Genomic DNA, 124,864 nt, shown 5'->3' on the forward strand with positions numbered 1-124,864 from the left:
CGCACTGTCATTCTCCACAGCGCTCAACTCACGGATTTGGCGTGCCCATTCTCCCGTCAAGTCACCCCCGGTGTCTCCGACGTCGAACGAATCTTCGTCAGATGAGTCGTCGCGGAGGTCGTAACGTCGGCTGGGCGTCCGACTTGCGCTTCGTCCAGCAGTCGGAGCGGTTCGGTATCCCTCGGCCTCTCTTGCCACTCGTTCTGTACGACTGATCGACCTTGGCGTCACCATGTGAGAGTCTTGGAAATACGTCGAGGTCGCACCTTGGGCCGAAAATATTCCGGCCTCGGTTGACTCTCTGGGGCGTCTCCCAGGGGTCAATGGCAATGGAATCATGGACGGGTCGACCGGATCCGATGCGTGGCGGACGTTCGGTGGACGGCTGACTCCCGCCTCGGCCACCCCGAAGGCCGACCGAAGCTTCTTCTTCCACTTGCGAAGCGCCGTAGCGGCGTCCTCGGGTGCCCATGCTCGGAGGTCTGCTTCCGACGGGAACACTTGAGGCTCACATCCCATAGCGCGTAGGAGTTTCACCGTGTCCTCGGCCACCTGCCGAGTACTCCACGACAGTTAATTCGCCACCGAGTTCCATCCAGATGGTTTGGCGAAAACCTCTGGAGCGAAGGATCGCATCCAATTGCTCTTCACCTTCATGAGCTCTAGGTATCGACCCAGAACTCGGTTGGCGGCCGGGGTGTCTCCGTTAAGAGGAGGCCGGCCGCCATTCGGCCGAGAATTCGCATCCTCGGCCATCGCCGACGATCGGTGATCGTCGGACCCATCTTCGCCGTAGCTGTGGGCTGGTTCGGGACCAGCCACTTCGTTCAACTTGTAACGTGTCTTGCCGTAACCCTGCACGCCGGGCTGGTCGCGTACTCAGTTTGCCGTCACTAGTGACTCGTACTCCGTGTGCTGGCCGTCAGGGGACCAACTGTGGACCCCTGCGCCGGCACTCGTCCTGCTGGACAAGCCCTACTTTATTATACCGTCAACTACTCTGCATCCTTCGCCTACTCCGTCCGTTGCTAGCTACCACTGACACCTTCGGCGGCTTTCCACCTAGCACCAGTCGCCGCGCTCGTCTAGCCACTCGGGCGTACACCCAGTGGTGCCTGCCCTACGTGCAGCCGTCGACCAACTCGGGGCACCTCGCACCCCTTGCTCGCTCCGTTCGTCGCTGGACTGAAGTCCGCCGTCCTTTGCTCCCACTTCACCGTCGTTGGCAGGAAGTCCGCCGTCCTTTGCTTCCACTTCACCGTCGTTGGCAGGAAGTCCGCCGTCTTCTGCTTGTCCCCGCTTGCGCTCCAGGCTGCAAGTTCGAGACTGAGCCCTTTGCTTCGGCTGCGATTCGCCGACTGCGCTCTAGTCCAGGTTCTTCACCCGCACGCACGCACGCCATATCCACTGCGCCTGACCTTCCTGGACCTTCGGTGCTTCTGTCTCGTCCGCCGCCGTCTCACACAAATACCTCCCCTCCGTCCGCCTCTTCGCTCACTTCGCCGGTTTCAGCGCCGCACTCATCTCCGTCAGCTGCGTCTGCTCTGCCGCACCGCATCTCCTCGCCAGCCACCGTCGCGCCGTCGCTGTGCCGTCCATCTTGCCCGAGGGCCGCTGTCGCCATCGACCCGTTACACGCCTTCCTCACGTCGAGGATCTTCCACGATTCTCCCCGACACGTAGAGCTCCTCGTACTCACTGACGGACACCCAACGCTTATCCGCAGACTTGTCGCTGTTAGGTAGCTCGGGGAAGCGCCATACCTCGTACTCGAGGATGTACTGGCCAGCTCGATTTCTCCTCCTCCGTCGTCGTCCTTCCACCACGCGAGTGTCGGAGCTATTGAGCCAGCTCGCCGGCTCCACTGTTTTTCGACCTCTCTTTGCAGATTGGCGTGCCGCTGCCGTATTGACGGGCGCCGCCTCTGCTCGTATAGACGCTCGTCCCGCCTCGCCATCGTTCCCTTCCGCCGCCAAGCTCTCGTCATCGAGTTGCGCCACGAGATCTCGCGCTGCCTGCACCAGCCACTCAGCGGACTGGTGGTAGGTCGTGAGGAAGGAAGAATGAGCTATAAACTCCTCCTGATCTCCCGTCTTATCCTCACGCCGGACCACGAAATTGTCGTAGCCTGCTGGCTCTATGATTCGCAACGGACCCATCCATGGGTGCACGAACTTTGTCGCCTTCGGCCCCCGTGGAGGTCTGAACAGCCAGACTCGGTCGCCAACGTGAAACTCGCGCCCCCGTTTCGCCTTCCGGTTGTAGTATTTCGCTTGTCGGGCTTGCTCTTTGACGCGCGCGCGCTCCGCCCATTCCCGATTCCGCTCCATCGACCTCAGCAACTCCCGGTGATAGTTTAGCAGTTCTCCAGCTTCGCTGACCTCTGTTTGTCGCATCAGCGCACCTGGGGCACGCAGCTTCCGGCCCATCATCAACTCGTTGGGCGTTAAGGCCACCGTAGAGTGACGTGCGGAGTTATACGCGTACACCGCGAACCTCACCCACATCTCCCAGTCGTTCTGCCTCTCGTCCGCCATGTACATCGCGACACAATCCTTCCGCGTCCGGTGGAATCTTTCCACCAACCCGATCATCTGGGGCCTGTACGGCACCGGGTTGATCTGGTTCGCTTGCAACAACACGATCAACTGTTCTATGGCCTTGCCTGTGAGTTCTGGGCTCCGTCCGTTAGTAGCTCTCGGAATGGCCCAAACCGCAGCACCACCTCCTTCATCAGGAACGCTGCCACGTTTTCCGCCGTGTGTTGCGTCACTGACGTAGCGACGGCGTACCTCGTCACATACTCCACCGCCGCGATGACATAGCGTTCGCCACCTGCCGCAACTGGGAACGGTCCTGCCACGTCCAGTGCCCATCGGTCCCCAACATCACCGCCGCGTAGACTGCGCAGCGTAGGGATCACTTCGCGGGGGCGGGCCTTGCGACTGCCGCATTCTTGGCACCCGCGCACCCACCTTCGCACCTCCTTCTGCATCCCCGGCCACCAATACAACCTTGCGATCCTCGCGTACGTGTGCGGTCCTCTCAAGTGTCCTGCCCAGACTGAGTCGTGGCACTCCTTGAACACGACCGGCCATAAGGCTGGTGGCAGAACGACTCGCCGCCCCGCTTCCGTATGAATTATCACCAGCCCGTAGGCCGTTTCGACCTTCTGCCCGCGGAACTGGCCTTCTCCGCATAACCTCTGCACCATCTTACTGTTGTGCTGCGTCGTCATGATCTCGTTGTCGGTGAGCTGTAGAGTCAACTCCACTCCGTCGTTGGCGTCGCCGCTCGCCCCACCACCGTCTGTTCCTTGTTGGTTCGTTGGCTCTTCGGCAGTCTGTTCTCGTGGCGGTACCTCAATCCCGGGACGCTCTAGGGTCACGGCGTCTTTCCGCACTGGGCTTCGTCTCTCTGCCGGCTTCCGTGTCGTCCTGCTGATTACACGTCCATTACCACACGGCTTGGGTCGCCCTGCCGGCTCGACCGGCGTCTGTCTTGTGTCCCCACTCTCACCGGACACCATTGCTGGTTCCGTCGCCTGCTCCACCACGGCTTGCCGGGCTTCTTCCTCCGCGCGTCGTTTCGCCGCTCGCGTCACGGGCCGCGTCGTGTCCGGTCCGGTTGCGGGTACTGCACCCTTCGTCGCGCCGCTTCCGCCATCCTTCTCCGCGTTGTTCGTGCTGGATTGGGCTGAGTCGTCTCTCAGGGCAGCGAGGGCAGCCTCGACAGCTTGGTCGACATTCCTGTTCACCAACTCCTCTTGCACTCCGGGACTGGGTCGTCCGCCAACTGCGGCCTTAACGGCCGCCGGTGCGCGAGACAGCGCGTCTGCCACCACGTTCGTGCTCCCCGGGCGGTACTCGATCTCGAAGTCGTACTCTTGTAGGGTGAGTGACCACCGATGTAGCCGTCCCGCCGGATTCTGCCGGGTCATCAGCCACTTCAGTGCAGAGTGGTCGGTCACGATGGCAAAGGGGCGGTCATACAAGTACGGCCGGAACAGCTTAATCGACCACACCACCGCCAGGCACTCCAACTCGGTGATAGAGTAGTTGGCCTCTGCACTACTATTGACCTTGCTTGCGTAGGCCACCGGTTGCCAGCCGCTTCCCGCGTCTTGCATCAGACATGCCCCGAGGCCGACCTTGCTCGCGTCTGTCACCAACCGAAACGGCAACTGGAAGTTCGGGTAGATCAACAGCGGCTTCTCTGTCAGAATGAACTTCATGCGCTCGTACGCAAACTCTTGCGCTTCCGTCCACCGCCACCCGATCGTCTTCCTCAACAAGCTCGTCAGTGGCGCCATAATAGAGCCAAATCCTTCGATAAACTCGCGATAATACCCAGCCAGATGCACGAACCGCTTGACCTCGACGGGGTCTCTTGGCCTGGGGAACTCTCTCACGGCTGTAATCAACCGTTCTACCGGGCGCACTCCGTCACAGTTAAGCTCATGGCCCAGATATTCCATCGTCTGGGCCGCAAACACACACTTCTTCAGCTTGAGCGTTAGACCCGCCACCGATAATCGCTCCAGCACGCTTGCCAACTCCACGATATGCCGCTCGATCCCGCCGCGTGTGAACACCACAATATCATCGAGGTAAACTAGGCACGTAGCCCAGGTCAGTCCTCGCAACACCCCATTCATCATACGCTGGAATGTGGATGGAGCGTTCATGAGGCCAAATGGCATCCTCACGAAGCGGTACAAGCCCTTTTTCGTCGTGAACGCCGTCTTGTCCTTGTCTCGGTCCGCCACGCGTATTTGCCAGTATCCCGCTCGCAGGTCCAACGTCGTGAACAACACTGCTCCACCGAGAGCTTCCAGCGTCTCGTCGATACGAGGTAGTGGATACACGTCTTTCTTGGTGATCTTGTTCAGCGCCCTGTAGTCGACGCAGAACCTCACTTCACCGTCTTTCTTTCGCACTAACACTACAGGAAACCCCCACGCGCCATTGCCCTCCTCGATAGCTCCGGCTTGCAGCATGGTCTTCACGTTGTCGTCGATCACTGTGTCCTCCATCTGGGCATGCCTTCGCCTCTTCAGCATGACGGGTGCCTCGATTCCCGTGTCGATGTGGTGTTCCACGTCGAGTGTTGTCGCTGGTGGACAGTCACCCTGGTTGTTAGACAGCCCTCAACAACTTCCGTATCAGGGAGCGGGCGCCTTCGCATTTGGTGCCGAAGTTTATCTCCTCCTCGTTAACCAAGGGCTCTTCGTCGCCGCCCAACTCTGCTAGCCACTGCCTGAGTCGCTCACGCGACAGCTCTCCGTTTACTGCAAGCACCTGCATATCTGCGTCCAAGGGAACCCATGTGCCCAACTCGCTCCTGGGCGGCAACTTGGTCCTGGATCCGGTCACGTTGATTACTGGGACCCACGCTTTGCCGTCCTTGGCCTCCGTGACCGTCGTCGCGAGCATGACGTGCCCGTGTGTCGCTGTGGGCACGAATATGCCCTTCTCTCCGTCGGCGGCAGCCACCGATACTTGTACTGTCGTCACCGCGCTCCTCTGTAGGCGAGCTCGCCCTACCATACGCACTGCCGCTACCTTGGTTTCGCCATCCTTACCGAACGTTCGGAATGGAATCACCACTGCACCTCCTTTGTCAACGTAACGGACCTCATTGTTCTCGAAGTCCATCATGGCTTTATGACCGCGTAAGAAGTCTACACCAAGCAGGAACTCTTCGTCACAGCCCTCGATAATGCATGCTTGGACGGTTACGTCCTGCCCGAACACGTTCTCCATCGTGAAGGCCCATACGCCTCGAACGTTCAACAGGAACCCGCCGATGCCTTCCACGCTCGCGACAGGCGGCCGTTTCTTCATTTTCCGACCCCGTTGCATCCAACTCGTGCCTGCCACGGTGTACCTTGCACCGCTGTCCAACTTCACTGCGCGGTGTTCGCCGCCTACCTTCATCAGCGCAGTTGGGAGTCCGTCGTCCGCTTCAACCAGTCGAATAGCACCAACTCCATCTACTGCACCAGCGACCCGTGCACTCCGCCGCCGTTGCACTAGCTGAACGTGTGCCTGCCCGCCATTCACAGTGCACTCGGATACATCATCTGTAGCCACCTCCTCGCTCCTCTGCGCGTCTGTTTCAAGGGCACTACGTCCTGGTGGAGCACGGCCACCTGCAACTTGCTCCCGCTCGTTCTCGTCAGTTTGCTCGCTGCCCGTGACTACAGTCGCGATTGTGGACGTCGTTGCCCGGCACGCCCGCTACGCCTTCCTCAGTTTCAACAACATCGTTCTTTTGGTGTTGGGGCACTGCCGACGGTCTGGCGTCCTCAGCTGGTTCTTGTTGCTCGCCCTGTTCGATGTTCGGGACGCCATTCTCCGCCACCTCCGCCTTTAGGTGCAAGTACCTGTCCCTCGCCATTGCTGGGCGGACAGTTGCCACGTAACGCGCCGCCCGTCCTTCATTTCTCCCGTTCACTTCGCCCGCGAGCCTCCGGTACGCTGCCATCCTCACCGCCGCGACGCGCGCTTCGATTTTCTTTTCCCCACCTTCGGTTCTGGTGTCCATCTGTTGGGTGGGTGCCCTCCCTGTCTCCTGGTCAATGGGCCACGATCCACTGCTTTCTCTCGCTTCTGCCAGCATCACGGCCGCCGGGATCGAGTCTATGGCGGGCAGTCGGGGTTCGGCATCATCCGGACGTAGTGCTCCCCCGCCTACGCCCGGACCCCGTTTCCCGCTCGCAGCGCAGCGCGCTTGGCCAGGTACTCGTCGTTGCGGGTTTTCGCGTCTGGGTCAGTGCACCGGTCGGCAAAGTGACCTTCTTTGCCGCAGGCGAAACAGGCAGTGCTGCTCGGCGTCCGTCGACTGGGAAAACTGCTTACTCGCCGTTCCTGGTGGCCTTGGTCGATGTGGTCACCATGCGGGTCCGGATCTCTGCCCACCACCGCTTTTACTGCTCCTCGCTGGTGCCTTCTTTTCTTCTGTGGCGGCGGCACTTCGGACGCTTCCGATTCCGATTCGCTCTCTGCCTCTTCGCTGCTGGACTCGATGACGGCTTTGGCGCGACGCACCTTGGCCTTCGTCTCCTCCCGTCTCATGCCCCGTTTCTCCGTTGCTGCCCTCGCTCGGGCTTCTTTTCGCTGCCGTACCCTCTTCTTCGATACGGCCCAGCAGTGGCCGTTCCAGACGCGATCTTCTGGCACCTCCCAGACTCCAGAGATGACGTTGTGGACGCCGGCCGGGTTCGTGAAGAGCGCGAAGTTTTCCGAATCTGCACCGCTCGTCGCAGCTGTTGCTTCCCGTGGCGTCGTCACCGAATTTGTCCAGACAGCATTTCCAACGCCGGGTACCAGCATCGTTTGCCTCGCGGCGCTCACCATCGGGGCCATGAAAGCACTGGATGCCGTGGGCCACGCCTGCCCGATGTTGTGCATGCCTTGCGCTACGTTTTCGCCGCTGTCGTCGATCTCCACCGCCTTATCGACGGCTTCTTCCAGTGTTGTCGGCTTCGGCTCTTGCTTCACTAACGAGCGCATCGTCCGGTCCAGACATCGGTAAAACTGAGCTAATAGCACGCGCTCGCTGACCCGATTCCGGCCAGTGGCATCACGTAATCCTGCCGCGAAGTCAGCGTACGTTTCGCCAGGCATCATGATCCGCTGCGTCACGCGCCACTCTGCTGCCGACTTATCTAGTCTCTCTCCGTACCGTCGTAGAAGTGCCTTCTTCAGCGTCGGCCAGGTCCTTTGATGTCTGGGTAACTTCCGATTCGTCGTCACCCACCACTTTGCGGCGCTTTCCATGAGTTTGTTGCCCAGCACGAAGTACAGCTCCTTGTCCGTCCACGTTCCACGTCCTGAATGCCTCGCACCTTCTAGGGCCAAGTCCACCCGGTCAATCCAGGTAGACACCGACATCTTTGGGGACGGTGTGTATGTGGGCAACTCCAAGTCTTTGAGGTTGCGGCGTTTCTCCTTGTCACGTCCTCGTCGTGTCGGTCTGCCACCAGACTGTCTCCTACGGCTGCCCCTCGACGAGTCGCTGCTCGACGGGTCGCTGCTTGGTGAATCGCTGCTCGCGTCGTCTCCGTGCGAGCTGTCTGGCGAATCCGTACTGCTTGAAGCGTCGCCATCGCCTGGTTCACTTGCTCGACTTCTTGTTGGTGCCCGCTGAGCCGTTGCTTGCCTGCTGCCTGGCGTTGCTGATGGCCTTGGTGCCGCAGCTCCCGTTGTCTCGATGCTATTGACTCTTGTGTCCAAGCGTGCGATGGTCGTAAGCAGCTGCTGTAGCACGGTGTTAAGCATTGTCATGCCCGAGCCCACATCGTCGCTCGTCGTATTACCTGCTTCGTCACTAAACCTCGCAGCTCCCAGAACAGTGGGCGTGGGTACTGGTGGGGTTCCTCTAGCTGTCGCTGCACTCGTGGGTGCAGCCGGTTGTACTGTCGTTTCAGCTCCTGGCGTCCTTGTTCGTACAGTCCGTGTCCTCGACGCCGATCGCGTCGTAACTCCTAGCGCTGGCTGCGTGAATGTCATTGTCATCGTCGATTCTTGTGTGTTCGACCCACTGGAAGCCCCTAGCGTATTCACTTGTCGTAGAGGCCCCTGTATGACCACCATGTAACGTGTCTTGCCGTAACCCTGCACGCCGGGCTGGTCGCGTACTCAGTTTGCCGTCACTAGTGACTCGTACTCCGTGTGCTGGCCGTCAGGGGACCAACTGTGGACCCCTGCGCCGGCACTCGTCCTGCTGGACAAGCACCTACTTTATTATACCGTCAACTACTCTGCGTCCTTCGCCTACTCCGTCCGTTGCTAGCTACCACTGACACCTTCGGCGGCTTTCCACCTAGCACCAGTCGCCGCGCTCGTCTAGCCACTCGGGCGTACACCCAGTGGTGCCTGCCCTACGTGCAGCCGTCGACCAACTCGGGGCACCTCGCACCCCTTGCTCGCTCCGTTCGTCGCTGGACTGAAGTCCGCCGTCCTTTGCTCCCACTTCACCGTCGTTGGCAGGAAGTCTGCCGTCCTTTGCTTCCACTTCACCGTCGTTGGCAGGAAGTCCGCCGTCTTCTGCTTGTCCCCGCTTGCGCTCCAGGCTGCAAGTTCGAGACTGAGCCCTTTGCTTCGGCTGCGATTCGCCGACTGCGCTCTAGTCCAGGTTCTTCACCCGCACGCACGCACGCCATATCCACTGCGCCTGACCTTCCTGGACCTTCGGTGCTTCTGTCTCGTCCGCCGCCGTCTCACACAAATACCTCCCCTCCGTCCGCCTCTTCGCTCACTTCGCCGGTTTCAGCGCCGCACTCATCTCCGTCAGCTGCGTCTGCTCTGCCGCACCGCATCTCCTCGCCAGCCACCGTCGCGCCGTCGCTGTGCCGTCCATCTTGCCCGAGGGCCGCTGTCGCCATCGACCCGTTACAAACTCTTCGGTGAGGTTTCGCGCAAGCGACCTCACCCCTCCGCTGCGTCCTGCAGATACTGCAGCGGCTTCCGAAAGCTCGGGCATCGCTGCCTTCTCTTCCAGGTCATCTTCTTCGTCATCTTCCTTGGCGTCAGAATAGTCCATCGGTTCATGAAAACTGTCCGAACGCTCGTTAATCGACGCCAACGTACTCGGCGTCGCGAGCGACGGACCGGAACGCCCCGAACCCTCGGTACGCGTTCCACTTGACCTCGCCGGCGTTGCTGGTACCGCTGACTTCGCTTCTTTCGCCATCTTCTTCTCTTCTTCTCCTTTTTCTTCTCTCGAATGCTCGTTAAGGTAAGAACCTATATGCAACCAAGACACACAGATGAGGTGAAGCGACCTGGGTCAAATTGTCGATGATGGGAAAAGAGATCGCGTCTGGACTGATTGGACCAGAAGGGTTGGGGTTGGTGCCGGATATGTCCGGATAGCCCAGCACCTGACTTGGTACCACAACGATGGTACAGGTAATTTTATCTGCCTGGTACCACCCTTTCGGTACAGTCGATCATCCGGACACTTGCGATCAACCAGACATCTGCGATCATCTGGACTCACCTGATCAGATCGACATGGTACCGCCACAGTGGTACAGTTGGATCGGATGGATGCTGGGTACAACGTTGCTATCATTCCGATACGAGGTCAAGATATACTGATGGAAGTTCAAGTATGATGTGCACGCAAGCGGGATGGGGATAGGGAGAGAGATCTTTAGGACTTTTACCTTTGCTTAAATAGATTCTGATTTGCCTTGCAAGACACAAGTGGCGTCCACACATCCCGGGGAAGGAACTACATTGGCCTACCCGAAGAAGGACTCACCCAGTCAACCGAGGACACGTCGCACACCCGGATAGCTTGGCCAGGGGGCGATCGTACAATCTCATCTCAACTCAAGACCCCGCCAGAGGAGGCGGCAAGCAACGGAAAGGGCTATAACAGCACACCCCCAAGGACACCCCCCACGTGATCGACTTATCCCAAGACCCGATCACCAACAACCGACGACCGCGTGAAGGATATCCGCGTGGCCGTCATCCCCCCATTCCCCGGAAGGAGCAGTCCAGCTCCAACAAGTTCCGCCTTGGTCACACCCTTGACGTCCTTCAAGAGAACACCGGAAGAGCGTAACCCGCCCCGCCGTCGGGTACACAAGGTGACTACAAGGTTTTCTGATCACGCCTGATAAACGGAGTACCCCCTCCGATAGTCGGCAGTCCGGGCGTACCGCTGGTGAGTTTGGATCGCATCATCCATTTTTGCGATCCCACTCCACCACACAGAAGGTCACACCAATCCCACCAGTTGTCGTGTAGGAACACGCAGAAAATCTCACTACCGAACGGTATGAGTCCCACCAACAACACACGCTTCCCTCGCGAAAGGTCAGCGAACGTTGGATCAACACCTGAAGACCAGGAACGATCCCTTACACCGGGTCGGTTGTAAGCGCCTCTGTATACCAAGGTTGAGTTCGGTCAACCTTAAAACCTGCACTACTAGCCACGAGCGAGGGCTAGAATGCAATATTGCGCTTTCGCGCGAACCCCCGCAGTCCCTCAGAAGTAAGGGTACCGGCAGTCACGCCTAATACGGGTTTGCCGAGGGTAACCTCGGCGGGTAGTGAAATACACTTGGGAACACTCGGGTTCCACCAATATATATAGGGACCGACACTCTCCGTCGTCCCTAACTCTCGGCCACTCCTATCTCTTGGACTGACCAGCAACAAACTCTCGGTTCAATGTACCTCAAGCTCGCTGACAGGCATCCCACGCAGCCGAGCGTATCCAGACCCTAAGGCAAGCTAGCTAGACTTACCGAAGACGGACTTGACCCTTGGTGGCTTGTGGGGAAGACTGCTGATTTATTTCTCTTATCCTACAACTCTGGGAGCCTCTGTAGGTCATCATTTGGCTAGTCCTATATCTCTATACAAATATCAAGTGTAAACAGATCTCGGTGGGAAATCGTATAGCCGGCTCTACACAGCCGAGGGTACGACACAAAATGGGTACAAACAAAACTTTTAACCTCGGCCGGGGTTTTATTAGACCCAGCCGAGACCTCGGTCACTATTGTTCCTAGGTCACTATAGCGCGGGAAATGAGACCAGCCAATCACGACACCCTGTCGCCTTTCACTGAAAGGTGCAACGTCCGTCGGACCTTGACAGTTCGGCTCCGAAACCCAACGCCACACAACTGTACCACCGTGGTTGTACCATGTCGATCTGATCAGGTGAGTTCAGATGATCGCGGATGTCCAGATGATCGCAGGCGTCCGGATGATCGTCTGTACCGAAAGGGTGGTACCAGGCAAAAGAATTACCTGTACCATCGTTGTGGTACAAGTCAGGTACTGGGGTCATCCGAATATATCTGGCACCAACCCCAACCCTTCTGGTCCAATCCGTCCAGGCGCGATCTCTTTTCCCATCATCGGCAGTTTGACCAGGTCACTTCACCTCACTATAGCATCTTTTGTTACAAAATGAAGTTAAACGCATCAAAAAAGGCGCCTCGAGTGCTACTGTATGAATCATCGCACGTTTGGTGTTTTCGATTATACTTTCCTTAACTTTTTATTCCTGAAATTGGCGATGAAGATCCATTAAAAAATATCCAGAAAAATAGGCCGCTGTTTCAAATTCAGAGATCCGCTTACCAAAAAAAAAATTGTGACACTGTGTTTGCCAAACCTGTGGAAAAAATATTTGCTTGGCATATATTCTCACCGGTTTGGCAAATTTTCGCTCTGAATTTGCCGGCCTCATCAAGTCTCACAGGTGCGAACTTATTCAATACAAAACGAACTTAGTGATAAAATACCCTGTGCTGCATTGCTTTCGTCCAGACCGGCAAGAAGGGCATCAAGGCCATCTGCGAGGAGCACCCGGGCTGGAATCGACGGACGGTCGCCATTTACTACGCCATGTACGAACGAGGAGGAGACTTGGTTTTCTCAAGACGCCGACGCCGACGCCGAGGACAAGGCCTTGGATTGGCCGCCATATTTCAAGCTTGAGGTGCTCACGCTTTTGTATGTGACAGCAGATATGTCGTCTTGTCGGTGGCAGCTAGTCTCGATGCACGCCAGCATGGAGCGCATACTTCTGTGCGCATGCGCCGCCCAATTGACTCTCGAGTATGCCGCCATGTCTTCTGCCTCTCTGTGCGTCGCTGGCTGGAGCGTCGTGTCCCTGCTGCTGGCTCTGCACTCCCCGCGCCTCGAGCTTGCTCCTCTCTACGCGTCTCTGGGGCTGCGCGTGCTGCGGCCTTTGCTGCTCCACTGGACGCTCGACGCTCTCATCGCGCTCTCCATGGCTCTGGCCTGGACCTCGTCGCTGCTCTTCCCCTGGCCGGACTTTTCCCAGGTGCACGGACCCCATCAGACCATCGGCTGCCGCTCCGCGCGTCTCGGTGGTGTCGAGTGCCGCATCTTGTACCCGTCGAGGAAAGGCACCAACACTCCTACCCATGATAACGTGCCTTATCTGCACCATGGCAGCCACCTCCTGACGGGCCTTGGAGTATTCGCCCAGATGCCCGCGTGGCTCTTCCACAACATGACCAACGCGCACCTCGCAGCACATCAAGACGCTCCTGTGGCGCCTGCACCAACCTCCTCAGTGGGCTGGGCTGTGGTGATCTTCAGCCACGGACTTGCAGGGTCGCTGGAGCTCTACTCGTACGTGAACCAGGAGCTCGCGAGCCACGGACACGTGGTTGTGGTGCCCAACCACTGCGACGGGTCAGCGTGCGTGTGCAGCCCCGAGCCTGGCCGCATCGAGTACTACCAGCAGATCACAGCACAAGTGCGGGACGACGTCGATGGCGCAGGTTTCCGTTTTCGAAATGGGCAACTCCAGCAGCGAGTCAGCGAGGTGCGCGCCGTTCTGGATGCCATCAAGCGGGACGCCACTGCGGACAGTGTCTTTACTCACTGCGATCTCACCAACGTGAGTGTTGCTGGCCACTCGTTTGGAGCGGCTACAGCGCTGACTGCTGCACACCAGGACGCGCGGTTCAAGAAGATGGTGCTGCTGGACGCGTGGATGGAGCCACTGGACGGCGACGTGCGCGATGGACTGGGTCCGCGCGTTCCTGCGCTGCACTTGATGTCCGAGCACTTCCTGCACTGGCGCCCCAATGCTGAAAGCACAGAGCGTCATGCGCGTGGGTGCACGCACGCGCAGTCGCGCCTCACGTGGCTGCGCGACACCCGACACAACAACTTCTCGGATATTCCCGTCTTTTCGCCAACACTCAACAGGCTCATGAAGTCCGCTGGCAAGATCGACCACTACTACGCTCTCCGTGCGATCGGCCAGTTGTCAGCAGCCTTCTTGGCCGGTGAATTTGATGCATGTGCTACCGAGTTCCCTGAATTGACCGCCAGCACGAGCACTAAATAGACGATCAGGACAAGTCCGATAAATTGCACATTAGAGTGACTGCAGGCGTTTGGGGAACAATCATGCCAAAGGAACGAATGCCATCGATAACAAGCGAGATTATGGCATTGTGAAGGCCAAAGTGCTACATATTTATTTACTTGACGACTAGGTACTACAAAGCAGTCACGCTTACACTTCTCTATTGCTCCCTCCACACTCGTTGGGATCAAACGGCTCGACGACTTAGTCCACCCGGGTAACAGGCGCAGAAGGCAGCTCATTTTTCTGAGATCCCCTGCGCAGGAAGAAGTTCCTCACGTCGGTGATGGTGCTGAGCAGCACAGGAAGCAGCAGCAAACCATTGAGCACGCCGCAAAGAACCACCATCATGTACATGCGGAAGTAGTACTTCTTGAACACGCGCGAGTCCGCAAGCGTCAGCACACTCAGACCAATGACCTTCGTGATGGTGATGCCGAACAACACCGACGTGAACACTTGGCGAAGGGCATCACGAGCACGCTCGTCACCCGTGCCTTGAGCCTTCGCAAAGAATCGCACGTAGTGACCGCAGAACTCCACCGCAATGCCAGCCGCGATGATCAAGTTCACCACCGACAGTCCGTTCAACATGATGTCCAGCGGCTGCATCAGACCCAGCACAAGCACCACGAGGTTCGTTGCCATGAGCGCGATTGTGAGCGAGTAGAAGACGTTGCCCAAATACAGCGTCGTGATCACGAATATGGCCGCCAGTGCCAAACCAATAAGCTTGTACGCGTCGTCGATCACCGTCAGGTACTGCTCGAAGTACACGTACGTCAACGAGTACACCCAGATGTCCACGCCAGTCTTCTCGCTGATCCACTCAGCCGCCGCAAGGTTCTGCTTGTACGAGTCGATGTAGGCCTGCTGCGTCGGGTTCGACGTCCCCGTCACCATGTACGACCAAGCCGTGATCTCGTCACCGTAGCCACTGCTGTTGAGTCTCACCGCAGGTGTCGAAGAGTTGACAGTCGGAATGGGCTCCGTGTCAATGCTGAACTGGCCACGGTAGATCGACCCACCACCGTACGAGCACGAGGTGCCGGCACTAGCCGTTGCGAACATGCTGAAGAGCGACATGTACTGAGTTTCCGGCACAGGGGGGATGGTCACCGACGTAGCAAGGCACGTGTCGTCATCTGAACGCAGAGTCGTGTACGTGTCGTTGCCAGTCTCGATAGGGACGTAGTCGCCCTCGGAATCCACGCGGCAGCACTCGCTGTCCGGGTTCACGAAGCCCCAGAAGTCGTCCATCCACGAGTAGGTCGTGCCGGGGCTGATGTGAGTGACAGTCTTGTCACCATGGTTGGCCAGTGCGTTCATGACGTTGGGGATGGAGTACGTGCCGCAGATGTCCTTGGACTTGCAGAAAATCGACTCGACACTCTCATCGTTCAGCGACCAAGTGTCCGGGTTGCGGCCGTATCCAGTCTCAATGATGAAGTACACGGGCACACCCGTCGCCAGGTAGACATCAAGCGCGTTGAAGTACTCGATCATGTACGAGTCGGACGGCATGGCCTCCTTCTGCGGGAGACCCTGGTCCAGCGACTCCATCGAGTAGATTGACCACAACGTCCACGCGAGGAACGCCAGCAGCACGATGAGCTTCACAATCTTGTAAGTCAAAATGGACGCGTACACATCCACGCAGTAGTCCAGCACGTCCGTGAGCGTGCGGTTTTCGGGCGTCATGGACACCCGGGCATCCTCTGCTGCGGGGGTCTTGGGCTCCAGCGACACAAGCGGTTGCGACGTCTGCTGGGTCTCCGGACCAGCGGCAGGCACCTGCGATCTCACGGACGAGGGTCGTTTGAAAATGATATCGTACTTGCCGCTCAGCTCACGACGCTTGTCCAGCGTAAGAACAGAGAGGAACAGAGTCATCTGGAAGCAGAAGTTGATCGCCACAGCGCAGCATGCCATGGCAGCGAACCACAGCACGACAGGCATCGCTGAGATGGAGCCAAACGCGAACGCCACCGACTCGGCCGCCGAGGCCATGAAGATACTGGGGCCAATGTACGCCAGGCTCTCAGACAAGATCGTCGAAGTGATCTCCTCGATGGCCTTCGGGTTGTGTTCCAGACCAATGAAGAGGTTCGGCTGCTCGCGTCGCATTTGGTCTTCCTTCTCGGTCATAGCGTGAATGATCAGGAAAATGTTGTCGACACCGATAGCCAGCGACAGGAAGGGGACCACCTCCATGATGATCAGCTGCAGCTTGACTCCGAACCACATGTAGATGCCGATCGTCGACGCGACACCGCACACGATACTCATCACGCCACAGAAGCCGGCCACGATCTTGGACGAGATGAAGAATTGACGGCTGAACTTGATGCGGTTGATACCGAGCGAAATGTAGATAATCATGAGGCAGTAACTCAACGCCACGGGGCCCATACCATTGCTCGACTCGGCGTCAACCTCGTCATTGACAGAAATCTCCGCGTAGAAGTAGACGTCAAACACCGTGTTCGAAGCAGCCTCCACCTTCATCGTCTTGATGTACTCGCGCTCCCACTTGATGGCAGCGTCGTTCTTGTCGTCATCAGCGTAGTTGTAGTTCAGGTACGAAGAGACAAACGCCTTCGACTCCAGGAACAGCGTGTAGTTGCTCTCAGCGCCGTCAGGGAAGCCACCCAGGTACGTGTTGTAGAGGTTCATAGGCGAGCCGAAGGTCGATAAGCACGGGCAATCACTCATGGTCGAGGGAAGCGAGTCGCCATCCTCCAACGCGTTCTTCAGCTCCGTGCAAAGCGCCACGTCGGACGTCGTCGGAGAGTACAAGCAGTTGCTGAAGTGCTCCATCTCCAGGCCATACTTCTCGTAGAACTCAAAGTGCTCCATGTTGTTCTGGAAGTACTGCGTGATGGAGTTGACGGTGCAGCCCGTGCCCGTGGCCTTCCAGCAGATGTCATCCAGCGCGATTGTTTCCTCGTCCGAAGTGTACGTCACGTCAGCCGCCACATTCTGGACGCGGATGGCCTCCTTCAAAATCGACGAGCGGTAGATGTCGCCGCCGTCCTTGGGCACCAAAATGACCTGCTCCGAGCGGTAGAAGGGGTTGAAAATCTCGCCATAGTGCTGACGCTGCTGGTACGACGTACTAGACGTGGACACCCACAGCTTGATGGGGTCGGTTTCGATGTCGATGTTGTAGAGACCAACGACGCACACAGCAACAACACACAGCACCATGGGGATAATCTTCTTGGGTCGGTTGCCCGTCGAGACAAACAGAGCCCACGCGTGCAGTTTGTTCGTCAGGAGTTCGTCCAGGTAGCTCAGGCGCTTGGTGTTCGACTCCATCGCATGGGCCACACCATGAACCTCCGGCGTGTACGGTCCAACGTGGGGCGTGCCAGTGTGCGGGTTGGGAATACGAGACCTACGCTCGCGGCATCCAGCGACGATGAAGCCCACGATCAGTATCAGCGCAACGACGCCGCCGAAGATGACGAGGAAGTAGTTGAGCCCCGTCCAGTCCGACACGGGGATGTTGGTGGCCAGGTAGGCGTTCAGCTCCGCCCACGTCGAGTCCGACTCGGAACCAGCGCTTCCACTACCCGAAGCAGAGGTTGCAACGGTCGTCACGGCGCCATAGCAAGCCTCCGAGTACGTGCGGTCGTCGTCCGAGCTCACGGCGCACAAAGAGCCGCAGACGCCCACGCAGGACGTCATTTTGTTGTTCATGGGCAGGATGCAGTTGGTCGCGTTGACGTTGTCACAGTGGCAGAACTCGGTCATCTGCGAGACCTCGTCCACCCTGTCCATAGTCGTCACGTTAATCTGCAGAGGCGAGCCGATGCTGTTGTACGCGTACTTGCCCATGTACTCCATGAGGCCGTAGCCGTCGTGGCAGTCCTGGTTGGGGTTGCACAGCAGCGAGAAGGAGCTGTCGTCCTCGCAGAAGTCGTAGATGTCTCGGATCCAGTCGTTGCCCACGTAGTACGTGAGCTCCTCCACGGCGGGGAAGACGGCGCCTTCGTGCTCGTCGTCGCCCGTCATGATGCGCACCTCGCTCACGTCAATGAAGAGGCTGTTGTTGGGGCTGCACGTGAACTGGCAGAAAATGTTGCGCAGGTTTTCCTTGCAGGCCGAGCACAGGCCCGGGATCATGCGGACCTGCGTGGACAGGCCCGTGTACTGGGACTCGGTGCAGCAGAGCATGTCGTCGCCCATGGCGATGGTCTCGTTGTACAGCAGCGGGCAGTCCACCTCGAACTGCTCGCGGTTCGAGTCCGACCACTCGGAGAACTTGTTGGAGAAGCCGGCGTCGTACGCGTCCTCGACGGACGTGGGGTAGTAGCGGTTGGGGATGGCGGCCATCGACGTAGTGATGTTAACGTAGGACGAATCGAACGCGACGCAGTGGCCGGGCGCGCGGATGAGCGTGCCGAGTTCGTGCACGAGCTCCGGGTTATGGATGCACTCCTCCACCTTCGAGTACGTGCACATGGTGAGCTGCGACTCGATGAGCGCCAGGTTGGTCGCGTTGTCGGCGAGCGTCCAGGGCACGTAGCTGGAGGCGGACGATACGCCCGAGCCGGAGCTGGTGGTCGACTGCGCTTGAGCCGCGCCCAGAGGCAGCAGCAGCGACGCGAAGCTCGAGACGCGCATGTCGACGGGGATGTGTAGAAGGGAGAACAACCGGTGGAGAGCAGGCAACCCTAATTAGCCGATCGCTCGCGCTGCTTGCTCGAGTGTCGGTGGATTTTGAAATGAGCCTCCCTCGCCACGGACACCTCGGACAGCGCGAGCGAGCGTGGGAGTGAATCCATGATCAGAAGTGCAACGCTGGCCGCGCGGACACTGCGCCTGCGACAGCCTCGTCAGGTGCACACAGCCAAGTGCACACAGCTCAAGCCTGGAGTCGAGGAGGTGCGGGCGCCAAGCGCGGCTATGTCTGGATCCCCACGGCAGCCAGGTGACCGCGTCTGCTCTGATCGAGTCGCCATGTTACTCACGGCTAGGGCTGTCAACGTTTAGCGCTAAACTGACAAAAACTGAAACTAAACTGACAACGTTGTCAGTTTAGTTTTTGCACGCGAAAACTGACACAGACTGACACTAAACTATCCAATGCTTTGTTTCATACATTTCTGATCTTGCTCGGTTGTGAGGTCTTTCCCCTCCGGCGGGAAGCTCCCGCCATCCCGACCCCAGCATTTTCAAGATGGAGGTCATGAAAGCGATCGTGCACGCTAGTGACGATGAAGATGGCATTGATGCACAGCCCCATGCGCGCAACGAGCTCTTCTAGCTGATATGGCGCAGCTTGTTCAAGAGAGAGAATTCGGCGTGTTCTCGTCTATTCGCATAATGTTGAGTATATCATCCAGAGGTATATCGTCAGGTAAGTGCGAAACAGCTGGTGATAGCTGAATAGTTTAGCGTCCGTTTGTGTCACTTTTGGCTAAACTGACAACTGCACAAAACGTTTTCTGTCAGTTGTCAGTCTACGCAAAACGTTGACAGCCCTACTCACGGCTGCGTCGGCAGACTGCAGGCCAACGCGAAAAAGAGACTCGCTGCTGGTCGGAATGGATCCCCGACGCCCGGCTCTCCTGCGAGTACGGGGCACCAAGCTGAGCAACCGCTATATGTCGCTCCATCAAATGCGAGGTCGGTCCTGGTCGGAACGGATCCGCGGCAGCGGCTGTCGCGAGCGGGGGTTATCAACCGGCCGGATGATGGTTTTGTGGTGCAGGCCAGCGGCAGCAACACAATGCTAGCCAAGGAATGCCGACATGTAGCATTTTAATCAGGAGACCACAGTCGTGCATGCACGTTCATCAAGCGGCAAATGCATCGACACTGCCGAGTGCTTGACCAAGCAGAACTCGTTCGAGGGAGCCCCAGCTGACGCAGGAGTCCTGCGGCAGGACCACTGTCGCAGCTGACCAAGACCACGCGATGAGCAGTGTGGGTCTCGCTAACCAGGACGCGGGCTAGCTGCTGCATGCGCGCAGAGAACGAGAAGAGGGCAACTTCCATTGCTGCCTCGGAACGATCAGATCTGTTGGTAACCCAAAGAGTAACCAACGTAAACAGCTGCGTTTTGGAAGGATACATTTCGGTGATGTTTTCTGAAACGATTTCTGAACTTTAACCTACGAGACTTAATAGCATCGACAAATTGGGAGCGGACGGAACATTAGTTTTGGGAATCACTTGCACAAAGTATGGTGGATTCGACAGAGTGAGAGCGAAGTTTTGCCAAACCTGCGAAACAATATGTCGTGTGGCATACTATTTTGCAGGTTTGGCAAATTTCCGCTCTCATTCTGTCGCCGCAATCAAGTCTCACAGGATTGCGACACTTCCCAATTCTTTTTTATTATAATTGTGCATTTCAGGATGCATGGCAGGAAATTTGCTGATAAGTGTCTAGTGCAATTGACTATTTACGTATATTTGACAAAACAATGAGTCATATTCCCACAACGCCAAAATGGACGGCTCGACTAGGGTGATCATCCACCTCGACCTCGACTGCTTCTACGCGCAGGTGGAGCAGCGGCGGCTCCAAATCCCGGATGGCCAGCCCGTGGCCGTGCAGCAGTGGGGGAGTCTGCTGGCCGTCAACTACGAGGCGCGCAAGTTCGGCGTGGAGCGAGGTGTGGAGACCATTGCCACCTTGGCCCTGTACCTGTTGAAACTGACTACGTTGCTGCTGTAGGAGACTTTGCAGACGATGCCCAGGAGAAGTGCCCGCAGATCCACTTGGTACGTCGGTAGCCCTCCGACCTTGAGGTCAACTCCTGACTTGCTGTCGCTTGCAGCCGCATGTGGACACGTTGGGGGAGAACCGCAAGCCCGGGCAGGTCTTCGATCGCACCCACCAGAAGGCAATTCTACGCAGGTATCGCATTGCGAGTCGCGAGATCTTCAGCATTCTAGGCTCCATGGTGCCGGTCATTGAGAAGGCGAGTATCGATGAGGCGTTCATGGACGTCACCGAGATGGCCAAGGAGAGGCTTGCTGAAATGGTGAGCAGGCGTGGTTGCTTCATATTGGTGCAACCTTTGACTAAACGAGTTTTTGCATGGTATGGCGGTGACGGTAGACTGTGTTTTCGTCAGATTTCTGTCAGGACCCCGCCAACCACGACACCAATGTGTTCGGCATTGCTTCACAGGATGGTGAGGACGGCAACTTGCTGGCGTTCCCGTTGACGGAGGCCGAGCGACTACTCTGCATTGGCGCGGCGATCTCGCGAGAGATTCGGCACGCGATCCACAGCAAGCTTGGCTACACTTGCTCGACCGGAGTGGCAGGCAACAAGCTCCTCGCCAAGTTGGCATCTCCTCTGAACAAGCCAAACGGCCAAGTCGTGGTGGCTCCTCGCTTCGTCACGGACTTCATGAAGAGCCTGCCTATGCGGAAGGTTCGAGGCCTCGGGGGTAAGCTCGGCAAGCAGCTCGAAAGTATTTATGAGAGTCTGGACCCAATGGGGGGGAGGCCCTCCAGTGAAGAAGGTGGAGCATCCGAGGAGAGACTCAAGATGCTGACAGCGCACGCTTTCCTCCAGCGCTGCGGACTGGCAGAGCTCACCAAGCACATGGGCCAGGAAGCTGCGGCGAACATCCACCAAATCTGCCAGGGCAGCGACGGTGATGAGCCGGTGGAGGAGAAGAAGGTGCAGGTGAAGGTGCTGGGGTGCGTGAAGCAGTTTGACCAGCGCTCCGGGTCGTCTCTGGTGCGCGTGGAGCAGCTCGAGTACTGGGTGCATCTGTTATGCGAGGAGATGGTCATGCGCTGCGAGGACGAGCGCATGGAGAACAAGCGCTTCCCCTCGCAGCTGACGATCCAGTTCACACGCGCGAAGGCCGGGGACAAGCCGCGCACGCGCAAACTGGGCATCGCTCAGGACACGACCGTGGACGAGCTGTACGCGGCGGCGATGAACGTGATGCGGCTCCACTTGGGAAGTGTCTTCCCGCTGGAAACACTGAGTATGCACGCCAGGAACTTGCAGGACCTGGACTCGCAAGCCGTGACCTCGATCTCGAGCTTCTTCACGCGGGGTGCGGACGTGGGTGTGGAGGAAGACCTCAAGCAGTTGGCAGCCAAGCGAGGCGGAGATGGGGCGGCATCGCCGTCGCGAAAGAGAAGCAGGCTCAAGATATCGGCCTTCTTCGCCCCACCAAGCAGCAACAGCCATGGAGAGGCACTCGTTGTGAAGGCAACTTCAACTTCAGCCCAAGCAGAAACTGCCCCGGCCGCCCATTACTTTTGCCAGGAGTGCAAGCGCACCGTCTCGGAGCCGCGGACCGAGCACGAAGACTTCCACTTCGCGCTGAGGCTTAGCCAGACCCAACGTAGTCAGGCCATGGCACGAACGGAGCCGAGCAGGAGCAAGAAGGGTCCACTGGATGCCTTCTTGGGGCGATAGAATACACAAAGCACAGTTCTACGTGTGTTATTACACATGGATCTTTTCCACTTGAAATATGTATGAATAATACACTCGTATCCTGTACTTTGTAACTACCACACTTGTGTACTTACAACTACATACAGCTCGGCCAACCGACAGAGATTGAAGAGAAATGGGGAGCGAAGCGGTGCCGCCGCTCTTCGCGATGGCCGTGCGCTACCGCGAGGGGGACGAAGTCAAGAGCCCGTTCGGACCCGGACGCGTGCGCAGCTGCGGCGACCGCAAGACGCACGTGGAAGTGGCGCTGGCGGGGGGCGGCGTCCTGTACGCCCGAGTAGGTGGCTGTTGACGTGGGTTCCAGTTTGCTCGCGTGCTCTGATTCGTGATTGCATTACTGTAACAGAGAGGCTGCCTGCTGCCGGAGCTGCGGATGCTCCGATGTGGAGAGTTTCCACGAGACACGAAAGTGATGATCCTTTCACAAGAAGCCGTGGAGGGCGTCGTGCTCGACTACATGTGAGGAGACGACCAAGGGGAGGGAGGGGGGCTTGAATGGGGTGACTGACTGTAGAGTGTTGGTAGAGTGTCGGACCAACAGTATCAAGTGCTGATTGAAGACGGAGACGAAGACCATCACTCTGAGCTCCTGCCGGTGCGTCCTCTCTGCTGCATTCTGGTGTCTTTTTAGACCCTCACTCTGTTAACTCTTGGGTCTTCGCAGAAGGAGGAGCTGCGTCTGGCGAAGGAGACGCGCGTCCGCACCAGCTTCGGGCTGGGGACTATCACAGACTACAGAAGGGCGAACGACTCGTACGCGGTGCAGCTGGACGGTGGCAGCGTTGGCTACTTGCAGGCTCAGGACGTGTCGTGTGTCGACCTGCGGCTCCTTGCAAAAGTCCCCAAGCCTTTATCTGCCGACAGGATTTACGACGAGTTCCAGGGGCGGATCACGCGCGACGACGCTCTCGTGCTGAGTCTCAAGGCCAAGCAGGCGTACCGCCAGCTGCAGATCTTCTGCGAGCAACACGCCGAGGCCATCTCGTTCATCTCGACCAACGCGTCCTACGGGGACCAGTACTCGAGGGCGCTCGCTTCGCTGCTTGACCCGAGCTTCTCCGATGCAACGCAACGCTTGAAAGCTGCCAGTGGGAAGGAGCTCAAGCGGTTGAAGGACATGGCGGTCTCGGCCAAGACGATGCTGGAGAGCGACCTCCTTGAAGGCAAGGACTCGGCGGCTTTCTTCGCAAAGGCAGCCAATGTTCTGAGTCAGCTGAAGAACAGCGACGAGGTCAAGAGTCTCCACTCAAGTCTGCGCGAAAAGGCCACCGCTGAGCTCACTTCAGCCCGACAAAGACTACTTTCGCAGGGTAGTAACTCTTCACTGCTGACAAATTCACAGGAAGAGAAGAAGCTTGTTTTGTCGCAGGTCTTTCAGGTTTTGGAGAGCAAAATGAATGCGGAAAAGCCTCGGTTGAATGCGCTGAAAGCATCCCTAGAGCACCAGACTTTGCAGTCGGAGGTCCTCGCAAAGATGCAACAGCACGAAGGCGATCTTATGAAGGCCCAAGAGACCATTTCTCGCCTCGAGAAGATGGCGAGCGCAAAACTGGGCGTCAACTCGATGACCGACTTGGACCCGAGCACGCTGGCGCAAAAGGCCGAGGAACTGCTGCCCAAGCTGTCTTCGAAGGCCGAAGTCCTAGTTCTTGCATCTGAGAAGTACTGGCTGCAGATGCAGCAAACATCGCATGGACAGACATTAATGAAGAAGGCTAAGGCACTGGTGGATTCCGTTGAAAACCCCGACGAGTTCTGCGATAACGTGAATAAGGCCATTGCTGAAGTCCAGCTTGACAAGCTGGCAGAATGGGGGACTACTTTGTCGAAGAACCGTGAAAAACGACAGGCGTTCGTGAACCGGATGAAGGATCACTGTCTCGACTTCTTCACATCTGTTTTGCCTACCATCAAAATTGACACGATTTCGGGGGTGGAGGATGACGTCGGGTATTCCATTTCAAAGCTCGATTTGTCGAATTTCCGTGTGAAGAAGGAGCGAGTGAATGTGCGGATGGGGACAGTAGTCGACGAAGAACTATTCACAGTTCGCGCGACGCACCTGACGGCGCTTCTCAAGGGCTTTGACTGGACGTTCGAGCAAAACTATTTCCCTTATTTGCATGGTGGAGGTGTAGCGGATGCTGCACTCAGCGGTGGCATTATTTCCTTAGGCTTCAAGGCGGAAAAGAAAGTTGTGAACAAGGACACTGGTGAGTTTAAGCCGATTCTGGTGCTGAACTCGATGGCGATCGAAATCCGCCAGGAACTGAAGCTTACAGTACAAGGGAGCTGGTTCAGCGCGGTCTACAACATGCTAACGTCGCTTTTTGCGGAGTTGATCCGCGAGTATCTGGCCAAGACTATGGAAACGAAGTTACTAAAGCACATGATAAAGTTGCTTGGCACGTTAAACAAGCAAATGGACGAATTCTGGCCGCTGATATTTCAGCTACTGGACATCCGCATGGAGGATTTGCCAACTGCGAGCCCGTGGCGTGGCGCGAAAGAGGTGGAAATTCAGCCTCAAGAGCTTGAATGCACCTTCACAGAGCGAAACACTGTTCCCTTCACCTTCTCAAAGGGTGTACTCAACAAGTACGTGGTGGTATCAAAGATTTTGGACGTCCAGGCTTCTTCTACCAACACTGAGTCGGACGATAATCAGGATTTCCACTTGGCTGGCGATCTGAAGCGCGTTCCGGTTGGCAGCAGTGTGCTGGCAATCAATGGTCTGTGCTGCAGCAAGCTGACCGTAGAGGAACTACGAGCTTTGCTGGAGACACTGCCACTCCCTTTCACCATGCGCTTCTCGTTACTACCCGAGGACCCTGCCAAAAATCGGCGACTGCAAATGAGGCCGCAACCTGAGTTTACTACGTTTACGTTTCGACAAGAAGGACCATTTGGACTGCGGCTACGAGCTCGCCCGCTGGCGTCCTGCGGCGTTATCGTTGTGGGCTTCACAGCGTCAAAATCGGATGGCAAGAAATGCCCGGCTGAACTCAGCGGCAAGATTCGCGTTGGGCAACTGCTGACAAAGGTCAACGCTGTGGATTTACGCTTCAAGACGCTGTCCGAAGTCTTGGCCGTTCTCCGTGACTTGAAGACTCGTCCTGTGACGATGCAGTTTGCAGCAAGCCCAGATGCCATCATTAAGCTACGCGACTGGCCTCCGATGATCGAGTTAGAGGACGCATCATCGTTCGTGTGTGATGAAGACGACCCACCATCTGAGGGCAGGAAGTACGTGGTGCTTTCGGCCTTCGCTCGAGTTCCGTCTTTCGCACAACGAAGTCATTTAGTCGAAAAAGGCGACGTGCTCCTTCGTGTGAACGGGGTTTCACTGACATATCCGGATTACAATAATTTTACAGACATCATGGAAGCGCTGCGTGACGTTGCGAGCAAGAAGGAACCTATGCAGGCTGCGTTCGTGAGCCGAGAAACGTACGTGTCGATTCGTAAGCAGCTGCAGCAACGACGACTCTCCGACAGCAAAAGTGATAGAGACTCGTTGTCACGCAAGACTGCTGGAAACCCTGACAGTGTCAAGGCCGAAGACGGAGAGAAACAGTCTGCTGACGAGGTATCTTCTCTATCGGCCAGCGGTGACGACGCAGATTTGTTGGCATCGTTTCCAAGGAAGGAGATCGTTTTCCCAAAGGCACCACTAGGGATCCTGTTTGGCAATTGGAAGGACGAGGCCATCTACATCAAAGCGTTCATATCGAGCCCAGGGCCCGCAGAGAAAACGGGTCTTATCAAGCCGGGGCAGGCAGTGCTACAGGTGTGTGGCCATGCTGTTCCTCGGGAGGCTACTCCAGGTGCCATTGAAGAGATGATTCTCAAAGTGACGATGGAGACAAAAGCCCAAGACAATGGCAGCAGCTCCGATGAGACTACGGTATCCAAGGGAACTGACAAGAAGCCTAAGTACACGCTGACAGTTCGTGATCTGGAGCTGGAGCAAGAATTGATGAAGTAGGGGGGAAACAAATGGGCAAATGTGAAGGCTAAGTTGATCCAAGATGAAATTAAGAGCGGTTGATCGACGCGTTAGGTAGAGTTCTGGAATCATCTAACGGCTACTGTTGATCTGTGAAGGAAAAGCAATGCTCAGGGGCAGAAGGCGGCATTGAAGTGCTGCTCCTCAGGGCAGTTCCGGACCTTGTTGTCGTCCGATGGAAAGCGGGAGGCATCTAGGCAGTTTGCGTACTGGCAAAGTAGCGAGCTGCAGGTGAAGGTGGCATCGGTATCTCGGGATACTGGCTCAATCATCACGCCGACATTGAAGCCCTCTTTGCTGGTCTTCGTGACGCATGACTCGTAGCTGTCGCAGTCTGTAGCGCCAGGAGGGACAGTGCTGATGTCGTACCAGACTTCACTGTCTCCATATGCAACTACAGGGACAAATTCAAGACAGTGAGCAATAGGCGAATCGGTCGAGACAAAGTACCAAGGGAGGATACCTGCGCGTAGCTTCGGCGCTAGGACTGTGGCGATACACCGTGCTTTGGTCGATGCTGCGATCGCAACCAGCGGTTGGAGCAGATAAATTACCGGCGTCCAGGCGACAGATCGAATGGTTATCGTCCACGCTGACCTCGACATTGCACTGGTTCCTGAAGGTGGCCGTCGCAGCGAAGGCGCCTTCAACAAGTCAAAGGGACCCCAGCAATTGGCAACAGAGTGAGAGCGCACGCTCGCTTGGACAGCATGTTTGAAGCACACAGAAAGTTGAGCAATGACTGTGCTGGCCACGGGCCCCAAGCAGTGGATGGCCAAGTTTCATCGCACCCCAGCCACTACTTTGCCTCGTGTCGGAAGACGTTGCTGGAAAAGCAGCTTCGAAGCACCATGCGCAGAACCTTCGCTGTCTTTATTGATGTCGTCGGCTCTACGATGCTACACTGATGTTGGCTTTCTGCAACACTTGCCGCAGCAGTAAGGTCGTATCGCCTTGGAAATTGTCGTCGTCGTCTTCCTCTGTAGTCGACTCGAGAACTCGTGGTGTAGCTCGCCTCAGCTTGATCTTGGCCTCGGCGGCCCACGTCGACAGCTTGGACAGCGTCTGGAAGGACACATTCTCCTGCACTCGCTGGGTTTCCGTCATCTCGACGTCGTCCAGATCTTTATCTTCCTCCTCGTCATCTTCCAAGGACTCCGAACTCATCGAGACAGAGGCCATGACAGCAGCTAACGAGTCGAAGGACCCTTCTTCCTTGTCTTGGGTCAGCAGCGTAGTGGACGAACCCAACGGCAAGAGTGTACTCTTGCGCTGCTCGATGCCCATGAGGATCTTCTTGTTGGACACGCCACCATAGAACTCCTCGAGGATGACGCCGCGCTGGTGAGCCAGCATGACCTGCACAAACTCATCTTTGTCGATCACGTTGTCTTCTCCTGCCGCACGATTGTAAAGTGCCAACGCGTCACGGCGGTCCATGGTCGGCTCCAGAACCGCCACCAGCTCGCAGAACTCCTGGAAATCCAAGGTGCCGTCGCCGTTCGTGTCCACCATCGCAAACATGCTGTGAATGTCCTGAATCTGGTGCTCGTACAGCACGAACCAGTAGTTCATGACCTTTTCTAGCACCATGTCAATGTCGAGGCCTCCGCCGTTCGCTGAACACCGCTGGCGGATTTCGTCTTTGAGCTGACTCAGTGGCCCTCCAGGCTCGTTGCGCGTAAACGAGAACGCCAGATCGATCGCTTGCCACACGAGCTCGTGCTTCACAGTCACCGACTTGGGGCTGACGAAGATCCCGTCGCCGAAGAAGGTCTTGAGATTCTGTGCAATGGTCACAGCTTGCTTCCTGCCTTTCTTGTAGACACCAGCTGAAAGGCGACCGTTAGCCGTGCTTCTCGCCAATACCAACAAGCAGGCAGATACATACCGTTGAAAATAATCACGGCAACCAGCAAGAAGAAGTCGACTCCTTGAACGGAGCAAGCATGGGACTCTGGGTCGAGCGAGCCTGTAAGGAGACCGAAAGTCCTCACACGAGCGCTTTCCTGTAGCATCAAATGTGAGACCCGTTGCCCCACAAGTACAAAACCCAATACGACATTCACGTACCCGAGCGTTTTTGCGAATGGCTGCATCCAGGAAGACGAGTTGGCTGATGGCGAGGTCCTTGAGTCCGTAGTGCAACACGTACATTTCCATGATGAACTGTGCCAGGTTGGTCCGTGGCTTCCCAGACGAATCGTCCTGTACGTCTTGGAACATCTTGGCCTGGTAGTAGCCAACAATGATACTGTGGAGCTCGTTCAGCGTCAGTGGCTTGCGCTTTAGCAGGATCTTGCGCACTTTCGACGGCGCGATCTTTGCTTGGTCGATGATGTTGGCGATGCCGTAGCCGAATTTGTTCTTGGCGCGGTTCTTGAGGATGAGGTCGTCGTCACTGTCAGCTGCAACCAGGTGCCGCCTCCGCTTGCCTCCACTCTCGTTGTGTCGGCGAGACTCGTCGCCGTCATCTTCCGTCTGAATGGCCTTGTCCTCCGTGAAGTTCTGCGCGTTTGCCAGCTGATCTCGCATCTCTTGAAGCTGATGCTCGTGCTGCTTTGCGTTTTCCTCGGCTTCGGTCATGAGCGTGTTGTTTTTCCATCGCAGCTCACTCAGGAGCGTTTCTGCCTCTTGCAGCCTCTGCTCCAGGCTCATGGAGCTTTTCTTCTCGCGTTCGAGCTCATCGACAACGTCCCCGACACTTTCCAGCACTTTGCGGTCATGGTCGCACAAACAATCGTCCGCGTCGGCACTGGAGCTTTCTTTAAGAGCTTCACCCGTGTTTGGCGTCTCGACGATCTGCAAAATCAGCGCCTGGAAGCGAGTGATTCGCGCAGCCGACCGCTCGAGTATCATGTTCTGGTGCGCGTTCGACTTGACAAGAACCTGGGCCTCAATCTGCCTACAAGGACGGCGTTAGTTTGTTACGGCTGCAAGCAGACGCCCCGTGCGAGCGTGCGTACCGTGTGATCTCCTTCATTTCGTCCTGGAACAAACCACTCATGAGCTTGTCTTTCTCCACTGGGTCCATTTGGTCCGCGATCACAAGGAGCGATGCCGCCGACACCTGCGCGTGCAGCGCCTCAATCGCCCCCAGCACGATCTTCTCCTTCTCCTCGTCACTGACGTGCTGGAAGTGCTGCAGCACGCCCTGCAGTTTGCTGTTCAAGTCTTTCCCGTACGTTTTCTTGGTGCTGATCTGGTCCAGCTTATTCGCATGAAGTTGCTGCTGCACGTGCTTCAGTTGCTCGTTTCGAGCCCGCTCTTCACCCAGACGCTGCTGGTGTATCACTTGCTGCCTCAACATCTCTGTAGGTAATAGAAACACTTAGCCACTTGGCAAGCGAGGGGGTTAAGGAGCGTCCTACCCTGGTGGAGATCTTGCTTCTGCTGGTGGGAAACCGCGTGCTGCTCATAGAACGTGGTGAGGCGAGAGAAGAACTCGAGCGCCTCGAACTCGCCGTTGCGAATCAGAGACGGATCGTGGTTCATGTAGATGGCCGCCCCCAAGTCGCTACGCAGGAGTCAAGCGCCGCGTCAGTGGTCATGGTACCTGGCCAACAGAGTGAACGTACGTACTTGCAGATGCGAAAGAGAATGTCCTCGTGTCTCGCGAACACGCCCGTGGCCTTGCACAGACAATGGAAGGCGATGGCCGTCTGCAGGCGGTTGGGCACGGGCTTGCCCTGCGTCAGCACGCGACTCTCTCGGAACAGCATTTCGCAGTAGAGCGCGTAGGACGAGAAGCTCGTGGCCTCGTGCGAGAGCGACTGCAGCCACTTGGTGATCTTCTGCACGTCCGACTGGCCGAGAATCGCTCGTCTGGGCGACCGGATCGTCATGTCCCCGGGCGGCGGCGCCATGAGAGCAGCGAGCGACACGACCGCATCGGTGGGGAGGTCCCCCACAGGCGACGGAGCTCGTGGAGGGATTGGACTCATCCTGGCCACGACACGCGGAGACGCCGGGTGCTTCCTCCTGGCGAATGGACTGGGAGCGTCACAGCCGACCCGCCAAGGACTCTCGGGCGCTGCAAATGCCGCAACGCGTGGGCTGCCGCACTGCTTCTGACTGGAGACTGGGGACGCTGCGAGGAGGTCGGCCACGCGAAGCACCGACTGGGCGAGCACCGATCGGTCGGCGTCCTCCTCTGTCGCGAGACTGTCGGCGTCCACATGGCGAGGGAACAGGAGCGACCCGCCCACCACGAGTCGAGGCGTGGGCATCTTCCAGGCGAAGTGCCATCGCTTCACGGTATTTCGGGGCTCCTTGAAACGGGCTTCACTTCAGCGACCATCACTCTGCGAGTCATGCAATTAAACGATAAACGACAATCACTCCACGATTCAGCAATTGGCGTGGGCGTCTGCCAGTCGGCGTTGAAGCGGCTGCACCCTGAATCCTGCGTGTCAAGCGAGACGCGACCATCATGGCGGCGCTTTCGGTGCTCCTGCATGGCCGTCGCAGGTGCTCGCGCTTTGGCTGGCGGAGGGCCTTTCGCCGTTTACCGCGTTACCTAACCCAGTGGTGCATTTTGATCACTCAGACGCCCGACTAAGCGGAGCCTACCGGCACAAAAGCCTCGCAGACGCGCGCGTCAAGGCAGACGCCTGCGCTGCCTGTACAGACACTCGGGTCCAGTACGTGGAGACTCGCCGTGCCACGCTAGGATACAGGGTCTGATCCGTCTCAACCACTGCGAGTCCAAATGATCCCTCAATTGGCCACCTATGCGACCTCCTCCCTCACTTCCCAATCGGCCGCCCATCGGACACATCTCGACCATGCGCGTCTCGACCCTCGCGTCGTTGCTGCTGCCTCTGGGCGCGGCTCAGGCGGCCAGCAGCTCCGGCTCCACGTCCTCCTCGGGCGTGTCGTCCGCCTCCAGCTACGTGCCGTGGAACCTCGCAGACAACGCGACCAACCTGGCGCTCATCGAGTCGCAGCTGTCCATGTGCACGTACTCCAAGGTGGAACAGTGTATCCAGAGCCCAGAGCTCGTGCAGGAGCTCGGCACACTGTACCGAGCGCCCGGCTACTGCATCGCCATGGACTCGGCCTACGTCAACATCACCACGTCGCTGGCCGCCATCCCCAACCGCTACTACCCCACGTCCGTCGAGGACGCGTACGACGCCGGCTTCTCCAACAAGTTCTCCGAGTGGTCGGACGCCAACCGCGAGCAGTTCGAGGTGGACTGCCCGCTGCTGTACAACGAGACCATCGCCCTGGGCGACGACATGCTCTGCTGCACCGAGTCCCAGTACACGGGCCTGTCCACGCAGGTCCGCATGATCCCGGGCCTGTGCTCGGCCTGCAAGGAAAACCTGCGCAACATTTTCTGCCAGTTCACGTGCAGCCCCAACAACAGCCTCTTCCTCAACATCGACGAGGTGCGCATCATGTCGGGCGACGACGAGCACGAGGGTCAGATCTTCCCCGCCGTGGAGGAAGCCACGTACTACGTGGGCAAGGACTGGATCCGAGACATCTACGACTTCTGCGAGGACGACAGCTCCTTCTCGCTGCTGTGCAACCCCAACCAGGACTGCACGGACGGCTACGGCCTCATGGAGTACATGGGCAAGTACGCGTACAACAGCATCGGGTCTCCCGAGCAGATCAACGTGACGACCATGGACCAGTACTCGGAGGAGATTCAGATGACCGAGTTCTGCCACTGCGACGCCAACGCGACCAACTGCATTTCGCCCATGAACAACAAAATGACGTCCTGCGTGGGCGTCTGTGGCTCGCTCTGTGCCGTAAGCTCGGACGATACCCGAACGTACACCGACGCCTGCTACGGCGCTTCGTCCGCCTCGTCTTCAGGTAGTGGCAGCGTGGTGAATAACAACGACGACTCGACCTGGGCCGAGCTGAACGAGTACCTGGCCACCAACATCCCGGTGACGGACTGGACAGCGCTCAACTACTTCCTCGTCATCTTCGGTGGAGTCGTGGGCTTGTTGCTGATCGTGGGGTTCATTGTCGCCATGCTTCGCGAGCGGAGATATAGCGCGGTAGACCGACGCTCAGACACCCCCCAATTGGGGTCTGTTACGCCAGACTTCCATGGTGTGGCTAGTGCGATGGCTGGAAGCGTTGTGCACTTGAGCTTCATGGATGAACTCATGACGAACAAGTTGCGTGCGTGGGCGCAATTCGTGTCGAAGGGCAACCGACCCAAGAAGATCATGCCGATGGTGCTGGTTGTCGTCGTGATCTGTGCTGCCGGTTTGTACAACATTGACATCGAGACTGACCCGATCAAGCTGTGGGTGTCCACGGCTAGTACGTCCTATGAGCAGCGCCAGCACTACGGAGACATTTTCAACCCCTTCTACCGCTCGGAGCAGGTCATTATGGTGCCCAAGGACGGCGGCAACATCTACCGCTCGTCGATTTTGAAGGAGGCCATCCGCGTCCAGAATGTGGCGGCCAATGTGACGTACACTTCTGATGATGGCGAGACCACCATCGAGCTGGATGACATTTGCTGGAAGGCCACGGGCACGGGCTGCACCGTCAACTCCATCACGCAGTACTTCCAGAACAACATGGAGCACTTTGAGTTCTACGAGAAGTACGGCTTTGAGCTGGAGCACTTCAGCAACTGCTTGTACTCTCCGACGACGTCCGACGTGGCACTTTGCACGGAGCTGAAGAACGCGTTGGACGATGGCGACTCGCTTCCCTCAAGCATGAGCGATTGTCCGTGCTTGTCGGCATTCGGCTCGCCTATGAACCTCTACAACACGTACCTGGGTGGTTTCCCCGACGGCGCTGAGAGCAACTATACCTTGTTCCTTGACTCAGTGGCGTTTGTCTCTTCGTACCTGAACTACAACTACGCTGATGACGACAAGAACGACGCTGCCATCAAGTGGGAGCGCGAGTACATCAAGACGATGAAGGTGGAGGCTGCTTCGAACACGGTGTTTGACGTCTACTTCTACGCGGAGATTTCTGTCAATGACGAGGTTGACGCTGAGTCGAGCAATGGTATGGGCCCCGTGGCGTTGAGTTACTGCCTGATGCTGATCTACATTTCGCTGGGTATCAATCGTTTCAAGTTCAGTCGAGAGTTCTTCATCTCGTCCAAGATCGTGGCTGGCTTCTGTGGCGTGATCAGCATTGCGTGTGGCGTCGCGTCGACGGTCGGTCTGTACATGTGGTTCGGAGTCAAGCTGCAGCTGATCATCATGGAGGTGGTCCCCTTCCTGTCGCTGGCTATCGGTGTCGACAACATTTTCTTGCTCATCCACGCTATGACCGAGAAGGAAGACCAACTCCGACGAGATCAGCCGAGTCTCTTCATTGGTCTGGAGCACAACCCGAAGGCCATCGAGGAGATCACTACTGTCATCGTGTCCGAAAGTCTGGCGTACATTGGCCCCAGTATCTTCATGGCCTCCGCGGCTGAGTCAGTAGCGTTCGCGTTTGGTGCCATCTCGAAGATGCCCGTAGTGCTGTGGTTCGCTGCCATGGCATGTTGTGCTGTGGCGATCAACTTCTGCTTCCAGATGACGTTCTTCCTGTCTGTTCTAACGCTGGACAAGCGCCGCGAGCTGAGCGGCAAGTACGACATCATTTTCAAGCGATCTTCGTCCGTGACAGCACAAACCCCTGCTGCACCAGAGACTCAGCAGTCGTCTGAGCCACTGGTGTCTCTGCAGCCCAAGACCCCAGCGGCTGACGATATCCGACCTTCAGTGGTAAATGAGAACCACTCGCTCACGCAGGTTCTTGACTACTGCGTGGATGTGTACGCGTCCATTTTGACCCACAAACTCGTGAAGCTCATCGTCCTGCTGGCGTTCCTCGCGTGGACGTTGTGGTCAATCTACTCGATGGAAACCCTAGACCAGGGCCTCCCGCAGAAGGAGGCCATGCCGTCCAGCTCGTACATGATCGAGTACTTCAACGCGCTTGATGTCTACCTGGCGACGGGTGTGCCCGTGTACTTTATCGTTGAGACGGGCTACGGACGCAACCCGGACACTTGGTCGCTGAACGCTGACAGTGTGGAGACGGTTTTCTGCAAGTCCAAGGACATCTGCGGCACGTACTCCATCCCCAACATCATGAATGCGCTGGCCAACAACGGCGACGAGACTATTACCCACATCAGCCCCGGCACGACCTACTCGTGGATGGACGACTTCTGGGGCTTCGTGAACCCGGACAGTGAGTGCTGCCGTGTGGATTCCGCGGGTGACTACGTCCCTATCGAGACTGGCAACGACACGTACACGACTCTGCGTTCAGATGACGACACGTGCCTCCCGTCGTCGGACACGGTACCTCCCGTCCCTGAAGACGAGTACATGTCGCTCTTCAGCATGTTCGCAACAGCTAGTGCTGGCACCTCGTGCTCGTACGGTGGTGGGTCGATCTACCGTGGCCAGTTCAGCATTGACACGGAGCCCATTCCGACTGTCAACTCTTCAACGCCTGCGGTGAACATCAACGGCAGTGGCTACGGTGACGAGATCACGGCTTGGTCGTACATGGTGACGGGAACGTCGAACCCGACGCAACAGCGCTACATCGACTCGTACAAGCAGAACCTTGCGGCGGCTGAGTGGATCAGCGAGAAGACTGGCGTGGACATCTGGGTGTACTCGCTGACGTACGTGTACTTCGAGCAGTACCTGACGATTATCCACGATGCGTATGAGCTCATTGGTCTGTCGCTGGCAGCTATCTTCGTGATCACGACGCTGTATTTGGGCAACGTCTTCTACTCGCTCACGATCGCGCTGACGGCTACGAACATTGTGGTGCTTGTGCTGGGTCTGATGCAGCCGCTGGACATCATGTTGAACGGCCTGTCAATTGTAAACCTGATCATTGCCGCTGGTATCGCGGTGGAGTTCAGCGGCCACTACGTGCGATTCTTTGCGAAGGCTCGTGGCACGGGCGATGAGCGCGCTCGTGACGCCCTTCGCCAGGTCCTGACGTCGGTGTTGTTCGGCATCACCATCACGAAGGTCATCGGTCTGAGTGTGCTGACGCTTGCGGACTCGCGCGTGTTCAAGAAGTACTACTTCCGCATGTACATGATGGTGGTGGTCTGCGGTGTGCTCAACGGAATGCTGCTGCTGCCCGTGCTGCTCAGCACCATCATGGACGTCAAGAGCTTCTTCCTGCGCAAGCGCTCGAGGAAGAGCGAGCTCCCGTCGGCACCGATCACTCGTGTGGAGTAGGCGGGGACATGTATGCCAAACGTATTCATAGCAAAACAATCCTCAACGCAGTATGCGTATAAACGAAGTATATAACGAAGCAAGTTTCAATGCACAGGATGATGTTGTAGGTTTTGAGACTCGACGCATTGGCTTAGTGGGAAAGTACCTTCAGGAGTTTGAAAGACAGTCTACCGCGCTGCATTGTCGGGTAGCGTCGTCCACTCGTGTTGAACTGAAGTGGTCGAGGTAGCCCCTGGCTCCTCCCCTTTCTCGAGGTCAGGGTGAATGGACTCGACCTTCAGCTCGTCCTTCTTCGTGATGGTTAAGAAAGCCACCAACACTGCGATGAGAGCCAAGAAGATCATACTCGTGACCGTCGTGCCGAGGTTGAGGCCGGTCTTCCAACCGGAAGGGAGCTCCTCCGTCTCGCCAGACCCAGACATCGACTCGGAGGCTGAAGCTGAAGCCGAAGCCGATGATGAGCCCGACCCGGAGCTCGAAGCCGAGGCCACCGAGTCCGCCGGGTTCTGTGACATCAAGTCTCCCAGCGAGGCTCCGAGCGGCCGAGTCAGCACGTACACCACCCAGAAGCCGAGCACCCCGTTGATCACCTTGAACCGCCATAGTAACCCCACGAACAGGATGCAACCTGCAAAGAGGACCAACGAGTTTCCGTAGCCAACGTCGAGCTTCTCTGCGATGAGATCTCCCGCCGACGTCCCCAACGCAAAGGTGACGAGCACGGTCAGCCAGTACCACGCCTCCCGACGCCGCGTGAAGATACTGTGGATGGACAAGTTCTTCTCGGAATGGTACCATGCCAGGAACACAACCCCCAGCAGACTGAGGAAGATGGGGGTGGTCACCGACAGCGAAACGCCGAGGTTGTCCGTGAGGTTGTCGCTTAGCAGAGTGCCCACAGTGCTGATGGCGACGATGACGAACCAGTAGAGCGGCGGGAAGTAGAAGTCGAGCTTCAGTTGGGCCGCGAGTGCCACCAAGAGGATGGCGAGCATGGTGCCGGAGGTGCCGCCCAGACCGAGACCAACATTTCCGTTGAGAAAGTCGGCGAACGTCTCGCCGACCGTCGTGGCCAGGACCTTGATGATCCAGAAGTAGACGGTGACCTGGGGCACCTTGACGCCCACTTGTTCGTCGAAGAAGCCCATAGCGGTTGGCGAAGGTGTGAGTCGGAAGAGGCTTTTGCTGCTCGAACAGCAACTTTGGAAGTGCTATCGGTGCTATCGTGGAGAGCGGGCGAGTCGAGTCGGTCGGTGTGGGTATCACGGGCCGTTGATGATAACTCGAAGCGCTGGTGGAAGGCTTCGCAATCGCATGTTTTGAGCCGGGGGACTGGAAACCCAGTGGTTTTGCAGCTGTAATATGTGGTAAGTTCTGAACCAAGCGATCTCACATTGAACCCATCTTGCTTGTGAGCTTACCGCATCGCTTGGAACGACGGTCAAAACTGACAAAGAGAACCATGCCGAGATTTTTTAGCGCCCAGATTTTACCACACCCTGAACACCAAATCTGTCCGCTGATGTGACAGGCCTCTGTCATACGGGTGCCACCGCGTGTGCGCGGTGGCCAATCAGAGTCGAGCGTACAACCGTTGGTTGGGACGGTCTCGAGTCTCGACACTGCATGTCCACATCAATCAATCAGAGTTCATTTTACCTACTTCCTCGCAACTACAGTGTACGTCGGTAACGGGTTCTGTTAGCCCGTTACACCTGGTAGCACTTCGTCGTCCGTTCAACGCCCAAGATCAAGATGAACGACATCTCGAGTATGTCGTTGGAGCACGAGAACTTCCCGCACCTGACGCTGATGGAGTGGGAAGCACTCCACCGCCTGGCAGCGGTGTCAGGCGACACGGTCGTCAAGACGCTCCTGACGACTGGAACGGAACACGAACAACGCTTGTGTGCTCAAGAGTTCTTAACGCGTGAGCTCGCTGATCTACGTCGGCGTGCGACGACTCCCACGCCGTCCAAGAACAAGACCGACATCGTCAAGCTCGATGTCTCCACATACAGCGGCGAAGGCAAGACCCGCCTTCACCTGAACCGCTGGTTCTGCGAGGTGGACATAGCGATCGAAGCTCGGCAATTGTCTACCGAGCTCGCGCGCACGCGCTTCCTGCTTTCCAAGTTGTCCGGGAAGGCGAAGGAGTGGGCGCTCGGCCGACTCGTGGCCGACGCCTCCTGCTTCCCGACGATGGCAGCTATGCAGGCTGACCTGCGACTCGCGTTCGAGCCGCCCCAAGATGAAAGCGTTCAACGGTCGGCATTCCTTTCGCTAAAGCAGGGACGTCTGACCATGCTCGAGTACATTCAACGCGCGCGCCATCTCGCCTCGTGTATCACGACGCAGCCAGTCGACATGGCCACACAAGTCCACGTCTTTGTCTCCGGTATGAATGCTGGCTACCAGCGCTTCTACTTGACCCGCAAGACGCCATCGACGCTGGAGGAAGCCTTCACTGTCGCTTTGCGTGAAGACTATAGTGTGTCGGCATCGCAAGCTTTCGATGTCTCACGGCCTCTTGTCCCTGACCCAGAGCCCGAACCCATGGAGGTGGATGCTATCCAGTCCTATCGCGGACGTCGGGAGCCGACGTCGCCTTCACGCCAATCCTCCACTCGGGGGTCGCGTCCTATGAAGTGTTTTCGATGTGGCAAACCTGGCCATCGCGCGGCGGTGTGTCGTGCTCCGTCGCCCATGGCGGCGAACGCTACGACTGCGAACGACGTCGCCGCTCCAAAAAACGGCGACGACCAGTAGGTGCGGGGCGCCCTACTGGGTGTGTACGGAGCGATGGTTCTCTGGTGGCAGAACCTCCTCCTAGCCCTCCCGTGCTTCACGCACGCCTATCAGCCACCACATCTGGCAGCGACTCGAGACTGATCGTACTCAGTCTCCACGTTGAAGGTGCACAGCGCCCAATACGCGCCCTGCTGGATTCCGGCGCGACGAACAACTTCGTTCACGCCGCGAGTTTGTCGGCATTGCCGGCGGACATGAGCATCCGCGAGAGCGGCGGTGAGATGATCGTAAAGTATGCTGACGGGAAGCCGCGGCGTACGCCACGGCGATCTGCCACCTTCGCGTACGAGTTTGACGGGTTCCGCGGCTCGGAGGAGTTCTTGGTGATCGAGCTGAGTGGCTCCTTCGACTGCGTCTTCGGAATCCCGTGGCTCGCTCGCCACCAGCCTGCCATCGATTGGCTCGCTGGTACAGTCCGCCCCCGCGATATCGACGTGAATGCCGTCGAAGCGTTCCTGTGCGGAACGCCAAACCAATGGCCGCATGTTACAGTCATGGACCCCGAATCCATGGCCCATGCTGCACCCGAAGCGAGCGATGGCCCTTCATGTGCAGTATGCGAAAACGCAACCTGCGCCGGTCCTGAGCAGGAGTCTCAGGACGCGTCCGATGTGGTCGAGCATGGGTTCCCACGTCCCGATGAGCAGTGGTTCTCGGATGAAGACGATGATGACGTGGTCGAGCATGGTTTCCCACGTCCGGATGAGCAGTGGCTCTCCCCCGAAGAAGAAGATGACGTGGTCGAGCATGGGTTCCCACGTCCGAGTGATGATGTGGTTGAGCGTGGCCTCCCACTTGCGGTCGAGCATGGATTCCCGCGGGTGGTCGAGCGAGAGCTCCCCGAAGAAGTTGACGCGGCCGAACAGCTGGCTCCGCGTCTTGGTGCCGATGTCGAGTTCCGGCACCCCGAGTCTGCTGACGTGATCGAGCATGGGTTCTCACTGTCAGCTGTGGAAGACTCTCCACGCCCGGTTCGTCGTCGCGGTCGTCGTAAACCGCGACGACCTCGTGCGCCGTCGCGGGATCCAGTCGAAGCTGAGACCGAGATGATCTCAGTCCTGGTGGGGAATGACGCGGACGAACCTCCGCGTGCGTGCAACGTCGAGGTCGCACGTCCTCCATGCGACGCTGCCGAGATCACTCGACTGCCTAGCCTCTCGTGGAAACATTTCCTTCGCGACTTGAAGAAGGGCGAGATCGAACAAGTGTGCATGATCGTCGCCGAAGACGCCGCATCCATCGCAGCCGTCGAGACCCACGCATCGGACTCAACGTCCGACGCTCGCACACGTCCGAAAGGTGCTGAGCCAAAGAACGCCCGCGCAGCACGATACGCTGCCCAGTCGTTGCCGGCTCTAGAGGCTGCCGGCAACCCAGTCGCTCCTCTTGTACGCGAGTTCAGCGACATCTTTCCGGACAAGGTTCCAGCCGCCCTTCCACCCGATCGTGGCGTTCGGCACGAGATCGACCTCGTGCCAGGCGCGAAGTACTGTGTGACGCGGCAGTGGCCGCTTCCCCGAGATCAAGTCGAAGCGATCGACGCTTTCTTCGAAGGTCGCCGGCAAGCCGGCCACGTCCGCGAGAGTCTGTCCCCGCATTCCAGCCCGACGTTCTGCGTGAAGAAAGCCACCGGCGGATGGCGGATCGTCCACGCCTTCAACAAGCTCAACGACGCCACCATCCCGGCGCAGACGCCGATTCCGAGGAAAGACATGGTGCTCGACACCATGTCCGGCAGCACCAAGTTCAGCGCCATCGACCTGATGGATGGCTTCTACCAGATCTTGATGCGCGAAGCCGACGTGCCGTTGACTGCCGTCAGCACGCCCAGTGGAATGCTCTGGGAATGGCTCGTGATGCCGCAGGGGCTCAAGAACGCCCCTGCCACCTTCAATCGCATGGTGTCAAATCTGCTCCGGCCGTTCCGCGACTTTGCGCCCAGCTACTTCGACGACATCTTCATTCACAGTCGTGCCGCGGGCGGCGTGACGGACGTCGAGATGCACCTTCAACACCTGAGGCAGGTGTTCGAAGTGATGAGGGAGAACAAGCTGTATGCCAACTTGAAGAAGTGCATCTTCTGCGCTCCCGAGATCCCAGTGCTCGGGAGCTACGTCAGCACGGAAGGTGTCCGTGCTGACCCGGAGAAGATCGAAGCCATCTGCGCTTGGCCCGCTCCTCAGGATCAGAAGCAGCTCCGGCAGTGGCTTGGTCTCGCGACGTACCTCCACCACTACTCGAAGAACTTCGCGGCAATGATCCGTCCGTTGTCGCAGCTTCTGAAGGCAGATGCCGCGTGGTCGTGGCGTCCTGAGCACCAGTCGGCTTTTGACGCGGTGAAGACGAGCTTGTCCACCGCGCCCGTACTCATGCTTCCAGACCACTCGAAGCCCTTCCATGTCGTGTGCGACGCGAGCGACTTCGCGATCGGCTGCGCCTTGATGCAGTTCGATGACGAAGGGCGCGAGCGGGTCATCAGTTACCAGTCGCGCCAGCTGAAGCCGGCAGAGCGGAATTATCCGGTCCATGATAAGGAGCTGCTGGCCATGCGGTACGCCCTCATCAAGTTCCGCGTATATCTCCTCGGCGAGCAGACCTTCGCGATCTACACCGACCACGCGTCGTTGAGAACAGCGACGAAGAGCCCTCACTTGTCCCAGCGCATGGCGCGCTGGCTCTCGCTATTCTCCGAGTACAACTTCGTCGTCCACTACAAGCCGGGCAAGGCCAACATCCTCGCCGACGCGCTCTCGCGTCGGCCAGACTACGTGCAGTCGGGTCGACACGCAGTTGGCGACGAGGATGACGACGAGTGCGCTGTGTGTGTTGCTGAAGAGGTCGCTGCAGTGGAAGTCGCAGCGACTACTCCACTCCGAGACCTGATATCGGCCGCGTACGAGGCGGACGCGGCGTGCTCCGAGATGATCAAGTACTTGGGAGACCCGTCCGACACGGCGCGGCGCCGATTGTCCGCACGGAGCCGTGCCCGCATTGATCGATACCAACTGGAAGGAGGCCTGCTGACATACAGCGTCGATCGCGCCGATCCGCCGCGCATCGTCGTCCCGCTGGACGATGACCTTCGGGCTCGGCTGATTCACGAGTTCCATGACGCTCCCAGCGGCGGCCACCTCGGACGCGAGAAGACTTTCGCGTCGCTCTCGCGAGACTTCTATTGGCCGCACATGTACAAGTGGGTGCGGAAGTGGGTACGCTCCTGCGAAGCGTGCCAACGAGTCAAGCCGTCGCAGTCGAAGCAGGCCCCGCTTCGACCCCTCCCAGTTGCGGCGGATCCGTGGTCTTCCGTGAGTATGGACTTTGTCTTCGGGCTGCCTCGAGATGCTCAAGGCCGCACTGGGATTCTCGTCTTCGTAGATCGTTTCAGCAAAATGCTTCATCTTGCTCCGGTCGCTGTCACCATCACCGCGGCGCAGTCCGCGGCGATCTTTCTCGACATCGTCTACAGGCACCATGGACTGCCGACCTCGATCATCTCCGATCGCGATCCCCGCTTCACCGCCGCATTCTGGACCGAGCTCTTCAAGCTAGTGGGGACGCGGTTGAAGATGTCCACCGCGTCACACCCAGAGACGGACGGCCAGACCGAACGCGCAAACAGGGTCGTCGAGGACGTGCTGAGAAGCTTCGCCACGTCGTTCGAGTCGTGGAGCTCGTTCCTGCCTATGGTTGAGTTCGCTCTCAACAACGCCGTTCACACGTCGACCGGTCTCACGCCATTTTACGTCAACTACGGTCGCCATCCCCGCGTTCCAGCGCTCCTCGGCATGGAGCGCTCGATTCCCCAAGGCGGCGCTGACGACGAGAACGACTCGGCGCACCTTTCCAATGCCGACCAAGTGCCCAGCGGCACTGAGGCCGCTGACGGCGCTACCTCCGCCTTGATGAACGGTGTCACGACTCGGCACGGTGCCCGAGCCTCAACTCGAGGCATGCGTACGCGTGCCGCCACGAGGGCGGCACCATCCGACATCGCATCTTGGACACGTCGGACGCTGATCAACCCACGTCAGCGTCCTCGTGCAATTGCATATGAAGACACGTCCGGCGCGGCGACCCCGCCCGCGCCGCCTCCAGCAAACTTTGACCCCATTCCGTCCCCACAACCGCGCGACACAGCGGCTGTCAGCAAGTTCTTGCAGCGACGCCAGAGTGTGGCGCGCTATGTTCGTGACGCGATTGCAGTGGCAGTCGATCGTCAGAAGGAAAACGCTGATCGACGCGGCCGCAAGAACATGGAGAAGTTCGCCGTCGGCGACCGCGTCTTGCTATCGACGTCCGGCATTCAACCCATTTTGGTTACCAATTTGGGCGCGAACAAGCTCGCGCCAAGGTATATTGGACCATTTCAAGTGTTGAAAGTGTTAGGAGATGCCTACACGCTACAGCTACCTACAGCGCTCCGGCTTCATCCTACTTTCTACGTCGGTCGGCTGCGGCGATACCATCCCGCGCTTATCCCCAGCGACGACGCTGCCACTCCCCAGCGTTCCGGTCTTGGCCCCGCTGCGGCGATTGGCGCCGCGGCACTCGGCGACGCAGCTCCTGGTTCTCATTCTCCAGCACGTCCAGACGACGCGCCATCCGATCCAGACGCTGCGCGATCGCAGCGTCCTATCCGCGATTCTCCGTTTGAGCGGGACGGCCCCGCTCCTCTCGTCGATGGTGCTGGTAATATTCGCCACGTGGTCGAGGCCATTCTCCAGCACGATGATGCCCGTGCTGCCCCTCGTTCCGGCCGTCGGAGTCGCGGTGGTCGTCACCGCGACGACCCCGTCCCCAGTCACTGCCAGTATCTTGTTCGCTGGCTTGGCCCCATGCCGGATAGCTGGGAGCCCCGTGCGATCCTTCTTGCCGACATTCCGGACTGCGTGGCGGCGTACGAGGCAAGCCTTGGAGAGGGGGCAAGTCCTCCGGACGGCGCGGCGCCACGCCGCGCCTAGACGCATGAAGCGAAGCTTCGAATCTTCCTATCAGTCGACGCTCGGACTCGGTGAGCGGATACTCCTCAACCTGGCGCTGCCACTCTTCTGCACTCGGTCGCGGGAGATCGAACCCGCGACATCGTGGACATCCTGTCTTGAAGTGCACGAAGCAGGATTTGCGGTCGGCGTCGTACGACGTCTCACAGATTTCGAGGGCCAGAGCACTGACGGACAAGCGCGAGTGCGTGGCCTCGCGCTGCTCGAGTCTCTGCGTGAAGATCTCCTCACCCTCAATGTTCCAGCGCTCCACGAAGGACGTCCACGATCGGTCCATGGACCGATAGGTCACGGTGCCTCTCGCCGCGACGGGCTTACTGCGAGTCGATCTCCATCGGTTGAACAACGCGATCATATCGTCCGCACTCCGATCACCTTGCACGGCGCTGCAATCGTGCAGCGCCCACCGCTCCAGTGTCTCTTCGTACGTGAGGTCTCCAGTGTCCATCGCAGCTCCAATTCTCGACTGACGAAGATCCAAGCTTCGCCTTCTCTGCGTGTTTCCTAGCCTGAATGGGGAATGGTGTGACAGGCCTCTGTCATACGGGTGCCACCGCGTGTGCGCGGTGGCCAATCAGAGTCGAGCGTACAACCGTTGGTTGGGACGGTCTCGAGTCTCGACACTGCATGTCCACATCAATCAATCAGAGTTCATTTTACCTACTTCCTCGCAACTACAGTGTACGTCGGTAACGGGTTCTGTTAGCCCGTTACAGCTGAGGTTTGAAATCTGACCTCGAATCGAGTATATTTCGTTCACAATCCTACGTAATTTACAATTTCTTGAACGTTTCGCGTTTTGGTTTGTTCAGCGTGTGCATTTACCTCCGCTGAAGCATCAGACTCCGAAGACGGTCCGATGAAACAAACAGCTTACATGTTGTGGATTCTGGAGTGGGAGGTAATCCTGGCGCACTTTTTCCTGGGGCTCTTGAGCTGGGATGGCTGGACATCGATGCGTAACAACACGACTTGTTCCTATCCATATTGTCAGGAAGACTCCATTTTCCCTGTTTGTTCGTAGAATACGATGCAAAAGGGTTAGGACACTTGAGTGCAGACGTGAAATGCGATTGCGCTGGCGCCGATTGTGAACCAAAGGATGTTACGCTGGCATCTGTGTCCAACGTCGCTCTACAGCTGCAACTAGAAAAAAAATACCCAGAAGTAAACACCTTACTGCACTGTAACTTCAACTTGTACGACCTTCACTCTGCTACACAAGCGGAGCGTCCAATAATTATATTATATATTATATTGTTGTAGCTTAAATAGCTCCCTTGTCACCCAGCACTTCAGATCCAGCTAGAGGTTTGTCTGTTGTTGACGATTGTCCAGGCTTCGCAAGCGGCAGTTTGAAATTGATCACGAATTTGGTCAAGGGTTTTAACTCCTTTTATTACAAACATGACCATGCTACGCTGCTGTAGTACTTCAAACTACTACTTAACACGACCTCAAAACCTTCTTCCTGCGCAAGCGCAAGCGCTCGAGGAAGAGCGAGCTCCCGTCGGCACCGATCACTCGTGTGGAGTAGGCGGGGACATGTATGCCAAACGTATTCATAGCAAAACAATCCTCAACGCAGTATGCGTATAAACGAAGTATACACTTCGTTTGCTTTCTTTTCGACGTATTGATATTGTGTATAACGAAGCAAGTTTCAAATGCACAGGGTGGTGTTGTAGGTTTTGAGATTCGACGCATTGGCTTAGTGGGAAAGTACCATCAACAGTTTGAAAGACAGTCTACCGCGCTGCATTGTCGGGTAGCGTCGTCCACTCGTGTTGAACTGAAGTGGTCGAGGTAGCCCCTGGCTCCTCCCCTTTCTCGAGATCAGGGTGAATAGACTCGACCTTCAGCTCGTCCTTCTTCGTGATGGTTAAGAAAGCCACCAACACTGCGATGAGAGCCAAGAAGATCATACTCGTGACCGTCGTGCCGAGGTTGAGGCCGGTCTTCCAACCGGAAGGGAGCTCCTCCGTCTCGCCAGACCCAGACATCGACTCGGAGGCTGAAGCTGAAGCAGAAGCCGATGATGAGCCCGACCCGGAGCTCGAAGCCGAGGCCACCGAGTCCGCCGGGTTCTGTGACATCAAGTCTCCCAGCGAGGCTCCGAGCGGCCGAGTCAGCACGTACACCACCCAGAAGCCGAGCACCCCGTTGATCACCTTGAACCGCCATAGTAACCCCACGAACAGGATGCAACCTGCAAAGAGGACCAACGAGTTTCCGTAGCCAACGTCGAGCTTCTCTGCGATGAGATCTCCCGCCGACGTCCCCAACGCAAAGGTGACGAGCACGGTCAGCCAGTACCACGCCTCCCGACGCCGCGTGAAGATACTGTGGATGGACAAGTTCTTCTCGGAATGGTACCATGCCAGGAACACAACCCCCAGCAGACTGAGGAAGATGGGGGTGGTCACCGACAGCGAAACGCCGAGGTTGTCCGTGAGGTTGTCGCTTAGCAGAGTGCCCACAGTGCTGATGGCGACGATGACGAACCAGTAGAGCGGCGGGAAGTAGAAGTCGAGCTTCAGTTGGGCCGCGAGTGCCACCAAGAGGATGGCGAGCATGGTGCCGGAGGTGCCACCCAGACCGAGACCAACATTTCCGTTGAGAAAGTCGGCGAACGTCTCGCCGACCGTCGTGGCCAGGACCTTGATGATCCAGAAGTAGACGGTGACCTGGGGCACCTTGACGCCCACTTGTTCGTCGAAGAAGCCCATAGCGGTTGGCGAAGGTGTGAGTCGGAAGAGGCTTTTGCTGCTCGAACAGCAACTTTGGAAGTGCTATCGGTGCTATCGTGGAGAGCGGGCGAGTCGAGTCGGTGTGATGTGTTGCGCTTGAACTGCTTGCTTAAAGGCAAATACAAAAGTGAGATTGACTCGTTAGGCTAAACTGAACTCGACTGCTTCCTACGCCGCCAAGGCGGCTTACCTGCAAAGCCTCCCATCGCTCTTGGGAGCTTGCTTGTCTACGCTGCCTGCATTGCAGCAAGTGAAGTGGTTGCAGAGCAACTACACCCTTGCACTCAATGCTGCAGCAGCACGCGTTGTAGCTTGCAGTGCTTCATCCACGCGCACTTGGTAGCTGGGTCGTCCATAGCACTCGTGCACGCAAACCTTGATGCTGGAGTCGTCAATGCAGCGGAGTCCTGGCAAATCCCCACACAGCCCCCCAAGGACTCCGTCGCCTACGGGTCTCATATGCAGATATACAAGTGGCGCTGCTCCTTGTTGTAGCCATTGTCGCAGTACCAAATCGGCTACCATGAGCACGATAGCTAATGCTGAGCGATCGCCTTGTAGGCAGCCGACAGAGCGGGATCCTCAGCAGCAAGTATGTACTGCGCCACCGTTGCCGGTACTTGGGCGTTCATGGATCGCAGTGACTCCCAGGAATCCTCTTCGTCTTGAAGGCCGACCCAAGATACAAACAGCTGCCAATCACCATGTTCGTTGCGATGCTGTTTGATAGCTTCCACTCCAAGAAGCATACCCTGATTGCCGATGTGAGCGAGCATCTCCTCGTTCACGTTGAGCATGCTGTCGCTGTAAAACTTCAAACGCGAGCCATGGACATCGAATGTCTGGTCTGTCACCAAGTGTCGGATGACAAACGAGTGCGGGCGGGTTTCCACTACCTCAAAGGGTCCGACCCATCTGGCGAGCAGCTTGTCCACTGTTAGCCTCTGGTCGATCCTCGACCAGAGCACGAAATCACCAACTGCGAAGTTGCACGGCGATCCCTTCGATTGTTGCATGTTCTGAAGTCGGCGTTTTTCACGGAGGTCAACAACCTCCCGGTGCATTGCCGCGAGATCGGAACGAAGACGTTCCATACGAACACTAGGTAGCGCGATGTCCTCCGTAAGCACCACCGGTTTGCCATTCATCTCAATGATGACAGGCTCGAAAGGAGATGGTCGTCGTAGACCAGTAAACGTCTCCACAGGCGACCGATTGCCCAGTGAAGCCACTGGTGTGTGGTTCAGATTACCTTGCACCAACGGGAGCAGGTACACCCACTCATGGGTGTCCAGCTTGAGCTCCATCAAGAGAACCCTCATCACCTGTAGAATGTCACGGTTGACCCGTTCAACCGTGCCATTAATCCAGGGCGAGTAGGCCACCACAAGCTCTTGTCGTAGTTGCAGCTTCTTGCACACTTGCTGTACTACAGCGTTTTTAAAGTGGCTTCCTTGGTCCGAGATCAGGACCGAAGGAGCTCCGAATCTCTTCCACCAGTCCATTAGAGCTGTTGCTGCCACGATGCTCGAGGCAGTATCACACGCTATCAACTCGCAGTAGTGCGAGAGTCCATCCTTCAACACCAGGACGTACTTGCTAGCACCTGCGCTTTCACCCATGAACAGGAAATCCCAGTGCAATAGTTCGTTCGGCTCCGTAGCGTCGTAAGTTGGGCCCCACGGCCGAGTGATGATGTTGCCGCCTTTCACATGTTTGCAAAGCAAGCAACGGCTGAGGAAACGACGACACAGTGCGGACAGCCCACTGATAGAAAATACCGACTCAATTGTCGATACCATGGGCTCCAAACCACGGTGGCCTTGCAAGCCGCAATGGCTTATCACGAAAATTCGTTGCAGTAATTCCGTTGCTACGGCGGGAACCCAAAGGCGATCATTCACCAGCACGAGGCCACTGTCATCGCGTCCCACCTCCAACGGTGCGCTGCTTGCATGTTCTTCTTGTGCAGCACGAATAGACCCCAACGACGGAAACTCGAAGTCGTCAGATATCATGTGCAGCCGCTGTACTTGATCTACAGGTTCGGCGTGGTTCGGGTCCACTAGCACCTCCGAGTGCTCTGGGAGCTCATGTCCACGATGAACTTGATCCACACGGTGAGTGTGATCCTGGTCCACTCGCATCTCTGGCTCCACTACAGATTCAGACTCCTCCGCGTCAGCAGCTTCTGCGAGCTCGCGAGCGCGGCTTCGTGTTATAAACTTGCATTGCATACTGACCCCCACCTCCTCAACCGGAAGCCCCCACCGAGAAAGCAAATCTGCCCACAGATTATCGGTGCCGTCAATGTGTTCAACTTGAAACGCAAGACCAGTGAGAGAAAGCGCCCAGCGCTGTAGCTTGCCGCGAACATGGCGTTTCACTTCCTTGTCTGGAGCGAAAACGAACACGAGGTTCTTATGATCGCAATAGAGACGGAATCCACCTCGACGAACAAGCAGGTATCCCAGGTTACGCGCAGCGAAAATGATCGGGAATGCCTCCTTCTCAATGATACTCCAGCGCTGCTCTGTGTCGCTAAAGACACCGCTCTTACACAGCAGAAGCTCATGCTGCTGCTCCACAACAGGCAATGCATCATTCCACTCGCGGACCTGTGAGACCAGTAGCCCCCAACCACGTTCAGACGCATCGCTGAAAACACACAGGCTGGCAGAGTCGTCAGGGAAATGTAACATCTGCGTAGTCGCGAGCAGGTTGCGCGCGGTCGTGAAGGCTGCTTTGTCGCCATCATTCCACGAAAGCGTAAAACCTGCGGCCAACCGCTTGGTGCGGCCAACTTGTTGCAGCGCAGCTTCCAGCAAAATATGGAGCGGCTGCATGACTCGACTGTAGTCCATGATGGAGTCGCGCAGCCAACCGGCTGCACAAAGAAACTGCTGCAAGTCCGCTGCCGTAACCGGGAGCGGCAAGGACTGCAATCCACTCACTCGTGCTGGATCGTGCGCGATACCTTCGCCACTGAAAATCTTACCACACCATTTCGTTGCTGTTTGAAACAAACAGCTTTTCAACACGCTGAGCTTCAGGCGGGCACCTTGCACACATTCGAAGAACTGGCGGAGCGCAGCAATAAACTCAACGGGTGAACGGGCATACACCAACAAGTCGTCGATCCATACAAGTAGATTCTTGTACAGCATCTTCCTAAACACCACTTGCATCTGGTTTTGGAAATGAAGGGCCGAGTCGGTTGCGCCTTGAGGCACCCGTGTAGGCGTGAAGACTGCATCATCTGTGACGAAGCTCATCACCTCTTGACTGTCCGGGTGCAGTGGAAGCTGCGTGAATCCATTCGTCATGTCAAAATTGGCAAACCCGCACACGCCTCGCACATTACGGGCAGCAGCAGCAAGATCGGGCGCCGTTCCAGCTATTGGTACGGTGACTGCATTGACCGGTCTGTAGTCGATCGTGAGCCGAAATGTCGATGGACGATTCGCCTTCGGCACGGGTACGGCAGCACAAGCCCAATGACTTTGCTGGTTGCGTCGTATGAATCCCATGTCAAGTAGCTGCTGCGTATGCGCTCGGAGAAAATCACTCTGGGCTGGTGCGTAACGACGAGGGCGCGTGCGATATGGCTGGGATCCAGCTCGAATCGTAATCCGTAGAGGCTCCACATCGGCTGGCGGGTCATTGCCAAGCTCAATCCGAAACACGTCCTCAAACTCCATCACCAAATCCAGCAGTGGCGGCAGATACTCGAGTGGGAATCCGTTTTCACCAGCTGCAGTAACCATTGCCTCAAGCAAATGGCGTACATCAGACGGATCCACCCCTTGAGGTTCCTCGGGTTCAAAGGGGTCATTATCTTGCATGACATGTCCTCCTGCCAGCTGGGAAAGCTGAGCGTTCACGTCAATTCCAAGAGAAACAAGCATATCATTTCCCAAAATGAACTCCTCCTCTTGTCCTTCGAACACCGTGCAAGTCACCTCGGTGAGATGGACTGGGCCAGCTACTGTCTGCAGCCTCAAATCCAACTTGACTGAGTCATGGCACACAATCACAGCTCCACCCGCTACCGTAACCTCCATTGGCTCTGGCAGAGGCTTCACGGTGACTTCAGCACCGAGATCAATCAGCTCTTCCACGGACTGCCTCGCAATGTAGGATGAGGTGGCCCCAGAGTCGGCGCAGTATGGCAGCGAAATCAGGCCATTCACGATCACCTCACCGACTGCTAGAGACGGTGTAACCTTCTTGGCCTTCGAGCCATTGCGCAGGGCCTTCATCCGTTCGACGGCGACAGCCTTGTCGGCTTCCGTAGCCGTCGGACAGTCACGCAGCCAATGATCACCCTTGCAGTGCCAGCAACCGGTCCTCGGAGGCTTGATCTTCGTCTCAGTAGTCTTTGAAGGTCCACTGCTATGAGCACCGCCAGTTCCAGTTGGGCGCGGCCACTTCTTACCGCCGTTGCTTTGCGACTTGTCACTACTGGTAGTCGCCTTGTCCCGTTTGTCAGAGTTCAACTTGCCTTTTTGATCTCTCGTCAAAACGTGGTACTTGTGCTGAGCCAAGGCCTTTTCCTTAATCACCCTGAACAGCACAAAATCATTGCGCTTTGCCTCTTGGTCCACGAACTTCGTGTGGCGTCGCACTTCATCCCGAAGGATTGCAGGCTCCAAGTTGTCGACGAGGAAGTTACAACGCAGTTTCATTCGCTCGTTGTACGCGGGCTTTAACGGGTCACCCACACCAAGGATGTCGCCAAGGCCATTCTTCTCGACCAAATCGGAGAAATCGCGGAAGTACTTCAGTACCCGCGCGTCGATATCATCTTCGTGCATATCGACGTTCAAATGCTTCTTGAAGAGCGCGTCCAAGTCCGGGACCTGGGCGTTCTTCACGCTCTGTACGCGTTGATTGATCAGAGCCCTCAACTCGCTGTCCATAACGTCATCGACAGGCTTCTGCAGCTCGTACAGGCACAATGCTTCGAGAAGCTTCGGTTCGAAGGCCAACTTGATCGGCCGCATCGCCACTTCAGGGCGCTCGCCGCTTTCGACGCAGCGTTGACGGATGCATTCTTCGTACTGCTCCCGTTGCTTCTTCCACGTGACTAGTGCATCTTGGCCCCACCCCTCCAACTTTGGAGCGTGGAGGAACTCGAAGACAGGTTGATGGGCCGGCGTCATAATGACGTCGCCGTCGTTCTCGTACTGGGTCGAGTTCGGCATGCTTGAGCGGTCCACAAGGACTAAAGTTAACTTTGTGATGTGTTGCGCTTGAACTGCTTGCTTAAAGGCAAATACAAAAGTGAGATTGACTCGTTAGGCTAAACTGAACTCGACTGCTTCCTACGCCGCCAAGGCGGCTTACCTGCAAAGCCTCCCATCGCTCTTGGGAGCTTGCTTGTCTACGCTGCCTGCATTGCAGCAAGTGAAGTGGTTGCAGAGCAACTACACCCTTGCACTCAATGCTGCAGCAGCACGCGTTGTAGCTTGCAGTGCTTCATCCACGCGCACTTGGTAGCTGGGTCGTCCATAGCACTCGTGCACGCAAACCTTGATGCTGGAGTCGTCAATGCAGCGGAGTCCTGGCAAATCCCCACAGTCGGTCGGTGTGGGTATCACGGGCCGTTGATGATAACTCGAAGCGCTGGTGGAAGGCTTCGCAATCGCATGTTTTGAGCCGGGGGACTGGAAACCCAGTGGTTTTGCAGCTGTAATATGTGGTAAGTTCTGAACCAAGCGATCTCACATTGAACCCATCTTGCTTGTGAGCTTACCGCATCGCTTGGAACGACGGTCAAAACTGACAAAGAGAACCATGCCGAGATTTTTTAGCGCCCAGATTTTACCACACCCTGAACACCAAATCTGTCCGCTGAGGTTTGAAATCTGACCTCGAATCGAGTATATTTCGTTCACAATCCTACGTAATTTACAATTTCTTGAACGTTTCGCGTTTTGGTTTGTTCAGCGTGTGCATTTACCTCCGCTGAAGCATCAGACTCCGAAGACGGTCCGATGAAACAAACAGCTTACATGTTGTGGATTCTGGAGTGGGAGGTAATCCTGGCGCACTTTTTCCTGGGGCTCTTGAGCTGGGATGGCTGGACATCGATGCGTAACAACACGACTTGTTCCTATCCATATTGTCAGGAAGACTCCATTTTCCCTGTTTGTTCGTAGAATACGATGCAAAAGGGTTAGGACACTTGAGTGCAGACGTGAAATGCGATTGCGCTGGCGCCGATTGTGAACCAAAGGATGTTACGCTGGCATCTGTGTCCAACGTCGCTCTACAGCTGCAACTAGAAAAAAAATACCCAGAAGTAAACACCTTACTGCACTGTAACTTCAACTTGTACGACCTTCACTCTGCTACACAAGCGGAGCGTCCAATAATTATATTATATATTATATTGTTGTAGCTTAAATAGCTCCCTTGTCACCCAGCACTTCAGATCCAGCTAGAGGTTTGTCTGTTGTTGACGATTGTCCAGGCTTCGCAAGCGGCAGTTTGAAATTGATCACGAATTTGGTCAAGGGTTTTAACTCCTTTTATTACAAACATGACCATGTTACGCTGCTGTAGTACTTCAAACTACTACTTAACACGACCTCAAAACCTTCTTCCTGCGCAAGCGCAAGCGCTCGAGGAAGAGCGAGCTCCCGTCGGCACCGATCACTCGTGTGGAGTAGGCGGGGACATGTATGCCAACGTATTCATAGCAAAACAATCCTCAACGCAGTATGCGTATAAACGAAGTATACACTTCGTTTGCTTTCTTTTCGACGTATTGATATTGTGTATAACGAAGCAAGTTTCAAATGCACAGGGTGGTGTTGTAGGTTTTGAGATTCGACGCATTGGCTTAGTGGGAAAGTACCATCAACAGTTTGAAAGACAGTCTACCGCGCTGCATTGTCGGGTAGCGTCGTCCACTCGTGTTGAACTGAAGTGGTCGAGGTAGCCCCTGGCTCCTCCCCTTTCTCGAGATCAGGGTGAATAGACTCGACCTTCAGCTCGTCCTTCTTCGTGATGGTTAAGAAAGCCACCAACACTGCGATGAGAGCCAAGAAGATCATACTCGTGACCGTCGTGCCGAGGTTGAGGCCGGTCTTCCAACCGGAAGGGAGCTCCTCCGTCTCGCCAGACCCAGACATCGACTCGGAGGCTGAAGCTGAAGCCGAAGCCGATGATGAGCCCGACCCGGAGCTCGAAGCCGAGGCCACCGAGTCCGCCGGGTTCTGTGACATCAAGTCTCCCAGCGAGGCTCCGAGCGGCCGAGTCAGCACGTACACCACCCAGAAGCCGAGCACCCCGTTGATCACCTTGAACCGCCATAGTAACCCCACGAACAGGATGCAACCTGCAAAGAGGACCAACGAGTTTCCGTAGCCAACGTCGAGCTTCTCTGCGATGAGATCTCCCGCCGACGTCCCCAACGCAAAGGTGACGAGCACGGTCAGCCAGTACCACGCCTCCCGACGCCGCGTGAAGATACTGTGGATGGACAAGTTCTTCTCGGAATGGTACCATGCCAGGAACACAACCCCCAGCAGACTGAGGAAGATGGGGGTGGTCACCGACAGCGAAACGCCGAGGTTGTCCGTGAGGTTGTCGCTTAGCAGAGTGCCCACAGTGCTGATGGCGACGATGACGAACCAGTAGAGCGGCGGGAAGTAGAAGTCGAGCTTCAGTTGGGCCGCGAGTGCCACCAAGAGGATGGCGAGCATGGTGCCGGAGGTGCCGCCCAGACCGAGACCAACATTTCCGTTGAGAAAGTCGGCGAACGTCTCGCCGACCGTCGTGGCCAGGACCTTGATGATCCAGAAGTAGACGGTGACCTGGGGCACCTTGACGCCCACTTGTTCGTCGAAGAAGCCCATAGCGGTTGGCGAAGGTGTGAGTCGGAAGAGGCTTTTGCTGCTCGAACAGCAAATTTAGAAGTGCTATCTATTGGTGCTATTGTGGAGGGCGGGCGAGTCGAGTCGGTCGGTGTGGGTATCACGGGCCGTTGATGATAACTCGAAGCGCTGGTGGAAGGCTTCGCAATCGCATGTTTTGAGCCGGGGAACGGCAGAAACATCAGCTTAATTAAGTGCAGCGGTTTGGCAGTTGCAATGTGTGTGGTAAGGTCTGGTGGTGTGGCGGTAAGGGTTTTGTTAGTACAGTGTGCAGACAAGAGTTGAGCTTTACCGCGTGGATCGGTGCGATGGTCAGACTCTGAGTAAGAGAGCCACGCCACGCCACGATTTTTGAGACGGGCTGTCGACACCTACAACATTCATATACCTATAATCCAGAGCTGTCCAGAAACGGCGTTTCTTTTCCAGCAGCAACACGCACGCACGCAAAACGCCTTGGTGCGATGTGGTGGGTATCAATTGACAGCACCAGCGAGCGCCAACGTGTAGGCCACCACAAACCACCAAGTGACGGAGCAACCACCCCACTGGATCATCAGAACCATGAGGTTCCAAACTTTAAGATGAACCAAGATTAACCGCTGGCTGGACAGCCTATCTTAATCTTCTTGCGTCGATTGTGAGTCTGTACGCTGCCACTGGCACCAGTGTCCAACGCCGACCCTGTGTCCAACATCCACCGTCACCAGCTGCAGCTTGAAAACAAACTCAGTCCGGTCCGGTTCTTAAGTAAACACGCTACGTCGTTGCGATTTCAACTTCAAGTAGTACGACTTGTAGTACGACCTTCACTCTGCTGGGCCCACGCAGTGCCACGAGTCAGCTCGCCTCTCCTTTCTAGGATCACGTAGCAGCTACTGGTTTCTCTTCCTCCTTCGCTCCGTTGGCCGTCTCCTCCACGGGTCCACGCCCAACCGGTTCTGGGGCGATATCCGTCGCCTCGGCTTGCTGCAGCACCACTAGAGTGAAGCGCAGGTGCTGGGCGATGATCATCTCGTGCATCTTGGTGCGCAGTCGCAGCCACTCGATCTCGCTGTCGCTCGGGTCGGGGAAGAGCTTCTGCAGGTGCTTCTTGGTGCGGCCGTAGAGACTCAGCACGTGGTACGCGTGCATGATGGCCTCCTTGTACTCGACGTTCTCGTACTTGACCACGATGCTAGCAGCTTTAGCGCGTTGAGTGAGTACTTGAACGAAGAGAAGGAGAGGACGAACGCTTGTGCAGTTGCGAGTAAAACTCAAAGTGATATTAGTTTAGCCACGTGCCATGCACGAGGAGGAAAGCATCATCGCCATCCCCGTATCCAAGACGTCAAACTCCACAGTCTTCAGCCAATAGTGTTTGCCTCGCTTGACAAACACCAGACGCTTATGCGCTTTTGGTTGTTCCAGGAAGATTTTCCGCGGCGACTCCCCATTGGGGCTACTCGACATCTCCCAACCATTGTCCTCCATGACACCCAAGCTGATCAAATTCACCGAACCGTGCGGCGAGTACTCCACGTTCGAGAGCTCCAACTTCACCAACCCAGCAATGTTCTGGTTCTTCGTGTAGATCACCACTTGACCACTCATAACACCACGCGTTACCTGTCCATCCCAAACCTTGAACATCGTCTTCGATTGCTTCTGTGTAACGAAGCTGTCCCGATTGATGCAGACATGCGTTGAGGTGCCAGTATCAAGCATCCACTCACTAGCGTTTTTGCTCACTGTTGCCGGCTGAACCATGCCGACCATGACGTCATCCTCACTGCTGCTGCTGTCCTCGTCGCCGTCGTTCAGGAACTCCATATGCTCGATGATACCGGGCTCCTGCTTCGTCTTATCCTTGGACCACGCCTTCTTCTTCACTTCTTTAGACTGGTTTGCCTTCACTTTAGCGTGCTTGTTCTTGTACTGGTAGCAATCCCTCTTCAGGTGCCCTGGTTTCTTGCAGTGATAGCACTTTGGTAGCGACTTTCGTCCGCTTCTACCACCTTGACTGCCACTACCCCCACCACCATTCATGTTCATCACTATACCACCATCTTGACCAGCTTGACTTCTGTTGGCCATTCGGTCACGTTCGTCACGCGAACGTAGCGCATTTGTCACTTGCTGCAGCGTGGGTGGATTGCCCTGTCGTGTCGGCAAGTCGAATTGTTCCATAAGTTCGCGGTGAGTCATAGCCACACCCATCAACAGCAGGCGAGCCATCTCATCGTCGCTAATCTCATGTTCACTCCCGACATTCCTCAACTGCTGCCTCAAATGCGTCATCGTGCGCAAGTAGTCCGCCATCAACTGGTCCTGTTGGTGAGAGCACTGGTAAAGCTGACGCCTCAACAGCACTGCATACGAGAAGTCCCTTTGCGTGTAGTCGGACACCAACGTCTCCCACATCCCGTGCGCCGTTGACAAACCACACACTTTTGCAGCATCCTCAGTCTTCCGCCCACCGCGCAGTCCTCGCAATATTGTAGCCCGCGCTAGACGGTCACGCTTGTCGAACCCCGCTTGCTCCACTTCTCCCGTAGTCGGTCGCTGCTCGTCGCCAGTCACGATGTTCCACGCGTCACGCTCGTCCAGAAAGAGCTCCAGCTCTGCCCTGTACAGCTCGAACGCTCCCTCGAAGAACGGTGCCTTGCTGCTGCCTCGAATCACAGTCTGGTGCTGCGCAGCTCCGTTGTCCGCAGCTTGACCGCCTGCATTCGCGTTTCCACCTCCGGTATTACTTCCAGTATTACCACCGGCATTTCCATCATTGTTACTCATGTCGACTCAGTACAATTGCGTTAGGTTGGGCTCATAACCTAGCAGCTTTAGCGCGTTGAGTGAGTACTTGAACGAAGAGAAGGAGAGGACGAACGCTTGTGCAGTTGCGAGTAAAACTCAAAGTGATATTAGTTTAGCCACGTGCCATGCACGAGGAGGAAAGCATCAAGCCCAAAACCCCCTTTCACTCGCAACCCAAGATACTTGGTTGCCATCCATGAAGGATGGCGAACTCCAATCAATCAAGGTTGGCAAGTGGATTCCCAGCCGTACTGGGACCTGACCAGAGCGTGAGTCGCTAGGAGACATAGACTAACTCATAGATGCCGTCGTTGTTCATGAGGATGTAGGACGCCTCGAACCGCCCAGCTAGTCGGTATGATAGTATGTCAGACTCAAACAGCTACTGCTGGATCCGATCAATTCGGAGAAATCCTGTACCATAGTACGATTGAGGAAGGTGAAATCGCGTCGGCCAGGTTGCTTTACGAAGGAGCTGTATAAATAGAAGCTGGTATCGACTGCAGAAGCATGGTAGCTACTTCCGAGAGCTCCGTCGGCATCTTCTGGGGTCCAGCAGGGCGTCTCCCGTCGGCCACCAGCGCTCGCCCCAGTCGACAGCCCCCTGGTACGACTCGGTCCTCATTGCAGTTGCTGTTACCACAGTTGTCGCAACCTCCTTCCGGCACGAGTTCTCCAGCGCTCGCTCCTCAAATACGACGAGACGGCGCTGCGACCTCGTTGTTGGGGGTGCTGGACACCTTGTTACGCAGTATCAAAAGCGACACGAGCACTTTCATGAAAAGCATGCGGGCCCTAGACTCCCCAGCGGACAACACGGTTCACTCCGTGGGTCAGCACGGACCGCGCTACTACTCGCCGGGGGTTGCAGCGGAAGACCGCGAGTTTTTCGTGCGGGAGTGCGAGACGGATGCAGACAGGGAGACAGCACTAGCTGCGGTTCGTTCGCTGCTCGATTGCAAATACTAGAGTTGGTATCGAGGCATCTTACGCTTTCCTTGACTTGTGCTCTCAGTCGGCGCTAGCTCGAGAGCGCCACTGCGCAGTGCTCGACAAGCAGTTCTACGCCTTTGATAGGCGGAAGCAACCCCACAGCAGCAAGTACTGGCAGCGTTTGGATGCGTGTACAGCCCATCGATACTAGTAACAACTCCATGTATTGTGGCGCATCGCTTAGCAGGGTCAGCAAAAGTGCTTCCAGGCGTCCAAACGTTGAAGAACCTGCAGCTACAGCGGAAACGAGCCGCATCGACCGGCACCGCAGGAAGATCGAGCACCTGTTGCACGTGTTGCAGGACGAGATCGCAAATGAGACACGGAGGGAAATTGGTAAGGAGTCTCTGCTTCGGTTTTGCTGTCTGGAAGTGTATCTGACAAACCCGTGGTACTGCAGAGTTCCTGGAGTATAGCGGCCCGAACGGACCTCGCTCACGGCAGTCTCGAAGACACATGGCGCTGATCACCAAAGCTCGATATGAGGCGGCCGACCGGATCATGCGCATCTTAGAGGTATCTTCATCCACTGCACATACTCTCGCAATCTAGCTAATTCTAGTTGTTTGCTGCAGGAATATCGCATTGTAGTTGGCGTGCCAGCCGCTAACTACTTGCTAAAAACCATTGCCGAGGGGAAAGCTCTCCTAACTAGCAACGCTGTGTCTTGCTGAGCGCTGATGCTGCTATTTCATTCTTCCTCGGCCATCAAGGCGGTCGCGTACTCCCCGATCCTGATGAAGCAAAAAGAAGTGAGCTGTTACAACAGCAACATGTGCTCAATTAGTGCAAGCTGGCTGGGCACGAACCGTCTGCAGCCTGCTCTTAGGCTTGAGTGTTTTGGACGTCCCGGTCGACTGAGCAGTCTTCGAACTCCGCTTGATGACCTTCTGTAGTTCAGCAGCACACGTCGTTTGAGCTTCTAACCCACCGGCAAACCAATACAATAGCGCTTCCTACCTTCTTTAAGGTAGTGCGAGGTCGGCGCGGTACGTGAGCGTCGTCGTGTTTAAACTCCTCTTCGGTTGCGAAGCTAGAAACGTAGCAGGAAGATGCGACGGATGATTTCGACGATGCCTTAGAACTGCCTGGGAACAGAGCTCGCTGTTCCTCTTCAATTTGTGCCTTCCGGTGCAGTCGCTCTTCAAGCTCTCGAATCCTATCTTGGTAGAACAGCTCGTTATTCCATCCTGCTGCTCTCTGGGTAACAGGGCAATCACCAAGTCAGTGCTCGCTTTCGCAGAATGTATCGAAGGTCACAGTACCTCTTCCTGCCTTCGTGGATTTGAACCAAAGCTACTGTGGGGATCTTTGTCGAGAGTTCGTTCATCAAAAGGACTCGTCAGTCTCTCAAGCAACTCTGGTTGCCGTATTTCCGAAGTTTGCTGTGAAACCACTTGGCCCAATACCCCCGAGATGGCTCGGCTTCGTTGCACCTTTGTCTATTTAGTTCAAGAAGATCGCAAAGGTTAGGAGAGAACGCGGTGACCAGTCCGCAGCACTTACGCACGCACCTCCAGGGATAAGACGGTGTGCTCCAATATCCGTAGCCGATTCTCTAGAGTGGCGGAAAACGCCATTGCACGGGCAAAATGAGATTCGGACTCTTTCCTTGCTGCCTGGAGCTGCAAGCGACGACGGAGAAGGAAATCAGTCCACTTCATCTAAAACGTACGACCCGCTTTACTTCCTACCGTGCGTTCTGTTGTCATGCCTGCACCTTGCTGGATATTTTCTCCGACGTCTTCCAGAGCGGCAAGCATTCGCCTCCTCTGACAATTAGCCGAGCAGCAACCAGTTAGCCGCCATGGAACAGCTCCAGCTTATACACAACAAACCAAATCATCTGTGCGAGCTTCGAACGAGTCTTCGGCAGCAGCCATTCTGTCATCTAGCTTGGTGCAGCGGTCTTCACTCGCTTGCTGGGATTCCAGAGCACACGCTTGGAGGAGTTGCAGTGCATTTTTCAGTGCATCTTGTCTCTCTCGTAGGTCCTCGACTACAGTCGCCAACGTCTCACTGTCCTCTTCAGCTATAGCAGTTCGTCCCCTCTTGACATCATCAACCTCGGATTGGAGCGCCACCACAGTTCCACTGAGAAGATGCTGGGTGTCCAGACACTTCTTCAGCACCCCCTTCACTTCTGTATTCCCGTGCTCAAGGCCCTGCTGCATCTGGTTGAGACGTTGTTGCATCTCACCAACATGCGCCTCGTATCGACCTGTTCTCTCCGACGTCTCTGCTCGCCAGGAAGCGTCAACCTGGTGCACTAACTGCTCCAAATCGTTGCCCTGAGGTAGCACACGCATAAACCGTCAAAGAGTTCTTCGTGAATCACTACAAGCCAAGTATTAGCGAGTCTTACAAGTTGCGCCACCGTTCTTTCTAGCTGGAAGCTCTTCTCCGAAACAGACGAGCGTACGAGTGCCAATTCCTGCATCGTCAGGAGCCCAACATCGTTAGCTATCCACTCCACCATCAAATATGCCGATATTCACCCACCTTGTTCAGCTTGTGCGTTGCTGTGTCGGCCAGGTTTGCCACCTTACAGTCCGTCGCGGACTGACACGACTGAATCTCCTCAATTCGGGTCTCAAGAGCGAACACTTGCGCCTTAAGCTCCTCGATCTCGTGCTCTGCTTGATGTTTGACGTCGTGGAGTGCGGCATCGTTCGTCTCTGCGAGGCGTGGCAAATACTCCTGGCACTGTCGAAATTGATCCTCCAACGTGGTCATGCGGGGCTGCTGGCGCTCCAGCTCGGCTGAAAACTTGTCCATCCAGGCGTCCACTTTGGCAGTGTGTCCTGCGAGTTCGTTCTGCGTCTGCTGCGTCGTCTGCTCCACGTACTCCTGGTTGAGTCGGAAGACCTTGGAGAGAGACCCCACCTTCTGGTCGTTGGCTAGCTGCGTGCTCTCCAGCTCAGATAGACGTCTCTCGAACGTCTGCGTCGTCAAGCACGCAGCCGAGACTCGCTCCAGCTGCACCTCGAGGAACGAGATGTAGGCGTTTCGATCCGTCAGCAGCTTCTTCGTGTTCTTCTCGCCGCAATGCTTGAGCATCGCGTTGCTGCGCATGTAGTCATCGTAGTAGGACCCAGAAGAGCCTTGTGCCATCTTGTAGCTATCGCCCAAGCAATGGCAGTTTGAAGCAGAATAACGACCGACGAGCTGGGCATTCTTGCGGCGGTTCGAGGCGTCTCGTCATTTGCCATTCGTGAAGAGTGGAAGATATGGCGGCGGCGGCTCCGAACGAGATAGAGGAGGTGATCAAGCAGCTCAAGAGCAAGCCTGGCTTCTCGTCCTACATCCTCATGAACAACGACGGCATCGTGGTCAAGTACGAGAACGTCGAGTACAAGGAGGCCATCATGCACGCGTACCACGTGCTGAGTCTCTACGGCCGCACCAAGAAGCACCTGCAGAAGCTCTTCCCCGACCCGAGCGACAGCGAGATCGAGTGGCTGCGACTGCGCACCAAGATGCACGAGATGATCATCGCCCAGCACCTGCGCTTCACTCTAGTGGTGCTGCAGCAAGCCGAGGCGACGGATATCGCCCCAGAACCGGTTGGGCGTGGACCCGTGGAGGAGACGGCCAACGGATCGAAGGAGGAAGAGAAACCAGTAGCTGCTACGTGATCCTAGAAAGGAGAGGCGAGCTGACTCGTGGCACTGCGTGGGCCCAGCAGAGTGAAGGTCGTACTACAAGTCGTACTACTTGAAGTTGAAATCGCAACGACGTAGCGTGTTTACTTAAGAACCGGACCGGACTGAGTTTGTTTTCAAGCTGCAGCTGGTGACGGTGGATGTTGGACACAGGGTCGGCGTTGGACACTGGTGCCAGTGGCAGCGTACAGACTCACAATCGACGCAAGAAGATTAAGATAGGCTGTCCAGCCAGCGGTTAATCTTGGTTCATCTTAAAGTTTGGAACCTCATGGTTCTGATGATCCAGTGGGGTGGTTGCTCCGTCACTTGGTGGTTTGTGGTGGCCTACACGTTGGCGCTCGCTGGTGCTGTCAATTGATACCCACCACATCGCACCAAGGCGTTTTGCGTGCGTGCGTGTTGCTGCTGGAAAAGAAACGCCGTTTCTGGACAGCTCTGGATTATAGGTATATGAATGTTGTAGGTGTCGACAGCCCGTCTCAAAAATCGTGGCGTGGCGTGGCTCTCTTACTCAGAGTCTGACCATCGCACCGATCCACGCGGTAAAGCTCAACTCTTGTCTGCACACTGTACTAACAAAACCCTTACCGCCACACCACCAGACCTTACCACACACATTGCAACTGCCAAACCGCTGCACTTAATTAAGCTGATGTTTCTGCCGTTCCCCGGCTCAAAACATGCGATTGCGAAGCCTTCCACCAGCGCTTCGAGTTATCATCAACGGCCCGTGATACCCACACCGACCGACTCGACTCGCCCGCCCTCCACAATAGCACCAATAGATAGCACTTCTAAATTTGCTGTTCGAGCAGCAAAAGCCTCTTCCGACTCACACCTTCGCCAACCGCTATGGGCTTCTTCGACGAACAAGTGGGCGTCAAGGTGCCCCAGGTCACCGTCTACTTCTGGGTCATCAAGGTCCTGGCCACGACGGTCGGTGAGACGTTCGCCGACTTTCTCAACGGAAATGTTGGTCTCGGTCTGGGCGGCACCTCCGGCACCATGCTCGCCATCCTCTTGGTGGCACTCGCGGCCCAACTGAAGCTCGACTTCTACTTCCCGCCGCTCTACTGGTTCGTCATCGTCGCCATCAGCACTGTGGGCACTCTGCTAAGCGACAACCTCACGGACAACCTCGGCGTTTCGCTGTCGGTGACCACCCCCATCTTCCTCAGTCTGCTGGGGGTTGTGTTCCTGGCATGGTACCATTCCGAGAAGAACTTGTCCATCCACAGTATCTTCACGCGGCGTCGGGAGGCGTGGTACTGGCTGACCGTGCTCGTCACCTTTGCGTTGGGGACGTCGGCGGGAGATCTCATCGCAGAGAAGCTCGACGTTGGCTACGGAAACTCGTTGGTCCTCTTTGCAGGTTGCATCCTGTTCGTGGGGTTACTATGGCGGTTCAAGGTGATCAACGGGGTGCTCGGCTTCTGGGTGGTGTACGTGCTGACTCGGCCGCTCGGAGCCTCGCTGGGAGACTTGATGTCACAGAACCCGGCGGACTCGGTGGCCTCGGCTTCGAGCTCCGGGTCGGGCTCATCATCGGCTTCGGCTTCAGCTTCAGCCTCCGAGTCGATGTCTGGGTCTGGCGAGACGGAGGAGCTCCCTTCCGGTTGGAAGACCGGCCTCAACCTCGGCACGACGGTCACGAGTATGATCTTCTTGGCTCTCATCGCAGTGTTGGTGGCTTTCTTAACCATCACGAAGAAGGACGAGCTGAAGGTCGAGTCTATTCACCCTGATCTCGAGAAAGGGGAGGAGCCAGGGGCTACCTCGACCACTTCAGTTCAACACGAGTGGACGACGCTACCCGACAATGCAGCGCGGTAGACTGTCTTTCAAACTGTTGATGGTACTTTCCCACTAAGCCAATGCGTCGAATCTCAAAACCTACAACACCACCCTGTGCATTTGAAACTTGCTTCGTTATACACAATATCAATACGTCGAAAAGAAAGCAAACGAAGTGTATACTTCGTTTATACGCATACTGCGTTGAGGATTGTTTTGCTATGAATACGTTTGGCATACATGTCCCCGCCTACTCCACACGAGTGATCGGTGCCGACGGGAGCTCGCTCTTCCTCGAGCGCTTGCGCTTGCGCAGGAAGAAGGTTTTGAGGTCGTGTTAAGTAGTAGTTTGAAGTACTACAGCAGCGTAGCATGGTCATGTTTGTAATAAAAGGAGTTAAAACCCTTGACCAAATTCGTGATCAATTTCAAACTGCCGCTTGCGAAGCCTGGACAATCGTCAACAACAGACAAACCTCTAGCTGGATCTGAAGTGCTGGGTGACAAGGGAGCTATTTAAGCTACAACAATATAATATATAATATAATTATTGGACGCTCCGCTTGTGTAGCAGAGTGAAGGTCGTACAAGTTGAAGTTACAGTGCAGTAAGGTGTTTACTTCTGGGTATTTTTTTCTAGTTGCAGCTGTAGAGCGACGTTGGACACAGATGCCAGCGTAACATCCTTTGGTTCACAATCGGCGCCAGCGCAATCGCATTTCACGTCTGCACTCAAGTGTCCTAACCCTTTTGCATCGTATTCTACGAACAAACAGGGAAAATGGAGTCTTCCTGACAATATGGATAGGAACAAGTCGTGTTGTTACGCATCGATGTCCAGCCATCCCAGCTCAAGAGCCCCAGGAAAAAGTGCGCCAGGATTACCTCCCACTCCAGAATCCACAACATGTAAGCTGTTTGTTTCATCGGACCGTCTTCGGAGTCTGATGCTTCAGCGGAGGTAAATGCACACGCTGAACAAACCAAAACGCGAAACGTTCAAGAAATTGTAAATTACGTAGGATTGTGAACGAAATATACTCGATTCGAGGTCAGATTTCAAACCTCAGCGGACAGATTTGGTGTTCAGGGTGTGGTAAAATCTGGGCGCTAAAAAATCTCGGCATGGTTCTCTTTGTCAGTTTTGACCGTCGTTCCAAGCGATGCGGTAAGCTCACAAGCAAGATGGGTTCAATGTGAGATCGCTTGGTTCAGAACTTACCACATATTACAGCTGCAAAACCACTGGGTTTCCAGTCCCCCGGCTCAAAACATGCGATTGCGAAGCCTTCCACCAGCGCTTCGAGTTATCATCAACGGCCCGTGATACCCACACCGACCGACTCGACTCGCCCGCCCTCCACAATAGCACCAATAGATAGCACTTCTAAATTTGCTGTTCGAGCAGCAAAAGCCTCTTCCGACTCACACCTTCGCCAACCGCTATGGGCTTCTTCGACGAACAAGTGGGCGTCAAGGTGCCCCAGGTCACCGTCTACTTCTGGATCATCAAGGTCCTGGCCACGACGGTCGGCGAGACGTTCGCCGACTTTCTCAACGGAAATGTTGGTCTCGGTCTGGGCGGCACCTCCGGCACCATGCTCGCCATCCTCTTGGTGGCACTCGCGGCCCAACTGAAGCTCGACTTCTACTTCCCGCCGCTCTACTGGTTCGTCATCGTCGCCATCAGCACTGTGGGCACTCTGCTAAGCGACAACCTCACGGACAACCTCGGCGTTTCGCTGTCGGTGACCACCCCCATCTTCCTCAGTCTGCTGGGGGTTGTGTTCCTGGCATGGTACCATTCCGAGAAGAACTTGTCCATCCACAGTATCTTCACGCGGCGTCGGGAGGCGTGGTACTGGCTGACCGTGCTCGTCACCTTTGCGTTGGGGACGTCGGCGGGAGATCTCATCGCAGAGAAGCTCGACGTTGGCTACGGAAACTCGTTGGTCCTCTTTGCAGGTTGCATCCTGTTCGTGGGGTTACTATGGCGGTTCAAGGTGATCAACGGGGTGCTCGGCTTCTGGGTGGTGTACGTGCTGACTCGGCCGCTCGGAGCCTCGCTGGGAGACTTGATGTCACAGAACCCGGCGGACTCGGTGGCCTCGGCTTCGAGCTCCGGGTCGGGCTCATCATCGGCTTCGGCTTCAGCTTCAGCCTCCGAGTCGATGTCTGGGTCTGGCGAGACGGAGGAGCTCCCTTCCGGTTGGAAGACCGGCCTCAACCTCGGCACGACGGTCACGAGTATGATCTTCTTGGCTCTCATCGCAGTGTTGGTGGCTTTCTTAACCATCACGAAGAAGGACGAGCTGAAGGTCGAGTCTATTCACCCTGATCTCGAGAAAGGGGAGGAGCCAGGGGCTACCTCGACCACTTCAGTTCAACACGAGTGGACGACGCTACCCGACAATGCAGCGCGGTAGACTGTCTTTCAAACTGTTGATGGTACTTTCCCACTAAGCCAATGCGTCGAATCTCAAAACCTACAACACCACCCTGTGCATTTGAAACTTGCTTCGTTATACACAATATCAATACGTCGAAAAGAAAGCAAACGAAGTGTATACTTCGTTTATACGCATACTGCGTTGAGGATTGTTTTGCTATGAATACGTTTGGCATACATGTCCCCGCCTACTCCACACGAGTGATCGGTGCCGACGGGAGCTCGCTCTTCCTCGAGCGCTTGCGCTTGCGCAGGAAGAAGGTTTTGAGGTCGTGTTAAGTAGTAGTTTGAAGTACTACAGCAGCGTAACATGGTCATGTTTGTAATAAAAGGAGTTAAAACCCTTGACCAAATTCGTGATCAATTTCAAACTGCCGCTTGCGAAGCCTGGACAATCGTCAACAACAGACAAACCTCTAGCTGGATCTGAAGTGCTGGGTGACAAGGGAGCTATTTAAGCTACAACAATATAATATATAATATAATTATTGGACGCTCCGCTTGTGTAGCAGAGTGAAGGTCGTACAAGTTGAAGTTACAGTGCAGTAAGGTGTTTACTTCTGGGTATTTTTTTTCTAGTTGCAGCTGTAGAGCGACGTTGGACACAGATGCCAGCGTAACATCCTTTGGTTCACAATCGGCGCCAGCGCAATCGCATTTCACGTCTGCACTCAAGTGTCCTAACCCTTTTGCATCGTATTCTACGAACAAACAGGGAAAATGGAGTCTTCCTGACAATATGGATAGGAACAAGTCGTGTTGTTACGCATCGATGTCCAGCCATCCCAGCTCAAGAGCCCCAGGAAAAAGTGCGCCAGGATTACCTCCCACTCCAGAATCCACAACATGTAAGCTGTTTGTTTCATCGGACCGTCTTCGGAGTCTGATGCTTCAGCGGAGGTAAATGCACACGCTGAACAAACCAAAACGCGAAACGTTCAAGAAATTGTAAATTACGTAGGATTGTGAACGAAATATACTCGATTCGAGGTCAGATTTCAAACCTCAGCGGACAGATTTGGTGTTCAGGGTGTGGTAAAATCTGGGCGCTAAAAAATCTCGGCATGGTTCTCTTTGTCAGTTTTGACCGTCGTTCCAAGCGATGCGGTAAGCTCACAAGCAAGATGGGTTCAATGTGAGATCGCTTGGTTCAGAACTTACCACATATTACAGCTGCAAAACCACTGGGTTTCCAGTCCCCCGGCTCAAAACATGCGATTGCGAAGCCTTCCACCAGCGCTTCGAGTTATCATCAACGGCCCGTGATACCCACACCGACCGACTCGACTCGCCCGCTCTCCACGATAGCACCGATAGCACTTCCAAAGTTGCTGTTCGAGCAGCAAAAGCCTCTTCCGACTCACACCTTCGCCAACCGCTATGGGCTTCTTCGACGAACAAGTGGGCGTCAAGGTGCCCCAGGTCACCGTCTACTTCTGGATCATCAAGGTCCTGGCCACGACGGTCGGCGAGACGTTCGCCGACTTTCTCAACGGAAATGTTGGTCTCGGTCTGGGCGGCACCTCCGGCACCATGCTCGCCATCCTCTTGGTGGCACTCGCGGCCCAACTGAAGCTCGACTTCTACTTCCCGCCGCTCTACTGGTTCGTCATCGTCGCCATCAGCACTGTGGGCACTCTGCTAAGCGACAACCTCACGGACAACCTCGGCGTTTCGCTGTCGGTGACCACCCCCATCTTCCTCAGTCTGCTGGGGGTTGTGTTCCTGGCATGGTACCATTCCGAGAAGAACTTGTCCATCCACAGTATCTTCACGCGGCGTCGGGAGGCGTGGTACTGGCTGACCGTGCTCGTCACCTTTGCGTTGGGGACGTCGGCGGGAGATCTCATCGCAGAGAAGCTCGACGTTGGCTACGGAAACTCGTTGGTCCTCTTTGCAGGTTGCATCCTGTTCGTGGGGTTACTATGGCGGTTCAAGGTGATCAACGGGGTGCTCGGCTTCTGGGTGGTGTACGTGCTGACTCGGCCGCTCGGAGCCTCGCTGGGAGACTTGATGTCACAGAACCCGGCGGACTCGGTGGCCTCGGCTTCGAGCTCCGGGTCGGGCTCATCATCGGCTTCGGCTTCAGCTTCAGCCTCCGAGTCGATGTCTGGGTCTGGCGAGACGGAGGAGCTCCCTTCCGGTTGGAAGACCGGCCTCAACCTCGGCACGACGGTCACGAGTATGATCTTCTTGGCTCTCATCGCAGTGTTGGTGGCTTTCTTAACCATCACGAAGAAGGACGAGCTGAAGGTCGAGTCTATTCACCCTGATCTCGAGAAAGGGGAGGAGCCAGGGGCTACCTCGACCACTTCAGTTCAACACGAGTGGACGACGCTACCCGACAATGCAGCGCGGTAGACTGTCTTTCAAACTCCTGAAGGTACTTTCCCACTAAGCCAATGCGTCGAGTCTCAAAACCTACAACATCATCCTGTGCATTGAAACTTGCTTCGTTATATACTTCGTTTATACGCATACTGCGTTGAGGGTTGTTTTGCTATGAATACGTTTGGCATACATGTCCCCGCCTACTCCACACGAGTGATCGGTGCCGACGGGAGCTCGCTCTTCCTCGAGCGCTTGCGCAGGAAGAAGCTCTTGACGTCCATGATGGTGCTGAGCAGCACGGGCAGCAGCAGCATTCCGTTGAGCACACCGCAGACCACCACCATCATGTACATGCGGAAGTAGTACTTCTTGAACACGCGCGAGTCCGCAAGCGTCAGCACACTCAGACCGATGACCTTCGTGATGGTGATGCCGAACAACACCGACGTCAGGACCTGGCGAAGGGCGTCACGAGCGCGCTCATCGCCCGTGCCACGAGCCTTCGCAAAGAATCGCACGTAGTGGCCGCTGAACTCCACCGCGATACCAGCGGCAATGATCAGGTTCACAATTGACAGGCCGTTCAACATGATGTCCAGCGGCTGCATCAGACCCAGCACAAGCACCACAATGTTCGTAGCCGTCAGCGCGATCGTGAGCGAGTAGAAGACGTTGCCCAAATACAGCGTCGTGATCACGAAGATAGCTGCCAGCGACAGACCAATGAGCTCATACGCATCGTGGATAATCGTCAGGTACTGCTCGAAGTACACGTACGTCAGCGAGTACACCCAGATGTCCACGCCAGTCTTCTCGCTGATCCACTCAGCCGCCGCAAGGTTCTGCTTGTACGAGTCGATGTAGCGCTGTTGCGTCGGGTTCGACGTTCCCGTCACCATGTACGACCAAGCCGTGATCTCGTCACCGTAGCCACTGCCGTTGATGTTCACCGCAGGCGTTGAAGAGTTGACAGTCGGAATGGGCTCCGTGTCAATGCTGAACTGGCCACGGTAGATCGACCCACCACCGTACGAGCACGAGGTGCCAGCACTAGCTGTTGCGAACATGCTGAAGAGCGACATGTACTCGTCTTCAGGGACGGGAGGTACCGTGTCCGACGACGGGAGGCACGTGTCGTCATCTGAACGCAGAGTCGTGTACGTGTCGTTGCCAGTCTCGATAGGGACGTAGTCACCCGCGGAATCCACACGGCAGCACTCACTGTCCGGGTTCACGAAGCCCCAGAAGTCGTCCATCCACGAGTAGGTCGTGCCGGGGCTGATGTGGGTAATAGTCTCGTCGCCGTTGTTGGCCAGCGCATTCATGATGTTGGGGATGGAGTACGTGCCGCAGATGTCCTTGGACTTGCAGAAAACCGTCTCCACACTGTCAGCGTTCAGCGACCAAGTGTCCGGGTTGCGTCCGTAGCCCGTCTCAACGATAAAGTACACGGGCACACCCGTCGCCAGGTAGACGTCAAGCGCGTTGAAGTACTCGATCATGTACGAGTCGGACGGCATGGCCTCCTTCTGCGGGAGACCCTGGTCTAGGGTTTCCATCGAGTAGATTGGCCACAACGTCCACGCGAGGAACGCCAGCAGGACGATGAGCTTCACGAGTTTGTAGGCCAAGCAGTACATTGCTTTACATGATAACCCGGGATCTTCACTTCCGAGACACACGAGTCTTTCATTGCCTCCAGAAGCTTCACCAGTGCTGCTGGTAGTCTTTCTTCGGTTGGAAAATTGCACTGGAGGTCGGGGACGGCAGTCGAGTGCTTTTCTCTATCTACACACGATCTTGATCCGGAAGAGACTAATCCTGCCTTGCTGATCGATGCGTTCGACCTGCAGCAAGTCCGCACTGAAAGCCAAAAAGTCCGCCATGGCCTCGTCCTCTCCTCTGGCTTCGTGGGCCAAGTACGTGAGCGTCTGGCGGTCGCTGAACCTACAGATACTGCGCGCCAAGTTCCTCCAGCTCTCCTGGCCGTAGATGGGGTTGATGCAGTCGGACACCAGGATATAGGCGAAGCTGCTGCGAGGCAGACTACAGTCGGAGCCCCAGACGAACTCGGCCACGTGCAGTCGCTCGCGCTCGCCTTCGGACGCCGCGTTGGTATCCACGTTGCGCTGCAGCAGCTCGACCGCCTCGCGCTGGTCCGTGAGCAGTGCGTCTGCGCCCAACGCAGCCGCCACTAGCCCCGCGAGGCCGCAGCCGCTGCCCAGCTCCAGCACGGATTGGCCGCCGCTGACGTCGAAGGTTGGAGGCGTCTGGGCGGAGAAGCCCACAAGGCGGTCGGCCAGGAAGCGGCTGGCCTCCCACACGCGCGACGCGGTCCACGCGTCCGCGAAGATCGGCGCCAGCTCAACGCTGCGCAGCGTCTCGGACAGGGAGTAGCTGCGTCCGCCGACAGTCACCTGCTGCGCCATTTGATGGTTGTCAATGAGGGCGCGACGTGGTACTGAGCGTTTGTGTGGGCAGTACGTGCCCTCGAAAGAGTGACTCGTCGTTCGATTGTCGTGCAACTTATGGAGGTTGCACCCGTTCGACAGAGCACCGAGAGGAGGGCGGAACTGGCGCCAGGCAACATTCGCTTCGAGCAAGCAGTGACGGCTGTGTGTGGCTGTCGTAGCGGGTCTTCCTGTGCTGTCCTGCAGCCGCAGTGCGTCGGCTGGATCGATTAAAGCATGCGAGTCCGCTGCCAGCAGAGAGAGCGCGGTCATTTGTCGCGGCTGACCGGAATCGCTGGTCGACGCTGACAGCGCCGCATGTTACTAACCCGAACCGTAGAGGCTGGCGCCCAAAAGCGCAAAGCGAGAACTCGCGTGCCTCACTCCGAGTGATATCTGTGCCCACTCCACAAACACGGCGGCGCCTCCTGTTTCGCTGGCGCGGGTCTTTCGCCAGCGACTTCAGCTTGGGCCGATGTCTATCCGATAGTCGTCGACTCGAGGCTCCGCTGCGATGGGCTTCATTCGAGTGAACATGGCTGCACACGATCGCTCAACTGCCGTTCACTTGGGCTTTGTATGGTTTCAGTGCCAGAAACGGGTCGAGTGATCTGATGCCCTAGTCCCCGCCATCTGGGCCCGGCGCCCCCGCTCGCTCTCCCAGCATTCGCCTTCAGACCCGAGGCTGCCCGATCACACTAACACGACGGTAGTGAGGCGGCATGCCGCGCCCCGAGTACGCGCCGTTCATCACGTCGCCGCGCGGCGCATCCGTCCCCGTGGCAGGATCGGCCCCCTCCGCCGTCTCGGCTCTCGCCGCCGCCTCCGAGACCCTCAGCGCCGCGCTCAGCGTCGCCAAGCTCAACCTGCACCGGCGCCGCCGTCAGACGCTCACCGACTCGCGCAACACCAGCAACGGACGCACGCCCTACTTGGACCGAGACGACGACGACGAGGACGACCCGTTCGATCCGCCGCAGGCCCCACAGCAGCGACAGCGCAGCCAGCCGCGGCCCAGGAAACCCGTGCGCTCGCCCTCGGCGTCCACGTCGTCGGCGCCCTCGCCTTCCTCTCGGCGCTCGGGAGGCTTCGCGTCTCTTCTCTCGTCCTCGTCGCTGTCGGCGCGCTCGCCGTCCGCGCGGTCGTCGTCGGCCACGTCGCCCTCGAGTCTGCGGGACGAGAGCGCGTCGTCTATGGTGAGCGACATGGCGCTGCACCTGCCCGAGCTTTCGCCTGAGCGCGTCGAGGCGCTCGTCAACTTCATCGACAGGTCCGTGGACGACGCGTACAACCTCAGCCTCGGCTTCGGCCGCGTGCGCTGGACGCCCAGTCGCGCGCGAGAAGCCGTGACGATCCACCGCGCGAGGAGCGGCCCGGACGACGCGCTGCTGGACGCCGCCGTGCGCGGAAGCTGCAACATCAGCGCCACGTTCAGAGAAATGAGCGACCTGCTCATCACCGAGACGAGCGCAGACTTTGCCGACCACGAGAACGCAGTGAACCCGACCGAGTTCCTAGACGGACAGGTGCTCTACACGCTCGTGCCGCGCACCCCCGGGGAGCGCTTCGTGTGTGTCAAGTGGCACTGCGCACGGTCCCTGGCGCCGTCCGTCGCGAGACACCGGGACTACGTCTACGTGGAGCTCGTGGACTCGTTCGAAGACGGCGACGGCCGCCGCATCGGCTACCGACTCAGCAAGAGTGTGGACCTGGACGTCCCCACACCGCGCGACCCGAAGCATCACTTCGTGAGGGCCAAGACGTTGACGCTGCAGACGTGGAGCGAGCGAGCGCCAGGGAGTCTGGAATTTGTTACCATGATGATCAACGATCTGGGAGACCGCCTGCCGTCGTGGCTTGTGCACAAGATGGTGGACACGGCTGCCATGCGCTCCGCGTGCATTCGAGACCACATCAACCAGCGCCGCCTCGATCTGATGGTGTACGCTGGGCCGAGAGACATGGTGCCGCTCAGCCGGCGCGTTTGCTGTGTGGTGTGCACGCGCAGCTTCTCGCTCGTGCGCAAGAAATACAATTGTGACGGCTGCGGAGATGTCATCTGCAGTCAGTGCAGTGTGCACCAGCTCGTGACCGCCCACCAGCGACTGAGTGATCTATCGGCGCCCGGAGGCAAGCGCAAGGCGCGGATTTGTGCCAAGTGCAGCATCAGGATGAAGGAAAGAGAGCTTCCGCGGCGTGCATCGTCTGCACGACAGAGCGACATTTCACGTGTCAGCTCCGAAGGTAGTATTCGCAGCTCCCTGGCGTCTAATAACTCGTTTCTAGGGCGCTCGCACGTGTCAGCAGGAAAGACTTCGGACGAGACGCGACGTAGTTTCCTCTCGGACTCGACAGCAGGCACAAGCTCGCTAGACTCCGTCGACGATGGCAGCAGAGGTAGTGGCAACGGATCCACGACCGCGGGGGCGCGCAAACAGGTTCCCAACATGTTTCAGTTCCGCCCGACATCTTCGTCCATGGGGAAGAGTGAGCGATTATCAAAGGCGTCTACATCACCGTCGTCTCCCGGGGACGAAGAGGACCGACTTGATGTCGAAGAACTACAGCCGCAACTGCTAGGTGACAGCATTCTAGCCCCTGCACCCGTGGAGCTGGATCTAGGCGTCGGCAAGTACAAACAAACCTTCACGCAGGAGCCAACACGGACCGATAAGGATTACGAGGCCGAAGCAGCCGAACTAGCAGAATACAGCGACTCGGATGAGGAGGGATTTTCCGAGGACGACGCAGGCAACTTCCTTAATACCGAAGGCAGCAGCCACGTGCGGGAATCGTTGTCACAGGCAACAGTTATGACGCTAGACATGGATATGCCGACAGTGCACAAGGTGGAAGTCGCCAGCTTTCTCACGGAAGAAGAAAATGCGAACTTGGACACGGTGTCGAATGACTCGGACTCTGCTAGTTTTCTTACTGTGGACGAGAACTCGAAGATTGTGGAGAGCAGGTCGTTTGGTGGAAGGTCGGAAGCTCCAGTTCCCGTGCAGGTAGAAGAGCTGATTGTAGAAGAGATCTTGCCCGAGACGATGCGTACCGTCCCGCGGCGCAGTATGGAGCTGGAGGAAGCGGAGGTGGAAGAGCTGGTCATAGAGGAGATCCAGCCTGTAAATGTAGGCATTGTTCCGCGTCGCAGTATGGAGTCGGAGGAGCTGGAACTGGAAGAGATCCAGCCGAGCTCTGTTCCGCGCCGCAATATCGAGGCAGAAGTAGAAGAGGTGGAGGTGCCCATGGTGGTTCGCAAAGTGGCAAAGCGGTTAGTTGTTGGTTCTGGTGGGCGACGCAGTCACAACTCACGACGGTCGCCAGCGCCAAGGCCTAGCGGTGCTCCGCCCCCGCCACCGAATGTAGCAGCCATGCTTACCGACAGTATCGCCAGTGCTGGCGCCAGTAAGAAGGCCCAGGTGGCATCGAATGGCTCACGCGCTGCGCCGCCTCCAACACCTGCAGCTGCTCCAGCGCCTATGTCTACGCCTGCGCCGGAAGAAGATACACTCAAGGTCGAGGATCTGCAGGTGCATCTGGATCGCATGAACCAGATCTCGGCGAATCTGCGCGATATGCGCAAGGAGATGAAGGAGACGACTGAGGCTCCTGCCAGTACTCAGTCGGCGATGGCGGCACTCACCACGTTCGAGACCAAGGCCAATGCCGAGCGTGCCGCCAAGATTGCGGCCAACTTCATCAGTTTGCTGGACCGAAATGCGGCCCCTGCAGCTCGTCGCGCGCAGCAGCAGCTCAAGCAGCTTGGTGGGCCTCGCACGAGTTTGTTCAATTTGACACTGGCCATGGGCGATGGAAGCTTCGTGGATTACCTCATGGACTCGACGTTTGAGGATGTTGGAGAGAGCCCCGATGGCACCGGCTTGGGGTGGCAGTCGGTGCAGTCACAGACGACAGGCAAGCAGTATTTCTTCAACCAGAACTGCGCGCTCGCGTCCTGGACTCTTCCGGGGCCCGACGTCTTCCGGGGAACGCTTTACATTGTGCTCTAAACTCTCTGGAGGTGTGCACTCGCCAACGTATTATTTAGCTAGCAAAGGAGAGAACCTGAATCCATCCGTGTACAGTTCTGCGTCTATGGAAACCAGAGCTCAAACAAATAAAGAAAGTGACGTCCATCCATTGGTGTACCTGTGCGGAGCTACAATGAACCAAGTTAAACAGGTCACCTTCACCGGTACGGGCAGTCTTCCGAGCTGTGCGCGGTGGCGGGCATACTGCAGTGGATACATTCGGCGCCCTTGGGCGTGCCTACGTCCACAGACGAGGTGATGCTGGAGCGTGGTGTAGGGGGCTTCTTGTCCAGGACGGAAGCCGCCAAATTTGCAAAGCGTGAGGAAAAACTGGCGAGGCCGGAGCTGGGCGTCGAAGGTCTAGCGGAAACTGGCACGGGCGGCGGCAGTGAGCCACTGGACGTGATAGATGTGCGCTGGTTCGAGGCCTCAGAGGCGGTGTCCGTCATGCTGCGGTTGCGTGGCGAGCCTGGGCGGAAGACAGCGAACCGGATGAGCTTCTCCTTCCGTGCCAGCTTGCCCAGAAGCTGAGTGACCTGCTGCAAGGACATCAGCGACGCGTTGGTCTCGTTGATGCTCATGATGTACATGCCCGGGTACACGTCACCGTGAGCTTCAATTGGCCCTTTCTCACCAGTCGGCAAGTTGGTGAAGCCGTGCACGACCGCGCACTCCTGGATGCCGCTATCGAGCAGTACACCCAGCGGGCCAGGCGGCACACGCACTTCCACGATCTCTTCGATCTCATTGTCACTCTCACTATCACTGTCGTTGTCGAAGAAAGCTGCTCCTTGGAGCGCGCCCTGCAACATGGCGTCGTAGTCCTCCGGCAGCGTCACAGGGATCTCTGCGTACTGGTAGTCGAACTTGCGGAGCTCCTCGTAATACGGGTTGGACCCAATGATCTTGTAGTCTGTGCCGGCCCAGAGGTTCACCAGCTTGGCCTCTCCTTTGTCTTCATAATAAAGGCCGCGTAAACTGCTCGTGCGGATGCTCGTGCTGGGCTCGAAGAAGACGACGGTGGCCTTGCGACCCAGATGGGAGATCACCTTGCCATTGAGACTTTCAGGCTCTATAGCAACAGCAAGTATTAGTACCCACAATAGTATTACTACTCTCTACACGTTCACGTCCCACCTTTCATCGGCGCCACGCAGCCTTGGGACCGCAGCAACTCGATGATCTGCAAGTGTCCTCTCCAGATGGCGAGGTCCAGCGCCGAGTATCCGTCCTGAGAGTCAGCAAGAGTCAAGGTTACTACTCTGATCAAGTGTAATACTACCATGATAGCACTACTAACATCCGTGAGGGCGAGCACGTCGGCCCCGTACTGCAGCAGCATCATGGCGATCTGCGTGTTGCCCACGAGGCAGGCGCAGTGCAGCATGGAGAAGCCGCCGCTCTCCGTGAGCGCCGCCACGTCCGCCTTGCCGATCTTGAGCGTCAGGTAGCGCCGCGCCTTCTCCACGCTGCCCTCCAGGATGGCCTCGCGCAGATACTGGTTGCTCTTGCCCTGCAGCAGATTCATCTTCGTTTGATAGTGATCGTCGCGAACCCAGAATGAATTACCCACCAAAATCAGAAAAGCGTAACCAGGGTACGTGTATCCTAATTGCCGATTTGCGAGATCAACAAAAGATGACCTCAACCCAGAGCAAAGCTAGCATAACGACTGATCTCCTTACTAGTGCACTACGCATAGTGCCTAAAGCTGGACACGGTAGAATGCGTTAGCCCCAGTCCCATGCACCGACGAAGAAACCTCATATGGAGCGGTAAATTACTATAGTCAAAACCTGCAAAGATAGGATTATTATCTAGCAGCCGAAGTGTTCTAAGACTCTCCGATGAGATCCCTGACAAACCCCGCACCAGGACGTATTAAAGTGCTCAGAGGCCAGCTCAGAGGCCGGCATCCATGCACACCACCGGCTCCGACGTCGACGTGGACGCTGACGCTGACGCTGAGCTCGAGCTCGAGTCCTCGGGAAGGCACTTGGTCTTGGCCAGCTGACTGAACCACTTGGCCGCCGGCCGTGCGATGCGGTTCAGGTCCGACGCCTCCGCTGTGACGTAGTCCGGAGAGCCAATCTCGGACGGGAAGTCGACGTAGTAGAGACCGAAGCGCGGCTCGAACGAGCCCCACTCGTAGTTGTCCAGGTACGACCACGCCGTGTAGCCGATGACCTTGATGCTCTCCTCCGTGACTGCCTTGTAAACCTGCTCCAGGTAGTTCTTGTAGTACCACATCTGGTCCTCGTTCTCAACCTCCTCGTTGCCACACCAGCCGTTCTCGGTCAACAAGAGCTCAGCCGACGGGTCGTGGGCACTCACCCACTTCATGAGCGCAAGGTACCCAGGAGGGTAAGCCGTGAACCAGGCGCAGTTGAGCTCCCCGGCGCTGTTGCGGCTAGAATTGCGGTAGCCCTCGGGCGCGCGACTGTCGTCCACGCCGCGGTCCTTTGCGTAACCGAGCGCAAGGCTGTCGCAGCTCGTCTGGGAAGTGGTCGAGTTGCAGTCCGTGACGGACTTGGACGCGTAGTGGTTCATCATGAACAGGTCGTACGAGCCCTTGAGCAGTGCCGACTCCTCGGCCGTGAACGTGGGCAGACGGTCACCCACCACCTCCCGCATGACCGCCGGGTAGTCGCCCGAGATCATGGGCTCGAGGTACCAACCGTAGTCGAACTCCAGCGCACGTGCAGCGGCCGCCACATCAGCAGCGTTGGTCTCGTCGAGCGGGTACGAGTAGTGCGCCACCAGCACAATGCCAATGCGCGCCGTGGAGCGGACGACACCCGCGTCACGGAACTCGCGGAACTTGTGCACGGCCTTCGCGTGAGAGCGCATGACATTGTGGGTAACAATGTATGTGTTGACCTCCGAATCGGTAAAGCCCGGAGCGTGTGCACCCGAGCCGTAGCCGGCGGTGATGAACGAAGATGGCTCATTGAACGTGGTCCAGAAGTCGAGCTTCTGACCGAACTCCTGGAAGATGAGCGTCGCGTAGTCTACAAAGTGGTCGATGATCTCCTCGCTGAGCCAGCCCTTGGGTGTCAGCTCGTCTTGCAGCGCCGACGGCAAGTCCCAATGATACAATGTCAGAATGGGCTTGATGTTGTTGCTCAGCATGTTGTCGATGAGGTCGTGGTAAAAGGCAATACCCTCCGGGTTGGCTTCCATGCGGCGCGTAGCGTTATTCCACGTCATGGCACGCGACCAGGAGATGGAGAAGCGGAAGGACTGCAAACCGTCGTCAGCCATGAGCTTGATGTCGCTTGAGTAGCGGTGGTAGAAGTCGTCGGCCACGTTGGCGCACGACAAGTTCTTGTCACGGCAGAAGTCGTCCCAAATACTGCTGGTGCGACCGCCCTCTTCGTACGCGCCCTCCACTTGGTACGCGGCCGTAGCAGAGCCGAACATGAAGTCATCGGAGAAGCAGCGCTCTTCAGCGGCAGCGGGGCTGGACGACACCAGAAGTGCAGCGATAGCAGCGGCCGCACAAGGCAGCAAGCGACGCAGGAGATTCATCGGGAACGAAGTAGGCCGGACAAGGTGGTCTGCGTAGAAGCAGTAAAGTTGGCGACTGAGCCTTGGAATGGCAAGAGCGAGTAGCAGCACTCGCGTGTGGACGCACGATGATGTACATACTTGCGCAGAGGAATTGCGGAGAGAAATGGTTATGGCTCTCTTATGGTGGTTGACAGGCAAAGCAGTGCCGTCATTGAACTTGCACGTTTCTATCAAGTACCGGTCCCCTTCAAGCGGACGATGCAGGCGGCAACCAGTCCACACTGATTCCCCACGGATCCCTAGGATATGCAGCGACGAAGGTCTCAGCGATGGCTGCGAGTTTCTCTTGAGCACGTTTGCACTTGCACCCGATTTCACAGCCTACCGTTCTGTCTAGTGCTCAATGATGCAGCAATTGTGCCGGAAAATCGACTTGGTGAAACACAAATTAAAATGTATTCTTTCGTGGTTGCTGCAAGAACAAGCATTGATGTGTGGACCAAGCGGACCTCGCAATTTCGGACATCAGAAAGCGCCGGTTTTGTAAACTTCAAACTTCAACCACAACGACTCCCGTAAAACGTGAGCATGCATCGAGGGTGGAAGCCTTTCACTGAAAGGTAAGCATGCTTTGTGATGAGGAATGTCCAATGCCTTGTTGGATGACAAGTGGTCTTCTATTTGTTGTTTTCCCTATAGATGCCGTATATTAAAATAATAATATGCAAGACATGGCTTTGTCATTCGTCTGTTGTGAAGGAGGTTGTCGTTGGTCTCTGGTAATGAAATGGCTGAGGTAGGCGTGTAGCGGGTCTTGCATAGCTTGTAGTGGGTTTCGCAGAATGAAGGTTCTTGTCTGTTTTGTACTAAGTATTCGCGAACTGCTTCCAGGCTTGCTTGTGCGGGGGGTATTCCATTGAACTGTGAAGAATGTTCGTTGTAGTGTTTGATCCAGTTCATGGGCTTTGCTGACACCTGTTAGGGTTTCTGAAGCTGGCTTGACCGCTTCCTGCGCTGTTTTATCCACGAGGTGTGCAATTCCTGGCATAATACGAAGTACAGTACGAAAATAATACTTATGCGCTTCGAGATAGTCGCAAGAGGTTATGGGGGGTTGCACAATGCGGCAAACAAAGCTGGGGGGGGGGGGGGGGGGGGGGGGGGGGGCGAATCGGCTATCCTATTTACATGTATTTATTTGCCGTGATGGCTTTCACCGTGTGAATGGGTTAATATGAGAACGCATGCAATGCGAGGGAAGTGCAGCGGTTTGCGTACGCTAATATGTACTGAGGAGATATTTTTTTGGCAAATGCTGCACTAGGTGTATCCCCTCCCACCTCATGATCTCTTGCAACTTTCACGTCTTGTCCTTGCTAACTGTACTTCTAATCAAGTATCGGATACACCATGGTAAGATGACTTGCAGAGGATCCGATTATCGGGAGGTTCGTGAACTGGACATGTGCATTGTTGATATAGTTTCTACTTCGAATTACACGTAGTGTACATGTACTATAACTTACGATAACTTCCTTTGCATTGGTGAAACTCTCGTTTCACCCTCGATGCATGCTCACGTTTACGGGAGTCGTTGTGGTTGAAGTTTGAAGTTTACAAAACCGGCGCTTTCTGATGTCCGAAATTGCGAGGTCCGCTTGGTCCACACATCAATGCTTGTTCTTGCAGCAACCACGAAAGAATACATTTTAATTTGTGTTTCACCAAGTCGATTTTCCGGCACAATTGCTGCATCATTGAGCACTAGACAGAACGGTAGGCTGTGAAATCGGGTGCAAGTGCAAACGTGCTCAAGAGAAACTCGCAGCCATCGCTGAGACCTTCGTCGCTGCATATCCTAGGGATCCGTGGGGAATCAGTGTGGACTGGTTGCCGCCTGCATCGTCCGCTTGAAGGGGACCGGTACTTGATAGAAACGTGCAAGTTCAATGACGGCACTGCTTTGCCTGTCAACCACCATAAGAGAGCCATAACCATTTCTCTCCGCAATTCCTCTGCGCAAGTATGTACATCATCGTGCGTCCACACGCGAGTGCTGCTACTCGCTCTTGCCATTCCAAGGCTCAGTCGCCAACTTTACTGCTTCTACGCAGACCACCTTGTCCGGCCTACTTCGTTCCCGATGAATCTCCTGCGTCGCTTGCTGCCTTGTGCGGCCGCTGCTATCGCTGCACTTCTGGTGTCGTCCAGCCCCGCTGCCGCTGAAGAGCGCTGCTTCTCCGATGACTTCATGTTCGGCTCTGCTACGGCCGCGTACCAAGTGGAGGGCGCGTACGAAGAGGGCGGTCGCACCAGCAGTATTTGGGACGACTTCTGCCGTGACAAGAACTTGTCGTGCGCCAACGTGGCCGACGACTTCTACCACCGCTACTCAAGCGACATCAAGCTCATGGCTGACGACGGTTTGCAGTCCTTCCGCTTCTCCATCTCCTGGTCGCGTGCCATGACGTGGAATAACGCTACGCGCCGCATGGAAGCCAACCCGGAGGGTATTGCCTTTTACCACGACCTCATCGACAACATGCTGAGCAACAACATCAAGCCCATTCTGACATTGTATCATTGGGACTTGCCGTCGGCGCTGCAAGACGAGCTGACACCCAAGGGCTGGCTCAGCGAGGAGATCATCGACCACTTTGTAGACTACGCGACGCTCATCTTCCAGGAGTTCGGTCAGAAGCTCGACTTCTGGACCACGTTCAATGAGCCATCTTCGTTCATCACCGCCGGCTACGGCTCGGGTGCACACGCTCCGGGCTTTACCGATTCGGAGGTCAACACATACATTGTTACCCACAATGTCATGCGCTCTCACGCGAAGGCCGTGCACAAGTTCCGCGAGTTCCGTGACGCGGGTGTCGTCCGCTCCACGGCGCGCATTGGCATTGTGCTGGTGGCGCACTACTCGTACCCGCTCGACGAGACCAACGCTGCTGATGTGGCGGCCGCTGCACGTGCGCTGGAGTTCGACTACGGTTGGTACCTCGAGCCCATGATCTCGGGCGACTACCCGGCGGTCATGCGGGAGGTGGTGGGTGACCGTCTGCCCACGTTCACGGCCGAGGAGTCGGCACTGCTCAAGGGCTCGTACGACCTGTTCATGATGAACCACTACGCGTCCAAGTCCGTCACGGACTGCAACTCGACCACTTCCCAGACGAGCTGCGACAGCCTTGCGCTCGGTTACGCAAAGGACCGCGGCGTGGACGACAGTCGCGCGCCCGAGGGCTACCGCAATTCTAGCCGCAACAGCGCCGGGGAGCTCAACTGCGCCTGGTTCACGGCTTACCCTCCTGGGTACCTTGCGCTCATGAAGTGGGTGAGTGCCCACGACCCGTCGGCTGAGCTCTTGTGACCGAGAACGGCTGGTGTGGCAACGAGGAGGTTGAGAACGAGGACCAGATGTGGTACTACAAGAACTACCTGGAGCAGGTTTACAAGGCAGTCACGGAGGAGAGCATCAAGGTCATCGGCTACACGGCGTGGTCGTACCTGGACAACTACGAGTGGGGCTCGTTCGAGCCGCGCTTCGGTCTCTACTACGTCGACTTCCCGTCCGAGATTGGCTCTCCGGACTACGTCACAGCGGAGGCGTCGGACCTGAACCGCATCGCACGGCCGGCGGCCAAGTGGTTCAGTCAGCTGGCCAAGACCAAGTGCCTTCCCGAGGACTCGAGCTCGAGCTCAGCGTCAGCGTCAGCGTCCACGTCGACGTCGGAGCCGGTGGTGTGCATGGATGCCGGCCTCTGAGCTGGCCTCTGAGCACTTTAATACGTCCTGGTGCGGGGTTTGTCAGGGATCTCATCGGAGAGTCTTAGAACACTTCGGCTGCTAGATAATAATCCTATCTTTGCAGGTTTTGACTATAGTAATTTACCGCTGCATCTTCGTTTACTTAAACACGAATGAGTGTCCTACATCCAACTAACCTTCACTCACCTTTCTTCGAAGGCGCGGCACCCCGCGTTCACTTGCGAATCGACTCCGTCCCGCGCAAGTGACCTCCCTGCCCGCCCATGACTGTCCCGTTTGCGGCGGCGCCTCCCTCCCCTGCCTCGCACACCAACCCGCTGAGCTCGGCGTCGCTGCTCTCTCAGCTACTAGTGCTGTGGTTCCAGCCGCTCGTGTCACTGGGCGCTCGCCGGCCGCTCTCCGGCGCCGACCTGTGGCCCGTGTGCGCGTCCGACTCGAGTCGCGTCCTCCAGCGGCGTCTGTCAGCAGTCCACGAGCCTCTGCCCATGGCCGCCGCCTTCCTCCGCGTCTTCCGTCGTCCGCTGCTGCTCGTGTTCGCCAACTACAGCTTCTACCTGGCCGCAATGGCGCTGCAGGCCTACGTGGCGCAGGCTCTTCTTGACTTTCTCAACGGACGCGTCAACGCCTTCCAGATCGCCAATGGTTACGCGCTCCTGGCGCTCCTGGCCGCCGTCTCGATTGTCGCTATCAGCTGCCGCAACTATGCCTTCTTCCTCTCGTCCAGAGCGGGCGCCAACATGCGGTCGCTGGTTATGACCTGCGTCTTCCACAAGAGTCTGCGGCTCTCCAGTGCTGCCAGACAGCAGTTCACGACGGGGGAAGTACTCACTCTCATGAGTGTGGACGCCGAACGCGTCTTCAGCGCCATGGTGCAGGGCCCCTGGCTCGTCGTGGCCCCGCTGGGCTTCGTCGTGTGCCTCGCACTCATCGGTTTGCTGTTCGACGCTGCGTCCGCACTCTGCGGCGTCGCGGTGCTCGTGGTCGTGTTGACTCTGTCTATCTGCCAGGCTAAACGGATCTCCGCCGTCCAGCGCCAATTGCTCACCGTCGTGGACGAACGCGTCAAGGTCACGTCCGAGGCGCTGCAGGGCGTGCGCGTCATCAAGTTGTACGCCTGGGAACGGTCGATTGTCCACCGCGTCCACAAGCTCCGCGCGACCGAGGTCAGTCTCTTTCGAACACTGCACGTGTATATGGTCTCCAACTCGGTTTTGCTTTTCCTCACCCCTGTCTTCCTCTCAGGCTCGACGCTGGGTCTCTACGTGCTGCTGCACGGCGCCATTTCCGTGACCGACGCCTTCACGCTCGTGGCGCTCGTCAACATTTGCCGCGCTGTCGTCAACGAGTTCACTACCGCTCTGGCTGCGCTTTCGCAAGCGCGGAGCAGCTTCCGCCGCATCGATAGGTTCATGGCTAGCGACGAGTTCAGGACGCCAGCGATACTGTCACAAGCAAGTGATGTTGGACGCATTCGCCTTCGGAATGTGCACTCGGAGTGGCCTGCTTTATCCGATGCGGGGACGAACGGTGCGGTTGGTGAGGCTACGGGAAGGATTGGCGTCCAAGTAAACAGCAGCACGGCAGCACCATCGGCAGTGCTGGTACCTGGCTCCAGCACCTTTGCGCTTAAAGGTATGAACCTTGACATCGAGCCAGAATCCCTCGTTATGATCGTCGGGACTGTCGGGTCGGGGAAAAGTAGTTTTCTCCACGCATTGCTGGGAGAAATGAGGTTGCGGTCGGGCGAACTCGAAGTGCACGGTGACATCTCGTACGTGAGCCAGGAACCGTGGATCCGCAACTCGAGTGTGAAGAGCAACATTTTGTTCGAGTCGGCCTTTGATTCCGAGAGGTATGAGCGGGTGTTGGAGGCTTCGCAGCTTTCGCTGGATCTGCACGCGCTTCCAAACGGCGACCTCACTGAAATTGGTGAGAGGGGAATCAATCTGAGTGGCGGGCAGAAAGCACGCGTCGCCGTTGCTAGGGCACTCTATCGCTCGCAGTACGATATCTTGGTCCTGGATGATCCGTTGAGTGCAGTGGACCCGCATGTGGCTCACGCGATTTTTGCCGAGGGCATTACTGGCTTAGCGAAGAACAAGACACGCGTGCTCGTGCTTAATAGTCACTATGACTTGCTGGCTCGGGCCGACATGGTCGTGGTTTTCCAGGATGGACAGATCATCGGTAATGGCACCTACGAAGAAGTTGTAACACAGTTTCCCGATCTTCGCTACGAGAACAAGCAGGCGGATCGCAGTAAAATTCTGTTTGCGGAAAGTGACCTTGAGGAGACAGAAGCCGACACAGACCCGACCTTCGCTATTGCAGCTGTGAAAGAGGAGACCGTATCAGGTACTGCACGCCTAGTCGAAGAAGAAGACCGCGCCACAGGAACAGTGGGCGGGCGTATCTACCGAGCGTATTTTGACGAGACAGGGTACAACGGCGTTATGGTGCTGGTTGTACTTGTCGTAGCCTATTCTGTGAGCCAAGGCATGCGGGTACTCGTGGACTGGTGGCAAGGACATTGGGCATCGAACATGACTCGTAGAGGAGTGGATCCAACGTACTCGGGGACGGTCTTTGGTATGTTTTACTTGGCATTTATCGTAGCCTGCACGGTACTCACGCTCGGACGCAGCCTAATGATGACGGAGGCGTGCATCCGAAGTGCCAAGAACCTGCACGACGAGCTATTCCAGCGCGTATTGAGCGCTCCTGTCAACCGCTACTTTGACGTGACGCCTACCGGGAGGATTCTCAACCGCTTCTCCAACGACCTGGATCAGATGGACTCGGTTCTGCCGCAACAGTACCAAATGATGTTTCAGAACGTTGCCATGTCGGTGGGCAGCGTGGTCGTTTCGGCGGTGTCGTCCTATTGGATTTGTGTCGCCTATATCCCGCTGGTGGTGGTGTTCGTGTTCACGGGTCAATATTTCAACAAGACTTCGCGTGAGGTGAAGCGTTTGGAGGGAGTGTCGCGCTCGCCAGTATACAATTTGTTTGGCGAAACTTTGGCAGGACTGCAGACCATCCGCGCGTTCAAGATGCAGAGTACGTTTGCAGCTCTCAGCGAGAAAGTCGTGGATGAGAACACCGCGGCGTATTTTTCCTACTGTGCTGCTGGAAGGTGGCTGGCTGTCCGCCTGGATTGGCTCTCTGTGCTGGTCATCGTTGTGGTGTCACTATACCTTGTAGCCACGAAGGGAGACATCTCGCCTGTAGTAGCGGGTATTTCGCTCACGTACTCGCTCATGCTGACATCCACGATGCAAAACACTGTGCGCGCAGTTGACAGCACAGACAACGCCATGACGAGCGTGGAGCGTTTGCTTCACTTCCGCACGATCCCCGTTGAAGAGGATAGCGCTGATTGCGTACCGATCAACGATGCTGCTTGGCCTTCTCGGGGCTCCATCAAGTTCGACAACCTGTGTCTCAAGTACCGACCGGAGCTCCCTCTTGTGCTTCGGGGTGTTAGCTTGGACGTCGCAGCAGGTGAAAAGATTGGTATCTGCGGACGAACGGGTGCCGGGAAGAGCTCGCTAATGATCGCCCTGTTTCGCATTTGCGAGTTCGACAGCGGCTCGATCTTCATCGACGGGATTGACATTCAAAAGGTGCGGCTTGCAGACCTTCGACGAAGCTTAGCCATCATCCCGCAGGACCCTGTGCTCTTCAGCGGCACTCTGCGAGAGAACTTGGACCCGTTTGGAGCTTACTCTGACGCGGATCTGTGGACGGTGCTGCAGCAGGTGCATTTGGCCGGTGCTGTAACCAAGTGGGGTGCTGGCTTGGAGTTTGTGGTGTCGGAAGCTGGCGACAACCTGTCGGTAGGTCAGCGGCAGTTGCTATGTATCGGCCGCGCGCTGCTGAAGAACAGCAAGGTTGTAGTGCTGGACGAAGCCACAGCCAGTGTCGACTCGGCCACCGACGACCTGATCCAAGCCACCATCAAGGAGACGTTCGTGCACCAGTCCGTTTTGATCATCGCACACCGCATCAACACGATTCTGCACTGTGACAAGATTGCAGTGATGGATGCTGGTCGAGTGTCGGAGTTTGATGCGCCGTCCAAGCTATTGGCGAGACCAAACTCCGCGTTTGCAGCGCTCGTGCAGCGAACGACCTCCACGCCGTAGGTGAGCACCGCTCCCGACTTCAGGAGATTCGCCACGGAAGTAACAGCCCCTTTTGAAGTTCTTGCTACATGAAGGTAAGAGTAACACAGGAAAAGAGTAATGGCTCAACTTGTCTTTATGTCGTGCTATTAGTTCAATGGTGGCCCGAGCGATTGGCAAGAGATGCAAAGATTGAGTCGTGCTGCTGCAGCAGTGAAGAAGGAGCTCCGAACTCCGCGACACGTCCAGCATCCATGACGGCAATCTTGTTGCAGTGCAGGATCGTGTTGATGCGATGCGCGATGATCAGCACAGTCTTGTCGGCGAAAGTCTCTTGGATCGTTGCTTGGATGAGGCGGTCGGTAGCCGTGTCCACGTTGGCGGTTGCCTCATCGAGTACGACGATTTTGCTGTCCTTCAGAAGCGCACGGCCAATGCACAGTAGTTGACGCTGGCCCACCGACAGGTTGTCACCCCGCTCAGAGACGACAAAGCTCAAACCAGCGCCCCATTTCGTGACTATGGCTGCCAGATGCACCTGCTGCAGTACCGACCAAATGGCTGCGTCGGTGTATTCCCCGAACGGATCTAAGTTGTCGCGTAGACTTCCGCTGTAGAGCACGGGGTCTTGAGGAATGATGGCCAAGCCTCGGCGGAGGTCATGCAGTCGCAGCTTCTCAATGTCAATGTCGTCGATGCAGATCGAGCCGCTGTCGAAGGCGCAAATGCGAAACAGTGCAATCATGAGCGAACTCTTTCCTGCCCCCGTTCGACCACAGATGCCGACCTTTTCTCCCGGTTGGATCTCCATGCTAACGCCACGCAGAACCAGCGGCAAATCGGGGCGGTACCTCAGACACAAGTTGTCAAAACGGATGGCACCTCGAGCCGGCCAGACAGCGTCGTTGATCGGCAAGCAGTCAGTACTGTCCTCCTCGACTGGGATGGAGCGAAAGTGCAGCAACCTCTCCACACTTGTCATCGCGTTATCGGTCAAGTCAACCGCGCGCACAACCCACTGGATCATGGAAGTCAGCATTAACGAGTACGTGAGCGAAATACCAGCAACAACGGAGTCCGTCTCACCTTTTGACGTGACGAGGTAGATTGTCACGACAAAGATCACAACCACCGACAACCAGTCCAACCGGATTGCCAGCCAGCGACCAGCAGCCCAGTACGTGAAGTAGAACGACGTGTTGTCGTCGACGGCGGCCTTGTTGAGCTGTACAAACGTGTCCTGCATTTTGAACGCGCGAATCGTGTGCAAACCGTTCAAAGTTTCGCCGAACAGATTGAACACGGGCGAGCGCGTGATGCCCTCCAGCCTCTTCACTTCGCGGGATGTTTGTTTAAAGTACACGCCAGTGACAACAAAGATCGCCAGCATCGGGAGATAGGACACTCCTACCCAGAACGAAGCCAACGCACAAACCACCAGGCACCCAACCAAGACGCCTAAGCTCTGGAACAGCGACTGGTAGTGTTGAGGCAAAACTGAGTCCATCTGATCGAGGTCGTTTGAAAATCGGTTGAGAATTCTTCCGACGGGCGTCACGTCAAAGTAGAGATTCACCGGGGCGCTCAGCACGCGCCGGAACAACTCGTTGTGCAGGTTCTTCGAGCTGCGAATGCAGGACTCCATCATGAGCAAACCTCGCCCAATAGTCACGAGCGCGCACACAACAATGAATCCAAAGTACCACAATGCGAACGAGAGCTCCGAGTAGCTGGACGACGTACTTCCCATCTCCTTGGCCCAGTGTCCCTGCCACCAGTCGACAACAATCCGCATCCCTTGGCCTGCAAAATACGCTGCTACAATGGTAAGCACGACGAGAACCCCGTTGAAGCCGGTCTCGTCGAAGTAAGACCTGTAGGTTTGGCCGCTCACTCTTCCTTTCACACGGTCTTCACTGCTGATTAAGCCATTTCCATGGTGTCTGCTTCGATCATGCGCAGAGGACTCATCTTTCTTCACTGGGATTGCGCTTGCCGGTTCTGTTTTATCGGCTTGTTCATTGTCCTCGTGCTCGTCGATGACGTCCTGCTCCAGTTGGTTCAGTGAGTCTCCAACACTCTGCAGCTCTGGGAACTGAGCCAAGATGTCCTCGTAAGTACCGTCACCGGCGATGCAGCCGTCCTGAACCACAAGGATCTTGTCTGCGTGCTTTAGGAGGTCGTAATGGCTGTTCAGCACAAGCAACCGGGTCTTCTCTCGTGCGAGGCGCATGATGCATCGACTAAATATTGCGTGCGCTACGTGCGGATCTACCGCGCTCAGCGGGTCGTCCAGAATCAAGATGTCGAAGTTGGAGTGATAAACTGCCCTGGCGATGGCAACACGCGCCTTCTGGCCGCCGCTCAGGTTGATGCCTCGCTCGCCAATTTCAGTTTGATCGCCGTCGGGCAGCGCGTGAAGATCCAGCGCCAACTGCGTCGCCTCCAGCACTGCCGCGTACTTGTCAGCGTTGAAGTCTTCTTCAAACAGGATGTTGTCTTTCACGGTTGCATTGCGGATCCACGCTTCTTGACTGACATAGGACAGACCTCCACAGACGTCGACAGTGCCGTCAACTAGGATCATCTCGCCGAGAAGAGCATTGAGCAGGCTCGACTTGCCAGATCCTACAGTCCCAACGATCATGACGAGAGATCCTGCATCGATTTCAAGGTTCACGCCCTCGAGCGAGAACTCGTGTAGCGGTCCAAGCTGTTCCTGCTCATTAGCAACTGCGTCGGGGCTAGCAGGGCTTACGATTACGACGTCTGGCGGCGCCGACGCCTTCGGAGACCAGCTAAAGTGCGCGTTGCGTACGGAGATAGCCCCCCTTGCCGATAAATCGTCGGAGTGTCTATCATGACCTATGAAGTTACCGCCAGCTTTGGACTTCTTGACTTCATCGCAGGCCAGGTACGCGTCCATACGTCGGTACGTCACTGAAGCTTGAGAAAGCGATGCGACTGCGAGCGGAAACATGTTCACGGCCAACCGAGTAATGTTCACCACGTTGATGATCGTGTACGCGTCCGTGACCGTGATCGTTCCGTTCATTCCCACGTAAATCCCCATGACCAATCCACCGAGGAAAACGGGGGCGAGGAAGAGCAGGATGGTGTTGGTGATCTGCAAGTAGTGGAATTTGCGGTAGTGTTTGATCTCCGCCGCTCGGATTGTCTCGACTCGACTCGCCAGAGACTCCTCCCACGCGTAGAACTTCATCACTCGGATGCCCTGCATTGCCTCGGACGTCACCTTCACTCGCTCTTCCGCAACGGACAGCAGGTCTTCCTGGGCGAGGCCAATGTGCTCGGCTAGTTGCATCGACGTGTAGAGCACAACCACCAGCAGCGCAGCACCGCACACGGCCGAAACCCCATCGAACAGCACCCCAATCAAGACGACCGTGACGAGGAACGCGAGAGGAGCAACGAGAATCCACGGTCCGTTGATAACCGCGAAGAAAATGCGCTCCGAGTCCACACTCATCAACGTGGTGATTTCGCCCGTCGTGTAGGCCTGCCGGGCGACGCAAGAGAGACGTAGCGCCTTGCGGTACACAATGTCCATGGCGATGGTGCGCATGTTGGCGCCCACCCGTGAGGACAGGAAGAAGCCGTAGTTGAGGCACGTGACGCCCACGAAGGAGACCGCAACCATCAACGCCACGAGCACGTACCCGTTGTCAACGCGGAAGACGTTGGGCTCGTCGTCCAGAAACTGCAAGATGGCCTTGGCGATGAACGGCTGCAGCACCATCGCGGTCATGTAGACGCAGTAGTTGACGATGACTGTCCCAATCTGCCGACGAAAAGTCTCGAGAAAGCCCATCGCTACGTGCGGGAGGTTGAACAGCTCCCGTTTCTGCGGCGTGTGGTGGCGACCGAAGCGTTCTTGCAGCGCCTCGCACGAATCTTGTGGGGCGACGGCCCAAACGTCTTCTTTCTCCAGCACCTTCCGAGCCCCCAGCGACACGAGCGGCTGCAACCAATGCGCCGATATCACGGCCAGAAGTGACGCGTGCTGCAAGGGGTTCTCACGTCGTCGGAAGGGTTTCTCCTGTGCGTACCTCTCGGCTAAGCGCAGCTTCTTGGAGCGCTTGGCTCCGTCGTTGTCGGTGCGTGGTCCAGAGTTGGGCGTTGAGGGACCCTCGACGTAGTGGGTGGAGGCCATTGCGTTGGCCAAGTCGGTCTGAGTGGTGCGCTGCCAGTTCGAGAATGGCCAGGACGAGAAGCTGATGGATGGCAAGCAGTCACCGGTCGCAATGGAGACGTTCGTACACGTTGAAGTGGCTACAATAATTGAGTCGAATCCACGCGACTGATGAGTGGGCTGACGACGATGTGAGAGTTGCGGACCCGCGTGCCTAGAGAGCAACTTCAAGGCTGCAAACTATGGAAATGGTCTTTTGGTATTCACGAAAGTGTGGATTCTATCGCCGGTGGCGGGTCCTATACGAAGAAGAAGCGAGAAACAGAGCTAAAACGAACGCGCGGCCACCTCGCTCGAGAATCAGTTCGATCGGAGGTTGCGGTTTTGCGTGGGGATCGACTCGGAGAAGGTGTCGATCAACAAGTCGTCGTCCGTCGCGCCGGAAGCCGCAGAGGTCGAGCCCGTGCTTTCAGTGGTTTCGCTCGACACCACCTGCTGCTGGTCGGCATTCTCATTTGTCTGGGTGGCCTCGGGGGTGGCAGTGGTCGGGCACGGAGTTTCCGTCGCTGCAGTTGTTGATTCCTCTGTCTGAGTGGCCGTCTCGGACTCCGGGGTAGCCGTGGTGGGGCAGGGCGTCTCAGTCGGTGCCGTCGTCACAGTAGGCAGGGGAACCTCGGTGACCGCCTCAGTCGGTGCCGTTGTCACAGTAGGCAGGGGGACCTCGGTGACCGCCTCAGTTGGAGCAGGCGTCACTACATACGCCGTCGATTCTTCGTTCTGGTAGTACGTAGCTTCCGTCGCGGTAGGAGTTGACACCACTGTTTCCGGGACCAAGGTGAGGTCTGGGCACGGGGTATCCACCGCCGTCTCTGTCGGAGCTGGGGTCGGAGCAGCAGTGTCTGGGATAAAGGTCAATGGAACATCTACCGCAGTCTCCGTCGCGGTAGGAGTGTACGGGGTCGACTCATCCTTCTGCGGAGCATCGGTCTCCGGTACCAAGGTGAAGACTGGGCATGGGGTCGTCGGTGCCGGCGTTGGGGCGGCGGTCTCTGGTGTAAAGCTGAGAGGAATGTCCACTGCAGTCTCCGTCGCGGGAGGAGTGTACGGGGTCGACTCATCCTTCTGCGGAGCATCGGTCTCCGGTACCAAGGTGAAGACTGGGCATGGGGTCGTCGGTGCCGGCGTTGGGGCGGCGGTCTCTGGTGTAAAGCTGAGAGGAATGTCCACTGCAGTCTCCGTCGCGGGAGGAGTGTACGGGGTCGACTCATCCTTCTGCGGAGCATCGGTCTCCGGCACCAAGGTGAAGACTGGGCACGGGGTCGTCGGTGCCGGCGTTGGGGCGGCGGTCTCTGGTGTAAAGCTGAGAGGAATGTCCACTGCAGTCTCCGTCGCGGGAGGAGTGTACGGGGTCGACTCATCCTTCTGCGGGACATCGGTCTCCGGTACTAAGGTGACGACTGGGCACGGGGTCGTCGGTGCCGGAGTGGGGGTAACAGTGGTTGGGACGTACTCGCCCGACTCTTCCTCTTGTACTGGAGTCGGCGTCGTGGGAGCTTCAGTAGCAGTCACCGTCGTGGGAGCTTCAGTAACAGTCACCGTCGTGGGAGCTTCAGTAGCAGTCACCGTCGTGGGAGCTTCAGTAACAGTCTCCGTTGCAGGCGTAGACTCCTCGTACTGCGTGGACTCAGTCGTACTAGGAACTGGTGCCTCAGTCATCGTCTCCGTATCGGGGCCAGGCGTCGGCAGCTCCGGGCAGGGCGTCTCCGTTGGCGTGGGTGTCGTTGGAGCTTCAGTGATCGTCTCGGGGGCAGGCGTTTCGGGGCACGGAGTCTCAGTTGCGGTCTCGGTCACAGCCGGCGTCTCCGGCACGTACACTCCAGACTCCTCCTGCACTGGAGGCACGGTAGCAGTCTCCGTCACAGCCTCAGTCGGGGCCTCGGTCACAGCCTCAGTCGGAGCCTCGGTCACAGGGACTTCAGTCACTGGTGCCTCCGTTTCGGGCGTTTCAGTCTCGGGACACGGAGTAGTTTTCTCGTACACCACTGCTTCCGTGACTGTCGGGGTAAGAACCAGCTGCTCTTCCTGAACGGGGGCTTCTGTCACTGCTTCCGTTGCAGGAGCTGGAGTGGCCGTCACCGGAGCTTCCGTCTCAATGGTTTGCTGGTACACTGGAGCATCCGTCACCACAGGGGCGGTGGTGAACGCCGTGGTTTCCGTCGACCCCGAGTAGTCTGGGAGGCTATAGCCCCCAGCGCTCACCACGCACGCGTGGGACGCGCAGACAGCGATCAGCGCGGCGAGGTACTTGACAGGCAGCATGGAGGAGATTGGATCTTGGGAAGAGAATGAGAGAGAGTAGCGTCCAAGTAGGTCCTATGTGGCAAAAGGAGGAATGTGCAGCTGGAGGAAGGGAGCAATTCAGGAAACCATGGACCGTAGTAGGAGTTTCCTTCGCGCAGCCGTTATCGGCGGTTGAGCGAACGATCGAGGAAAGGCGATTCCTGGGTCGCCTCCAGCGCACGAACATGCCGTTCAACGCGGCCGCCACCTACCGCGAAAAACAGCACCACTCCGCTGGCGCCTTGTACTGGAGTGGATAGTGGTTGTGCCGGGAGGCGCACGACACGGAGCACGCTTGCATCCACTGCTACAATGGCGCAGGAATCCAGGTGCAATATATGCGTGCATAACGGCCCCAAAAAGGAAAGTCTCCACCCGCCGCTTCAACGCCTTCAACATGCCTCCGATTGGACGTGAGTCAGCCAATGGCTGCCCCCCTGGAATAGCTGCACTGCTGCATGGAGCACCTTGCCGCTCGAGTCAACGTGGCCTGCGATCTCTTGCTCTTGTCGAAGCGAAGCAATGCCCTCGAATCTAAGAGATTCCAAATCACACACACATAGCCACACAGTTCACCATACTGACGCTCCGTTATCCATTCGCTTTGTGCCCATCTCCGACGGCGGGAATTGCAATCCTAGCCCTTAATCAACTCAAACCAAAAGACCTCCTCGCACGCCAATGGACCTGACGCCGGATTCGCTCGGCAGCTCGCGCGCGGCGGCCTGCTGGGCCTCGTGCTCGCTACTGCTGTTGGGTCTTCTGCGCGCGCTGCTGCTGCACGCCACGCGCGACTTCTCGGCGCTGGCTCAGTTGCTGCTGCTGCAGTTCGTGCTGCAGGCGGCGGCCTCCCGCAACTCAAGACGCCTCCGTTGGCTGGAGCCGCAACGCGCAACGTTAGACGCAGCGCGGCGCCTCGCGCAGCTCTACGTGACGGTGCAGGCGCTGCGGCACTTTGGACTGCTCTTCGCCTTCCTGCTGCAACACACGGAGCTGCTGATGCAGCAACTCAAGGCCAGGGACAAGCGCGGATCGCTGCTGCTGCTGGGCTTCATGCTGGTGGCAGGCGTCAATACGGACGAGTACGGCGCGCTGCTGCACACGCTGCTGCTGCTTGGGGCTGCGCTGGGGCTGCAACTGGCTGCAGAGTCGCCCATGCTGAGAGCTGCAGCAACAGACAGCGACGGACTCGTCTCCATTGCGGGGGCGATGGGTTTTGCTTGGGTGCTGGCCTATTTAACCCCGGAGAGCGCTGCACATGCGCAGCAGATCGCAAACGACCGAGCGAGCGCTGATGGCGGTGTCCTTAGCACGTCGGCGTGGACGTTTTACTTGCTGGCTGCCGCTGTGGGCCAATTCGCAGCTAACCACTTTGAGAAGAAGCTGCGGTCGCTGTCGTCGATGGACCACGCGAAAACCCAGCTTGTTTGTATGTCTACGGGGATGCTGCTGGCGCTCGCTGCTACAGTGTGGGAGCGCGACTGGCTGCGTGCGATTTTGAGCGCGGCGGCCTGCGGCTTGATTCTGTACGTCCTGGTGGACCGTTGGAGGTGTGTTGGCGCTTCGAGCGGGGGCAGTGCGAACAGCGAAATGTATTTGGACACGTACAGGTCAAGTGCAGGCTATGGCGCGAAGGGCGGCGTGCTCTCGGCTGCAGCTCACGTCGTTGGCGTGCTGTGGTCGCAACGCGCCTCACGCCAGATGCTCATCTTCCTGTCGATTAACGTTGCGTTCATGTTCGTGGAGCTGGGCGTTGGCTTCTACACGAACTCGCTGGGGCTGATGGGCGATGCGGGGCACATGCTGTTTGACAATGGCGCGCTTGTGATCGGCCTCGCGGCGTCCTACATTGGCCAACTGCCACCCGACGGGAAGTTCACGTACGGATACGGCCGTGTGGAGGTCCTCTCGGGCTTTTTGAACTCGCTCTTGCTGCTCGTGGTGTCCTTCCACCTGCTGACTGAAGCTGCCTCGCGCTTCATGGACCCACCAGAGGTTACAACGGATCATTTGCTGCTCACATCGACGGTTGGACTGGCTGTGAACCTTGTTGGTCTCTTCTTCTTCCATGACCACGTCCACGGCCACAGCCACAGTCACGGCGGTGACGCGGCACACTCGGGAGGCTGCGGTAGTGGCCACGGACACAGTCACGGTAATAGCCACCACCAAGCTCATGGTGAAGATGCTTCTGAAGATGGTCATCACGGTGGAAACAGTAACATGTATGGGGTGTACCTCCACGTGCTAGCCGACACGCTGGGCAGTGTGGGTGTGATTATATCGTCGATTTTGATCCAGTTGTATGAGTGGCACGTGGCTGACTCGGCATCTTCGGCATTAATCTCCCTGCTCATTTTGGGCAGCACGCTACCTCTGCTGCGTGATACGGCGCGTCAATTACTGCAGGGAGCGCCACAGGACCTGGAAGGCGGCGTAAATGTGGCTCTGCAAAATGTGCAAACGATGGTGCCTGGAGTTGAACGTGTTGCTCAGTGGAATATCTGGCATCACGCGGGCGACATGTGCGTGGCCACATTGCACCTCGAGGTTGCGTCTTCGGCTGATGAACAGCGAGTGCTCCAGCAGACCCGCGAAATCTTCCGGCGCCATGCACGGCTCGACAGGTTCCTGTCAGTTCAGATTTCAAAGCCTCAAGTGATTGCCACGATGGGACTGGACAGTCTTGGTACTGAACAGTCCGCGGTCATGAATGGCTGCAGTGCAGGTCACAGCCACGGGCATGGGCACAGTCATGGACACGATAACGGTCATAGCCATAGCCACAGCCACAGCCACGGAGTGGAGCCTCTGCTACAACTAGAACCCCGTTCTGCACTTCCGCTGCAGCCTCCTACCCACTACCAACATCCCGTGACGACTACGATGAGTACCCACGAGAATCCGGCGAGTGATGATTCGCTCTATGTCGCCTCGCCAGAAACTCTCCTCAAGCCCCATGACGCTCACAATCACAGCCATGACCACGGACTTCAGTACCATTCAGCCTCCCCTATGACCCCGCCGCCAGCTCCTTTCCCGCATGTCCAGCAGCAGCAGCGCCAACGACGACAACAGGTCAGCAACACAGGAACACAGCGCTGGTAGCGTCTGCGAACTCGTTGAAGACGTCATGATGATAATACGCAACCCGACTTATCAACCATTTTTGTAAGCAATTAATCGACTGTGGTGTCTTGAAGCTGTCCGGTGGATCACCATTGCCGCTGAATCAACAGCAGCTCCGAGTTCCAACGTGGCAAGGCGCTATTTTCAGTGGGCACGAACATGGCTGGGCCCTATTCTGGTCGCTTGTGTCGCTCGTCGATGCTGTCTCTGGGTCTGCGGAGAACACGATGGCCGACGATCGAGCCGGACGATACTTTTCCGATGCGTCTGCGTCCGTTGTGCTCGTCGATACGCGCGCGTCCCAGTCGCTAGAGCCCATTCGTCTGCCGGCGAAGCTGCGAGATAGGATCGATCGGGCACAGCGCCGTGCTGCCGCAGCCAAGGATGGCGTCTCGATATTCACCACGGATTCTAAAGACTCGGCAGTCTCTGGCCCAGCATTGGGGAGACGAACCACCACCGCTCCAGCGGCAACGAAGGCAACTGTAGGCGACGTGGGGGAGCTGCAGCGTGCCTCGACTGCTAGCGGCGTAAACGGCAGCCCAGGCGAGAAGATGCACCTGCCCGACGTCGTGCTCAGCCACAAAATGAGAGATTTTGAAGCGCGCGCCAACACTGGGGGCGGCGTGGCTCTCTTTTCCGTGGAGCCAGCCGACCGGAGTCTGCAGCGACTGTCACTTGAGGACCGCGAACGGGTGATGCTAGCAATGCAGAGCAAGATCCGGCAGATTGCCAACGATGTGGACGCAAATTTCGCCCGCATCACCAAAGCGCTTGATGCGAAAGGCATTTTCGATTCGAGTGCTAACATTCAGCGCGCGCAGACGCTCTGCCTGGTGGACTTGCAGCGCCGTTGTAAGCTGGATCGGCTTCGAGATGAAGCTATGCGCGAAGTGCTGCACCTCCCGACTCCATCGTCCGCGGCGAGGAATCGCGGAGGAAATGTGGCTGTCTCCCATAAGCTTAGTCAGCTATTGACACGAAGCCGAGGAAACCCCGGCGAGACGGAGGCTCTCGCAGCAATCAACACAACGACGCCTAGCCGGAGGAAGCGCAAGCCAGCCCGCGCTCCGAAGCTCCCTGCACTCCACCATGGAGATGATAGTCTCAGCAAGGACAATCAGATGGCTGAGACCTCCTCTCCGCCACCGTCAGGCTCACAAGACAATGGCAATAGAAGTCCGGGGCGGATGGCTTCGCGTCGCGGTGGTCTGGCACCTTCCATCACATCTCAGCTCATGGCACGAGAGGATTTTGGATTCAGTGCCGGTGTTGGCACTGCAAGTGGTAGTGAGGGAGACATATTTGCACGACACCCCCACGTGGCACAGATTCTGCAGCTCTTGGCTGCTGGCGAGACCTCGAGTACCAAGACGTCTACCAATGCAAACGTCAATACCGCTGAAGCCGATATGGAGCATACGCGCTTGCTCGACCCAGTCGACGAGTGGATGCAGCGCTCAGCCAGTTATCAAGCAGTAGGCACCCGAGCTGCTGAAGCTCTTCGTCGGTGCAGTGAGCGTCAACGATGGGACACGCTTGGGCATTTCGGTCCTAATTGCGTGAGCTTGAAGATGTCATGTATCCCTCCAGCACTTCGAGTGCGCCTAGACTACCAGCACTCGTCGTGGGTAAAGAGTAGGGCCACATCGAGAATCGACGACGACGACGACGAAGCTAATGGTGCGAGGACTGTCGAAAAAGATAGCAACAACCAGCAACAGCGAGACAAAGAGATCTATGCCGAACTGCAAGCCCGTATCCGTGAGCACCTCCGTGCAACTGAAAAGCGAACACGTACGGCAGCGGCAGCAGTGCGGTCGGTTGGGGCTTCTAGAAGAGCCCGCCAGGTACTAACTGCCCCAGCGAAAATGATGACAGGAACCAGCTCAACAGCATCTCTACCAACCAGTGGAGTGTCTCCTTCTCGAGGAAACCAACAATCACCCGGAGCTCCGTCTCCTACGCTGCGTATATCAGCATCAGAACCAGCGCTACCAGTCTCGATGCCGATGAAAATAACTGCCGAAGCGAAGACTTCCTCGCCGCAGAGGCACTCGCGCTTGGGTTCTCGTGCGCGAGTGTCCGTGCTGGAGCAGAAACTTCTGGATGATCCGTCCCAACCGATCTCGAGGCATGGGCGACGAAAAGAATCTCTGATCGGTGCACCACACGCCGAGTTGGGCAGGACTGCGATCGGCCGCCATTCTGAAGCTCGACTAGCTTTTCGGAGATATTCAGCCCAGACGTGGGCCTGGCACTTACCACCGGGCACCAATCCCCCCAACGTGGTTGACACAATCAACGAGGAAGAAGAGGAAGCAAACGACAATTTCGATGATGAGCGATGCGACCAAGGCGATGCAGAGGACGACAGCGAAGACGGCGAAGAAGGGGAAGACACGACCGAATACGCCGATAGTGACCTGGAAAGTGTGGACAGCAGTCGAACCTCGTTCTCGGCACGAAGCACCATCAGCATGGTGTCTGTAAAGAGGCGGGTTAGCAATGGAAACAGAAAGCATGGCAAGAGCAAAAGGCCGATGGCGGCCCAGCGTCGGCCAAGCCGCGGTCCTGTAGGTCGTTCTGCTGGGAACACCTTGGCAGGCCATGCCCTAAGTCTCCACGCTCGTCTGGAAGTGATCTGGCGGGTGCTGCAGTTCCCTTTCTCGAACAAACTCTCAATGCTGGAACGTCTATCAACACTACAAGACGCCGACGCATTCTTGTCAGCTCTGGAGCATTGGGAGCGGGTAACTCCGCTGGTAGCTATTCGCCACCGCATGAAGCTCGCTCTTTCTGGGTTCGCAGAGCGGGGCGAGCTGCGGGCCAACGAGTGGCTCACGCCGCCCGAGTTTGCACTTGTAGCTGCGCTGCCAAAGCCATCGAATGGGTCAGAACCTAGCGTCGAGACGATGCCGCCCCTCAAAACCGAGTTTGACTCCATGTCTCCTTCCGCTTTCGTCGACTGGGTAAGTCTCATCTCTGTGGTCTATTTTTTTTATAATAATCTGATAGAGCTGCAAATGATTGCAGGCTCGGAACCACATTGATGCGGTAACGATGCAGACGCAAAAGCTGGCGGATGAGCTGAAAGCGCACACGGGTGATGATCTTCAGTTCCAGGGTCAGCCGTACCCGCGTCGTTGATAGCTGCGGTCCATCAGCTGTGACCGAGGCGCTGTTCGATCCTGAGCACAAGTTGACATCATTCCCCGGGGGTGCGTAGGCTACATGAAGAGTATGCGGAGGTGGATGGGGCCTTCACAACAACAATCGGCTCTAACGCACATTTCGACATGGCATTCAGAAGAAGAAAGCACTAGAATTCCGTCCTCTTGACTGGATCTGCTCACACTTTTGTAAGAGGAGTACAAGCACCAGCCTCCACATTAGCAGTAAATACTCGTCACGCATCGGTCCCTGGTAGTTTAGGTGGTAAGTGGCCTTCTACTTGCTTTTATGTGTGTTTTCCCTATAGAAGCCTTTTGATAATAAAAAAGAAGTGACCTGATGTCATTCGTCTGTCGTGGTGGGGTTGAATCTGGTTGATCTTGTAGTTGGTGAGGTAGTGCTGCAGCGGATCCGGTGTTCTTCTTTGTTGTTGTTGTAAATAGGATGTACGCGTCTTGCATGTTTTCGCCAGTGTCTGAGCTGCTTCCAGGTCGTGTTTTGCTGGTGTGCTCCATTGTACAACGAAAAACTCTGTAGCTCGTTGCCCAGTTCCTGGGTGTGGCCCGTGTTTGTAGTTGTGTCTGGATTTGCACTGAGGGTCTTCTGAATTGTTTTATCCACAGCTGAATTTAGGTAACGCGAGCGTCCATCGTCCTCGTTGTCGAAAGCCTGGCTCGTCAGAATCCTTCACCACCTCGACAAGGATCCAGCATTTTTTCTTGTCTGCGTCGTTGGTGCGCAGAAGCGCTTTTGCAGGGGCCCAACGCTAGTAACAGCGACAGCCACGGGTGCGGTCACGTAGCTGATGCCCAGGCCGATTGTGGTAGTAGTGCCGACAAACCCAAGCCCACCTAGGTTCGCCAATCCAAGAACACCGACACTTTGAAGAATCGCTACAGCACGCCTCCACCGGACATCATTGATACAGCAGCAGAGCCGCCAGCTATTCCACTCGCGGTGAAGCCTATGGCGTTTACAATGGATCCGGCAGCCGCCCACACGCCTAAGCATGTTGCGGCTCCAGCAGCGACAGGAGCACCAGTGGCGGTTGCAGTGCCAACAACAGCAGCCAGTCTATACACAGCTCCTCCAGCCACAGCACCAACTGCAGCCCCCCCCCCCTCGCGGGATCCTCTTCATCTCCACCATCGGGGTTGTTGGACTCATGGGGCTCGTTGAGTTTGGTGGCTCTTTAAGCTCGTTGTTCTCTTGATACCACACGACCTCTCTTGACGAAGCGCGGCTCGTTCCTCGATAAGGAGCTGCTGTCCAGGTCACAGGAAACTCGCGAGCGAGACCTTGACAAGTTTGGTCTTGCGGTGAAGGCCAGAGAACATCGAGTCGAGATACCACCAACTTAACCGTCTTCCCCGAGTTGCCAACACGGCGGTCTTCCAGGATTTCAGAAGACACCGACGAAAGATCCCCGTATTGAAGCAATACGGGGACTATTGGTAGGAGTGGGCGGAATAGCGGAATCGCCATTCCGATTCTGCCACCATAGCGAAGAAGACCAGCCCAGACGCAAACGCAAACGCCTCCTCCATTCCATCGATTGCAGCAGCTGGGATCGGCCTCTGGATGTCTGTCGCCAATGTGATCACCAGTGGCAACGCTGTTGCCGTAATGCAGAGCATTGGTGCTGTTGGGTTGGCGACGCCCATTGGTCTGGGACTCGTCGCTGACACTGCACTTCTCGTCAAGTCTACACTGTCTGCGTCCGCGGACACGAAAGGCGACGATGCAGCTCAAGCGGAAAGCGAGGAGAAGGGGCTCTGGGTCCTCGTCGAGCTGACCCCGGACGCCGGGAAGCCCAAGGTCCGCACCTTCGACGACGACTACAAGGCGCGCAACGCCTTCTTGAACTCGTCGGCTACCAGCAAGGCCCTGTTCGACCCTGGGCAGAAGATGGTGCTGGAGCTTGCATGGAAGGAATCCGACAAAACGAGGGATTAGCTGTGCGTGCATGTAGCTACCAGTACAGCAGAGAACAAGGCCACTCAGCTAATGCATGACAGATTCCCGGCAGTCCTCCGCAGTATGCTGGTTCCTAATGTGCTCGCACACACGAACATGTAGGCATTGCACGGAATATAAACACGATTCCTGGAAATGTGCGGAGGCTCTTCTGAGTAGTTCCTTTCCAAAGGGCTGTTGCTGTCGTAGCTCCAAAAAGGGATCGACTGTAAATCGTAGTCTTCTTACTTGTTTGCCTCGCTCGGTGTCGACATCGAAGTGTCTTGCTGGTCCGCCCACGCTTGGATCGCAGCGAGCAGTGCCCCGACACCTACACGTAGTAACGCACAGCAGCAACAAGTAAAATGCGTTAGAGGTACGTGTCGCGCTTAGCGAGGCCTTTGCGATACGGCTCGCACAACTTACCGTCACCGAAAGCGAGTTTGGCAGCACCTGCACTAGGGTCCAAACCGAAATTGGCCATCACGGCGTTGAAGTTGCCGGTCTGAAGAGCGCTCACGAGGGAACCGATGCTTTGGCGCAGCTGAGGAGACCTCAACTACGAGAAACGGCAACGGAGGTTCGAGTCAACGCCACGCAGGGCAACGATTTCAACGGCTTGTGCTGAAATCTAACTCACCGTAGCGCGAAGCTCTGCCGGTGTCTGAGAGCCTTCTGGTAAGTGAGGAAGCAGCGCTTCAACGCACGCTGGATCATCAAGGATACTGCTCATGTTGTCGGCGCTAAGCAGCTTGGTCAAGGACACTGGTTTGGGTTGCTAGTCAAATTCAAGAAGAAGAAGATCCCAATGAGTACGAGTTTACGTCAAAGAGTTTACCCTTGAGAAATACTTACCGCAAGCTGCTGGAAAGAAGCCATCGCACGCTGAAGATCCGCCGTAGTAAGAGTTCCGCCAGCAGCGGCAGATGCCGGAGCTGCTACTGCAGGCGCAACCGTTGAAGCAGGTGCCGCCACTGGTGCTGGGGTAGGCGCTGAAGCGGACGAAGTGGCCACACCTGTGGCAACGATAACGAGTTACGTAGTCATACAAGTCAGTTTCAACACAAACGACAAAGGCAAGACCTCGCAGACATCGCAGAGCAGTGTCCAGCAAGCCTACAATTCCATCGCAGCACAAGAAACACAAGTGAGAACTCGAACACACGTCAAGCACTGAAATAATGAAGACACTACTCACACTGGCGGGAGGCGTCAGTAGGAAGAGAAGCTACACGGACCGAACAAACGGAGTACTTTGTTGGATTACATGCTACCTACCCGTGTAGCCACCCGTTTGCTCTCTGCTGGCTCCGGCAGCTTAGGACGACGTGTCCATGTTCCGTCCACCGGTGCCGCTGCCACTGTTCCCGCCACGGTCTGCGGGTCTGCTGCCGCTCTCCGAGTCACTGTTACCTTCTGCCGCGTTCTGGCTGGTGCTGCCTCCGTCGCGCATGCTTTCCTCGATCGCCAGACGCAGCAGCTCGTCCTCGTCCATTTCGTCCACCTCCATGCCGCTCACGTCGTGCTCGTGCTGCGTGGACGCCGTCGTGGCGGCCGCCGAGCTGCCGCCGCCGTTCTGCGACGCCTGGGAGGACGACACGGCCGACGTGGCAGGCGACGAGGCCGCCGACTGGGCGCCCGCGGGCAGCCCCATGTTCTGCAGGATGTTCTGCAGCTCCGACATCTGGACAGCCTGGCCGCTGCCTCCAGCGCCGCTGCGGCCTTGGTCCCCCGCGCCCATGGCGCCCAGCATCTGCATGATGGCGTTGTGGTCCAGCTGCACGTTGTTGCCGGAGCCGCGGCCACCGTCGGCGCTGGCAGCCGCCTGCGCATTGTTCATGCTGTCGTTCACCTTCTTGACGAGCTCCTCGTCGCGGGACGCATCCTTGTTCTGTTCCAAGAGGACAAAGGTGGACAGCGTACAGACAGTAAGGGAGTTAGTCGACTCGATGAGGCAACGTTGTAAGTCGCAGCTGACGGCACCTGCATCCAGAAGAAGAAACGGCGCGACGAGTTCTTGTACTGCAAAATGTAGACGCGGTCCGCGGGGCGACCCGTGTCCACCTTGGCGAAGTGTGCGTCGTCCGGGAAGATGATGAAGTCCTCGGGGGAGGCGCCAGTCTGGCGGTCCACCCACTGGAAGTGCAACAGCTGATCGTCCCCACGAGAGAGACACACTTTGCCCTTCTCCAGCTGCGGCGTCACGACGAATTTGCCGTTTGCTGTGGGCTTGACGGTCATTTTGCCAGCATTGAAAGACACGAGCTCATTCTAAGAGGCATGGGAAGAAGAAGATGAGACGTTAGACCCACAAACACCAGAGGGGGAGCTGCGGGCAGAGGCTGCATATTGTACGCACGCGGCCAGCGGTGCTAGACGCGCCGAAGACGTTGCCGAACTGCGGGAAGAGAGACGACGCCATGCTATTATTCAGGGTTTCCTCTCAGAAGATACTGCGAAGCGTGGCGTCCGATTGGACGTAACAAACGTTCTTTTCGTTGGATTGAAAATAACCGACGTTTGATTGAAAAGTGATCCATGGTATCAATATGGCGCAGCAGGTGCTCAACTACCACGACGTACAGCTGTACGAGTCGGACGTAGAGCTGTTCGCGAGTCGCCAGTGGCTTAACGACAACGCACTCAACTTCTACCTGCAGTTCCTGACACAGACGAGCGCGTCCAGCGATGTTTTGCTCATGGACGCGGCCGTGGTCTCGTGTCTGCTGCACCAGTGCGAGGACGAGGACGAATACCAGGACCTGGCCAGAGGCTTGAGGCTGGCGCAGAGACGGCTCTGTATCGTCCCAGTGACCGATAACGACGCGCTGGGCGGAGACTGCAGCCACTGGTCGCTGCTGCTGTTCCAGGACGGCACGTTCCGCCACTTGGACTCGAGCGCTGGGCACAACAAACGCGCGGCCCAGCGGGTGGCGCAGTCCTTCGAGCGGCTGCTCAACGCGGCGGGAAGACACGACGCAGACGGCGCGTCCGACCGAGTGCAAGAGGTGGAGCACGCCCCGCAGCAGCAGAATGGCTACGACTGCGGCATGTACGTGCTGGTGCTGGCTGAGTACTTCTGCCGCCAGCACACGCACACGATGGAGGACAAGGTGACCCTGCAGGAGTATGCAACACCGCAACGCGTGACGGAGCTCCGACTGCAAATGCCCAAACTGATCGAGAGGCTACAACAGACGGAGGCAGGTCGAGGCTAGCAGCAAAGTAATTGCGAGCAAGTCGCTCGGATAATGGAGTTGCCATTACAGTGCTACAACTTCATCTCCCACCAAACCAGAGCCGCAACTTGAGGTGGCAGTGCATCTTACCTCGATCTCTGCAGCAGAACTCTGATGCTTAAGTAAATTCATGTCCACGGCGAAGACCGAACAAGTGCCCTTGGCTGAGGTATTCATTCTCCTTCACAGACATGGTTGCAGCTCCGAAGCACCTTAGTCCTCCGGTAAATTCCGATCAATCTTCATTTCTGAAGCTGAAGCATGCGGGTCGCTATCGTGCAGTATGGTGCGTTGAAGCTTGCGTCCAATGCGCTGCGGCTCACTTGTGTGCTGTTGCAGATCCGCAACTCGGACAGGTCCAGCGCAACATGGAGGTGCGTGGCGTTCAGAATGCACTTGGCCGGCGCTGTCTTGTGACGTGCTTTCTTCCTTTGACTAAATCTTTCCAGTACGTGGATAAAATGGTGGCGTCGCTGTCGAGAGAGGATAAGATCGACGTGTTGATGCTGTCAGAGGTGAGGTGGCTCAAATCGAAGCAGAGATTTGCTGCTACTACATCGTGAAATATTGCGCTGTGTCTGCAGATGGCCTTCACTGGCTACGTGTTCAAGTCCAAGGCTGAGGTGGCTGAAGTGGCGGAGGTGGCAGGCCAAGGACAGACTTTCAACTGGTGCCAGCGTCAAGCGCGTCGTCTGCACTGCATGGTCACTTGTGGCTACGTGGAGAAAGAGGGCGAAGTACTGTACAATTCCATGATGGTCGTGAGTCCTGACGGTGAGCTCGTGTGCAATCCACGCAAGACGTTCCTGTACGAGACCGACAAATCGTGGGCCACGGCGGGAGAAGGTTTCTGCACGTGGCACTGTCCGTGGCTCAACAAGACCATCTCGTTCGGGATCTGCATGGACATCAATCCAGACGACTTTAAGGCCCCGTTCGCTGCTTACGAGTTCGGGTCGCACGCATTGGAACACGAGAGCGATCTGATTCTGTTTGCCTGTGCTTGGAATGATTTTGAGGCGCAGGACATTGAGCCGTACCCCACACTCTCCTACTGGGCACAACGTTTATCTCCGGTCATAGACACGCTAGTCAAAGGCGAGTATGTCAAGCCCAACTGTCACTTCCTGTGCTCGAACCGGATCGGCACCGAGAACGGAACATTCTTCGTTGGCGCGAGTTGTGCTCTCTCGCTCAAGGAGCCTGCTGTGGTCGCACACGCTGGACGCCGCACAGAAGAGTTGCTGCGTGTTGAGATTCCAGACGAGGACGCTGCAACAGACCAGGAGTAGTAGCTGTCCGACAACGGTGCCACATAGATAGCGTGGCATGGTGCTCCAATTGATACTTTACTTATCGATGACGGCCTTGTCCGTTTACAGCACGATTGGGCCAGATCTCAAAAGTTAAACGTCTATCCTCCAGTTTCCACGCTGTCCATAACTGTCCGAGTGCCATCGGTCAAATTAGCAGCGGCATAACAGCTTCAACGTGTAATTTTGCTCGCAATGGATGTTCAAAAGACAACTCTCTCGAACGCGGACATGGCAGTTCGTGACGTCCCCTTCGATCCACGCGCGCGCAGCATGTAGATGGATTTTGCAGCATGTAAGCGTCTTGTCTAGGCGATTCTCAGCGCATGACCTAAATGACGCAACCGAAGGGCCGTACCACTGCAGCAATTCGTCTACAAGCGCCAGCTACTGCAACCTTGGCCATCCACTGCAGGGCCAAAGGCCAAAACCACTGGTGCAAAGGGCCTATAACAGTCGTCGCGACTGGACAAGAGTCAAGTTGAAGAGCTTGACGCGATTTCATCGGAAATGGCGACGTCATCGCCATACACCTACCCTCGATTGATATGATTAAGCAAAGGTGTTTAAATACCAGCATCAATACTCAAGCGGTTGGCGCTTGCTGGGACAACATTGGGCTGAGAGAGCATGTGTATGTGGTTGCTGTGCTGTCAGTTTTGCCATGTTAGCATGTATTGTGCCTTTCAATATTATGCCACGATAATTCTGTCGTAATTTTAGTCTCAGCCTTAATGCTGTCTTCTCCTAGCTAGTTATATGCTTAATTATGGATAGGCAGACCTTGGCGATGGGAGACTGACTGACTAAAGATGGAATAAGCTAACCCCACTCAAATAAGAGAGAAACAGAGCCGATCGGCGGTTGGCTATTCGCCAATATGTATCTACACTGCCTTCTCTCCCCTGATGCCATGATCGAGGGAGTTAGGGCATAATTAGCTCTAAATAGAGATAGGGTGATTAGATAGCAGAGGGAGGACCACAACTACCCATTGTTTGCAAGCTAGCTGTCATCGGTGCTCCATTTTGCGTTGTTCGAGTGCTCGAACATGCCGCATCGGCAAAAGCAACCGGACAACCTAATGTACGAGCAGAACATTTGCAAATGACACACAAGAATTCGTATCCCTCTCAGCGACAGTTAGCAGAGAAAGTCAAGCGCGAGCCCACACTGTTTAAGACTATCTTACTGGCGAGATAAACTGACACTCCACATGCACAAAACTTAGCGCAGTTCACTTGAAACTAAGCGCACGGCCTCAGCAGCACCACCAAAGGAATCATTGATTCACAGGCGCTATAGTTTCCTTGTATTCAGTAGCTCGACGCCATTTCCCAAGTTGTCATGTCCCACAAAAATCTCTAAGAGAAGAGGCTGTTTGTGCGTACTCTCCAGTACGTCCTGGCCGAATCTCAGCAACGGCTGAGCTCCCTCGAACAATCCGTACGCGAGCGTGTAGCTGAGTGTCTGGGGGTGTCAGAGAGCACCGTTGCGCGTGTGGCGAAGCGGAATCACGAAAATTGCTGTCGCGATCCCAGGCTTACCAGCGGTACGCCCGGACTGCCGACTATCGGAGGGGGTACTCCGTTGATCAGGCGTGATCGGAACCTTGTAGTCACTTTGTGTACCCGACGGCGGGGCGGGATACGCTCTTCCGGTGTTCACTGAAGGCGTCAGTGGTGATCAAGGTGGAATGGGGAGCTGGACTGCTCTTTCCGGGGAAGGGGGGGGGGGGTCCTTGGGTGTGTTCCTTTACATGCTTGCCGCCTCCTCTGGCGGGGTCTTCTTGGGTGGAGCAAGTGGTTGCGCACCTGACCAAGAGATCCAGGGGCTTCCGTGTAGTTACCGTTTGCGTCGAGGTGAGTCCGAAGTCGTCAGGAGGACCAATATACTTCCCAGCCTGGAATCAACGAACACCACTTGTGTCTTACAAGGGAAATATCTTTCTCTCTCACTTATGCATCTTAGCTTCCTATCCTCCCTCTCCCTATTGGATTATTTTATTAATCCCCCAAGGTACGTTCTACTGGCTCTCACTCCAGGATGATTGAGGTTGTACCACCAAAGTGGCATGCCACGATCGCCATGTGTGATCGGGATCGCGAACGTAGTCGTGATCACATCCATGATCGCGATCGTACATCGAAATGATTGCACCATATCACATACCGGCCCAAACCAATAAAACTGATAGCACAGTTGTACTCATCGGGCCTCCATACCCCTACCCCTCAGGTTCAATCTATCTAATCCCTCCAAAGTCGGCCTTCATCAAATTCCGATCATGCGTCCCGTCCAAACCTAACCCACCGTTAGTCCATCACGAAAATACCCAGCACCCACTACACCACACGCGTGGGGTGGCTTCAGGAACGCACACGGTGCCGATGTTGTGGAGAAGTGACCAGAAGTTTTTGGAGATGGATTTATCGTGTCCGACCAGGTGATTGGTCGATGGGTACGGATGGATGGCTTTGGATCTGAGATGGGCGGCATCAACGGTCGGACGACCGGATGGTGAATGCGAAGACCATCATTCCGATCTTGGCAGATTTGATCGTGGTACCACATGTTGGGTACATGAGTTCAGATCAACCGATCAGATCAACATGGGTTCCGATCGACCGATCAGATTGACATGGGTACAAATCAGCCGATCAGATCAGCACGTACCACAAATACCGGCACATCGGAGGTCCAAGAATGTCAGCAATCATGAGATACGCAAGAGATATGGGGGATAGGCACGTAGTTCTTAATGGATAAACAGAAAGAGATTTTCCTTGTAGCACGCAAGTGGTCTTCCGAATTCCGGGGAAGGAAGTATATTGGCCTACCCGACGACCGGACAACCACCCGAAGTGACTCAAGCGAGAACGCGGAAGCCCCTGGATAGCTTGGCCAGGTGCGCTCCCCTTCTCCCTCCAACTCATCAAGACCCCGCCATAGGAGGCGGCAAGCATCGAAAAGGACCCCTTAAAGGACTCACCCCGTGATCGATCACACACGATCGACACCCGAACCGACTGCTGCGTGAAGCATATCCGCGTGGCAGCCAACCACCCTCCATACCTGAAGGGCCCTCAAGCCCCAGTTCTGCCCTGTTCACCACTGACTTCCCTCGCGTGAGTACCGGAAGAGCGTAACCCGCCCAAGCCGTCGGGTACACAAGGTGAGCTGTAAGGTCAAGATCCGCCGGATCAACGGAGTACCCCCTCCGACAGTCGGCAGTCCGGGCAACCGTTGGTGAGTTGCGATCGCGTCAGCAATTTCGTGATCCCGCTCCACCACAATGTCTTTGTTGGTCCTGCACCCCAACGAGGTCGCCCGCCCAGGTCCGTAATCGCAACTTATCACGATTATATTACGGATGTAATAGAAAAAAAAACATAATCTATCGGGAAAAAACGACAACTGCAAGAGCCATCTGTATGGTCATAAAAGATCTGACAGGGGTAGCCATTCCAGAGAGGACCATGCGTGACGAGTTGACGTACATGGAAGTCAGCTACATTCGCGGCAGCTGGCGGGATCCAAGGGCTAAATCTAAAGCCATGAGATGCTGTATAAGTTCCCCGATCATCCCGTGATGCAGCCGATCAAGATGATGTGGGAGGCGCTTAAGAACAGGATCGTCATGGATCCACCGTCGTCTGCTGTAGACTTGGGGGAGACGATCTTGACTAGCTTGCAGGTCATCACGTCACGTAAGTGGTTGGGCGCGTACAAGAAGGTGCGTTAGCAAGAGAAAGCTTACATGGAACTCGCGCCTCCGCCACAGTCGACACCAGCACCATCCGTCTAGGAGCTGCAGCACCTGGCCTCCTCTGAACATGTCGTAAGCATGGAAACGACGGGAGGCAGCGTGGAAACGACCGAGAAGTACGACATTCCGTTCTAAATACTACATTCTAGAGGATATCAAATGTCGTTTCGTTGCGTTTTTGTAGAAGTTGTAAATATTACCGGTGGAGTATCATCAATAAGCAGCTGTTTGTACATTGCAGCCATCGGTTTGTCCCAGCATCGCTCGTTTCGAGTACACAAGTTTTTCACTTAAGTGTATTGATCTTGAATCTTAACTCACAGAAGAATTCATTAGTTCAGTTAATAGAGAAGACGCTGAGCTTTGTGGTGATTCCAAGCTTCTTACTAGTCTGACCAGTCGATCGTGAGATTTAAGGTCTTAAAGTTCGTGTGTCACTTCATCTCGTCAGTCTGATTTGCTTACATATTCCTGTTGGGAGGGCAGCCCAGATTTGCTTACATATTCCTGTTGGGAGGGCATCCTAAGATATGGGTACTACTACTGAGAGGTGTGACGTCGCTCATTTTTTGTGTATTTTATGTTCTCGACCACATTTATGAGTCCCTATTCACTTGTGTTCACTAAGGTGGACTTATATATTGCGTTCACTATGATGTCATTTCACTTGCGTTCACTATGCTGTCGACGTCACGATCCGCGAAGTTGCATCGTGACAGTAGGCGTGTCACGATCGCGGTTGGGCTCCGCGACCTACGGTACGCTCGTCATTAGTATTTTCGCGATCGACGCGCCACGCCCGCCGACCAGCTCAAAGGGCTCGCAAAGGCAAGGTAAGCAGCGCGCCAGCTCTCAGACAGGAACGGCAAGCAGCATCTCGGCAGCACCAGGCTGACGCCCGGATGCGTGTGAAGAAGCTGAGCTCGAACCGGCGCCACAAATCAGGGGAGGACGAGGCGGCCATCGGCGTCGCGGCGGGCGGAGACAGCGAGCAGCGCAAGTGGGTAAGCCCCAGCAAGACTACGCGCGGTGCAGCGGCCAGCGGTAGTAACAGTGGCGGCAGCAGCCCCACGGACGTGCAGCAGCAGCAGCATTCGAGCGAACACTCGCCGCCGCAGCTCCAGCCCAGCAGCAGCTCAGACGTTTTCGCCCACCGCGGCGCCGGAGGAGTCGCTACCATGCCTGCGGCCGATGTCTCCATGCAGGAGAACGAGGCGGACGAGACCCCCATGCGCAGAGCCATGACACACAAGATTGAGGAGACCCTGCGCGCGCTCAAGCCCCACGCGCCCGAGAAGGTGCTGGCACGGCTGCCCGCGTTGGCCAGGCACATGGAGAAGGCGCTGTTCAAGCTGGCGCAGAACGAGGCCGAGTACTGCGACCCCACGACGCTGCGGCTGCGCATCGCACGCATCCAGGAGAATAGTGCCAAGCGGTTGCTGGCCCAGCAACAGTCGCCTGAGCAGAGCAGCAACGCCAATGCCGGCGCCTTGCAGGCGCTCAAACCACTGACGGAAGAACAGGCCCGCATCGTCTTCCAGCACTTGCAGTCGTGGCGCCAGAAGCTCGTCAACATGTACGGCGTGGCGCCGTGGGATATCCTGCCCAACCCGATGCTCGCCAAGGTGGCACTGTACTTGCCATCCAGCGACCACGAACTCGCCGTGTGCGGCATGGAAGAGGAGCAGGTTGCGCGTTTCGGCTCATCGCTGCTGCAGGAGCTGCAGAGGCTGCGAAGCCCCGCAGCCCCAACGAAACCCGCCAACCGACTGATCAAGGCCAAGCAGCCTCGCAAAGTAAGCCCTGGCAAGCGCGGCTCGTCCGAGGCGCTACTTGCCGGCAGCAATAAGAAGCGGAAGAACGGCGAAGCTGCGCGGATAGCACCGGCGGCGCCGACGGGCCCAACGTTTAACGGCTCGTCGCTCATGGCGCCGACGCCGATGCTGCCAGCCGTGGTCTCGCTCCCCACGTTGCTCCCAACGGTCTCCATGATTCCGGGAGGCGTCACTGGTGCTGGTGCTGCTAGCACTACTGCAGTGACGCGACTATCTCCGGCCCCGGTCACCCAGCAGCCGTTCTTCGCGCGGTTGCAGCCCCAGCAGCAACAACAGCCCCAACAACAGCAGCAACAACAGGGGTCTCCTGCGCAGGAGAACCACATGCACCTGCTGGTCCAAGGCGCGGGCCAGTTGAGCAAGCAGCCGAACGCCAAGAGCCCGGAGACGTACGAGCAGGAGCTGCAGTCGCTGCGGTGGATGCTGCACCAGGCGCACGAGGACAAGGCGCAGCTCGAGAGCGAAGTCCACCGCCTGCGCAATCAGCTGCAGCAGCACATGACCAAGTGAAAGCAGTATTTAAATTTTGTGTGTGTCTCTCCTTCGCGAACGACGAGGACAAGTGTAGACGGATAAGCCAGCGAAAATATAATGTCAACCTACCTCATTTGGCGCCATTTTGACCAAGAGAGAGCGATGCAGACGCTCGTGGAAGGCCAGACGCTGCTGCGCGACGGCCGCTACCGCTTCCTGCGTCGCATCGGCAGCGGCACCTTCGCCGTCATCATGCGGTGCGTGTCCAGAGCTCCACCGCCGCGTTCTTGCGCCCTACTGACCCCCTCCTCGTCTTGCTAGAGCGCTGGACGTGCAGCAGCAGCGCCACGTGGCCATCAAGTGCGTGCGGCAGCGAGAACTCAACGCGCTGGGCGAGCGAGAAGCCGATGTGTTGCGCCGCGCGAACGTTCGAGACGCGGACGGCGCCTGTGCCGGTGCGTCGGTGCCAAAGTCTCCGTTAATTCACTACCTTCTTGTCTGACGTTGCACGTCCTGCTGCCAGTGGTGCGACTGCTGGAGACGTTCGAGGAGCACGGCCACTTCTGCCTCGTGCTGGAGCTGCTGGGGGCTCCTGTGCTTGACGTGGCTCGCTGGGGGCCGTGGCGCCACGCGCCGCCGGGTGGAGCGCGAGCCCCCAATCGGACGCTGATGCTCGTCAAGTTCAAGGCGAGACGATCGTTGCTGCCTTCTGCTGCCCCTGGGATCCAGTCGCCGGAAGGGTGGAGACACGAGACGGACGCTGTGGGAGACGCAGCCGCTCCTCTCTCCTTGGTGGACGTGCGGCAGATGGCAGTGCATCTCTGCGGCGCGCTCGCCTTCCTCCACGACCAAGGACTTGTCCACGCCGACGTCAAGCCTGAGAACGTCGTGCGTTCAAGTGCGGAGGCCCCGCTGGGAGCATCAACATCCTCGCTGCTGTGCTCGTCGCCCGTCAAGCTGGTGGACTTTGGGAACTGCCTGGACGAGAGCGAGCTCACGGCGGCTGCTGAAGAGCAGGCGACTGGAGGCTTCGATGTGCAGACAGTCACATATCGCGCTCCAGAGGTGGCTGCCGGTCTGCTACTTTGCTCGGCCATGGACATGTGGTCGCTGGGCTGCTTGCTGTTAGAGTGCGCCTCGGGTAAGCCGCTGTTCACGCTGCCCCCGTTGGGAGCATCAGTGCAGGAGCGAGCTGATGTCACAAAGCTCGAGAACGACGATCTCTTGCAGCAGATTGAGTGCGTGGTGACGGATGGGGTGGCGCTGGACGCTACGTGCCCCCCATACCGATCGGCTGCACGCTACGGGGAGAAGGTGTCTACAAAGAGCAAGAGTCGTAACGATCACGAGACGCAGGAGAAGTCGATTTCTCTCCAGGCACGACTAGAAGCTGCTGCGCCGGGGGATCACCAGTTCCATGCCTTCATCTACAGTCTACTGGACGTGAACCCCGCGACTCGGGTCACGGCGAAGCGGGCGCTATTCCATCCCTTCCTGCAAGCCTTCTTCCCCTTTGGCACTGTGTTTGGCCAGTCAAATACTCGCAGAGTTGATGCAGACCGTGAGTCTGTTCTCTCCACAAGGCTATCCGGCACAAAGCGTAAGGCGCGACGATCCGGAGCTCACGAAGAAGAGGTTCAAGAACACTCCGGTCGACTACGAAAGAAACAGGCAGCCGAGAGAGCAGCTTCGGCTCGCAGCAAGGACTTGCGTCAGGTGCTCAAACTCATACCGCGTGGTGCGCCTGGACGCCCTTCGCTTTCGCCTCGCTGACACCTGAACATCGGTCGCTATTGAAGATCTATATCATTGCCGCTTGTTACGTGGAATCAGCGACACCCGGTGCATGGTGGCATTACGGCGTGGGAGTTGTCATTGAATCCGGGTTTACTTTCGCCGGGGTTGTGTACGTTGGGGTTGCTTCAGCTCGCTGATCCCATGCAGCTTCAAAGTGTCGTAGATGGACAGTCTTCGCCTCTATATCTTCGCGAAGTGCGCGGAATGCGGCCTCCTTGCAGATTGCCGCAATGTCCGCGCCAGTGAAGGTCCGAGAGCTGCCAACAGCAAGAACAAGGAAGGCTTGTCAGTTAATCGTGTGGGGTTTCATGATAAAGCAGCGAGAAAGTCCTTGAATACCGTCTAGATCGCCCAGCAAGTGCCTTGATCTCCACATCGGCAGCGAGCGGCATTTTTCTGGTGTACAGGGCGAGGATGTCCTACGTTCATGCACATACAGAACGCTGTTAAATTGATCCAATACGTTAGACTTCTGCATGTGTTGCGTACCTGGATGTCTTCTTGAGTAGGAAACCCGAGCTCCACGGTCTTATCAATCCGCCCTGGTCGAATGAGAGCAGCATCGAGAGCATCTTTCCGATTTGTAGCAGCCACTACGAGGATACCGCCGCTGTCCGCTACAGATGGTCTCTTAGCATGTGAGACGGATGACGCGGTTACTCGCTGCGAGCCCACGCCATCCATTTCGTTGAGGAAGGTAGAAAGCACTCGCGCGTAGACTCCACCGCCACTGCTGCCTCCGTCGCCCTCTCCGAACGAGCGCTTGTGCGCGATTGAATCAAATTCATCGAAGAACAAAAGGCAGGGCGCTGCTGCACGTGCTCGGGCTGCACAAAATGAAGCTGTTAGAAGGCAGTCGTTACCGATAAAGTGCTTAGACTGTGGACTGCTACGTACCAAAAAGCTCGCGAACTGCTTTCTCACTGTCACCGAAATATTTAGAGAGTAGCTCCGATGACTGCAGCCAAGCAAACATACAACCGGATTAGTGCTACAAACTCAATGTTGATACGCACACGAAAGACCTCATTAAGCCACGAGACGCTTACCTTTACAGAAACAAAGTTCACCTGGGCTTGAGTTGCTAGTGTCTGCACAAGTAGGGTTTTGCCGCAACCTGACGGGCCCGAAAGCAAGATGCCCGACGCGTTGGAAATCCCCAGGCGCTGCAAAATATTATCGTTAAAACTATATCCGTATAGTCAAGGTAGTGTACGTACGTTCATCGCAGCAGTTGGGTGGAATTTCCATGACACGAAGTCAAAAAGCTGCTTCTGAACGGCAGCATAGCCAGCAAACACGAGTTTCCCGTCCACCGATGCTCCAGGTGATGCCACGTTCAGCTCCCGAAGTTGTGATGGTTTGACCTGTTGTTGGGCGTGCAACAGCTCGGTCCATCCGACTGACGCTGCGTTGCCATCGTCGTTTGATGCAGCATGCGCTTGGGCAGCCGCGTTTCGACAGATCCGCACGAGGTCTTTCGCCACATAACCTCCAGTGAGGACTGCCAGGCGCGAGGCCAGGCTTGCTGCATTGTCATCAGCTGAACCGCCTTCATCGCTCCGCAGAGGCAGCCCACTGAGGTGTCGTCGCAAGATCTCACGCCTTGACTCCTCAGTGGGGACGACCAAATCTAAAACCTTGCCGAATCGCCCCGTCCGCTTGACAGCAAGAGGCATGTTCGAGTCTGCACTAACGGTCGTTCCGACAACAGCAAGCCGTGCATTACGCGAGCTGAGCTCGTCAACCAACCGCAGTAGGGCGCTGCCCAACTGTGGGAGCTGTGTATCGGAGCCGTCAGCAACCTGGCCGTCCGCAGATTGAAAAAGCACGTCCATGTCATCGATGAGCACCACTCCAACGAAAGGTGACGAGGTGGGTGCTGTCTCAAGCTCACTTAGAGAACCCAACTCCGGAAACCTCTGCTCCAGCTCGTGAGTCAAATACTCGTACGCTGTGGGGAATGCTGGGCTTTCAGTTCCCATAAGCAGCGACATACTATCCACCCGCCACGTGCCAATTTTCTCTCGCACCAGTTCGTGCTGCAGTGCAACCAGCGCTAATGACTTTCCTACGCCATTCACCCCCGAGACCAGAACTCCGTGCGAGCCAATGTGCTCCATCTCCACACCGTCATCAAGACTCTGCTGTCCACGCTTCAAAACCAGTGCGAGGTTGAGCAGTGCGTCTTGCACAAAAGCTGTGTACCCTGCAAAGCCAGTCTGCCACAGTCGCTCGCTCAGCTCGCTTTCATACGACACTCCCTCCTCCTGAATGCTGAGTGCCGCCACCTGCTCCGTGAGCTCTGCCTGTCCATCCCTTTCCACTTCGTCATCGCTCCACCCTTTGACGAAAACCTGCGTAGTCTCCTGTCCAATGTTCTCCACTGTATCGATCCTGAACACGAACGTGTCCCCCAGCAGCTTTACAGGCACAAGCTGCCCTTCTTGGGGCGCACGGAGCATCCCTGTAGCACGCAGCTGGCGACGAACGAGTCCTTCCAGGTCGATTTGCCGCTGCCGGATGCTCTCGGGCAGTAAATTCGCGCGAGAGGCGCCCAACTGCAGGTCAACGCTGTCGTTTCCTGAGGACGGGGACTTGGTCTGCACACTGAGCGCCAGTCGCCAGTTCGCCGCATCTGTAGCGGTTGCGACCTTCTCCAGTGTCGCGAGCGCGTCCTCCAACTGCCCGCAGACGTCCAATACCCATGGATGCAGCTGGACACGCCCACCAGCGAGCCCAGCGGACGACTGGCGGTCGATGACGCACTCCAGCAGCACATTCGAGCGCGAAGACGACGCGAACTGCACGCACACCAGATCCAGCTGCTGGACGCAATGCAGCGCGGCATCCTCGCACGGGATCAGGATCTGGTGCGGCTGCAGGAGCGCGCCAGCGCCATCGCCGCTGCTCGCCTTCGGCATATCCTTCAATAGTCGAAAAGCTGTCAAAAGGCGTGTGCTTGCGAACACTTTTACGTTAAATGGAAATCGACACTCGAGGCAACACCTCAACAGTAGCCTCCCTACTGACATGTTGATGTTTGTATTGAAAATCACCTATCCCTATAAAATATGCACTGTGGAGCGTTGATTCGGTACAAGGAAGCAATATCTATAGATTAGGAGTTTGTAGGAGCGGAGCTCGGAAACTTCCTTGTGCCCAAACATATTTGACCGTTGTTTTGTAGCGTATAGCACTTGTTGTGGCGTGAGAGAGCGGCGTCCCCAGTGGATTTTTTCTTTGAGATGTGGTAAGGCGGTTTCTTGTGCCACAAACTGAGCTTTCGCGTCAAACTCGCGAAGGCCTAGTGCAACGGCTAGGCGTCCGACTTGCACTTCGTCCAGCGGTTGGAGCGGTTCGGTTCCCCTCGGCTTCTCTCGCCAGTCGTTCTGTACGACTGACCGACCTTGGCGTCACCATGTGAGAGTCTTGGAAATACGTCGAGGTCGCACCTTTGGCCGAAAATATTCCGGCCTCGGTCGACTCTCTAGGGCGTCTTCCAGGGGTCAATGGCAACGGAATCATGGACGGGTCGACCGGATCCGATGCGTGGCGGACATTCGGTGGACGGCTGACTCCTGCCTCGGTCACCCCGAAGGCTGACCGAAGCTTCTGCTTCCACTTGCGGAGCGCCGTAGCGGCGTCCTCGGGTGCCCGTGCTCGGAGGTCTGCTTCCGACGGAAACACTTGGGGTTCACATCCCATAGCGCGTAGGAGTTGCACCGTGTCCTCGGCCACCTGCCGAGTACTCCACGACTCCACGGGCACAGTTAATTCGCCACCGAGTTCCATCCAGATGGAACCTCTGGGGCGAAGGATCGCATCCAATTGCTCTTCACCTTCATGAGTTCTAGGTATCGGCCCAGAACTCGGTTGGCGGCCGGGGTGTCTCCGTTAAGAGAAGGCAGGCCGCCATTCGGCCGAGAATTCGCATCCTCGGCCATCACCGACGATCGCTTTTCGTCGGACCCATCTTCGCCGTAGCTGTGGGCTGGTTCGGGACCAGCCACTTCGTTCAACTCTTCGGTGAGGTTTCGCGCAAGCGACTTCATCCCTCCGCTGGGTCCTGCAGACACTGCAGCGGCTTCCGAAAGCTCGGGCATTGCTGCCTTCTCTTCCAGGTCATCTTCTTCATCATCTTCCTTGGCGTCAGAATAGTCCATCGGCTCATCAAAACTGTAGCGGGGCTACACAGTCGGTTCACCTCCTACCTTAGTGCAACATGCACTAATGGATACATTCAGGTGACCACTCCACAGGGTGGTCCACATTCATAGCAAAAGCATATGACTGGTAGAAAGTAACACCTTTCTACCAATGAGAGTCATTCAATAGATAGGGGTTCTGCCAGCCATCCAATGGCAGAACCTCTCATTAGAAATATCAGTTTTAGGAGGAAACCCAATTTACAATCAATACAGTTCTCATTTGGCACCAAAGCTATCGTTCGGTTCCTTTATCTAGGTTTAAGTATACTTGCGGATACAAGTATACTAAACTTAAGTAAATTACTCCTACGCTTCCTCATACACGTGCGCACACGTGTAAGCTTAAGTAGTGGGTCTAAGCAGACCCATTAAACCTGGTAGCACTTTGTAGTCCGTCCAACGACCGACTAACACGTTCGTATGGAATACGAACGCGGGACTGAGAACCTGCCCTCGGACAGTAACATGTCCGTGGGTAGCCCAAACACGTCTGCAACGCATGTTGCGCGTGCAGACTGCCCCCACCTGTCGGAACCAGAGTGGGAGGCCCTCCAACGACTGTCAACAGTCATTGGGGAAGCGGCGGTAGCAACGATGTTGCGAACGCTATCACCGACGGAGCAACACAGTGTTGCTCTGGGTTTCATCGTGAAGGAACAGCGTGAAACCGCTGCTCGAACTTTGGTGTCGCCATCGGCCACACCGCGCGTGGAGTCATTGAAACTCCACGTAAGCAGCTACGTTGGAAGAGAGAGCGAACCTCTCCTCCGTTGGCTTGTCGAGGTCGACACTGCCATTGCGGCTCGACGTATCGTCGACCCGTTGCTGAAGGTTGCGTTCGCCATGTCATGTCTTGGCGGACGAGCGAGGAGTTGGGCGTACGGACGCCGACTCACAGACCCTACGTGCTTCAGCACGTACGAAGAGTTCAAGGAGGAGCTCAAACTAGCGTTTGAGCCCCCGCAGAACGAGTTCCGATCGAGGGCGGAGTTCCTCGATCTGCAACAGGGAAAGCATGACGTGCATGCTTACGCCCAAAGGGCACGGTACTTGGTCTCGAACATCGTGACCAACCCGATTGACGAGGCGACAAAGGTCGTCACGTTCATGAAGGGCCTTAGAGATGGGCCTGTGAAGACCTATCTCTTCCGAGAGTATCCAAATACTCTCGAGGCTGCAATTGCGCTCGCAATGCAAGAAGAGTTTAGCCTGCGGCAGGCTAAACTGCATGTGAACGCCCCGCGGCTGATGCCACGACCGGTGGTAAGGCCGTCGGGAGGTCCCGAACCAATGGACCTCTCGAGTGCGACCGCTGCTGGTTCCCAGCAGCGTCGTGGATCAACGAATGTGCGTTGTTTCCGCTGCGGAAACATCGGTCACTATGCCCGCGAGTGCACAGCACCTGTGCACGCGGCGAGGAGCCGTCGTGGCGATACTGGGTATCGTCACGGGCAATAAAAAAAACTAAAGGGACCAGCAGGGCGCGGGGCGCCCTGCTGGTGATGCGATCGAGCGTGTCGACATCGGACACGCTGCAATGAAGATCGCTGCCCCCAGTGAGAGTCAATCTCACTGCAAGAAACAAGATGACAAGCCGAACCTTGTCATCCTGAAGGTAAGCTCGAAGAGAGAGAAGTCTCTTCGTGCTGTAGTGGACTGTGGTGCGTCAAACAACTTTGTTCGACTGCAGAGCCTTCCAAGGCTTGACTTCGAGGAGGTGAAACACCTCGAAGTCTATTGGAAGTGAGACTAGCAACGGGTGTCGTTGTTAGAACCGAGAAGCGAATCGTACGTGTACGCTTCTCGTATCAAGAGAAGAAGTTCGTCGACGAGCCTATCGTCCTGGAACTGGACGATAAGTTCGATATGGTGTTGGGCATGCCGTGGCTTGCACGGCATGATCCGGTGATCGACTGGATGAAGCGCACGATCGTGCGCTTCGGGAGCAGCAGCAGCGCGACAGAGAGCGATGGCCCTGTCGGCGCAGCACATGCACCACGTGGTGCATGCGGCCCTCCATCAGAGACAGCGCGGAATGCGGCTGTCTCCGGTCACCCCAAGCGAACGCCAACGACTGTGAGAGTCGTTGGAAGAAGATGTGAACCGAATCAGCAGGGCCTGATTCAATCGGATTCGAGAGGGTCTCGAAGCGTCCGGGGCGACGCAGTCGTGTCGACAGATAATGTCGACACACAATTTGTCGAAAGACACTCCGCCGTTAGGCGTCGAGGTAAAGAAGACGCGTCGGCTCTGGGAGCCGACGCTGCAAGCAGTGCGGACGGTTGCAAACGTTTTTGCACCGGAAATGCTTGCGAGCTCGCGTGCAGCCGGACTGCACGACGAAGCGGTGCGCGATCAAGCCGGGCTTGAACGCGTGCGCCCGCGGGTAAAACCCGCCGGCGAATACAAGGAACAACTGTCCACGGCCGGGCCTGGACAAGAAGAAACTCGCGGAGCCGGGCTCCGCACGAGAAGTGAACGGCGCAAGCGAGAAAAGCTGCGCAAGTCTCGGTCAGGGACCGAGACGCTCAAAGCAGTGTCTGCCGGGCAGACACAGGAATTGGAGACGACCATCGAGACACTGAGTGTCTTGACGCGTACAAGTATTGGTCTCCAATACAAGAAGATGAGGCTGGATAATCCTCCGACGTTAGCGTCGGAGTTGATGTCGCTCCCAGTCACAAGCTGGAAGCGTTTCGCTCGCGACCTGCACGATGGACGCATCGAGCAGATCTGCATCCTCTCGGACGTCGAGAGGATGACGTGTGAAGCAGAAGAGCTGAATCAGCTCATCCCTGAGGGCGCGGACGCCCTCAGCGCGAAGTCGAAGAAGGAACGCTTCGACGAGCAAGGCTGGGACTCGCTCAAGGCGAGCCCCTTTTACAAGGTCTTGCGTGAGTACAAGGATGTACTCCCGGACGACATTCCTGCGGAGTTACCGCAGGACAAGGGTGTTCAGCACGAGATTGATCTCGTGCCGGGAACGAAGTACTGCGTCACGCGACAGTGGCCACTGCCGCGTGAGCAAGTCAAGGCAATCGACGACTTCTTTGAAAGTCGTCGCAATGCAGGACAAGTGCGGGAATCGAGTCCCCGCACAGCGCGCCTACGTTATGTGAAGAAGCCACAGGGCGGGTGGCGCATCGTTCATGCGTACAACAAGCTGAACGATGCGACGGTACCGGCACAGACGCCGATACCTCGAAAAGATGTGACCATCGATTCGATGACCTCGAGTACTATCTTCAGTACTCTGGATCTGAGAGACGGGTTCTATCAGATCATCATGCGTGAGAGAGATATCCCTCTCACAGCGGTAAGCACTCCGAGCGGCATGCTCTGGGAGTGGCTCGTGATGCCGCAGGGGCTGAAGAACGCCCCAGCGACGTTCAACAGTGCGTCACTCACTTGTTGCGCTCGGTGCGCGACTTCGCACCGAGCTATTTCGATGACGTGTTCATTCACAGCCGGGTTGTGAATGGGAGATCGGATGTGGAGATGCATACAGAGCATCTCCGCAAGTTGTTTGAGCTCATGCGAAAGCACAAGCTCTATGCGAACCTGAAGAAGTGTATCTTCGGGGCGACCGAGATACCCGTACTTGGGTGTCTCGTTGGGAAGAACGGCGTACGCCCTGACCCAGGAAAGGTCAGAGTGATCAATGAATGGCCTACGCCTTCAAACGTAAAGGAACTGCGGCAGTTCCTTGGACTCGCCACGTACTTGTGCAAGTACGTGAGCAACTACGCGGGCAAGATTCGCCCGCTGTCGCAGCTCCTGAAGAAAGAAGCTGCATGGGAATGGACTGCTGATTGTCAGCAGGCCTTTGAAGCAGTCAAGCAGGGCTTGACTGAGGCGCCGATCTTGGCGGTGGCCGACCAAGATCGCCCATTCCACGTTGTGTGCGATGCATCCGATTTCGCGATCGGATGCGCACTGATGCAACTCGATCACGAAGGTCGTGATCGTGTGGTTTACTACCAATCGCGTCAGCTGAAGCCAGCTGAGCGCAATTACCCGGTGCATGACAAGGAACTCCTTGCCATGCAGTATGCACTCGCAAAGTTTCGAGTGTATCTACTTGGGAGTAGACCATTCGTGGTCTACACCGACCACGCATCGTTGCGTACGGCGATCAAGTCGCCGCACATATCACAAAGAATGGCACGGTGGCTGTCATTCTTTGCTGAATACAACTTCCAGGTTGAGTACAAACCTGGAAGGTTGAATGTCGTGGCCGACGCGCTTTCGCGTCGACCAGATTATGCGGTGCAAGATGCCGACTACACCCTCGTCGTCCTTGTTGGACGACGTGAAGGCCGCATACGCACATGATGCGGATGCGAAGCAGTTGTTGGAGTACTTCTCCACACCTTCTGACAAGTCTCGTCAGAAGCTGGCCAAACACCTTCGTGCCCGTGTACACCGTTATCGTGTACACAATGGTCTGCTGCTTTACAGCGCAGTCGACGACAACGCAGATCGCATTGTCGTGCCGGATGATCATGAGCTGAAGCTCAAGATCACGTACGAGTATCACGATGCCCCAACATCGGGACATCCTGGCAGTGAGAATACATATTTACTTCTCACGCGTGACTTCTACTGGAGTCACCAGTACAAATGGGTACGCAAGTACGTTCGTGCTTGCGAGGTATGCCAGCGCGTGAAGCCTGCGCCCAACTCGCAGGCTCCGCTTCAATCACTACCGACTCCGTCGGAGTGCTGGCAGTCCATTTCAATGGACTTTGTTTTTGGTCTTCCGCAAGACAACAAGCGGAGGACTGGTATAGTGGTCTTTGTTGACCGCTTCAGCAAGATGGTACATCTTGCTGCAGTACCAGCCGAGGTGACAGCCAAACAGACGGCATGTCTGTTTGTCGACATGGTGTTTAGACACCATGGTATGCCACTCGACATCGTGTCGGATCGGGATCCGCGCTTTACAGCGCGATTCTGGCAAGAAGTGTTTACACTTCTTGGGACGCAGTTGTCCATGTCGACTGCGGATCACCCGCAGACCGACGGACAAACAGAGCGTGTCAACCGCGTGTTGGTTGACACCATGAAGAGCTACGCGCACTCGTTCCATCAATGGAGCGACTGCTTGCCGATGGCGGAGTTCGCCATCAACAACTCGGTGCATGTCTCGACAGGACACACACCGTTCTACGTGAATGCCATGAGGCACCCACGCGTACCGAGCGTACTCGGTGCGGTAGCTCCTTCCTTAAGTGGGGGAGGATATCCGGTTAATTCAAAACAACCGGATAAGCACGCTGATACGAGCAATGTATCAGCCGTGACGACTCGCGCACGTACTGCGCGCAGTCATGGCGACGACAAGACAGTGTCTACGACGGGCGTAGACACTTTAAACGACAACGAACATCACGCGCAGGCCGGGCCTGCTGCGAACTAGGAGCACGAACTGAACCAGGGGTTCAGCTCGGATGCAATGGACTTTGTCCAGCGCCGACAAGCCGTAATTCGGTTTGTCCAGGACGCGATAGCAGCTTCTGTCGATCGACAGAAGCTGAATGCCGATAACACCGGCAGGGGAAACACAAATGAATTCAAAGTTGGTTCATTAGTTCTGTTAGCTACGCAGAACCTAGCTAAACATGCAGTTTCCGATTTCGGAGCAAGCAAGCTTGCTCCACGCTTCATTGGGCCATTCACCGTGTTGGCGAAGCATGGCAACGCGTACACACTGGACATACCGTCCAGCATGCGCTTGCACCCAACGTTTTACGTTGGGCGACTGAAGCCGTACGTGCAGCACGAGTCACCTACGTCTGGTGACTCGCCAAAGCGCTCTCGAGCGCGGCGACGCGCTTCAAGGCGCCAGAGAGCCTCGTCCCGACCTCGACCTTTACGTTCGAGGTCGTCTGCGCAACCTCCGCGAGCTGAGCCTTTAACAAGCTCAGCTCCTGACGCAGAGCAGCGAACTGCGACGCTTGGAGACGCTCAACAGCCTCCAAGCGAGACTCAAGGTTTGGTTGACCAAACCCGGGGCGTCTTCCCGCCCCCCCCCCCCCCCCACCCCCGTTGCTAGACGCACGCGGGGCAACTCGCTGGATCGTCCAGCGAATTGTTGGTCATCGGAACCAGACCCGAGGTCCGGTTCATTTTCGTATTCGTTGGAGAGGATTTCCTCCCCAACACGATACGTGGGAATCACGGAATGTCCTGATGGAGGACATTCCGGAAATGGTGACGGCGTACGAAGGCCGCCACCGCCACCTCCGCCGAAGGGCGTGAAACTTGGGCGAGCGCTGTAGTCGCCTACAGCACTCGGATAAGTGCTGCGATTATCCGCAGCATTAGAAGACGCCTGCGCCTGAAAACTGGCGCGCAGGGTCTTGAGGTCGTCAGGTACACACATGGACGTGTACCCGTTGACGTCCCGCTCGGTGATGCATACTGCTCCGGGGTAGCAGTACTCACAAGCAGTGTCATAAGGCACTGCGCAACGATGTCCGATACCGACTGCACCATGGTGCAGTCGTTCAAGTTTACCACGCTTCGAGAACTTCTCGTAGCGCTCCCGCGCCTGGCTAATCCGGTCGCGATAGCCAGCGGGGTTTTTGTTGAAGTTTTCAACAAAGGCACTCCAACTTTGACAAAGTGCCTGCCACTCGGGCACTTTGCTTCTGCGAGAAGTCTTCTTGCTCGCAAACCATCGGAGCTCATGGAAGAGCCCGATGTAGTAGTCGCGCCTTTGATTCGTTAACGGATCAAAGTGTACTCGCTTCGCGACGTCATCGTCAACGATGGCGTTGCACGAATACAGCGCGTATAGATTCGGTGGCGCGGTCGCACCGAATCGGCTGCCGATCTCAGACTGAGACGGCATCCACGGCTCGCGCACTGGCTCAGTGCGCGAGGCCGCAACAACAGCGGGTGGAGCGGAGTCACCTCCATCCCGCGGAGTCGTCAAGACTCCAGCGGCAGCGAGCGGTGTTCCACTGCCGCTGCGCGAACGCTTCGAGCCCGAAGCGTTCGAGTCGTCCTCGCGTGGACGACGTAGACCCACATTGGGGTCAGTGTGGCCCGGAGACAAGGTGTCCTTGTCTCCTTCGAGTTCCCCCTCCTCGACTTCGCTTCCGTAGTCGAGGGGAACTCCCTCTCCACCCGGAGAGTAGATGCCCACTCCGGTTTCGACAGCAATGATCTTGCCTGTCTTGTTTCGGATGGCATGTTTCTCATGCCATCTCGAGTGGTATCCAGCAACAGAGAGGCGACTCTCTGTTGCCGCGCTTGTCGGCATCGCCGTCGAGGCGATGCCAGTAGCGGTCGTGGCTGAGGCAGCGGCCGGCGTCTTGGACGAAGACGTCGTTGGCATGCTCATTGGGAATGAGCACGTGTTCTCCCGAAGAAAATACGGATTGACGTGTCGAGACCGGCACGTCAAATCCTAACGGGGGGATGGTGTAGCGGGGCTACACATTCGGTTCACCTCCTACCTTAGTGCAACATGCACTAAGGGATACATTCAGGTGACCACCACAGGGTGGTCCACATT

The 124,864-nt window shown here is 56.7% G+C and overlaps 35 protein-coding genes across 36 annotated transcripts; 20 read left to right on the forward strand and 15 right to left on the reverse strand.

The window, feature by feature from the left end:
• Window positions 1-12,610: 12,610 nt before the first annotated feature.
• On the forward strand, window positions 12,611-13,870 carry KRP23_14945 (Platelet-activating factor acetylhydrolase 2, cytoplasmic; the record flags this gene model as incomplete). The annotated part of the gene is made up of 1 exon (XM_067885828.1): window positions 12,611-13,870. The coding sequence occupies one exon, from the start codon at window positions 12,611-12,613 to the stop codon at window positions 13,868-13,870; it is 1,260 nt and encodes a 419-aa protein (XP_067736839.1).
• A 225-nt stretch (window positions 13,871-14,095) lies between these two features.
• Window positions 14,096-18,523, reverse strand: KRP23_14946 (NPC intracellular cholesterol transporter 1; the record flags this gene model as incomplete). Its single annotated transcript, XM_067885829.1, has 1 exon — window positions 14,096-18,523. One exon carries the CDS (start codon window positions 18,521-18,523, stop codon window positions 14,096-14,098), a length of 4,428 nt encoding a protein of 1,475 aa, XP_067736840.1.
• A 1,834-nt stretch (window positions 18,524-20,357) lies between these two features.
• KRP23_14947 (DNA polymerase eta) lies at window positions 20,358-22,301 on the forward strand (the record flags this gene model as incomplete). The annotated part of the gene is made up of 4 exons (XM_067885830.1): window positions 20,358-20,523; window positions 20,586-20,632; window positions 20,689-20,895; window positions 20,973-22,301. The coding sequence occupies 4 exons, from the start codon at window positions 20,358-20,360 to the stop codon at window positions 22,299-22,301; spliced, it is 1,749 nt and encodes a 582-aa protein (XP_067736841.1).
• A 157-nt stretch (window positions 22,302-22,458) lies between these two features.
• KRP23_14948 (uncharacterized protein) lies at window positions 22,459-26,331 on the forward strand (the record flags this gene model as incomplete). The annotated part of the gene is made up of 4 exons (XM_067885831.1): window positions 22,459-22,620; window positions 22,690-22,802; window positions 22,869-22,938; window positions 23,008-26,331. 4 exons carry the CDS (start codon window positions 22,459-22,461, stop codon window positions 26,329-26,331), a joined length of 3,669 nt encoding a protein of 1,222 aa, XP_067736842.1.
• Window positions 26,332-27,243: 912 nt separating this feature from the next.
• On the reverse strand, window positions 27,244-30,581 carry KRP23_14949 (uncharacterized protein; the record flags this gene model as incomplete). The annotated part of the gene is made up of 6 exons (XM_067885832.1): window positions 27,244-28,184; window positions 28,244-28,361; window positions 28,426-29,257; window positions 29,319-29,664; window positions 29,724-29,869; window positions 29,935-30,581. The coding sequence occupies 6 exons, from the start codon at window positions 30,579-30,581 to the stop codon at window positions 27,244-27,246; spliced, it is 3,030 nt and encodes a 1,009-aa protein (XP_067736843.1).
• A 558-nt stretch (window positions 30,582-31,139) lies between these two features.
• KRP23_14950 (NPC intracellular cholesterol transporter 1) lies at window positions 31,140-35,567 on the forward strand (the record flags this gene model as incomplete). Its single annotated transcript, XM_067885833.1, has 1 exon — window positions 31,140-35,567. One exon carries the CDS (start codon window positions 31,140-31,142, stop codon window positions 35,565-35,567), a length of 4,428 nt encoding a protein of 1,475 aa, XP_067736844.1.
• A 170-nt stretch (window positions 35,568-35,737) lies between these two features.
• Window positions 35,738-36,718, reverse strand: KRP23_14951 (uncharacterized protein; the record flags this gene model as incomplete). The annotated part of the gene is made up of 1 exon (XM_067885834.1): window positions 35,738-36,718. The coding sequence occupies one exon, from the start codon at window positions 36,716-36,718 to the stop codon at window positions 35,738-35,740; it is 981 nt and encodes a 326-aa protein (XP_067736845.1).
• Window positions 36,719-45,129: 8,411 nt separating this feature from the next.
• Window positions 45,130-46,110, reverse strand: KRP23_14952 (uncharacterized protein; the record flags this gene model as incomplete). Its single annotated transcript, XM_067885835.1, has 1 exon — window positions 45,130-46,110. One exon carries the CDS (start codon window positions 46,108-46,110, stop codon window positions 45,130-45,132), a length of 981 nt encoding a protein of 326 aa, XP_067736846.1.
• Window positions 46,111-53,018: 6,908 nt separating this feature from the next.
• KRP23_14953 (uncharacterized protein) lies at window positions 53,019-53,999 on the reverse strand (the record flags this gene model as incomplete). Its single annotated transcript, XM_067885837.1, has 1 exon — window positions 53,019-53,999. The coding sequence occupies one exon, from the start codon at window positions 53,997-53,999 to the stop codon at window positions 53,019-53,021; it is 981 nt and encodes a 326-aa protein (XP_067736847.1).
• Window positions 54,000-54,881: 882 nt separating this feature from the next.
• KRP23_14954 (uncharacterized protein) lies at window positions 54,882-55,151 on the reverse strand (the record flags this gene model as incomplete). Its single annotated transcript, XM_067885838.1, has 1 exon — window positions 54,882-55,151. The coding sequence occupies one exon, from the start codon at window positions 55,149-55,151 to the stop codon at window positions 54,882-54,884; it is 270 nt and encodes an 89-aa protein (XP_067736848.1).
• Window positions 55,152-57,323: 2,172 nt separating this feature from the next.
• On the forward strand, window positions 57,324-58,358 carry KRP23_14955 (uncharacterized protein; the record flags this gene model as incomplete). Its single annotated transcript, XM_067885839.1, has 4 exons — window positions 57,324-57,752; window positions 57,829-57,914; window positions 57,994-58,142; window positions 58,207-58,358. 4 exons carry the CDS (start codon window positions 57,324-57,326, stop codon window positions 58,356-58,358), a joined length of 816 nt encoding a protein of 271 aa, XP_067736849.1.
• Window positions 58,359-59,629: 1,271 nt separating this feature from the next.
• KRP23_14956 (uncharacterized protein) lies at window positions 59,630-60,920 on the reverse strand (the record flags this gene model as incomplete). The annotated part of the gene is made up of 3 exons (XM_067885840.1): window positions 59,630-60,097; window positions 60,172-60,240; window positions 60,309-60,920. The coding sequence occupies 3 exons, from the start codon at window positions 60,918-60,920 to the stop codon at window positions 59,630-59,632; spliced, it is 1,149 nt and encodes a 382-aa protein (XP_067736850.1).
• Window positions 60,921-61,036: 116 nt separating this feature from the next.
• KRP23_14957 (uncharacterized protein) lies at window positions 61,037-61,444 on the forward strand (the record flags this gene model as incomplete). Its single annotated transcript, XM_067885841.1, has 1 exon — window positions 61,037-61,444. One exon carries the CDS (start codon window positions 61,037-61,039, stop codon window positions 61,442-61,444), a length of 408 nt encoding a protein of 135 aa, XP_067736851.1.
• An 882-nt stretch (window positions 61,445-62,326) lies between these two features.
• Window positions 62,327-63,307, forward strand: KRP23_14958 (uncharacterized protein; the record flags this gene model as incomplete). The annotated part of the gene is made up of 1 exon (XM_067885842.1): window positions 62,327-63,307. The coding sequence occupies one exon, from the start codon at window positions 62,327-62,329 to the stop codon at window positions 63,305-63,307; it is 981 nt and encodes a 326-aa protein (XP_067736852.1).
• Window positions 63,308-64,713: 1,406 nt separating this feature from the next.
• KRP23_14959 (uncharacterized protein) lies at window positions 64,714-65,694 on the forward strand (the record flags this gene model as incomplete). The annotated part of the gene is made up of 1 exon (XM_067885843.1): window positions 64,714-65,694. The coding sequence occupies one exon, from the start codon at window positions 64,714-64,716 to the stop codon at window positions 65,692-65,694; it is 981 nt and encodes a 326-aa protein (XP_067736853.1).
• Window positions 65,695-67,097: 1,403 nt separating this feature from the next.
• KRP23_14960 (uncharacterized protein) lies at window positions 67,098-68,078 on the forward strand (the record flags this gene model as incomplete). Its single annotated transcript, XM_067885844.1, has 1 exon — window positions 67,098-68,078. One exon carries the CDS (start codon window positions 67,098-67,100, stop codon window positions 68,076-68,078), a length of 981 nt encoding a protein of 326 aa, XP_067736854.1.
• A 170-nt stretch (window positions 68,079-68,248) lies between these two features.
• KRP23_14961 (NPC intracellular cholesterol transporter 1) lies at window positions 68,249-69,688 on the reverse strand (the record flags this gene model as incomplete). Its single annotated transcript, XM_067885845.1, has 1 exon — window positions 68,249-69,688. The coding sequence occupies one exon, from the start codon at window positions 69,686-69,688 to the stop codon at window positions 68,249-68,251; it is 1,440 nt and encodes a 479-aa protein (XP_067736855.1).
• A 144-nt stretch (window positions 69,689-69,832) lies between these two features.
• Window positions 69,833-70,477, reverse strand: KRP23_14962 (UPF0665 family protein C23C4.06c; the record flags this gene model as incomplete). The annotated part of the gene is made up of 1 exon (XM_067885846.1): window positions 69,833-70,477. The coding sequence occupies one exon, from the start codon at window positions 70,475-70,477 to the stop codon at window positions 69,833-69,835; it is 645 nt and encodes a 214-aa protein (XP_067736856.1).
• A 743-nt stretch (window positions 70,478-71,220) lies between these two features.
• On the forward strand, window positions 71,221-74,511 carry KRP23_14963 (uncharacterized protein; the record flags this gene model as incomplete). Its single annotated transcript, XM_067885848.1, has 1 exon — window positions 71,221-74,511. One exon carries the CDS (start codon window positions 71,221-71,223, stop codon window positions 74,509-74,511), a length of 3,291 nt encoding a protein of 1,096 aa, XP_067736857.1.
• Window positions 74,512-74,690: 179 nt separating this feature from the next.
• KRP23_14964 (putative ankyrin repeat protein) lies at window positions 74,691-76,060 on the reverse strand (the record flags this gene model as incomplete). Its single annotated transcript, XM_067885849.1, has 3 exons — window positions 74,691-75,604; window positions 75,670-75,763; window positions 75,833-76,060. 3 exons carry the CDS (start codon window positions 76,058-76,060, stop codon window positions 74,691-74,693), a joined length of 1,236 nt encoding a protein of 411 aa, XP_067736858.1.
• A 374-nt stretch (window positions 76,061-76,434) lies between these two features.
• KRP23_14965 (Beta-glucosidase 32) lies at window positions 76,435-78,063 on the reverse strand (the record flags this gene model as incomplete). The annotated part of the gene is made up of 1 exon (XM_067885850.1): window positions 76,435-78,063. One exon carries the CDS (start codon window positions 78,061-78,063, stop codon window positions 76,435-76,437), a length of 1,629 nt encoding a protein of 542 aa, XP_067736859.1.
• Window positions 78,064-80,188: 2,125 nt separating this feature from the next.
• KRP23_14966 (Strictosidine-O-beta-D-glucosidase) lies at window positions 80,189-81,421 on the forward strand (the record flags this gene model as incomplete). Its single annotated transcript, XM_067885851.1, has 1 exon — window positions 80,189-81,421. One exon carries the CDS (start codon window positions 80,189-80,191, stop codon window positions 81,419-81,421), a length of 1,233 nt encoding a protein of 410 aa, XP_067736860.1.
• A 47-nt stretch (window positions 81,422-81,468) lies between these two features.
• Window positions 81,469-81,816, forward strand: KRP23_14967 (Beta-glucosidase 32; the record flags this gene model as incomplete). The annotated part of the gene is made up of 1 exon (XM_067885852.1): window positions 81,469-81,816. One exon carries the CDS (start codon window positions 81,469-81,471, stop codon window positions 81,814-81,816), a length of 348 nt encoding a protein of 115 aa, XP_067736861.1.
• A 266-nt stretch (window positions 81,817-82,082) lies between these two features.
• KRP23_14968 (ABC transporter C family member 7) lies at window positions 82,083-83,109 on the forward strand (the record flags this gene model as incomplete). The annotated part of the gene is made up of 2 exons (XM_067885853.1): window positions 82,083-82,982; window positions 83,062-83,109. 2 exons carry the CDS (start codon window positions 82,083-82,085, stop codon window positions 83,107-83,109), a joined length of 948 nt encoding a protein of 315 aa, XP_067736862.1.
• Window positions 83,110-88,706: 5,597 nt separating this feature from the next.
• Window positions 88,707-90,120, reverse strand: KRP23_14969 (ATP-binding cassette sub-family C member 2; the record flags this gene model as incomplete). Its single annotated transcript, XM_067885854.1, has 2 exons — window positions 88,707-88,744; window positions 88,824-90,120. The coding sequence occupies 2 exons, from the start codon at window positions 90,118-90,120 to the stop codon at window positions 88,707-88,709; spliced, it is 1,335 nt and encodes a 444-aa protein (XP_067736863.1).
• A 339-nt stretch (window positions 90,121-90,459) lies between these two features.
• Window positions 90,460-92,418, reverse strand: KRP23_14970 (uncharacterized protein; the record flags this gene model as incomplete). Its single annotated transcript, XM_067885855.1, has 1 exon — window positions 90,460-92,418. One exon carries the CDS (start codon window positions 92,416-92,418, stop codon window positions 90,460-90,462), a length of 1,959 nt encoding a protein of 652 aa, XP_067736864.1.
• Window positions 92,419-93,120: 702 nt separating this feature from the next.
• KRP23_14971 (Metal tolerance protein 8) lies at window positions 93,121-95,354 on the forward strand (the record flags this gene model as incomplete). 2 transcript variants are annotated; one of them, XM_067885857.1, is made up of 2 exons in its annotated part: window positions 93,121-95,128; window positions 95,290-95,354. In XM_067885857.1, the coding sequence occupies 2 exons, from the start codon at window positions 93,121-93,123 to the stop codon at window positions 95,352-95,354; spliced, it is 2,073 nt and encodes a 690-aa protein (XP_067736866.1). The 2 variants fall into 2 exon arrangements, with proteins under 2 accessions (XP_067736866.1, XP_067736865.1); XM_067885856.1 differs by lacking the exon at window positions 95,290-95,354 and adding an exon at window positions 95,140-95,152 and having other exon boundaries at window positions 93,121-95,066.
• A 441-nt stretch (window positions 95,355-95,795) lies between these two features.
• On the forward strand, window positions 95,796-98,718 carry KRP23_14972 (uncharacterized protein; the record flags this gene model as incomplete). The annotated part of the gene is made up of 2 exons (XM_067885858.1): window positions 95,796-98,540; window positions 98,605-98,718. 2 exons carry the CDS (start codon window positions 95,796-95,798, stop codon window positions 98,716-98,718), a joined length of 2,859 nt encoding a protein of 952 aa, XP_067736867.1.
• Window positions 98,719-100,323: 1,605 nt separating this feature from the next.
• Window positions 100,324-100,698, forward strand: KRP23_14973 (uncharacterized protein; the record flags this gene model as incomplete). Its single annotated transcript, XM_067885860.1, has 1 exon — window positions 100,324-100,698. One exon carries the CDS (start codon window positions 100,324-100,326, stop codon window positions 100,696-100,698), a length of 375 nt encoding a protein of 124 aa, XP_067736868.1.
• A 245-nt stretch (window positions 100,699-100,943) lies between these two features.
• Window positions 100,944-103,120, reverse strand: KRP23_14974 (Proteasomal ubiquitin receptor ADRM1; the record flags this gene model as incomplete). Its single annotated transcript, XM_067885861.1, has 7 exons — window positions 100,944-101,029; window positions 101,125-101,257; window positions 101,339-101,476; window positions 101,554-101,714; window positions 102,112-102,589; window positions 102,682-102,969; window positions 103,058-103,120. The coding sequence occupies 7 exons, from the start codon at window positions 103,118-103,120 to the stop codon at window positions 100,944-100,946; spliced, it is 1,347 nt and encodes a 448-aa protein (XP_067736869.1).
• Window positions 103,121-103,247: 127 nt separating this feature from the next.
• Window positions 103,248-103,916, forward strand: KRP23_14975 (NEDD8-specific protease 1; the record flags this gene model as incomplete). The annotated part of the gene is made up of 1 exon (XM_067885862.1): window positions 103,248-103,916. The coding sequence occupies one exon, from the start codon at window positions 103,248-103,250 to the stop codon at window positions 103,914-103,916; it is 669 nt and encodes a 222-aa protein (XP_067736870.1).
• A 282-nt stretch (window positions 103,917-104,198) lies between these two features.
• On the forward strand, window positions 104,199-105,229 carry KRP23_14976 (Protein N-terminal amidase; the record flags this gene model as incomplete). Its single annotated transcript, XM_067885863.1, has 4 exons — window positions 104,199-104,223; window positions 104,277-104,311; window positions 104,387-104,452; window positions 104,522-105,229. 4 exons carry the CDS (start codon window positions 104,199-104,201, stop codon window positions 105,227-105,229), a joined length of 834 nt encoding a protein of 277 aa, XP_067736871.1.
• Window positions 105,230-109,921: 4,692 nt separating this feature from the next.
• On the forward strand, window positions 109,922-111,364 carry KRP23_14977 (uncharacterized protein; the record flags this gene model as incomplete). Its single annotated transcript, XM_067885864.1, has 1 exon — window positions 109,922-111,364. The coding sequence occupies one exon, from the start codon at window positions 109,922-109,924 to the stop codon at window positions 111,362-111,364; it is 1,443 nt and encodes a 480-aa protein (XP_067736872.1).
• A 126-nt stretch (window positions 111,365-111,490) lies between these two features.
• KRP23_14978 (Dual specificity protein kinase CLK1) lies at window positions 111,491-113,101 on the forward strand (the record flags this gene model as incomplete). The annotated part of the gene is made up of 3 exons (XM_067885865.1): window positions 111,491-111,585; window positions 111,650-111,783; window positions 111,852-113,101. The coding sequence occupies 3 exons, from the start codon at window positions 111,491-111,493 to the stop codon at window positions 113,099-113,101; spliced, it is 1,479 nt and encodes a 492-aa protein (XP_067736873.1).
• An 82-nt stretch (window positions 113,102-113,183) lies between these two features.
• KRP23_14979 (Cell division cycle protein 48-like protein) lies at window positions 113,184-116,049 on the reverse strand (the record flags this gene model as incomplete). The annotated part of the gene is made up of 6 exons (XM_067885866.1): window positions 113,184-113,382; window positions 113,465-113,544; window positions 113,615-113,952; window positions 114,023-114,083; window positions 114,175-114,291; window positions 114,346-116,049. The coding sequence occupies 6 exons, from the start codon at window positions 116,047-116,049 to the stop codon at window positions 113,184-113,186; spliced, it is 2,499 nt and encodes an 832-aa protein (XP_067736874.1).
• Between the last annotated feature and the right edge of the window lie 8,815 nt (window positions 116,050-124,864).

This window comes from Phytophthora ramorum, assembly GCF_020800215.1.
Source record: "Phytophthora ramorum isolate Pr-102 chromosome Unknown Phyram_PR-102_s0024, whole genome shotgun sequence".
Taxonomy (NCBI): domain Eukaryota; phylum Oomycota; class Peronosporomycetes; order Peronosporales; family Peronosporaceae; genus Phytophthora; species Phytophthora ramorum.